A 144,179-nucleotide genomic window follows, 5' to 3' on the forward strand; every position below is an offset into this window, starting at 1 on the left:
TGCAAGTGGTCTAATAAAAAAGTCCACAAAAGTAGATAGAGGGGCCGTTACTGCATCAATGCCCGCTACAATAGGGCGCCCTGGAGGGTTTGTAACATTCTTGTGTAATTTCGGCAAAGTATAGAAAGTGGCAATTTTAGGGTGTTGAATGGCCAGAAAGTCATATTCTTTTTTAGTTATCTGACCAGAATTTAAATAACCATCTAGGACAGTAAAGATAGTATTCTGAAATTAGGAAGTAGGGTCACTTCTGAGTTTCTTGTAAAAGGTGTTGTCAAGTAGTTGTCTATGACACTCATTTACATAAGCTGTCCTATCCATGAGTACAACCGACCCACCCTTATCAGCAGGACGAATAAGGACTGGCGTATCGGATTGTAAATCAAGCAAAGCTTGTTTTTCATCCTTAGATAAATTATGGAAAGATTTGAAGTTCTGTTTATTCTTAAGGAGATGAGCAACATCTTTTTCAACAAGTCTGCAATATGTCTCGATAGAGTGATTGCGATTGGCTGGAGGTACAAAATAACTCTTGCTTCTAAAAGGAGTCGGAGTACGTACAGGTAAGTAACCTACTGGTTCAATAGAAGTGTCAGGATTGGGGGAGCTAAAGTATTCCCTTAAACGGATGTTTCTAAAAAACTTGAACATGTCTACCTTAACGTCAAAATCGTTACACTGTGTTGTAGGCACAAAAGATAACCCTTTATTAAGCAAAGAGACATGGGCAGGGCTCAATATCTTTTTCAAGGTCAGTCTCGCAAAAAGACGCATTCTTGCGTTCTCACTACCCGCTATTCAAAGTGCTCTGAACAAATTAAAGGAATCGTTCACAAACATTGGCACATTCTGAAATATGATGATAGTCTCGTTAATGTGTTTTCTGATCTTCCCCTGGTCGTATTCTCGCGGGGAAGAAATCTCAGAGACCAATTGGTACACTCTGATTTACCACCCCAAGATATTCCTGAACAACGTCTATTTGCGCCCATACTGGATGGAAATTACAAGTGTAATGGCTGTGCTCAATGCAATGGCACTTATAAATGTAGATCCTTCAAACACCCCCAAACAGGGAAATCTATCCCAATTAAAGGTGTTATTACGTGTTCCACTAAGGCAGTTATTTATCTTATAACTTGTCCTTGTGGTAAAAATTATGTGGGTAAAACAAAGCGTGAATTAAAAGTACGTATCTCAGAGCATCGTAGCACCATTAGGTGCAAAAACTTAACTTACCCAGTTGCGGCCCACTTTTTGGAAGCAAACCATCCGATTTCGTCTCTGCGTTATATTGGTATCGAACATGTCACCCTCCCGAGGAGAGGGGGTGACCTTGATAATTTATTGTTAAAACGAGAGGCTGCCTGGATCTTTAATTTAAAGACCCTTGCTCCCTTCGGTCTCAACATAGACTTTGATCTGAAGCCATTCTTGTGATAATTGTGATTTTGCCATTGTAATTGTTTGTTAGATACATTTTAGACTACAAATGCTATGATCGTATGCTATCCATTTGTTTGTCTTTTTGTATGTTCTTTGTATCCATTTTTTTTAAATATTTGAGTTAACCAATGATATTAGGCCATACTTGGCCATTATTACAAACACCTGTGTGTCTCTTGACACTATATAAATGACTCATCTCACAGTGTTTGATGATACCCTGATGAAGACAGCTTCGCTGTCGAAACGTTGGTTATTAAATTTTTGCATCTGAGCTCTTAGAGTGTGCGGCTTTCCTTTATTTTCTAACATGCTCAGTGTGAACCTGCTTTCATCTGTGAAGAGCACAGGGCACCAGTGGCGAATTTGCCAATCTTGGTGTTCTCTGGCAAATGCCAAACGTCCTGCACGGTGTTGGGCTGTAAGCACAACCCCCACCTGTGGACGTCGGGCCCTCATACCACCCTCATGGAGTCTGTTTCTGACCGTTTGAGCAGACACATGCACATTTGTGGCCTGCTGGAGGTCATTTTGCAGGACTCTGGCAGTGCTTCTCCTGTTCCTCCTTGCACAAAGGCGGAGGTAGCGGTCCTGCTGCTAGAGTGAAAGCACCGCCAGCATTCAAAAGTGACCAAAACATCAGCCAGGAAGCATAGGAACTGAGAAGTGGTCTGTGGTCCCCACCTGCAGAACCACTCCTTTATTGGGAGTGTCTTGCTAATTGCCTATAATTTCCACCTGTTGTCTGTTCCATTTGCACAACAGCATGTGAAATTTATTGTCAATCAGTGTTGCTTCCTAAGTGGACAGTTTGATTTCATAGAAGTGTGATTGACTTGGAGTTACATTGTGTTGTTTAAGTGTTCCCTTTATTTTTTTGAGCAGTGTATATATATATATATATATTTACAATGATGGCCTACCCCGGCCAAACCCTAACCCAGACGATGCTGGGCCAATTCTGCGATGCCCCATGGGACTCCCAATCAAGGTCAGTTGAGATACAGCCTGGAATTGAACCAGGGTCTATAGTGACGCCTCTAGCACTGAGATACAGTGCCATAGACCGCTGAAGACATTTGGGAGCCCAAGGTAAGATAGGCTATGTAAAATGTCCAGGTTTCAAACAATGATATGGTTGGCTAGGCATCGTATATGTGATTATTTAGGTTATGTAAATGTATAATATTGAAATATCATTCCAATGTTGGGCAAATAGGCCTATTAGAAGGCACATTTTACTCTCTCCCACCCTGTCTGCGTGCCCACCGGCCGGGAGCTGAGGTTTTGTGTGCCGGGAGTTGCTGTGGTATTTACATTGTCTGTAGACTATGGCTACCTACTATGATATTCTAGAGAATATGGTTGTATCTCCCTGACCTGAACCGAACGCACATTGTAAACTGTGTAAAGTATTTTTGCCTTGCGCTGCAACACTGCCTGGCTGGGGGCTGTCCCTTACAAAAATGTACCATGGTACTACTATCGTACTTTCACTTATACCATGGTGTAGTCAGACTACACCATGGTACTACTATCGTACTTTCACTTATACCATGGTGTAGTCTGAATCATGGAAATGTACCATGGTTTTATGTTAGAAGTATGATGGTACTGCCATGCGCCTAAATAATGCCATGGTATGGCCTTATTTATACCCTGGTATAGATGTGGATCATGGAAATACCATGGTTTTAAACTGCATTATACATTCTACTATGGTAACGCACAATTATGATAAATGCACATGCACAAGGTGAAAGCTGCCGCTTTCAAGGAATGGGAGACTAATCCAGACGCTTATAAGAAATCCCGCTATGCACTGAGACGGACCATCAAACAAGCAAAGCGTCAATACAGGATTAAGATTGAATCCTAGTACACCGGCTCTGACGCTCGTTGGATGTGGCAGGGCTTGAAAACTATTACGGACTACAAAGGGAAACCCAGACGCGATCTGCCTAGTGACGCAAGCCTACCAGACGAGCTAAATGCATTTTATGCTCGCTTGGAGGCAAGCAACACTGAAGCATGCATGAGAGCACCAGCTGTTCTGGATGACTGTGAGATAATGCTCTCGGTAGCCGATGTGAACAAAACCTTTAAACAGGTCAACATTCACAAAGCCGCTGGGCCAGACAGATTACCAGGACGTGTACTCAAAGCATGCTCGGATGAACTGTCAAGTGTCTTCACTGACATTTTCAACCTCTCCTTGTCCGAGTCTGTAATACCTACATGTTTCAAGCAGACCACCATAGTCCCGGTGCCCAAGGAAGCGAAGGTAACAGATCCACAGATGACGCAATCTCAATCGCACTCCACACCGCCCTCTCTCTCCTGGACAAAAGGAACACCTATGTGATAATGCTGTTCATCGACTACAGCTCAGCGTTCAACACCATAGTGCCCACGAAGCTCATCACTAAGCTAAGGACTCTGGGACTAAACACCTCCCTCTGCAACTGGATCCTGGACTTCCTGACGGGCCGCCCCCAGGTGGTAAGAGTAAGCAACAGCACGTCTGCCACGCTGATCCATAACACTGGGGTCCCTTAGGGGTGTGTACTTAGTCCCCTCCTGTATACCCAGTTCACCCACGACTGCGTGGCCAAACACGACTCCAACACCATCATTAAGTTTGCTGACGACACAACAGTGGTAGGCATGATCACAGACAACGATGAGACGGCCTATAGGGAGGAGGTCAGAGAACTGGCAGTGTGGTGCCAGAACAACAACCTCTCCCTCAATGTGAGCAAGACAAAGGAGCTGATCGTGTACTACAGGAAAAGGCGGTCCGAACAGGCCCCCATTACCATCGACGGGGCTGTAGTGGAGCGGGTCGAGAGTTTCAAGTTCCTTGGTGTCCACATAACCAACTAACTATCATGGTCCAAACATACCAAGACAGTCGTGTAGAGGGCACAACAAAACCGTTTCCCCATCAGGAGAGAAAAGATTTGGCATGGGTACCCAGATTCTCAAAAGGTTCTACAGCTGCACCATCGAGAGCATCCTGACCAGTCACATCACCGCCTGGTATGGCAACTGCTCAGAATCTGACAGCAAGGAGCTACAGAGGGTAGTGCGAACGGCCCAGTACATCACTAGGGCCAAGCTTCCTGCCATCCAGGACCTATATAATAGGCAGTGTCAGAGGAAAGCCCATAAAATTGTCAAAGACTCCAGTCACCCAAGTCATAGACTGTTTTTTCTGCTACTGCATGGCAAGCGGTACCGGAGCGCCAAGTCTAGGACCAAAAGGCTCCTCAACAGCTTCTACCGCCAAGCCATTAGACTCCTGAACAATTCATTAAAATCGCCACCGGACAATTTACATTGAACAACCCCTCTTGTGCACTGCTGCTACTCGCTGTTTGTTTGTTATCTATGCATAGTCTCTTTGCCCCCACCTACATGTACAGATTACCTCAATTAGCCTGTACCCCTGCAGACTGACTCGGTACCGGTGCACCCTGTGTATAGCCTCGTTATTGTTACTCTTATTGTGTTCCTTTTTATTATTCCTTTTTATTTTAGCCTACTTGGTAAATATTTTCTTCTTCTTGAAGTGCACTGTTGGTTAAGGGCTTGTAAGCGTTTCACGGTAAAGTCTACACTTGTTGTATCCGGCGCGTGTGGCAAATAAAGTTTGATTTTGATTTTGGTACCATAAATTGTCATATGGTACCATCTTTTTTAATTGTGTGTTAGAATAGGACAATGGCAGTATAATGCATTCAATAAATAAACCCAAAAGAGGTTGGTTGGTGTTGAATTTATATACCAGCATGGGCAAGTTTCTGATAAAGTCAGAGGCAGGCTACTATTGTTAGTCCTAGTTTGTCTGTAACATCAAAGAAAAAGGGAAATCCTTTCTGTGAAAAAGGGGTAATACTTTCTGTATCAACATGTACAGTTTTTTTGCTCATGTTCGGGTTCCCTGTGTTGCCAACCGGAAATGTGGGAGAATGTGAGATATATTAGCCCAATCTTTGGCATTTTGTCATCATTTACATTATAGTCAAGGGGTGTTATGTGGAGCGAGACAGCTGCCAAAAGGTTGAATGTACTTATCGTTAGGATAGTAAGAAAACCCATACATAAATTGTTAGGATTGTAAGAAAAGCCATGTATGAAACGTAAACAGAAAATTAGATCTGTAAACATAAAACCATATGTTAAGACTCTGAATGAACATTTACACATTCAATTCTTACTTTACTTCTCCCTTTACTCGGTTACAGATATTTTTAATACGCACAAACTTTTGTCAGTAATGTGGCATCTGCAAAGGACATGAACCGAATGTCGCTAGTCAAAGTTAGCTAGTCAATCAAGCAACTCTTGCCCAGATATTTCATTTCCAAAATAAAAGTCTGGAGCTTGTTTTAGAACTGCATTCAATAACAACATTATACTAGTAAAGGGCGTAGTATAGGTTGTGGGCCTTCAGCAAATGACTTGTGTGAGAATGATAACCACAGAAGAGCCTCGACTAGAATAACCGCCAGAGCTGCAAAATAGAAAGTAAAAATGATTTAGGCTACGCCTATTCCGCTTTCTAAATATACCATGCTGTCATGTGTTATTTGATGGCCATATAATTGCATAATACATTTTTATAGGTAGGGCTACTGTGGTGATCATGTAACCTAATGAATCAGCATTTTTCCAGTATTGTGGAGCATGGACTGTAGGCCTTATATCAGGTATTTTGACTGTTGCATTCGTGAATTCCACTCTGTATGTTTATTTTATTTTTATTGAACCTTTATTTAACTAGGCAAGTCAGTTAAGAACAAATTCTTATTTGCAATGACGGCCTATTTAGGCTTGTTATAACCATTTGCGCTGCACAACCCCATCACGCAGAGGCTATGTCCATATCAATAAATGAGACGAAACAACATTTTGATTAAGTCTTGGCTATAACCTGTCCTGAGTGAAATAGCCAAGGGGTCCCAAATGGTCAAGACTATCTATAGCCTATAATTATTGCCAGATCTGTTTTCCCTATCAGCCACTGCACATGCTTCTTCAACTATTTTGTTTAAATTCATTTACAGGCTCTATTTAGAGGCCTGTGATCTAGAGACTCTTTTTCAGGGGAGCCCTATAATAAAAACATATCAAACACAAATAGAGTTCTAAAATTATTTCTGAAAGACACCAGTAGCCAAAATGATAGCCTAAATTGCAATGTCCACAAGTTGAAGGCCTATTTTTTTATTTGCATAGGCCTAAATTAAACATTGAATTATTAGTGACAGGCTAAAGCACTTTGGAGAATTTAGAAAATGTTGAATACCCACATGGATTTCAATAAACTAATGGATAAGGCTGTTTTATTCTCTTTGATTTAGTTCCTATTGAAACTCAGACAAATGACTGAATAGGTTTTTTTCTGACTGACTGACCGGAATGAAGGATGAATAAAATGTTCACATACAGTGTATTCGGAAAGTATTCAGACCCCTTGACTTTTTCCACATTTTCTTACGTTACAGCCTTATTTTACAATTGATTCAATTACATTTTTCCCTCATCAATCTACACACAATAACCCATAATGACAAAGAAAAAACAGTTTTTTTTAATGTTGGCAAATGTATTAAAAATAAAAAAACAGAAATACCTTATTTACATAAGTATTCAATCCGTTTGCAATGTGACTCAAAATTGAGCTCAGGTGCATCCTGTTCCATTGATCATCCTTGATGTTTCTCCACCTGTTGTAAATTCAATTGATTGGACATGATTTGGAAAAGCACACACCTGTCTATATAAGGTTCCAAAGATGACCGTGCATGTTAGAGAAAAAACCAACCCATGAGGTCGAAGGAATTGTCTGTAGCGCTCCGAGACAGAATTGTGTCAAGGCACAGATCTGGGGAAAAGTACCAAAAAAAATCAGCAGCATTGAAGGTCCCCAAGAACACAGTGGCCTCCATCATTCTTAAATGGAAGAAGTTTGGAACCACCAAGACTCTTCCTAGAGCTGGCCGCCCGGCCAAACTGAGCAATTGAGAGCGAGGGAAGGGCCTAGGTCAGGAAGGTGACCAAGAACCCGATGGTCACTGACAGAGCTCCAGAGTTTGTCTGTGGAGATGGGAGAACCTTCCAGAAGGACAAACATCTCTGCAGCACTCCACCAATCAGGCCTTTTTGGTAGAGTGGCCAGACAGAAGCAACTCCTCAGTAAAAGGCACATGACAGCCCCCTTGGAGTTTGCCAAAAGGTATCTAAAGGACTCTCAGATGATGAGAAACAAGATTCTTTGGTCTGTTGAAACCAAGATTGAACTCTTTGGCCTGAAAGCCAAGCATCACGTCTGGAAGAAACCTGGTACCATCCCTACGGTGAAGCATGGTGGTGGCAGCATCATGCTGTGGGGATGTTTTTTCAGCAGCAGGGACTGGGAGACTAGTCAGGATCGAGGGAAAGATGAACGGAGCAAAGTACAGCGAGATCCTTGATGAAAACCTGCTCCAGAGGGCTCAGGACCTCAGACTGGGGCAAAGGTTCACATTCCAACAGGACAACGACCCTAAGCACACAGCCAAGACCATGCAGGAGTGGCTTCGGGGCAAGTCTCTGAATGTCCTTGAGTGGCCCAGCCAGAGCCCAGACTTGAACCTGATCAAACATCTATGGAGAGACCTGAAAATAGCTGTGGAGCTACGCTCCCCATCCAACCTGACAGAGCTTGAGAGGATCTACAGAGAAGAATGGGAGAAACTCCACAAATACAGGTGTGCCAAGCTTGTAGCATCATGCCCTGATCTTTCTTATATCTGTATTTGTTGGGGACTATCAGTTGTTCCATTTAGTGAATCTGTTATTCAGTGCTTTGGTATGGGCTAATAGCTTTAAGACTATTTTATCAAATATGTTTTTATATTTTTTATATTTCAAGGGGTCTTAAAATTCTAAATCAAATAGCTAAATGATCTTTGGTATGACCTTCTTAAGCATTTACATTAGATTTTTAAATGTGTCAGTGATCCATTTTTCATTTGGAAGAGTCAGCTTTTTAAACCAACATGGCTCAGTTTAAATTGTTTTTACATTGTAGTAAAACAAAATCTCATTTCATATGCATTTTGACATAAAATTACTACATTCTGTGGAATGGAAATGATATTTCAAACATACCTTGCCATTTATTTTTCAAATTGTCAGATATTATGCATACTCAATCTTGAAAATGATAATGCAATATCTTTTTTTTGCAATTCAATTTTGTTACAAAAAATGCATACCCATTTAGGAAAAGGAATTTCAAAAATTATACTGATTTATAATTTCTCCATTTGCATTTCCAATTGAGTTTTGGCAGCTAAATGCTTCCATAGGCTCAAGGCCTCCATGGGACAACCTGTTTGGATCATGTGCTATTACATCTTTTGCTAATCTAATGCTGTGCATGTTGTGGATTTTGTAGAATTGCATTAGTGCCGACACTGGGGGAAAAAAATGGCAATTTCCCAGGTCTTGTCATTTAATTTTTTTGAGAAATGTGAAGAGTGTTCCAGGGACATTCCTGGGATCCCGGTTACCCATGTTAATCCCTAATGCGCAATGACAGTTGTGCCAAATATAGGGTATTAGGGGGTAACTAGCCCCAACCAAGAACAATGTCTAATTGCTGACACAAAAAAAACATGTTTGGAGAAAAAAAATGGTATGTGGATGAAGGCTATGCTTAGGTGAATAAATGAATAAAGGGAAGTAAAAAATATATTTAAATATTTTAGAAAAGGGGTGTTTTTTTCTAAAGTATCGGGGTAACTTACATTTTGAATCATTCCATTCCATTGTTTTGTTTAGCCTACATTCATTTGCTTCCTCTGTAAACGCTGTCACGTCCATGTGGTTGTTGCTGAGGGTCACTAGTAATAGTGGATAATATTTGTGAACCATTTTTATTGACCAGAATGTAACTGAAAATACAATAGCAGCCTTGCCATTGTCCATCAATACCAAAACACTTTTTTTCCCGTATAACATTTTGGGAAACGTATGCAGTCATTGTAGTCTTAAATTGTTAGCCAACCAAAATTACCAAAAGGTTAACCCGTACTAAGGCTAGGGTGGAATTGTACTATGAGCTGGCTTAGTGTAAATACATGGCTCTGAGTGTAAGCACCTTTTCACTAGAAACTTTCTTGTGTTCAAATTACCGTCAGTGCGAAATTGCTAGAAAGCTTTCGTATTTCAACTTGGCTGCACCTACGGTTATGAGAACGATAAATCAAGTGCAATACCTGCGTCGACCTATGACGAGCAGCAAAACCCCGGAAAGCTTCTAGCCTACCGGAAAGTTACAAGAAGAACAAGAATGGTTACCTCATCCGGTCATGTGATATTTGTTGTTTATAGATTTTTTGCCCACAGCAGATGTCCCTTGTTGTCAGAAATATAGCATACATACACATTTGTTTTGTGTTTGTTAAAGTGTTTGATTTAAAAAAAAAACTGTGTTAAACCAGTAAGGAAAGTTACGTAACTAAGGTGAATAAAGTTGCATACACAACATAAAATGTGTGGATATTTTTGGTGCATTACTTGCATATATTTGGATATCATTCTCACTTATTATTTTAGCCACCTATACATTAGGCTATATATTCCCCTTTTTCAAAGAAATACACATTGCCACTCAATCTGTATTCATCTTGTGACTTCTCCTTGGAAGAAGGAGAGAGGGACCCTAGAAGGGACGTAAAGGAGTTGATGAAATCCTGTTAAGACAGACAATCAGGTGAGAGGGGGTCCTAACTAGTCAATGATCTAAATTGATCAAAACCTGTAGACACTGTAGCCTTTAAGGACTGGAGTTGCACACATGTCATAGAACAACATGAACAAGGAAGTGACAGACTAATAGTGCATTGTTGGTAAATAGAGACAGACTGACTGATCTGCAAGTAATAATAGATATGTATTTGTTATTCAAAGGGATTTGTAGATCAGTCAGTCTGCGTGTGGAGGAGGATGAAGACTAGTGACGTGCAGGACATAGTAAAACACACACGCTATCAATGACATGCAGCTTTTCTCATAGACGGGAGGTTACTATGTGAAGGAATGTGTTAGGATTGGAAGTTGTCTCTTTATGTTTCTTTTGAGATGGTATGGCCTCTGAGGACCCCCAAGACCAACTGGATGAGGCTATTAAAAAGGCAGAACGCCTTGCTGAGGAGCTCAACCAAGAGAAGAACCCACAAGCCCAACTGGACGAGGCCATTAACGAGGCAAAAAGGCTGGCTGAGGAGCTCAACCCAGAACGGGTAATGTAACAAGTCGTACATTACCGGTAATGTAACCCTTATAGCTCCCATACGTGGACAAATATTCCCAACACAACCCCAGCACCACAGCGTTATGATTTATCATTGCTTTTTGCTTGTCAAAGTAGACCCCACATGGCACAAATGTGAATTTAAACGTAGACTCCGTGATATGACCTGAACACGGGCATCAATGATATTGCCCATTGAGCATGAGGCACAAGGGTGCATTTGTTTAGATCCTTGTGAACTTCTACACATGTTAGCTGTGTGAGTGAGCCAGAACGTGGGTCTACTGCAGGTGTCTTTCCTCAGCTGACAAATCACTTCACCTTATGTGAAAATAAAAGTCTTGCTTGTGCTCCATATGTGCACAAGCAAGCCATGCTTGAGGGAGACTTTTATTAGTGGGCCAGCCATGATAATTGAAATGCACTTTTTAGGAAAATAAGAAAAAGACAAACAAGCCTCCAGGGATTAGGTTCAGATGGAGACAAAGGGATGAGAGAGGACAGATTGTTCCTCAAGCCAGGAAGGCAACTACATCCACTTCTCTTGGTAAGTTTCATCACGTCTAGGTGTTTAATTTTATTGGTCCCTGATCTGACTTTTTCCTTTCAAACATACTGTATCATAGCATATCAAACAATTGTTGCTGTGCCATAGGCCGGTCTAGTGCCATCTACCCACAGCACATAATACATTACATGCAGGTCTGATCCCACCTTTCCCTGTCTCTGTTGTCTGTCTCTGATGAAAATACATATTTAATGAAAGGAGAGTCCGAACTCCAGCAAATCTTTTGAATTAAAAACCTTTTTATTACACATTTTTTTTCAGCTCCAAGGGCCAGTACATCAAGAGCCAGACTAGGGCAACATTTTGGGCTGGTCACTGAGGAGGAAGAATCAGGTATTGATGAGCGATTTAATCTATACAATTCCTTGTTTTTCAGTGGCCTTGTAATTCATTTATTGTATTTTTATTAAAGCTGTAATCGGTAATTGAAACAATAACAAAGCACACTCCCTTCCCCTGTTTTGGTTAAAAGCTGAGTGATGGGGTTGGCAAAATGTAACTACTTTCAATTTATAGACAGAGCTATGGATGCAATAAGTTACCATCAATGTTATTAAAATATTAGTTTAAACAATTTTTTAAGGCTATACAAGTTTTTTTTTTACATTTACTTTATTTGCAAACATTGACTAAAACAAGCTTATAGTTTGGGTTCTGATGGGGTACGACAGTTGAATTAAACTCATGAGGCATTAATAAGTTATAATATTCCAGAATCAATGGGTATATATCATTAATATAAGTCCAAAAATGTCTCTCATCCTTTTTTGCAGATCTTATTTTAGAGACAAGGACCAGTGGATTGGAATCCACTCCAGTTTTAAACATTGATGAAGAAATAGGTATGTTTAAATAGTTTTACTTTCAAAATTGTGGTCATCTTGGTGTTACTGAATTATACTGCACTACATCTTTATTTTGACAGTGATGCAACATCTAGTCCCCAGAATTTCGAATTTGAGATCAAATGTTTGATATGAGGTTACAGTACAGAATGTCACCTTTTATTTCAGGGTATTTTCAGACCGCCCCCTTTGAAGATGTCAAGTATTTGGACACATATCACTTAGTGGGTTAAAGTTGTCGAAAGTGTAGTATTTGGTCCCATATTCTTTGCACACAATGATCTTATATTCTTCCTTACAATGAAAGTGACTACAAAATGTGTCACGACTTCCACCGAAGGTGGCTCCTCTCCCTGTTCGGGCGGCGCTCGGCGGTCGTCGTAGCCGGCCTACTAGCTGCCACCGATCCCATTTTCCTTTTCATTTAGTTCTGTCTGGTTTTACACACCTGTGTGTAGTTTTTCTGATTTCGGTGGGTTTATATTTCCCCGCTGCAGGTTAGGCTGTGTGCGGGATTATTGCTGTATGGTACATGTAAGGGGTGCGGGCCTGCACCACGGGCGTTGTTTTGTTTTAAGTACGGTATGTGTTTACCGTGGACATATTGCTTGTAGCTAGCGGAGTCGAGGTTTCTCTTTGTGTATCGTTCCCTCCCTGGGAGTGGATACGACATTTGTGCGGTTTTCCTTTGTCTGTGTTGCGCTTTCGGGACCGCCTATTAAACTGTTGATTTGGAACCCATCTGCTCTCCTGTTCCTGATTCCAACATCGAGAGGCGTTGTTACAAAATGACACACATTATTCACCATCCAGTTCATATTGGGCACAATATAATCTGAAACACAACCAAAACAAGCTGTAAATTTATCCAACAAGTTTGTAGATTCACAAGCTTGATGTAGTCATTGTGTTTTAGGAATATGGGCCCAAATACTAAACTTTTGACAACTTTAATATATGTGTCTAATACTTATCACATCGTCAATTGGTGGGGCTTGTTGCAAGTTTCATTAGTCGTATGTACAGGATACTGATGGTAACACCATCCAACGAAATGCTTACTTGCAGGTTGCTTCTCAACAATGCAATTCAAAGTGCTGGAGTATAGGACAAATTCAACATTTTAGCATCATTGTCCAAATACTTCTGTAGGGAAGTGCAATAACAAAATCCTGGCAGAGCTTTTTCCTGCACATTTCCTTTAATATGAAGCAATCTGCCATTCCACGTTATGCAATTAGTTTTAGTTGAATTCATTCAAATCCACTATTGGAATGTTTACATAGTGTCGTTCCTTTTGCAACCACTGTCTGTAATTGTGGAAGCTGGAAGCATTTGCCTTTGAGGAGAGTTTACTCTGTAGTCAAAATACACTGAGTGTACAAAATATTCCTAATATTGAGTTGCACTCCCTTTTGCCCTCAGAACAGCCCCAATTCGTCAGGGCATGGACTCTACAAGGTGTTGAAAGCGTTCCACAGGGATGCTGGCCCATTTTGACTCATGCTTCCCACAGTTCTGTCAAGTTGACTGGATGTCCTTTGGGTGGTGGACCATTCATGATATACACGGGAAACTGTTGATAGTGAAAAACCCAGCAGCGTTGCAGTTCTTGACACAAACCGATGGACCTGGCACCTACCCCATTCAAAGGCACTTCAATATTTTGTCTTGCCCAGTCACCCTCTAAATGACACACATACACAATCCATGTCTCAATTGTCTCAAGGCTTAACAATCCTTCTTTAACCTGTCTCCTCCCCTTTATCTACACTGAAGTGGATTTAGCAGGTGACATCAATAAAGGATCATGTCTGGGAAAGAGAATGTTTTGTACACTCAGTGTGTTTTTGCTGTTTTAAGAACATTCAGAATTTCTATTCGACGATGGGATCAAGATCTATTGTTTGATATTCCAATTTAGACTTTACTCAATATTTTGGTCTGCCCTGCAATTAAATTTACTGTAGAATCAAAGCGGAGGTTTTTTGCTTGTCACACCATGGATTGTTACAGAGATATATTTGCTGTCACCTACGTTTTAACATATGAATTATATAATATTCTTAGTTTAATCTTTTTCCCATTTTTGTGTTTTCAAAAAAGCAATACTTCATCGAGAAATTAACATCCTCCTAGCTGATTTAGAAGACCCTGAGTGTGCAAATCCTGTTGTGCGCGGTGCATCACACAGTTGGAGTGTGAGGAAGGAACTCTCACAGGATAGGTGGAGGGAGTCCAGGCCTGAGATTGTAGATTCTCTGCTGGCTGCAGAGCATGCTTCTCAGAAGATCTGTCAGTCATGCAATGTGAAAAGGGCTATTCTGCGATGCTGAGACTGTCTGCAGAAACAGCTTTACTATTGCGATGTCTCTACACATGCAAAGTTCCCCCTGCACAACAGAGAGTCCATGACGGAGGGATTCTACACGCCCCTTCCTCCAACTACAGCCATATCTCTCCACAGTGATGTAAAATATGCACTTCATGAACAGGGTGTGTTTTTTATGAATTTTTTGCGGCTGAATGTATTATATCAAAGTTCAAATGTATTCTTGTTTATTGTTGTATATAAATATTGTCCCTAGATTGTTTCTTACTATTGAACGTACCAGAGGTGATATGTGGTTGCCTGACTAGCACCATCCATGTTGGCCCTGGGAAACATATCATCCTCGTAAGAATAAATGGTATGTGCAATATCTACAAGAACCAAACAGTGATGTAGCAATGCAATGTAAAACAACATTAATTCAGACTACATTTTTTTCCCTCAAGGTCGCTACAATGTCACAGTGCCTGTGCTGACCTGCACAACCAGTCTTAGCACCTAGACAGCAAACTTGGCAGATCTGATAAAGAATGGGTACTGGCCTGATACTGTCAACTGTGACACCATATACCAGGTAGATCTATTCAGCTCTTTTGAGGAGCTGATAGTGTCAGCCCCAGGAATGTCCCATCTGGCGTTTATGCAGATTTTTTAGCAGTGAACTGACTTCTTTGGCAGGGTAACAATAAATTATACTCAGCTTTACCAATGTATGACTTCAGGCTAACTATGTTACATTTTGTTACAACACTTTGTGTAACATAACTTTATTTCCAGTACTACAACTATGTTAAAACTTCTGGTCTCTTGTGTTAGCCTCTTGCACCACTGTCCTGCCATGCCCCTTATATGTGCCCCTCTTGCATCCAATATTTCCTGCTCTTTACAACATAAGTACTTGTCCTGCTTTGCATTGGCTTTCACCTGCTTTGCTGTCAACACTATGTACTGGCCCTGCTTTACTCAAATTCAGTCAGCCATAGTGAATTATAGTATGTTTTGTTTATACTATTGTTGTAAGTTATTTCATATGTTCTATATGTATTTTTCCCTTACCAGAACGGAATGATCTGTGGGGACACTTTTCAAAAAAGCTTCTTTGAGTGGACGTACTGCCGCTCTGAAATTGATCAGGTCTGTGATATTTGTTAGCTTTATAGTATGACTTTGCCTAAGATTGGTGAAAATCTTTATATTCTTGAATAGTATGGTCTCAGCCACTATTAGTGAAAATATTCAGATAGATAAAAAGCAGGTTTCAAGAGGTTCCATTTTGAAAAACATTTAACATCCAAAAGTGCCCATATTTGCAAAATCAACCATGAACAAAGACATTCACTGTGAAAGTTGATACAGTACATGTAGGCCATTCATTTTATAGCTTATGCGCACCACTTCGTTCAATTTATCCAGTCGGTTATTGTTTTTCTTGCTCAAACCATGAGCAACACCTGTCAAATTCAGACATTTCTCTCAAAACACAGGAATTTTGATTCTCACAGGACTAGTACTATCAGAGGACCTTGGAGTTCACCAAAAAACAGTAGGTTATTCTGGTTGGAATTGTTACTCAAATGCCATGTATAAATTACTGACATGGAAGATTCGGACGCGACTAAAATTACAGATGTGGTGTTTTGTGCACATAATTTCATTTACCGACCTCCCCAGAAAAACGAATCCCGTCTGAATATAGATGTGTGATCAATTGTTGTAGATTGTATTCTTCAAACCTACACGGATTTTGATACAATTTTAAAATCTATTCTAAATTGACTGGTTGCCAGTTCAGAAAAAGTAATATTGGTGTGATAGTTGTGAGGGAAATTTATTTTGTGAGGGAAACCTTACTGATGCTTATGTACTAAAAAATGTTTCCTTAAGCCTAGTTTCTTAGGCATTAAGGTTGGGATTGTTAAAGAAACTAGATCATATGAGATGGAATTGTGCGTGCATTAGTATAGGCCTGTTGTAACTGTTTTGTGTGTGTAGCATGAGAAGGATGTCCCATTATGTTCTTGGGACACAGCCAAGAGCTGACAGGTGAGACCAACGGTTTCCTGTTAGTCTGAAGGGAAAGAACTGGTTCTTCTTAATTAGGGTTGGGTAGGTCACTTTCTAAATGTAATCTGTTAGTTACTAGTTACCTGTCCAAATTGTAATCAGTAACAGAACTTTTGGATTACCAAAACTGAGTAACGTAATCTGATTACATTCAGTTACTTTTAGATTACTTTCCCCTTAAGAGGCATTTGAAGAAGACAACATGTACATCACCAATTGAACGACATCTACTGCAGGGTAAATCAATGTTAAAGCTTACATAGCTGGCCATATATGGAGGTAACATTTTACTTTATGGGTAGGTTATGTAGGCTTCTTCTAACCCATCGCTTTCTACTACATATAATAATAATAATAATCAGTTATATATTTACGTTAAAAACCAAAGTGTATCAGAATTCCAGTCATTCCAATAAATGTTTTACCCCTTGATCTTCAAGAATAGGACTTTGAAATATGGCAGTATAGATTATCCAAATTGTTTTACCTGAGCATAACCCCAAAACTAAGGATTTATTAGCCAGCCCTACTCTGTTGTTTATGATTTTGTTTTCATGGAGGACTGATTGGGCTCATTGATTCGAGTTGAAAAATAAATAATGCGCTCTTTGAGCACTACTGAAAGTGCTATTTACATGTGATAAAATGAATGCCATATGCTGCATTTTATATAGGCCTATTGTTGACCTTTTAGTTGGTGACACTTTGATATCTTGATAATATGCAGCTGTTTAAAGGGCAAATCCACAGATGAAACAATAACAAAACGGTCACCCTCCTCTGTTTTGGTAAAAAGCTGAGGGATGGGCCTGGATAAATGTAACCACTCTCAGATTAATAGACAGAGCTATGTGTAACAGTGTAGGTTCCGTCCCTCTCTTCGCCCCAACCCGGGCTCGAACCAGGGACCCTTGCACACATCAACAACTGACACCCACGAAGCATCGTTACCCATCGCGCCACAAAAGCCACGGCTCTTGCAACCCAGGGGAAACCCTACTTCAAGTCTCAAAGCGAGTGACGTCACTGATTGCAACGCTATTAGCGCGCACCACCGCTAACTAACTAGCCATTTCACATCGGTTACATATGGATGCAAGGACTGACCATCCATGATATCACAATAATTGTTTTAACCATGTTATGAAGCTATACAGTGTTTGTTTACATTTACAATGTTTAAGAACATTGGGGAAAAACAAGCTTGTATTTTGGGTTCTCACGGAGCGTCACAGTCGAACTTATATATATATATATATATATATATATTTATTTATTTATTTGGACTATATATATATATATATATATATATATACTGCTCAAAAAAATAAAGGGAACACTTAAACAACACAATGTAACTCCAAGTCAATCACACTTCTGTGAAATCAAACTGTCCACTTAGGAAGCAACACTGATTGACAATACATTTCACATGCTGTTGTGCAAATGGAATAGACAACAGGTGGAAATTATAGGCAATTAGCAAGACACCCCCAATAAAGGAGTGGTTCTGCAGGTGGTAACCACAGACCACTTCTCAGTTCCTATGCTTCCTGGTTGATGTTTTGGTCACTTTTGAATGCTGGCGGTGCTTTCACTCTAGTGGTAGCATGAGACGGAGTCTACAACCCACACAAGTGGCTCAGGTAGTGCAGCTCATCCAGGATGGCACATCAATGCGAGCTGTGGACAGAAGGTTTGCTGTGTCTGTCAGTGTAGTGTCCAGAGCATGGAGGCGCTATCAGGAGACAGGCCAGTAGATCAGGAGACGTGGAGGAGACCGTAGGAGGTCAACAACCCAGCAGCAGGACCGCTACCTCTGCCTTTGTGCAAGGAGGAGCAGGAGGAGCACTGCAGAGCCCTGCAAAATGACCTCCAGCAGGCCACAAATGTGCATGTGTCTGCTCAAACGGTCAGAAACAGAACTCCATGAGGGTGGTATGAGGGCTCGACGTCCACAGGTGTGGGTTGTGCTTACAGCCCAACACCGTGCAGGACGTTTGGCATTTACCAGAGAACACCAAGATTGGCAAATTCGCCACTGGCGCCCTGTGCTCTTCACAGATGAAAGCAGGTTCACACTGAGCACGTGACAGACGTGACAGAGTCTGGAGACGCCGTGGAGAACATTCTGCTGCCTGCAACATCCTCCAGCATGACCGGTTTAGCGGTGGGTCAGTCATGGTGTGGGGTGGCATTTCTTTGGGGGGCCGCACAGCCCTCCATGTGCTCGCCAGAGGTAGCCTGACTGCCATTAGGTACCGAGATGAGATCCTCAGACCCCTTGTGAGACCATATGCTGGTGCGGTTGGCCCTGGGTTCCTCCTAATGCAAGACAATGCTAGACCTCATGTGGCTGGAGTGTGTCAGCAGTTCCTGCAAGAGGAAGGCATTGATGCTACGGACTGGCCCGCCCGTTCCCCATACCTGAATCCAATTGAGCACATCATGTCTCGCTCCATCCACCAACGCCACGTTGCACCACAGACTGTCCAGGAGTTGGCGGATGCTTTAGTCCAGGTCTGGGAGGAGATCCCTCAGGAGACCATCCGCCACCTCATCAGGAGCATGCCCAGGCATTGTAGGGAGGTCATACAGGCACGTGGAGGCCACACACACTACTGAGCCTCATTTTGATGTAATGTCCTTAAAACAAGTCAAAGTTGGATCAGCCTGTAGTGTGGTTTTACACTTTAATTTTGAGTGTGACTCCAAATCCAGACCTCCATGGGTTGATAAATTGGATTTCCATTGATTATTTTTGTGTAATTTTGTTGTCAGTCACATTCAACTATGTAAAGAAAAAAGTATTTAATAAGATTATTTCATTCATTCAGATCTAGGATGTGTTATTTTAGTGTTCCCTTTATTTTTTTGAGCAGTATATATATATTTTTCAACTATATTTAACCAGGTAGGCTAATTGAGAACAAGTTCTCATTTGCAACTGCGACCTGGCCAAGATAAAGCATAGCAATTTGAGACATACAACACATTTACACATGGAATAAACAAAACATACAGTAGAAAAAAGAAAACAAAAAAGTCTATATACAGTGAGTGCAAATGAGGTAAGATAAGGGAGTTAAGGCAACAAATAGGCCATGATGGCGAAGTAATTACAATATAGCAATTAAACACTGGAATGGCAGATATGCAGAAGATGAATGTGCAAGTAGAGATACTGGGGTGCAAAGGAGCAAGATAAATAAATAAATACAGTATGGGGATGAGGTAGATAGATGGGCTGTTTACAGATGGGCTATGTACAGGTGCAGTGATCTGTGAGCTGCTCTGACAGCTGGTGCTTAAAGCTAGTGAGGGAGACATGAGTCTCCAGCTTCAGAGATTTTTGCAATTCATTCCAGTCATTGGCAGCAGGGAACTGGAAGGAAAGGTGACCAAAGGCGGAATTGGCTTTGGGGGTGACCAGTGAGATATACCTGCTGGAGTGTGTGCTACGAGTGGATGCTGCTATGGTGACCAGTGAGCTGAGATAAGGCAGGGCTTTACCTAGCAGAGACTTGTAGATAACCTGTAGCCAGTGGGTTTGGCGACGAGTATGAAGCGATGGCCAACCAACGAGAGCGTACAGGTCGCAGTGGTGGGAAGTGTATGGGGCTTTGGTGACAAAACGGATGGCACTGTGATAGACTGCATCCAATATGTTAAGTAGAGTGTTGGAGGCTTTTGTATAGATGACATCGCTGAAGTCGAGGATCGGTAGGATGGTCAGTTTTACGAGGGTATGTTTGGTAGCATGAGTGAAGGATGCTTTGTTGTGATATAGGAAGCCGATTCTAGATTTCATTTTGGATTGGAGATGCTTAATGTTAGTCTGGAAGGAGAGTTTACAGTCTAACCAGACACCAAGGTATTTGTAGTTGTCCACATGTTCTAAGTCAGAGCTGTCCAGAGTAGTGATGCTGAACGGGCGGGCAGGTGCGGGCAGTGATCGATTGAATAGCATGCATTTAGTTTTACTTGCATTTAAGAGCAGTTGGAGGCCACGCAAGGAGAGTTGTATGGCATTGAAGCTCGTCTGGAAGTTAGTTAACACAGTGTCCAAAGAGGGGCCAGAAGTATACAGAATGGTGTTGTCTGCGTAGAGGTGGATCAGAGAATCACCAGCAGCAAGAGCGACATCATTGATGTATACAGAGAAGAGAGTCAGCCCGAGAATTGAACCCTGTGGCACCCTCATTGAGACTTGCCAGAGGTCCGGATAACAGGCCCTCCGATTTGACACACTGAACTCTATCAGAGAAGTAGTTGGTAAACCAGGCGAGGTAATCATTTGAGAAACCAAGGCTGCCAGGGTCTGCCAATAAGAATGTGGTAATTGACAGAGTCGAAAGCCTTGGCCAGGTCGATGAATACGCCTGCACAGTAATGTCTCTTATCGATGGCGGTTATGATGTCGTTTAGGACCTTGAGCGTGGCTGAGGTGCACCCATGACCAGCTCTGAAACCAGACTGCATACCGGAGAAGGTACGGTGGGATTCGAAATGGTCGGTAATCTGTTTGTTAACTTGGCTTTCGAAGACCTTAAAAAGACAGGGTAGGATAGATATAGGTCTGTAGCAGTTTGGGTCTAGAGTGTCACCCCCTTTGAAGACGGGGATGACCGCGGCAGCTTTCCAATCTATGGGAATCTCAGACGATACGAAAGAGAGGTTGAACAGGCTAGTAATAGGGGTTGCAACGATTTTAGCAGAACATTTTAGAAAGAGAGGGTCCAGATTGTCAAGCCCGGCTGATTTGTAGGGGTCCAGATTTTGCAGCTCTTTCAGAACATCAGCTATCTGGATTTGGGTGAAGGAGAAATGTTGGGGGTTTTGGCGGGTTGCTGTGGAGGCAGTTGACCGGGGTAGGGGTAGCCAGGTGGAAAGCATGGCCAGCCGTAGAGAAATGCTTATTGAAATTCTCAATTATAATGGATTTATCAGTGGTAACAGTGTTTCCTAGCATCAGAGCAGTGGGCAGCTGGGAGGAGGTGCTTTTATTCTCCATGGACTTTACAGTGTCCCAGGACTTTGAGTTTGTACTACAGGATGCACATTTCTGTTTGAAAAAGCTAGCCTTAGCTTTCCTAACTGCCTGTGTATATTTGTTCCTAACCTCCCTGAAAAGTTGCATATCACGGGGGCTATTCGATGCCAATGCAGAACGCCACAGGATGTTTTGTGCTGGTCAAGGGCAGACAGGTCTGGAGTGAACCAAGGACTATATCTATTCCTAGATCTTTTTTTTTAAACAGCAGAGGTGTATTTGGAGGGCGAGTTAGTTAGGATTATATCTATGAGGGTGCCCGTGTTTACGGATTTGGGGTTGTACCTGGTAGGTTCATTGATAATTTGTGTGAGATTGAGGGCATCAAACTTAGATTGTAGGATGGCCGGGGTGTTAAGCATGTCCCAGTTTATGTCACCTAGTAGCACAAGCTCAGAAGATAGATGGGGGCAATCAATTCACATATGGTGTCGAGGGCACAGCTGGGGCAGAGGGTGGTCTATAGCAAGCGGCAACAGTGAGAGACTTGTTTCTGGAAAGGTGAATTTTTAGAGGTAGAAGCTCGAATTGTTTGGGTACAGACCTGCATAGCAAGAAGGAACTCTGCAGGCTATCTTTGCAGTAGATTGCAACACCGCCCCCTTTGGCAGTTCTATCTTGGCAGAAAATGTTATAGTTAGGGATGGAGATTTCAGGGTTTTTGGTGGTTTTTCTAAGCCAGGATTCAGACACAGCTAAGACATCCGGGTTGGCAGAGTGTGCTAAAGCAGTGAGTAAAACAAACTTAGGGAGTAGGCTTCTAATGTTAACATGCATGAAACCAAGGCTTATACGGTTACAGAAGTCAACAAATGAGAGCACCTGGGGAGTGGGAGTAGAGCTAGGCACTGCAGGACCTGGATTAACCTCTACATCACCAGAGGAACAGAGGATAAGTAGGATAAGGAGCAGATTTCTGGGAACGATAGCATAGATTCAAGGCATAGTGTACAGACAAAGGTTAATGTAGGATTGTGAGTACATTGGAGGTAAACCTAGGCATTGAATAATGACGAGAGAGCTATAGTCTCTAGAGACGTTTAAACCAGGTGATGTCATCGCATATGTAGGAGGTGGAACAACATGGTTGGTTAAGGCATATTGAGCAGGGCTAGAGGCACTACAGTGAAATAAGACAGTAATCACTAACCAGGACAGTAATGGACAATGCATATTGATATTAGAGAGAGGCATGCGTAGCCAAGTGAACATATGGGTCCAGTGAGTGGTTGGGCTGGCTGGGGACACGGCGATTCAGACAGTTAGCAGGCCGGTGCTAACAAGCTAGCAGTTAGTAGGCCGGAGCTAACAAGCTAGCAGTTATCATACCGGGGCTTGCAAGTTAGCAGAAGGGCCTTTGGGGGAAGTCGCGATGGAGCTAAGTCTGTTTTTGCCTCTTCGTGGGGTGACGTCAATAGACCATTCATGGATTAGTAGGGTTCCAAGTAGTTTTAGGTAGCTAGCAGGCCGCGGTTAGCAGAATGGGCCTTCAGCGGACGTCACGCCTGAGGGGCCTGTTAGAATCCTCGGGCAGATTATGTCGGTATTCCAGTCGTAGAGGATCGGCGGGGTTCCGTGCCACGTACCGGCAGTAGAAGGGGTCCGGATATTGTAGCCCAGGAGTGGGCTTCGGTGGTAGCCCAGGAGCCCTAGCCGGGCTAGCTTCAGGCTAACTGGTGCTTGCTCCAGCATGGAAACGCTAAACCGGAGTAGTCACACGGGATTGCAGTTAGCTACTGGCGAAGATCCAGATGAAAATGTTCAGAGTTTGCAGTAGGAATCCAGGGATATGGAGAGAAAAAAGATAGGTCCGTTATGCTCTGGTTTGAGTCACGTTGTACGAACTGGCGAGAGCTTTCCGAGCTAAAGGTTAGCTGATGACCGCTAGCAGTGATTTGCTGACTGGTAGCTGGTAGGTAGTTAGCTGATAGCTGGTAGGTAGTCAGTTGAGGGATTCCAGATCCGAAGTAAATAGAAATACTTTAGAAAAAAAAACAGATCCACGCCACATTGGGTGAGGCGGGATGCAGGAATGCAGGAGAGTATTTAGAAGTTGAGGTTTAGGAAAATATTTGTAAAAGATATGCGAAGAAAAAGATATATACAAGGGACACGACAAGACAAAGACGTCTTACTGCTAAGCCATCTTGGATATTTTAGGGAGCAGGGTGTAAAATATTAATAATTTATTCTTAACTGACTTGCCTAGTTAAATAAAGGTTCAATAAAAAAATATAAAATAATGAATCGTGTACAGCCAAAATCTGACTATAGAAATGTATATCCATCTCTGTCACATTATAAAACCGCTCGCATCAGGTGCGCGTTTGAGAATGGTGTTCTCACGTAATAGCATTTTGGAATGTTCACGCATATGGCCGAGACGAGTGAACACATTGTCGAGCTAGGAATGGGAATTATTCATAGTTTATCAAGCTGAATGTTGTGATTTGTTTCATCAGCCTCATCTTTGTGTTTAAACATTTTAGTATGGAACCACTGTTGTATGCATTTGACATTTTTCTGGCCTATTGTCCCAAAGTCTGTTGTGAAGTGTCCCAGACATATTTTTGAACGTCCCCGGGACGATAAAAAATTTGAGCCCTGGTTGTATGTGATCCAGAATTTGATTCCACCAACATGCACAAGGTGAAGGTAAAATGGCCAAAATACACACACCTACAGTATGTATATGTGTATAGTTACTTAGCTAAGTTAGCAAACAGTAAAATTATTTGATTTCCCCCCACTGTAACACAGTAGTATGTTAGCCAGCAGTACACAATATGGGTTTCAGTAGATAAACTAAAGTTAGCTAGGTGGCTTGCACAAAAAATAACTTACTTAGCTAGGCACCGTATATGTCATCTGCCCTCTTGGTGCTGGCATCGGCTGTAGCTGAGCTACTAACGTTAGCTAAATCCAACTCTTTGTTTCGAATCCTCATCGCTATATTCCGGTTGAAACATGGATGTCACCATATAGCTAATAGATGTTCCATCGTCTAATTGGTGTTGATGAGAGGAATCACTTGAAGCCATTGCTTCTGGTCAGTTCTTTCAGTTGTGCCCAAAGGATTGTTATTAGTGTCCACCTCCTTTTCAAAAAAGCCCGCCTTGGGGGACGGACGGGGGCCAGAGAACAAGGACCATCCCAAGTTGTAGTGTTTCAGGGACTGGAAAAAATGTGTCTGCTTGTATATTTAGCAATGAATCCAGTGATAGGAACATCGTTGAAATGGCTTTATCGAACAAGGACAACCATATCTACACCCGTAAAAACGTATAGTCCGATCAGTTAACATAGAGCCTTCACGAAATGCCACAAAGGACTACATGTATTTTTACATTTCTAAATTCCTCTTTAAGCGACCCTCTTACTCCCCAGCATGCATGCGATTCTATTCGCCCTCATCACAGGTGTTATCTGTCTTCAATCAAAACTTTGATATGTTGAATCAGACGTACACAGAAACTATGAGAGAAATACAGAATGTATATAGTTTTATTACGCATTGATTAGAATACAGATAGCAGAATGAAACAAAGCACAATTTGTTATCGGTGTAGAGGGCATATAAATTGTAAATAAGAATTTGTTCTTAACTGACTTAGCCTAGTTAAAAAAAGAAATGTATTTGTTCTATTCAGTTACATAATAAATACATAGCAAACATAACTCCACTAAAAGTTCATTAAATATCTCCATAAATCAGTGCAATAAACAGATAAAGTTCTTCATTCAAAAGGGAAAAGTATAACTGCTAACCTAAATACTAATCGGAAGTGATTCATAACAAAGCATTTGACAAAAAAGGGAAAGCAATATGATAACATTATATCACATTTCCCTGAGATTTAACTCACAGTCAATTGTTATACTCCGTTATGCTATAATACATGTTGTTGACCGCTGCAATTGTTTTTAATGTTTTGTCCCTGTCTTTGCTCTTGTATTGTATGTTCACACTGCTCTCGCAAAAGAGGTTCATCAAAGGTCTTTTCCTGGTTAAACAAAGGTTAACTATATTAAATAAAATAAATACTCTATAATCTCTACTACTTGGAACATTCTCCCTCAATACTACTATATGTAACTGTGCAACATCTAACACAAAACTGCAGTACCCCTATCCGACTCCTACTCCTATTTTAGCTGCAACTGCTACCATTAAGAGACAGTCAGTAGTAAGACCTCACACTGGAGTTTATTGGTTATGTTGCTGGATTGCTGCTGGATTCTCTATAGACAGAAATGTGTCAAAGAATTTGTCGTATTTGAGCTCTTTCTCCAGCATGTCAGGAATCTGTGAAGTTGGAGTCAGAAGGTACAGAAACACATCTTTAGTTATCCACCAACAGGAATGTCATTGATATGATATAAAATGAAAACAAAGTGTTGGTTCCTTTTGTGCCCTCGATGTTCCTCTTCATCGTCAACAAGATTATGTTAATTTACCTGCATGTCATCGCCTGGTTGTCTTCCCTCAGTCTTGGACTCCGTGTTCACAAATGCCACAAAATGGATCAGAGTGTAAATTCTAAAGGAACAAAATAATAATAATGTAATAGCAATAAAATGGGGACGATTTCATGGGTTAATTTATCATAATATAAAGGCAAACTAAATTACTTTAAGAAAATAGTATTTTGAAAATGTGGTTTAGAATTTGGTGATCCTGCCTATAAATAAATAAATACATAAATAATTGAAATAATCACCTGTGGTAGAACATGGCAAAGAATTGGATCAGCAGTAAGGATGCAAATCCCAAAAGGAACATCAGTCCTATTGGATCGATAAATAGATACTCCCTAGTCTGAGTCAGATTGAGATTGGATTTTGGGATTCTGATGGTGACTGAGGATCCAATGGCCTGAAGAGTGAACGTTGCCACCAGCCACATGGCATTGCAGATGAAAAAGATAAAAGTCACCTGTATGAAGAGGAGATGAGTTTCATTTAAAGGGATATGAACAAAACAGGCAAGCATGCACAAACAGTGGATTTCTCCGACTAGTGATTGATTCAATAGCACTAAACTATCTCTTTAATACCAGAGACAGACATAAAGTTCTACACCTTCTACTTGATGCTAATATCATGTACATTGAAATGAAAAGACAGCATACAGCCATAGCCATAGCCGCAGGGAAGTAGGAGTGTTGCAGCACCCCCTGATAAATTGAAATAATTTTGATAAAATAAAAAAATACATTTTCCAAAAATGTGACTCGTTTCAGGAAACAAGGCGTATGTTGCGCATCATTACTTCACAGGAAGTCATGTTGTGCATCATTACTAAAATGTGTTTTGTGGCAGAAATGCCTTCTGGAATATGAACTGTAATGTGCCTTAATAACAAACTTTTATGCATTCTGTAAATACGAAGAAAGTTGTTAAATTACGAGCCTAGTTGGTTTAGCCACGGAAAAAGCCAGGGAACCTTCCCGCTAGCCGTGATTGGCTGAGATAATGTATGGGCAGGACATGCCGAGAGATGAGTTCAGATTGGTCTGCCATGTAGCAGACCAATCCTCCCTGACCAAGGCCCTTTTCCAACAATTGCTCAGTTTCGCCAGGCAGCCAGCTCCAGGAAGAGTCTTGGTGGTTCCAAACTTCTTCCATTTAAGAAGAATGGAGGCCACTGTGTTCTTGGGGACCTTCAATGCTGCAGACATTTTTTTATACCCTTCCCCAGATCTGTGCCTCGTCACAATCCTGTCTCAGAGCTCTACGGACAATTCCTTCGACCTCATGGCTTAGTTTTTGATCTGACATGCACTGTCAACTGTGGGATCTTATATAGACAGATGTGTGCCTTTCCAAATCATGTCCAATCAATTGAATTTACCACAGGAGGACTCCAATCAAGTTGTAGAAAAATCTCAAGGATGATCAATGGAAACAGGATTCACCTGAGCTCAATTTCGAGTCTCATAGTAAAGGGTCTGAATACTTATTTAAATAAGGTATTTCCATTTTTTATTTGTAATACATTTTTATGTATATTGCTATTAACATTGTACAATCTGTGTGTCTCTTTATTGGCCTGGGCTAATGTTCAAGACCCAGGCCCAGTTTCCCAAAAGCATCTTGCTGTCAGTTTGTCACTGTCAGAGTAGCCACTCATTTCTGTCATTTGTGTGGTATTAAAAAAGATCATGCTAACATCTTATTTCATGTAAATGTTGAAATGCATTTATAATAGGCCCATTTCTTCCCAGACTTTGCAACAACAAAAAAGCCCATATGTGGAAATCCTAAAAACGTACCTTCTAAACTGTATGCCACAACACAAATGTGATTATAGATGCATGCAATGCTTTATCATAAAGGGGATTCCCCCCCCCCCCCCAGCACCGCACACTCAAAATAGGGGTTATGCATACAGCATACCTTGTTTCTCAGTTCCTTTAGGTCATTTGTGATTTTCTTCTGTTTTTCTTTATCCTCAGCTAGAGGTTCCAAATAGAGCTTCTGGAGCTCTCTCCAAAAGTCCTCCTCTCCCTGGAGCACACCAAGAGACACTTATTAAATAGTCAAGTCAGATATCTACAGTGTATAGTGAAACATATGTGATTCTGGATATAGTGACATACCAACAACGTGAAGCGGTTAGACAACTTTAAATGTATCTTGTAACTTTTATGTCATTCATAATATTATGTTGGTAATAATATACCTTCCCAAGAAAATCTTCATTTAGAGGGAAATCATAGGACTTATTCTGCAGTTGTGTTACCCAGTCTGTAGATACAAACAATCAAATAAAATATTAGTTATCACATGTGCCAAATACAACTGGTGTAAACTTTACAGAGAAATGTTTGGTTATGAACCTTTCCCAACGATGCAGTTAAAAAAAAAAGATAAAATAAAATAAAATGGTAACTTCCACAAGAGAAACAAAATAAAATACACTAAAACGGCGCTATATACAGGGAGTATCAGTACCAGTACAATGAAGAGGGGACATAGTTAGCACAGTGTGCAGAGTAACGGTTACTAGGTGAAGTCTAAATGTGCGTGTTATTTTCTCACGTTTGTAAGATAATATCATAATGTCTTCATCTTAAAGTCACAAAGTGGAAAGATTGTAATAGATCTATTCAAAAATATACTCACTTTGTTCAGTAGACTGATGAGAACGGAATTCCACATTCCTAGATTGAAATAAATCAAACAATATTTGGTGTGCATTCCACACAACTTTCTCGATACACACATCAAAATAGGAAAAAAATGAAAAATACTAATTAAGAGAAAGATTTAAACTAAGATGTTAGATAGAAATATATTTTATATGCAATGGAACACTCCTGAAACAGATCCTTGTGGAATACCACATATAGCCTTGGAGTATAAGGACTTATCATTGAGGTGCACAAATTGGTACCTGTCAAGTATTTCACTTAGAACGTAGTACAGTATATTGGAGATATGCTTCTGGGAAAAAATACAGATCCAAATACTATGCTTAGTGTTTACACAGATCATATAAACACTCCAGACACTCAAAATGTAAATACCTGTTATTGTCTTCAGAGGTCAGATTAGGGTTCACCTTTGGCTCATTAGCCAACACAACAGTTTCTGGCACCTGACCATTCTGGTCTGCTACTTTGCCACTGTCCCAGCAGAGAAACTTGCAGCACTTGGCCTGTAGGATGCGCTGTGCGATGGCCTTGGTTGGTGGCGCAGCGACTTGGACACCTGTCTCCCGAGTGCCCCAGGACACATTGTTCATGTTGACCATGGAGTAGATGGTCAGCAGGAGGTAGCCACTGGGGATTGAGATGAAGTAGAGGAGGCCGTAGACGACCAGATGGAACTCCTTGGGGTGGAATGCTGCTGTGATGATGTTCATCAGCACCAGGCCTATGATAAACAGGCCGCTAGGAGTCCAAATGGTTTGCTGCTCAACCATAGCACCTGAGATGAACAGAGATAGTTAACATAATGACAAAGAATTGACGTTTTGTATTTAATGAATGTCCAAGTTTGATATTGCCCATTACGTTGACCGGTTAGTCCGTAACTCTGAGGTTTGTATTCTTGAGGTTTTAATTTATGTTGATGGCGATGAAGTCTAGTGTCATCATTTACCTATGATGGACAATGCCGTTCCTATCATGAGGAAAGCGTACAAGACACTCATGACAGCTGCTATGGCGATCTGTGTGTCCGATTTCAGCTTGAAGCAGACAAACAGGTACACCACAGGGGGCACTGTTGCAAGGACCAAAGCAACGTTGGGATTGATGTCTAGGATGAATGACAAGCTTCCTGAAAAAGAGAAAGGACCAGAATTATTAGGAACAATATTCATATTCCTTCAGTTAACAAAATGTTTGTATCCTGTTACATCCCAACAACAAACTACCCCAAAGCTAGAGCGGTATGTGGCCCCTGACAGACAGGTTGCCGTGGATACCTGAGATCATTAGGCAGATTGTAGCCGGGCCTAGAATGGAGGCGGCCATGCTGAGAATCTGGTAGAGGATGAAGGGTTTGGAGATAGAGCTGTTCCTCTGGGAGGTCAGAGACCCTGAGCCCAGCAGATCGATGGTGTTGGCCATGGTGGAGGGCCCCCAGCGCCGCCGCTGGTTATAGAACTCCTTGAAGTCCTGGGGGGCGTTGGTGTAGGCGTCAGACGCAGCATTGTACTCCACCCTCCAGCCCTGCTGCAGAAGGAGAGTGCACAGCCAGCGGTCTTCACCTGTGAGAGCAGAGGGAGGAACTGTAGACGAGAGAGGACTACACAGACAAGCAGCTGTCTTCTTCGAATGAGTGTTGTACAGCAATAAAGATTTACCTTGATCATACTGTATGTAGTGGCTAGCCTCCGTGGCCTTAGTGGTGTATCTCTTCATGACGTTGTCGTCCATGAGGGCTGCGCCCCTGAACAGACTGAAGCAGCCGGGGCTGCAGAGCACGCTACCAAACACGTGCTCTGCAGTCTTCTGAAGCCAGTGGCCCACCGCGTACTCAAACTTCTGATACCATACCATAGGACCTGGGGTAATATAACAGAATGATCCGATATATTCTTGCCTTTTATCTCTAGTGTTATATTGTAAAAAGTGTTATGAATGTACATTAAACACATTTTATTCCATTTGACCATAGGACCTGAGTAGATATCTGTATAATAGGGGCCATAAATGATGTATATTATACCCTAACTGTACTTATAGTGTTCACATACAATATTGTTTTAGGACCGGGTACATATAGTGGAAAAAGCAGGTACCATAACTTAAATAGTCTTGGTTGGTGAGTACATCCAATAAACAATTAAACCAAAAAGATGATCCGGGTACGATGTTCAGTTGTGGCTATCTATCAGATATGACAACTCCCTAACAATCATTTGATCCTTATTACGATTCACACGAAAGCTTTATATACCTGTGCCTGTTGGGTGAATCCTCCCACATGCCGCAGCCACACGTGGATAACGTTTCAGTCGATCTATTAGGAGCATTACAGCAGAGGGCTGGAAGTCGGTGTCCCCATCCAAAGCCAGTAGATAGGTATTGTCCTTCTCTTTCTAACAGAATACAAGAGTATCAGTCCCATTTCCTTTATAAGAGTAATTTAACAATTTATCCAAGTATGATGCTAGAATTATAAAAAATGATTGTTTATGCTGTTTACCATCATCTTTTTCTTCAGCTCGCTCTCATCTTCACCCTGATCAAACTTCTTGAAATACTTCCTGGTGAGTCGCCAGCCGAGAATGTAGTACAAGTACATAATCTGAAACAGTGAGTGAACTAATTAAGTCTGTGGTTTCATGTCTAATTCAACTTCATCATCCAACTTCAATTCAAGTATATCACTTTCAATGAAATCATAGCTTCGTGATAGTACAATCAAAATTGAAATAGTGTTAGACCTTTCACAGACACATGGTAAACTGTATATTGACAACATTGTCTCACCTGAGACCATCTCTTCTTGTGGCGGATCAGTAGCTTGTCCTTAAAGTGCACCATCAGCAGGTTGCCCTTAGGGAGGGTGTACTCCAGTCGACCTCCGTAAGGGGTGTGCAGGATCCTCTGGCATGGAAGGGGTGGGCTCTCTTTGAAGATGCATGAATCCTCCTCATTGAAGATACTGAGGTTCAAAGGATGAAATGAGGGAAAGTTTATGTACATTATTATTCTCACCCGTACTGTTAAATCTGCAGTGTACACTGGATTAGCAGTGCTGGGATTGAGTTACATTAGCACACTGAGCACCCCAGCAGTAGGGACCAAACTCACTGCTTTGACACATGCAGGTATTTTTCACTACACCAAATGCCGTTAGGCCTCAATCCAGCACCTGTCTGCTGTCAGAGGAGATGTCAACTGTGCACGTTCCCTGAAGTGACAATTACCCTGATGACATTGTCATGGAAAGTCCCATTAGGTTTTTATGCTTACTTTGACTCAACTTTTAACCCTTTTTTAAACATATTTTTCCCTACTGTCTGAGTTTGTTTTCTACTTGGACAAAAATGACATTCCTGATTGCGTAAGAGTTATTAAAATCATTCATTTGGCCATCATTCTTCAGATTTTTTTTTTTATCAGGCACACACTTCAACAAACAATGACATTGATGGGGATTTGTTACAAATGGTGGAGAATGTGGGTAGAGCATCCCCTGGTGGTTTTCAGAGGAATATGTGGTTTCTTTTTTTAACTTAATCTTGATAAATGTCGCTTGTTTTTTCTAGTACATCGATATTATGATATCATACGTACCATGTATTCATTTCTTTACAGATTAAACATTACATCAAGTATATATGCAGTTCATTTTGTGCATATTGGATCATCATTTGTGAACATTTGTTGCACTGCTTACTTGTAAACAACTCGGATAACGTCCACCAGGTCCTCTGCGTATTCGTTCACATGCCGTTCTTTACTACCTTTCACGTCTTTAAAAGCATCATCAAAGTAAATGTGAGACTCAAAGCTCACATCATCGTTGGAGTTATTCCTTGGCCTGTATTTGTCCAGCCTGGTAAAGAAACAAATAAAAAAGACATCATTTGCGTGAAAAAGCTGCTAACTCTGCCAATTGTGTCGTTTCTCAATCATGTAAAAACATCAGACTGTACCTGAACATTGAGATGATCATTTTCATCATTTCGTCATAGTTCTCATGCCACATTGTTGCACACAGGTACACTGTGACTGGGTCAGTTTGTCTGTGGCTGGAGAAAACGTTACAATCGTAATTTGGCACTCCATCTCATGCACATTCATACAAAACTCTCCCACCCTCCACAGAATTTGCAATAATCTTACCATTCTTTCTTCCTCTGAATCTCAAAACGCGTGTTGAGCAGTATGGACTGTTCCAGAAAGGCCCCCTCGTACATCCTCCGCACAAACAGATTCTGTGTCCTCTCGATGCGCTGAAGCTGGAGGAACCAGATGTACATTGTGCACAGAATCCAACCCAACCACCAGCAGAGTGCAGAGCCTCCCAAGAGGCCCATTTCTGTTAGGTTGGTCATGTCCTGGGGACAGAGGGTATGGGTGATGTCCCTGACTAGCCTCTCAAACCAGACAGTGTCGCTGCTTAGGCCCCTGCCATATGTGATGTCCTGGCAGTACTCTGTAATGGTGTAGTTAGCACCTCTGGGGTCACTTGAATTCTGGAAGAAGATAATGACAGGAGCAACGAACGCTGCCAGAACACCTAACGAGGCCAGGTACATGGGTAACAGGAAGCTTCGCCGCATGGCGTGCATTTTGCAAGCCACCACCACGAACCAATGGCACAGAGCGGAGGACACTATCTGGATGGTCACCAAGATCAGGATCACCAACCCCACATCCCCTGGAACTGATGTCACCGATGACCAGACTCTGCCAGACAGAGGGACGTATGCCCCCACCACGGCTGCAGTGACAAGAATCCGGACCAGACTGGAGAGGATGCTCACCACATTCCTGGATCTCGCTATATCTTCGCATATACTGTCCAGGAAGGAGCTTTTGAAGAGGGTGCTGTAGTTCTCCCACCAGTTCAGCGAGACAAAGATGGTCCCCACTATTGCCAGTCCGATCCAGACATTCATCCCCCTATCTTCCTTCAACAGCAGGTAACTGAGGATGAAGAGCACGTAGCCTGACAGTATGAGGACTAATGAGATGATTGGGGGCACTATGAATTGCTTCGTCTCCCTCGCAATGCACTGAGCGGCCACCTGGAAGATGGAGGACAGGATGCTGATGCTGTTCAGCATCATCACATTGGTCACGATGCCGAAGAATGGCATGGCAACAATGGTGAGAACCGCTGTCCCCAGCGACACCAGGAATTCGACACACAGCACCTGGAAAATTGTACATTATCAGAATTACAATTGTATCATTAAATGCAAGCAAATGTAATGCTAAAGGATGAAAAACATTCTGAGAGAAGCTAATATAATATAACACATTCTGTTCCGGAAATACAACGATCTGTCCTTAACCCACTAAGGTCGATGTCCACGTCCCGCGGATATCTAATTAGCATAATAAAACAATTCCCATAAAAATCTGTCAGTTTAAACTAGAGATACAGTTCTGTTTTTTTGCATTGTATGCGTCTCAATCCACCGCATCCACCGATATCGCTCTTACGCATCTGCGGTGAAAGGTGGCAGAGCTAGAGCTGTGTTTGTCAGACCATTAGACATCCCAAAAATCTACAGACTCGTGTGAAGGTAACTGGTACTGGATTAAAACATTTATGGAAGTATGGAGGAAGTTTTGTGCCTACCCAAATAAGTAGGTTAAATATGTGTAATATATACAGTTGAAGTCAGAAGTTTACATACACCTAACCTCGCGTGTGCGAGCAAGGAGTCCTACAAACCTGATTCAGTTACACCAGCTCTGTCAGTAGGAATGGGCCAAAATTCACCCAACTTATTGTGGGACGCTTGTGGAAGGCTACCTGAAACATTTGATCCAAGTTCAACAATTTAAAGGAAATGCTACCAAATACTAATTGAGTGTATGTAAACTTCTGACCCACTGGGAATGTGATGAATGAAATAAAAGCTGAAATAAATCCTTCTCTCTACTCTTATTCTGACATTTCACATTCTTAAAATATTGTGGTGATCCTAACTGACCTAAGACAGGGAATTTTTACTAGGATTAAATGTCAGGAATTGTGAAAAACTGAGTTTAAATGTATTTGGCTAAGGTGTATGTAAACTTCCAACTTGAACTGTATATATAGTACCAGTCAAAAGTTTGGACACACCTACTCATTAAAGGGTTTTTCTTAATTTTTTACAATTTTCTACATTGTAGAATAATAGTGAAGATATCAAAACTAGGAAATAACACATGGAGTCATGTAGTAACCCCCCAGAAATGAACAAATATAAATATATTTTATATTTGAGATTCTTCAAATTAGCCACCCTTTGACTTGATGACAGCTTTGCACAATCTTGGCATTCTCACAACCAGCTTAGTGAGGTAGTCACCTGGAATGCATTTCAATTAACAAGTGTGCCTTGTTAAAAGTTAATTTGTGGAATTTCTTTCCTTCTTAATGCGTTTGAGCCAATCAGTTGTGTTGGGACAAGATTTCAAGATCTTTTAAACTTTTTCAAGTGCAGTCGCAAAAACCATCCAGAGCTTTGATGAAACTGGCTTTCATGAGGACCGCCATGGGAAAGGAAGACTCAGAGTTACCTCTGTTGCAGAGGATTAGTTCATTAGAGTTAACTGCACCTCAGCTTGCAGCCCAAATAAATGCTTCACAGAGTTCAAGTAACAGACAGATCTCAACATCAACTTTTCAGATTAGATTGTGGGAATCAGGCCTTCATGGTCGAATTGCTGCAAAGATACCACTACTAAAGGACACCAATAAGAAGAAGAATCTTGCTTAGGCCAAGAAACACTAGCAATGGACAATCAACTGGTGGAAATCTGTCCTTTGGTGTGATGAGTCCAAATGTAAGATTTTTGGTTCCAACCGCGTGTCTTTGTGAGACGCAGAGTAGGCGAACGGATGATCTCTGCATGTGTGGTTCCCACCATGAAGCATGGAGGAGGAGGTGTACTGATGTGGGGGTTCTTTGCTGGTGGCAGTCTGTGATTTATTTAGAATTCAAGGCACACCAGCATGGCTACCACAGCCTTCTGCAGCAATACGCCATCCGATCTGGTTTGTGCTTAGTGGGTCTATCATTTGTTTTTCAACAGGAAAATGACCCAACACACCTTCAGGCTGCCTAAGGGCTATTTGACCAAGAAGGAGAGTAATGGTGCTGCATCAGATGACCTGGCCTCTACAATCACAGGACATCAAACCAATTGAGATGGTTTGGGATGAGTTGGACCGCAGAGTGGTGGAAAAGCAGCCAACAAGTGCTCAGCATATGTGGGAACTCCATCAAGATTGTTGGAAAAGCATTCCAGGTGAAGCTGATTGAGAGAATGCCAAGAGTGTGCAAAGCTATCATCAAGGCAGAGAGGCTACTTTAAAGAATCTAAAATAAAACATAAGTTTTGATTTGTTTAACACTTTTTTTGTTATTTCATAGTTTTGATGTCTTCAATATTATTCTACAATGTAGGAAATAGTAAAACTAAAGAAAACCACTTGCATAGTAGGTGTGTCCAAACCTTTGACTGGTACTGGAGCTTTCTTTTTTTTAATTTTCTTTTTTTTTTGTTAAGGGGTGGATCAGCTTAATATTGCGGAAAGATTGTTGCTTCCATCAATGTAATTGTCTGCATCATTTCCAATCCCCCATATACTTTTTTGGTAAATATATATCCATATACATACGCATACCTATATAGATATACATACTTTTTAAAGAATATACCTTTATTATTCCCCACAAACCCTACCACCCTTCCCCCAATTGGAGTAAACTAATAAACACTTATGCTTCTACCTTCAGTTTATACATCTTATACACATTTTACAGACACAATCTATTTTACAATAGTTCTATTTAGTTTGTTTTTAATCTTTCCTCTATTTCTGATGTCCTTCCAGTTTGATTTCTATTTGCAACTGTGCTATTTCACAAAATTTCTGAACCTATATACATTTTACAGACCCTGTATGTTTTACATTGGTTATCTTGTTATTAGTCCCACCCTTCAGCTCCATTCAACCCCTCCCATCTATCTCTCATCATCAGCCATTTTGGATTTCTATTTGCCATATATTTTTCAACTGTGCTGTGATGCTTCACAAAAGTACTGAACCTTTCAATTCTCATAGCTTCTACAGATTGTAAATTAAAAATAAACATTTTTTCTAAAATAATTATTATATTATTGATTGACTGACTATGGCTTTTCAAATCACCCAGTACTGCTATCTGAGGCGTTAGTTCTAGGCAAATGTTGCAATTCTTCAGCCATTCCTGGACCTGTGACCATTTACATTTTAGTCATTTAGCAGACGCTCTTATCCAGAGTGACTTACAGTAGTGAATACATTTCATGCATTTTTTTTTTTGTATTGGCCCCCCGTGGGAATTGAACCCACAACCATGCTCTTCCAACTGAGCCACAGGGATGACCAAAAACAAGCTACATATGGACAATACCAAAATAAATGATCTAATGACTCTGCCTCCTCACAGCAAAATCTGCAGAGCTGGGAAGATTGTATCCCCCATATATATTACATTCTATTGCTTGCAAGAATTTTCTATAGTAATTTAAATTGAAAAATGTGAAGTTTTGAATCTGGCGTTGTTTTGCGTATCAATTTATAAAACATGTGCCATGGAATGGGTACATCGAAAATCTTTTCCCAACTATTTTGCAATTTATATGGCACAGCTGTCAGTTTTTTGGTACTTAAATTAAATTGGTATATGTTTTTATTTATCACACTTTTCTTTAACCATTTATGTTCTTTAATACCCGTGTAGCTCAGTTGGTAGAGCATGGTGTTTGCAACGCCAGGGTTGTGGGTTCGATTTCCCACGGGGGACCAGTATGGAGAAAAAATGTATGAAATGTATGCATTCACTACTGTAAGTCGCTCTGGATAAGAGCGTCTGCTATATGACTAAAATGTAAATACAGGGCCGACATACAAGTTTCTTACTTTTTTCCCCTTCTACTTTTTGTGGTAATGCTGCAATTAATTGGCTGTAATTTTGGGTCAAGCAGACATTTCCATATGTCTGTGTTAGCTGCATGTGTGACATAACTCCATCAGTCCTATTTATGATATCATTCACTAAAGTTATACCTTTTTTATTTTTTATTTAGTGTATTATTAGTATATTTGAGTTTAACCACAAGATTTGTTGTATTATTTGTTCTGCCTTTTCAAGTGGATTAAACTGAAATTGCAACCAACTTTCTAAGGCTTGTTTAAAAAATAACGATATTTTGAAGATGATTTCCTTTTCAAACAACCGAAAGTGAGCAGGTGTAATCTGAATAAAGGGAAAAAGACCATTCTTGAACATAGAATGAGATATTCCTACCAATTTACTAGAGAACCAGTTTGGATTTAAGTATAACCTTTGTATGACTGATGTCTTTAGTGAGAGGTCTAATGCTTTAATATTTAATCATTTCTGCCCTCTGAATAAATATTCGTTATATAAATAGTCCCTTTTAATTTTGTCTGGCTTGCTGTTCCAAATAAAATTGAATATTTTTTGTTCATATAATTTAAAAAGCAGGCCACTAGGTGTAGGCAAAACCATAAGCAAATAGGTAAACTGTGATATGACTTAAAGAGTTAATCAGGGTGATTTTTCCACAAATAGACAGGTATTTTCCTTTCCATGGTAGCAAGATCTTATCTATTTTTGCTAACTTTCTATAAAAATGTATTGGAGTGAGATCATTTATTTATTTTGGGATTTGTATACCGAGTATGTCCACATCTCGTCAGACCATTTAATTGGTAAACTACATGGTCATGTAAAATGTGAATTTTTTTGTGATCCAATACTTATCATAATTTGGTTTTAATCCAGAGAGGATAGCAAAAGTATCTAGATCCTCTATGAGGCCGTGGAGAGATTCTAATTGTGGTTTTAAAAGAAAACATGAGTCATCAGTGTACAATGACACCTTCGTTTTTAAGCCACGATTTGTAATTATTTACTATTTTACACCTAGGGTTACTATACATAACTTTAACCCATTTTATAAGAGATTCCCCAAAATTGAAATATTCTAGGCATTTATATATAAACTCCAGTTGTACTTTATCAAAAGCCTTTTCAAAATAAGCTATGAAAACCAGGCCTGGTGTCCCGATATTTGAGATACTGGAGCTTATATGTTTCTCCTAGATATAGGTCAGACACTTCAAAACCTTGTTCCTTGTGATTCATTTTTGTTGTTGTTGCCATTTATGAATATGTTATTCAATGTATTTATATTGGCTATTGTAGTAAAGGCCAAATTCAATATTTTATCAAATATTTTTTTTTATATATATATATATATATTTATGCCTAAAGGGGTCCTAAAAATCTAAATCAAATAGCTAAATGATCCATGGTATGACCATCTTAAAACAGCTTAGACTCTTACATTTGTTTATGACAGGGCTGGAGATGTTATCCCTCCGATGCTGTTCCCTTTTCATAACATACTATGAATTGTCATTTTAAGCTGAAACTTCATTGACGACAGTGTTTTCACTAATTATCAGTATTTTAACATACAAATGTAATCCTAAAGCCATTTACAAAAGCACACGGACAAACAAAACTTCTCTCAAGGTAAGAAAATGATTAAGATAGCGGTAAAAACCCAGCACACTATCCCTTTAGCTTTAAAAGAGCAACGTTTTCCTACGCTCCCCCACTCCCCTGAAGCATCTAATCCTCATTCCCAAGCTAAATGACGTGAACCTGGCTCAATCTACGTTCCCACTGCTCACCTAGACAAAACAAGTTAGCAGATCTGTCCCTGATACGTCATCTAGGGGAACAATAATAAATCATGTCATTTTTGAACACCTGGTGCTTACCCACACAATCGTCTTCATTGATGGTTTCTCTGAGTCTTTGAAGAATATTTTCCACAGGCTTTTAATGAGGAGCAAGACACTTGGTCCAATCACAGCACAGCTGACACTGAGGAGGGCGCATGGCTTTTGGTCAGCTGGGACTGTATTGGTGGCGTTACTTGACAGTGTTATCAGGAGCAGAAAGGATCCCTGCAAAAAATAATAGAGATGTGAAATTGGGATAATATCGGTAAGTCTTCAAGACTTGATATTTACGACTCAAATTAGTTGTTAAAAAAACATGTACAAAGATAATAAATACACAGTTTTGTAATCTGTAATGTAATCTGACAAGATTGCGTGAAGCAGGGCTCCACTGCAAAAGAGACATGGTCTCAATGGGGACTTCCCTGTGAAAATAAAGGTTAAATAAAATAAGGTGGATAGATTCCGTGTGCGTGTGTGTGGTGTGTAGACATATCTGTGAGACCGCTTTATAAGTGTAGCCAGTTATTATTTAGTTAATACGTAGTTTATGAATAATTTACAAAAAGTTATGCTTTAGCACATCACAGCTCACTCTTGACAAACACCCCAAATGACAATTCCATCATCAGCAGGTCAAGCGTTTTAATCATCTAGGCTGGCTGGCTGTCGGTAGAGATAAGGGATGTATTAATCCAACTTGGTATGGTACACAATTATTACTGACTCAGCGCCCACGTACTTATCCAATTACTTTTATTAGAGATGTCCACCAGTTCAACACCAGAGCCAGAGACTGATAATGACTGAGGTAAAAACACATTTTTTTATATACTGGTGCTTTTGAGTGGCACAAACTACCACAGCAATGTAAAGTTTTTCTGACCATAACTTCATTTTTTTTTAAATGTCAAAAGCTGTCTATGATTGAACAATTGAACCCTTTTCATATCTGTATCTATGTAATGTATCTATTTAAAGTATGTATGTAATACATTTTGTAACAAGCACTGTGGTATCACTGTCATGTTTTTAAAATGCTTTTTCTGTGTGTAAATGTATTTTTTTTACTGGCAAATAAAATCAATCAGTGGCTCCTTAAACGTAAAGTTTTACGAATAGTTTTGTAGTTGCAAACAAATATCCTTCCTTAAACCAAAACATCTTACCTTACTAAATATGCCAAGAGCAAATACAAGAAGGGCAACAATAAAGAAGAAAAGCCATTGCAGAAGTTTTTGGGATGTCTGTTCATTCTGGATGACAGGGACATCTTTTCCCACGTCCCAAGATCTCCTAAAAGGCAGAGAGAAAAGTGAATGTTGAAAATTAACTGTGGTGATGGAATAATTATTTAACTCAAAATTTAGCCTACTTAAACTTGATACTTTCTTAAAATCACAAATTACATTTAGATAGAGCATCAATTTAGCAGAGTAAAACAATTGGTACTATGGTGAATTACCTGATAACATGCTCTTTGTCTATATTCATCCTATCCGTATTTGAGCTGTTTGTATGTATGCGTACATTATAACCCTCCTGGCTTATATTTATAGTGCAGTCAGGGTGTGGGTAGAAATGTGCATATAATCAGGTAGGTTGAAGGAAGATTCAGCTGAACTTTGCCAACTTCCTTGTTAATTACTGAGGGGAGAGGTTTAGGTGAGGTTAGGATATGAGTCAGGTGCATGGAGTTAAGTGGTAGGGTTAGCCACCATTTAAAACAAAAGGGATGATGGCCAACATTGAAAACAAAAGGGATGATAGGCACCATTTGTCTATCGAAACAAGTAGAACAATTTATCCTGGGGCTTATTTTTCATATCAATGCAATCTTGAAGAAAATGGAGGGATCAACTTGTTGATTTATTAAGTCTTTATTGTCCTGGCATTTCAGTAGAAATCTAAACAACATGGATAACAAACACCAACATGTTTTGGCTTGGTATCTGCCTACACCAGGTATTCAAACCTTTCCCCCCTGGTGAAGTCAGCCGAAATGCATTGGTGTTTGTTTGGTAGTCATTTGTCTGTTTTCTGACAGTCATAGCCTACCCTTTTCAAAGAGTTACCATGTCTCCATGGCCTCACAGTTTTTACCCATTGGAGTGCACCACCACAATTGCTTATTGTAAAGATGTGATGCTATCTTGTCACGTCTCCCATAAATAGAGTTTTTAATCTCAATGGGATGATTTAGGATAAATAAACCAAATTAGTATTTCTTGATAACAGATGAAGCAGCTTCTCTATGAACCCTGATCAGTATCATCATCATACCTGCTCATAATCTTCCTTGACAATCAAAGCATTCCACTGAGTAGAATGTTAGTGCGTGAGTAACGACACGTGCGGTCCGTTTCCCAGTACTTAAGACAGAAGAGTGGAATGAGTGGAATGTCTCATCAACAATTCCTAGAAGTGTATATGTGGCAGAAAACAACGTTCACATTGTGGTTTCCCCATTATGGTACAGTAAGGGAAAAAGTTTTTGATCCCCTGCTGATTTTTTACGTTTGCCCACTGACAAAGAAATGATCAGTCTATCATTTTAATGGTAGGTTTATTTCAACAGTGAGAGACAGAATAACAACAAAAAAATCGAGAAAAACGCATGTCAAAAATGTTATCAATTAATATGCTTCACCTTGGTGACGTCATCCGCAATCATAACTTTCAGGTTCACTGCTATGCGGATAACACAGCTCTGTTTCCCAATCAGACCCAGTGACCAAGCTAGCGTAGCTGCCCTTCACAAGTGTCTTTCTGACATCAAATGTTGGATGTCTGACTATTTTCTTTTGCTCAATGATAAAAATCTGGTGTTGTTGCATTTGGCCCCCACCTTGCTAAAACTCAGATTGTAGATAACCTTGGTAATTTCTCCACAAATGTAAAGCCTATGAGCAGAAACCGTATTGTCTTCTTTGACCCTGAGCAAAAGCTGCATATAAAAAAGGTTTTCCAGTCCTGCTTTAATTATCCAAGAAATATAGCTAAAGTCAAGTCTTTTATCTCAGTCACTGATCTGGAGAAACTTCTAAACTCAGCAAAAAAAGACACGTCCCTTTTTCAGGACCCTGTCTTTCAAAGAAATTTCATAAAAGTCCAAATAACTTCACAGATCTTCATTGTAAAAGGTTTAAACACTGTTCCCCATGCTTGTTCAATGAACCATAAACAATTAATGAACATGCACCTGTGGAACGGTCGTTAAGATACTAACAGGTTACATACGGTATGCAAATAAGGTCACAGTTATAAAATTTAGGACACTAAAGAAACCTTTCTACTGACTCTGAAAACACCCCAAAAAAAGATGCACAGGGTCCCTGCTCATCTGAGTAAAAGTGCTTTATGCATTCTGCAAGGAGGCATGAGGACTGCAGATGTGGCCAGGGCAATAAATTGCAATGTCCGTAATGTCAGACGCCTAAGACTGCGCTACAGGGAGACAGGACAGACAGCTAATTGTCCTCGCAGTGGCAGACCACGTGTAACAACACCTGCACAGGATCGGTACATCCGAACATCACACCTGCGGGACAGGTACAGGACGGCAACAACAACTGCCCGAGTTACACCAGGAACGCACAATCCCTTCACCAGTGCTCAGACTGTCCGCAATAGGCTGAGAGAGGCTGGACTGAGGGCTTGTAGGCCTGTTGTAAGGCAGGTCCTCACCAGACATCACCGGCAGCAACGTCACCTATGGGCACAACCCCACAGTCGCTGGACCAGACAAGACTGCAAAAAGTGCTCTTCACTGACGAGTCGCGGTTTTGTCTCACCAGGGGTGATGGTTGGATTCACGTTTATCGTCAAAGGAATGAGCGTTACACCGAGACCTGTACTCTGGAGCGAGATCGATTTGGAGGTGGAGGGTCCATCATGGTGTGAGGCGGTGTGTCACAGCATCATCGGACTGAGCTTGTTGTCACTGCAGGCAATCTCAACACTGTGCGTTACAGGGAAGACATCCTCCTCCCTCATGTGGTACCCTTCCTGCAGGCTCATCCTGACATGACCCTCTAGCATGACAATGCAACCAGCCATACTGCTCATTCTATACATGATTTCCTGCAAGACAGGAATGTTAGTGTTCTGCAATGGCCAGCGAAGAGCCCGGATCTCAATCCCATTGAGCACGTCTGGGACCTGTTGGATCGGAGGGTGAGGGCTAGGGCCATTCCCCCCCGAAATGCCCGGGAACTTGCAGGTGCCTTGGTGGAAGAGTGGGGTAACATCTCACAGCAAGAACTGGCAAATCTGGTGCAGTCCATGAGGAGGATGCAGCTGGTGGCCACACCAGATACTGACTGTTACTTTTGATTTTGATCCCCCCTGTGTTCAGGGACGCATTATTCCATTTCACATGTCTGTGGAACTTGTTCAGATTATGTCTCAGTTGCTGAATCTTGTTATGTTCATACAAATATTTGCACATGTTAAGTTTGCTGAAAATAAACGCAGTTGACAGTATGAGGACTTTTCTTTTTTTGCTGAGTTTACATGTTTTTATTTCCTCACGCCTAGATTACTGTAACTCGTTATATACACCTATCTCAGTAAGAAATCACTCCATTGTCTAATAAAGTTATTTTTATTACTACTATACCCACCCGCATCAAAAGGTAGCAGTGATAAATAATAAGGAAATAAAGAGAGGTAAGGATTTCCCCCAGAAACCCTCCCATGGCATGACATTACATCCCCATTAGTTACAAATAAATTATTGGCATGCTCACCTCTAAGGTATGCAGCAGTGTGACAAGCCCTAGATGAACTCCAGAGGCGAACTGGCTGAAGCAGCCAAAGAAGTCCAAGGCTCCATCTAAGAGTGAATTGATTCTCGATTGCTATACGGTTTTGGAAATATTAGGCTGTATACTTTCATAATGTCACATCTGCTCCTGCCACGCCCTCTAATGCTCATCCAGTGTCTCCTTGACTTGCCGCCACTTCCCAGCGGTCTCTCCCTCTCTTTGTGTGTGTGTGTGTGTGTGTGTGTGTGTGGTCGGAGACAGGTGTGCTGGAGTCAGAGCACATCCCCACCAGCTGCAACCTGTTCCATAATCAAGACCTCTACAAATACTCAGTCCTGCCACTTCCACACTGCCAGATTGTAATCTCTGCTCAGTCAGTCCATGTTTCTAGCCGTTAGTTCCTGTTGTCCTATCGTGCCTGTTTCCCCTAATAACGCTGTTTTCCTCTCCGCTATAGTTCTGCCCGCTCTGACTCTGGTCCCTGTCTCCAGTCCGACATCTCGTCAGTCCTGGATTCCACACTCTACGCTCTCTTGGATTCCCCTCCAGACCTGCTTACCCTGTCCTCACACCTCTCGCTCCAGCCTCAGCTTTCGCACCTGGTTTCCAGCATCCCGCCCGAGCTTCCCCTGGCCTGCACTCAATCTCCCCCCAGTGTTTCAATAAATACCTCGGTTACCTCATCCCAGTCTCCTCGTCTGAGACTGCTCTTGGGTTCACCTGTTCCACTCCGCATGACAGATAAAGCATCAAATATCAGTTTATATTTGTCTAAAATAGCACTCAGGTTAAGAATATGGCCACACGTAGCCTGTGTCTTATATGGTTTGTAATCAATTGTTCATTTTCCCCACAATATCTAGCCTAGGTTGGATTTCAGGCTACTCAAGTATTGGATTGCTTGTATTTTTCCATCTTCTTTTGCATCTATTAACTGATTAGAAAATGGTACCATGTAAAAGATAGTTTGAAACTTTGTGAGAGAATCTTAATTGTTTAATGAAAAGTCAAGAAAACACAAAATAACAACAATTCCAACACATGTCAACAAGGTCCTATGGATAGTGGCATGGAATTGGTTTGGGATCAGACCAGAGACACAGTCTTGTACATACAGAAGGGTCCAGGGTGAGGGAGTTATTTCAATACACACAACAGCTACAGCTTTGATTGTCTTAATGACACATAAGGCCTTCTGTATTCTTCAAGAGCGGAGGGAGAACAGACACACTCAGAGCAGGTTTGAGTACTGTACATGTGTGAGTCCCAAAAAAGAATAAATGTTACAATCCAACAAAACCTGCTGCAGCAGTGGCTTATAAACACTAAACGAAAGTGAAAGAGCGTTCATTATTCAGTTGTTCAAAAGAAGGGCAAACATCACATAGTACAGTCACATTATTATGAAGTAGACCGTGTCTATTGCCTGATTCCTGTCACTCTGGATAATCCTTTCAGTTTCCACATGGATTCCACATGGATTGGGGGGGGCACATTTAATGCAATGTATTCACTACTTTACAGCAATTCATGGTCCTCCAGGCATAGCTTACACCACTTTGATTGCACAACTCATGATTTACATATAAATTGAAAGCTGCCACATTTATGAAAACCTTTTAACAAGTATATCTCCCTAGCTCCCTAGTTAGCTTGGTCAGTAACTGCTGTGTACTGTAGACTAAAACAACTTATTCATCTTTATCAATAAGCCCCATTCCGGAAGCTGATGACATTTCAGGACACTCTTGGGCTCATAGCCACTATTTGGGGACCTGGTGTCACGTCCTGACCAGTATAACGGTTATTTGTTATTGTAGTTTGGTCAGGACGTGGCAGAGGGTATTTGTTTTTTTGTGGTTCGGGGTGGTGGTTTATTTAGTAGGGCATTTGATTTATTATTTCCGGGTTATGTTCTTTCTGGTTTGTTGTATGTCTATGTTTAGGTTGATGGGGGGTTGGACTCTCAATTGGATTCAGGTGCTTTCTCGTTGCCTCTGATTGAGAGTCCTATATATGGGTAATTGTTTGGTTTAGTGTTGTGGGAGATTGTCTCTTGTTTTGTGTGTCTATACATGACAAGACTGTTTTGGTGATAGTCTGTTTGTTATTTTGGTGTTCTTTTTTAGTTAAAATAAACTACAAGATGAGCATCCACATTCCTGCTGCGTTTTGGTCCTCCATTCCAGATGACAACCGTGACCCCTGGTTTATGGACTATATGTTACAATTTAATGCCCTTTTAATTTAATTGGAATGTTCCGCTTCCTGGCAGCCATGTTGGACGACCAACGCTTTAATTCTCCCGACGACAACAGCCATGTGGCTACCTCAAACTGCATGACAACTGTGCCTAAAACTAGTTGATTCATCACCACAGTTATTTTCTGTGGAGGAAACGGAGTATCTGGGATACACAGTGGGAAGAGGATTAATCAAACCCTAACGTAAGAAGGTGGAGGCACTTAGAGAATGGCCGAAACCAGTAAATAAGAAGAAGGTTCGAGCCTTCCTAGGGCTGACCGGGTACTACCGGAAGTTCATCCCAAGTTATGCGACAGTGGCCGCCCCACTCACCGACATGACTAGAGCCAGAGGGCCAAACATGGTCAAGTGGGATGAAAGGGCAACCAAAGCATTTAGGACATTACAGGAGGCCATCTGCTGTAATCCAGTGCTGGTGGTACCAGACTTTGAGAGAGAGTTTGTGGTTCAGACGGATGCCTCAGAGGTCGGCTTGGGAGCAGTGCTGTCCCAAGAGGTAGAAGGGGTGGAACACCCCATCCTGTTTTTATGCAGGAAGCTGGAACCACGGGAAACCAACTACTCAGTTGTTGAGGAAGAGGCGCTGGCAGTAAAGTGGGCTCTGGAAAGCCTGAAATACTACCTGCTGGGGCGCCACTTCACCCTCATCAGTGACCATGCACCACTCACCTGGATGCATAGGGCTAAAGGGAAGAATGCTCGGGTGATGCGGTGGTTTTTGAGTCTCCAACCGTTTCACTTTGACTTGAAACACAGAGCAGGAAAGGAAATGGGAAATGTGGATGGGTTATCCCGCATGCACACATATTTTGCTGCGGTAGCCCGACCTAGGGGGTCAGATCTAGGGGGGAGATGTGTGGCAAAGAAGGGGGTCGAGTGATAAATGGCAGATATGTGAGGGCAGAACTAATAAACGGGCTCTGCCCGATCACTAAAATGGCCACCCCGATCAGAACTACAGATCACCAAATGGCCGACTGCCAAATCTACAATTCCCAGAAGCAAGGGGAACCCTCAGAAGGTGGAGCCGACCCACAGATAAAGGGTCAAGAAAAACCAGGAAGAGAGAGAGAGGGCGGGAAGGATCTATGAACCATAGAGAAAGAGACAATCTACATTGGCTGGATTTACCGTGTACGAGCTGGACTGTTTTGGACTTACCTGTTGGCGTTTAGACCTGGACCTACCGAGAACCAGATTTGTGTACCGAACCCTGCTATCCTTGACCTTACCTGCGGCCTGGGTGGACCAGGACAGATTAACAAACCCACAGGTACTGTCATGTTCGAAATAACTTTCATTCTGTGCTGACTTTGGTGACAGTTTCCCACTTAATTTGTGACAAACGCTCCTAACTTTGAAGAGGTTTGCCACATATAATAAACACAGAAATTCGAGCCGTTGGTCATTAATATGGTCAAATCCGGACACTGTCATTTCGAAAACAAAACGTTTATTCTTTCAGTGAAAGACGGAACTGTTCCGAATTTTATCGAACGGGCGGCAACCCTAAGTCTAAATATTGCTGTAACATTGCACAAGCTTCAATGTTATGTCATAATTATGTAAAATGCTGGCAAATTAGTTCGCAACGAGCCAGGCTGCCCAAACTGTTGCATATACCCTGACTCTGCAAGCAATGAACGCAAGTGACACAATTTCCCTAGTTTAATATTGCCTGCTAACATGAATTTCATTTAACTAAATATGCAGATTTAAAAAAATATACTTCTGTGTATTGATTTTAAGAAAGGCATTGATGTTTATGGTTAGGTACATTCATACAATGATTGTGCTTTTTTCGCGAATGCGCTTTTGTTAAATCATCCCCCATTTGGCAAAGTTAGGCTGGCGAAGTAGGATTCGATAAAAAATGAACAGGCACCGCAGTGACTATATGCAATGCAGGACAAGCTAGTTAACCTAGTAATATCATCAACCATGTGTAGTTAACTAGTGATTATGTGAAGATTGATTGTTTTTTATAAGATAAGTTTAAATGCTAGCTAGCAACTTACCTTGGCTCCTTGCTGCACTTGCGTAACATCTGGTCAGCCTGCCACGCAGTTTCCTCATGGAATGCAATGTAATCGGCCATAATCGGCGTCCAAAAATGCATATTACCGATTGTTATGAAATCTTGAAATCGGCCCTGCCGATTAATCGGTCGATCTCTACTGAGAGATATAGGATCAGTCATGATGTATCGTATGCAAAGACCGTAAAGCAAATTGGTAGAACTACAGTTTGGACTGATGGAGCTTACATGGATGTACATGTAGTAAGTGGACCTACTGTCTGGGCTGGTGCTTCTGATGGACCTGGCGTGGTTTCGAGGCCTGTTAAGAAATCTTGTTATGAATGTGTGGTGTCAAAGGACACTTTGATAATGAATAAAGTTGACTATATAGCTTTTATTGGTAAGGTTATCAATACGACTCGGGTTGTGGAAAGCAGAAATGCCAGGATAAAGGTTATTGTGGAGACAGCAAAAGAGATATTGGGGGTAACAGATGTTACTATTGAAATGTTGTTGACATGCTGAACAATCCTAAGGGAGAGTATTTCAGCATGATATAAAGTTTAATGGGGTTGGGGAGGGGTTTTGGGGGGAGGGTGTAGTAGAAGTTAGGGATTTAATTGGTTTAGAATTTCATGGTAGTACAGAATTATCATACATTCCAGCACAGTAGGTAGCAGCATGCACTTAAACAATTGTCTGCGGACCGCCATGATATCATAGAAGAAGATGAAAAACACCATTGGTGACACCAATGAGATGAGACTGGAGAGCTGTAAGAAAGGCGAAGAAACATTTCTGCCCGTAAAGACCAGAACCCAGACAGCTGTCAGTACAAGGTCTGCTACGATCATTACATCACTGGTAAATCAAGACTAATCGATTTAGAGTTTAGTTTAGCTTTTCTACTAACCAGGTGTTAACAACACTAAATTAGCTAGATAGCTTGTAGTCTATACAATTCGCATGTGTCGCGTGAGTTTTAAGTTTTGGGGAAGCTATATTTCACCATAAAAATCCACATTTATAACAGGATGATTGCATGCCTCTGTCATACCATTTGCAGACTAATGTAAGCCTACTATTCCTAATGTGGTGAGTAGATTGGATAAATTTTGGTTATTAATGAGCACATAGTGGCATAGGTTTATAGGCTATATCAGAGACGTTTCTTTCCTTTGCACAGGAAAAATGTGGCCTTTGATAAACGTGACATACAATTCTACTACACTTTATATGACTGGAGACATTAGCAGAATCTTCTTTAATACGATGGTAGCCTAGGCTGACAACAATAAAAACAACATTGTCTTGAACGCAACCATGTAGTCTAGGCCTATGTAAATGAGCCTTGGCAAAAAGGGCTCCACATTTTGTCAAATTAATATCAAAAGTTTTTTTTTTCTTTGCATTTTAGCTAAGACTTACCCTTTTCCTATCCTTAACCTAATTCTACTAACATGTAGCTTAAATTCTCATCTGCTACTAAATGTCAAATATGATGTTAATTTGACAAAAGCTGGATCCCTTCTATCTATGACCATGAAAAGGGGAGATGCAAATTGTACAAATTGTACGTCCATATAGCCTGGAGGACATTATTGTCCAAAAAACCTCCAATGATTATCATTCATTCATAAGATAACCCAATGATAATTTGTTGAGAACTTTATTCATGAGAGGATGGAAAATGTATGGAGATTACAGCATAAGACAAAGACCTTAATGGGATAGTTAACAGAGCAGGTTGTCTAATTAGTTGTTCCAGCCCAACCATAGATGTAATATTTATATGACACTAAAACACCTGAATTAAACACAACCAAACAATTAAGAGCCCTGATGGAATAGGTGACCCGAAAAGTGCTATTCTAACATCGGGTGTGCTTTTCATTTGTTTATGCACTACTGTAGGTTCACCAGCTGCCAAGACCCATGTCGACTGGATTCCCACTGAGAAGATGAGCAAAGCTGCAGCAGCATTAGTTTCTACTCCTACTACTTTGTCCGTTTTCAGATATGAAAGGAGACATCCCTCAGTTATATGAGATGGTTGTCATATGCTGTGCTTTGATCAATCTGAATAATTCTGTTGTGCCATTTGAGTAGAGCGCCTTCAGACCGCTTGACTTTTTCCACATTTTGTTATGTTAATATAGATTTTTTTTGAATGCATCTATCTACACACAATACACCATAATGACAAAGTGAAAACAGGTTTAGCCATTTTTGTACATTTATTTAAAACAGAAATACCTTATTTACATAAGTATTCAGACCTTTTGCTATGAGACTCGTAATTGAGCTCAGGTGCATCCTGTTTCCATTGATCATCCTTGATGTTTCTACAACTTGATTGGAGTCCACCTGTGGTAAATTCAAATGATTGGACATGATTTGGTAAGGCATACACCTGTCTATATAAGGTTCCACACTTGACAGTGCATGTCAGAGCAAAAACCAAGCCATGTGGTCGAAGGAATTGTCCGTAGAGCTCCGAGACAGGATTGTGTCAAGGTGCAGATCTGAGGAAGGGTACCAAAACATTTCTGCAGCATTGAAGGTTTGCAAGAGAAATGTGGCCTACATCATTCTTAAATGGAAGAAGTTTGGAACCACCAAGACTCTTCCTAGAGCTGGCCACCCGGCCAAGCTGAGCAATCGGGGGAGAAGGACCTTGGTCAGGGAGATGCCCAAGAACCCAATGGTCACTCTGACAAGAGCTTCAGAGTTCCTCTGTGGAGATGGGAGAACCTTCCAGAAGGACTACCATCTCTGCAGCACTCCACCAATCACGCCATTATGGTAGAGTGGCCAGACGGAAGCCACTCCTCAGTAAAAGGCATATGACAGCTCGCTTTGACTTTGACAAAAGGCACCTAAAAGACTCTCAGACCATGAGAAACAAGGTCCTCTGGTCTGATGAAACAAAGATTTAACACTTTGGCCTGAATGCCAAGCTTAACGTCTAGAGGAAACCTGGCACCATCTCTACGGTGAAGCATGGTGGTGGCAGCATCATGCTGTGGGGATGTTTTTCAGCAGCAGGGACTGGGAGACTAGTCAGGATCGAGGGAAAGATAAATGGAGCAAAGTACAGTGAGATCCTTGATGAAAACCTGCTCCAGAGCGCTCAGGACCTCAGACTGGAGCGAAGGTTCACCTTCAAACGGGACAACGACTTTAAGCACACAGCCAAGACAATGCAGGAGTGGCTTCGGTTCAAGTCTCTGTATGGCCTTGAGTTGCCCAGCCAGAGCCCGGAATTGAACCCAATCGAACATCTCTGGAGAGACCTGAAAATTGCTGTGCAGCAACGCTCACCATCCAACCTGACAGCTTGAGAGCATCTGCAGAGAAGAATGGGAGAAACTCCCCAAATACAGGTGTGCCAAGCTTGTAGCATCATACCCAAGAAGACTCGAGGCTGTAATCGCTGCCAAAGGTGCTTCAACAAAGTACTGAGTAAAGGGTCTGAATACTTATGTAAATGTAATATTTCAGTTTTTTACATTTTTAAAACATTTGCAAAAATGTCTAAAAACCTGTATTTGTTTTGACATTCTGGGGTATTGGGTGTAGATTAATGAGAATACAAAACAATTTAATACATTTTAGAATAAGGCTGTAATGGAACAAAATGTGGAAAAGTGAAGGGATCTGAATACTTTCCGAATGCACTGTAAGTTGAATCAGCTATGTTTGTCCGGGGCTACAACAAAAATGTATGCCTGCGTGGGGGGACTCAAGGACTGGAGTTGGGAACCACTGCTGTAGGCCTATGGCTGCATTGGCATTACATGCCATACACTGAACAAAAATATAAAACGCAACATACAACAATTTCAAAGACGTTACTGAATTACAGTTCATATAAGAAAATCAGTCAGCTGAAGTAAATTCATTAGGACCTAATCTATGGATTTCACATGACTGGGAATACATTTACATTTTACATTTACATTTAAGTCATTTAGCAGACGCTCTTATCCAGAGCGACTTACAAATTGGTGCATTCACCTTATGATATCCAGTGGAACAACCACTTTACAATAGTGCATCTGAATCTTTTAAGGGGGGGGGTTAGAAGGATTACTTTATCCTATCCCAGGTATTCCTTAAAGAGGTGGGGTTTCAGGTGTCTCCGGAAGGTGGTGATTCACTCCGCTGTCCTGGCGTCGTGAGGGAGCTTGTTCCACCATTGGGGTGCCAGAGCGGCGAACAGTTTTGACTGGGCAGAGCGGGAACTGTGCTTCCTCAGAGGTAGGGAGGCGAGCAGGCCAGAGGTGGATGAACGCAGTGCCCTTGTTTGGGTGTAGGGCCTGATCAGAGCCTGAAGGTACGGAGGTGCCGTTCCCCTCACAGCTCCGTAGGCAAGCACCATGGTCTTGTAGCGGATGCGAGCTTCGACTGGAAGCCAGTGGAGAGAGCGGAGGAGCGGGGTGACGTGAGAGAACTTGGGAAGGTTGAACACCAGACGGGCTGCGGCGTTCTGGATGAGTTGTAGGGTTTAATGGCACAGGCAGGGAGCCCAGCCAACAACGAGTTGCAGTAATCCAGACGGGAGATGACAAGTGCCTGGATTAGGACCTGCGCCGCTTCCTGTGTGAGGCAGGGTCGTACTCTGCGAATGTTGTAGAGCATGAACCTACAGGATCGGGTCACCGCCATGATGTTAGTGGAGAACGACAGGGTGTTGTCCAGGGTCACGCCGAGGCTCTTAGCGCTCTGGGAGGAGGACACAAGGGAGTTGTCAACCGTGATGGCGAGATCATGGAACGGGCAGTCCTTCCCCGGGAGGAAGAGCAGCTCCGTCTTGCCCGAGGTTCAGCTTGAGGTGGTGATCCGTCATCCACACTGATATGTCTGCCAGACATGCAGAGATGCGATTTGCCACCTGGTTGTCAGAAGGGGGAAAGGAGAAGATTAATTGTGTGTCATCTGCATAGCAATGATATGAGAGACCATGTGAGGATATGACAGAGCCAAGTGACTTGGTGTATAGCGAGAATAGGAGAGGGCCTAGAACAGAGCCCTGGGGGACACCAGTGGTGCGAGCACATGGTGCGGAGACAGATTCTCGCCACGCCACCTGGTAGGAGCGACCTGTCAGGTAGGACGCAATCCAGGCGTGGGCCACGCCGGAGATGCCCAGCTCGGAGAGGGTGGAGAGGAGGATCTGATGGTTCACAGTATCAAAGGCAGCAGATAGGTCTAGAAGGATGAGAGCAGAGGAGAGAGAGTTAGCTTTAGCAGTGCGGAGAGCCTCCGTGACACAGAGAAGAGCAGTCTCAGTTGAATGCCCAGTCTTGAAACCTGACTGATTAGGATCAAGAAGGTCATTCTGAGAGAGATAGCAAGAGAGCTGGCCAAGGACGCACGTTCAAGAGTTTGAGAGAAAGGAAAGAAGGGATACTGGTCTGTAGTTGTTGACATCGGAGGGATCGAGTGTAGGTTTTTTCAGAAGGGGTGCAACTCTCGTTCTCTTGAAGACGGAAGGGACGTAGCCAGCAGTCAAGGATGAGTTGATGAGCGAGGTGAGAAGGTCTCCGGAAATGGTCTGGAGAAGAGAGGAGGGGATAGGGTCAAGTGGGCAGGTTGTTGGGCGGCCGGCCGTCACAAGACGCAAGATTTCATCTGGAGAGAGAGGGGAGAAAGAGGTCAAAGCACAGGGTAGGGCAGTGTGAGCAGGACCAGCGGTGTCGTTTGACTTAGCAAACGAGGATCGGATGTCGTCAACCTTCTTTTCAAAATGGTTGACAAAGTCATCCGCAGAGAGGGAGGGGGGGGGGGGAGGAGAAGGTAGCAAAGAGCTTCCTAGGGTTAGAGGCAGATGCTTGGAGTTTAGAGTGGTAGAAAGTGGCTTTAGCAGCAGAGACAGAAGAGGAAAATGTAGAGAGGAGGGAGTGAAAGGATGCCAGGTCCGCAGGTAGGCGAGTTTTCCTCCATTTCCGCTCGGCTGCCCGGAGCCCTGTTCTGTGAGCTCGCAGTGAGTCGTCGAGCCACGGAGCAGGAGGGGAGGACCGAGCCGGCCTGGAGGATAGGGGACAGAGGAAATCAAAGGATGCAGAGAGGGAAGAGAGGAGGGTTGAGGAGGCAGAATCAGGAGATAGGTTGGAGAAGGTTTGAGCAGAGGGAAGAGATGATAGGATGGAAGAGGAGAGAGTAGCGGGAGAGAGAGAGCGAAGGTTGGGACGGCGCATTACCATCCGAGTAGGGGCAGAGTGAGAAGTGTTGGATGAGAGCGAGAGGGAAAAGGATACAAGGTAGTGGTCGGAGACTTGGAGGGGAGTTGCAATGAGATTAGTGGAAGATGAGGTCTAGTAATCTAGTAAAGATGAGGTCAAGCGTATTGCCTGCCTTGTGAGTAGGGGGGAAGGTGAGAGGGTGAGGTCAAAAGAGGAGAGGAGTGGAAAGAAGGAGGCAGAGAGGAATGAGTCAAAGGTAGACGTGGGGAGGTTAAAGTCACCCAGAACTGTGAGAGGTGAGCCATCCTCAGGAAAGGAACTTATCAAGACGTCAAGCTCATTGATGAACTCTCCAAGGGAACCTGGAGGGCGATAAATGATAAGGATGTTAAGCTTGAAAGGGCTGGTAACTGTGACAGCATGGAATTCAAATGAGGAGATAGACAGATGGGTCAGGGAAGAAAGAGAGAATGTCCACTTGGGAGAGATGAGGATTCCAGTGCCACCACCCCGCTGGCTCGATGCTCTAGGGGTATGCGAGAACACGTAGGCAGACGAGGAGAGAGCAGTAGGAGTAGCAGTGTTATCTGTGGTAATCCATGTTTCCGTCAGCGCCAGGAAGTCTAGGGACTGGAGGGTAGCATAGGCTGAGATGAACTCAGCCTTGTTGGCCGCAGACCGGCAGTTCCAGAGGCTGCCGGAGACCTGGAACTCCACGTGGGTCGTGCGCGCTGGGACCACCAGGTTAGAGTGGCAGCGGCCACGCGGTGTGGAGCGTTTGTATGGCCTGAAGAATACAGATACAGTTGAAGTCAGAAGTTTACATAGACTTAGGTTGGAGTCATTTAAACTCGTTTTTCAACCACTCCACAATTTATTGTTAACAAACTATAGTTTTGGCAAGTCGGTTAGGACATCTACTTTGTGCATGACACAAGTCATTTTTCCAATTATTTCACTGTATCACATTTCCAGTGGGTCAGAAGTTTACATAAACTAAGTTGACTGTGCATATAAACAGCTTGGAAAATTCCAGAAAATGTTATGGCTTTAGAAGCTTCCGATAGGCTAATTGACATAATTTGAATCAATGGAGGTGTACCTGTGGATGTATTTCAAGGCCTACCTTCAAACTCAGTGCCTCTTTGCTTGACATCACAGGAAAATCAAAAGAAATCAGCCAAGACCTCAGAAAATGATTGTAGACCTCCACAAGTCTGGTTCATCCTTGGGAGCAATTTCCAAATGCCTGAAGGTACCACGTTCATCTGTACAAACAATAGAATGCAAGTATAAACACCATGGGACCACGCAGCCGTCATACTGTTCAGGAAGGAGACGCGTTCTGTCTCCTAGAGATGAACATACTTTGAGGCGAAAGTGCAAATCAATCCCAGAACAACAGCAAAGGATCTTGTGAAGATGCTGGAGGAAACAGGTACAAAAGTATCTATATCCACAGTAAACGAGTCCTATATCGACATAAACTGAAAGGCTGCTCAGCAAGGAAGAAGCCACTGCTCCAAAACCGCCATACAAAAGCAAGACTACGGTTTGCAACTGCACATGGGGACAAAGATGGCACTTTTTGGAGAAATGTCCTCTGGTCTGATGAAACAAAAATAGAACTGTTTGGCCATAATGAACATCGTTATGTTTGGAGGAAAATGGGGGAGGCTTGCAAGCCGAAGAACACCATCCCAACCGTGAAGCACGAGGGGTGGAAGCATCATGTTGTGGGGGTGCTTTGCTGCAGGAGGGACTGGTGCACTTCACAAAATAGATGGCATCATGAGGGATGAAAATGATGTGGATATATTGAAGCAACATCTCAAGACATCAGTCAGGAAGTTAAAGCTTGGTCACAAATGGGTCTTCCAAATGGACAATGACCCCAAGCATACTTCCAAAGTTGTGGCAAAATACCTTAAGGACAACAAAGTCAAGGTATTGGAGTGGCCATCACAAAGCCCTGACCTCAATCCCATAGAAAATGTGTGGGCAGAACTAAAAAAGTGTGTGCGAGCAAGGAGGCCTACAAACCTGACTCAGTGACACCAGCTCTGTCAGGAGGAATGGGACAAAATTTACCCAACTTATTGTGGAAGGCTACCCGAAACGTTGGACCCAAGTTAAACAATTTAAAGGCAAAGCTACCAAATACTAATTGAGTGTATGTAAACTTCTGACCCACTGGGAATGTGATGAAAGAAATAAAAGCTGAAATAAATCATTCTCTCTACTATTATTCTGACATTTCACATTCTTAAAATAAAGTGGTGATCCTAATTGACCTAAAACAGGGAATATTTACTTGGATTAAATGTCAGGAATTGTGAAAAACTGAGTTTAAATGTATTTGTCTAAGGTGTATGTAAACTTCCGACTTCAACTGTATGCATCTGTTGGCAACAGATACCTTTTTTTAAGTTAAGGGTGTGGATCAGAAAACCAGTCAGTATCTGGTGTGACCACCATTTGCCTCATGCAGCTCGACATCTCTTAAGCATAGAGTTGATCAGGCTGTTGATTGTGGAATGTTGTTCCACTCCTCTTCAATGGCTCTGCGAAGCTGCTGGATATTGGCGGGAGCAGGAAGCATCCCAAACATTCTCAATGGGTGACATGTCTGGTGAGTTTTGTGGTGGATGAATCAGAATTAGTTGGGTAACATAGATGATTAAGATGTTTTATTTGCATAATATGCTTATGTGAGGTACTTGTCATTAGAAAGTGTCCTTTGGACTCTGGTGTCTTTCAGTTGCACGTTTCCCTTAGCTGGGGCTCAGTCACCTGGGGTCCAGAGAGGGGAGAGGTCAGACTTGTTTTTTACATGTCTCTGTTGCTATGCAGAATATCAGCAAGAGAGGATGACAGACTGAAACTGTCTTCATATGTGAATATGTCTTTACCTATTCTTAAACCATGTGAAGGGATGGCGTGATTAATGGGGAACCAATTATTTGTCTCCACAATGTCTGTGCGCAGGTCACTCCCCTCAGTGAGCTTGTCCAGGAGTAGGGTCAAGAAGGGGTTTTGCTTGAGATGGGAGTATCTAGAGTTGACAATTGATATATGCCATTGGATTAAATGGTGTTTTTGTTCTATGAAGTACCAGGGACGAGATTAGAACCTCGTCATTAGGGACCAAACTGAACGATAATTTATAGTGAATGCTATCTGGCTGTAGATACTCCTCTCTAAATTAAACAGTCTTTCTTTGTGAACCGTTCCTAAATGTCTGTGGTTTGTCATGTCAAAGGGGGGTGGATATTTGCTATAAAATATCTCAGTAGCCATTGTGTTGAAACCTTCCTGGTTCATTCCAGAGAGTGCATTATTGAAGGTCAAGTGCTTTTGTAAAAGTATCTTAAGTATTAAAGATGTAGTTTAACTCGGACTGGTGTGTTTGTAACTCTCCTCATTTGGTAATGCAGAAATTGGCCACCACAGTATGCAGGCCATGGAAGAACTGGGACATTTTCAACTTCCAGGAATTGTGTACAGATCCTCGCTACATTGGGCTGTGCATTATCATGCGGAAACATGAGGTGATGGCAGCAGAGGAATGGCACAACAATGGACCTCAGGATCCCGTCACTGTGTCTCTGTGCATTCAATTTGCCATTGATAAAATGCAATTGTGTTTGTTGTCCATAGCTTATGCCTGCCCATACCATAACCCCACCGCCACCATGGGGCACTCTGTTGACAACGTTGACATCTGCCCAGTACAGTAGAAACCGGGATTCATCCGTGAAGAGCACATTTCTCCAGTGTGCCAGTAGCCAGCGAAAGTGAGCATTTGGGGTTTTTCTTTATTTTTACTATTTTCTACATTATAGAATAAAAGTGAAGACATCAAAACTATGAATTAACACATATGGAATCATGTATTAACCAAAAAAGTGTTAATCAAATAAAAATACATTTTATTTTTGAGATTCTTCAAAGTAGCCACCCTTTGCCTTGATGACAAGGGGTATAACATTTATTGGAATGACTGGAATTCTGATAGACTTTGGTTTTTAATGTAAATATATAACTGAATATTATTATTATTATTATTATATGTAGTAGAAAGCGATGGGTTAGAAGAAGCCTACATAACCTACCCATAAAGTAAAATGTTACCTCCATATATGGCCAGCTATGTAAACTTTAACATTGATTTACCCTGCAGTAGATGTCGTTCAATTGGTGATGTACATGTTGTTGTAATCTAAAAGTAACTGAATGTAATCAGATTACGTTACTCAGTTTGGGTAATCCAAAAGTTCTGTTACTGATTACAATTTGGACAGGTAACTAGTAACTAACAGATTACATTTAGAAAGTAACCTACCCAACCCTAATTAAGAAGAACCAGTTCTTTCCCTTCAGACTAACAGGAAACCGTTGGTCTCACCTGTCAGCTCTTGGCTGTGTCCCAAGAACATAATGGGACATCCTTCTCATGCAACACACACAAAACAGTTACAACAGGCCTATACTAATGCACGCACAATTCCATCTCATATGATCTAGTTTCTTTAACAATCCCAACCTTAATGCCTAAGAAACTAGGCTTAAGGAAACATTTTTTAGTACACAAGCATCAGTAAGGTTTAACAGAAAGTTCCCTCACAACTATCACACCAATATTACTTTTTCTGAACTGGCAACCAGTCAATTTAGAATAGATTTTAAAATTGTATCAAAATCCGTGTTGGTTTGAAGAATACAAGCTACAACAATTGATTACACATGTATATTCAGACAGGATTCGTTTTTCTGGGTCGGTAAATGTAATTATGTGCACAAAACACCACATCTGTAATTTTAGTCGCGTCCGAATCTTCCATGTCAGTAATTTATACATGGCATTTGAGTAACAATTCCAACCAGAATAACCTACTGTTTTTTGGTGAACTCCAAGGTCTTCTGATAGTACTAGTCCCGTGAGAATCAAAATTCCTGTGTTTTGAGAGAAATGTCTGAATTTGACAGGTGTTGCTCGCGGTTTGAGCAAAAAAAAACAATAACCGATTGGATAAATTGAACGAAGTGGTGCGCATAAGCTATAAACGAATGGCCTACATGTACTGTATCAACTTTCACGGTGAATGTCTTTGTTCATGGTTGATTTTGCAAATATGGATGTTAAATGTTTTTCAAAATGGAACCTCTTGAAACTGCTTTTTATCTATCTGAATATTTTCACTAATAGTGGCTGAGACCATACTATTCAAGAATAAAGATTTTTATCGGTTTCCCCAAATACCTGTAGGCCGTCATTGTAAATAAGAATTTGTTCTTAACTGGCTTGCCTTATTTAAATAAAGGTTAAATAAAAAATATATAATAATTACCCGAGGGGAAATGTCATTACCACCACATCATAAAATATGCTATTTTAGTTGAAAAGAAAATTACAGAAATTGTGCCTAGGGTATTTTATAGAACATTTCACATTAAAAAAAAAAATGTTTTATCATGTTTGTTTTTTTACTCTTTGGAAGTTTATTATATGTATTCATCATTGTCATGTCTAAATGTCCATATATGCCTTGATGAAACATGTATTGTGTCACGTCCTGACCACAGAGAGCTCTTATTTTCTATGGTAGAGTAGGTCAGGGTGTGACTGGGGGGTTTATTCTAGTTTCATTTTTCTATGTTGTTTGGTTCTAGTTTCTGTTTCACTATGTTGTTTTTTTTGTATGATCCCCAATTAGTGGCAGTTGGTCATCGTTGTCTCTAAATGGGATCATATTTAAGTTGTTGTTTTTCCCACCTTTGTTTTGGGGGAGATTATTTTGAGTTAGTGCATGTAGCACCTCTTCGTCACGGTTTGTTGTTTATTGTATGCATTGTGGAACGATACCACGCTGCGCTTTGGTCTCATTCCGACGACAGTCGTGACATATTGGCTGCAACACAGTCTCACATTCAATTCTTGCATACATGTACATAATGCAATTTGTGAGAAAACACACGAATTCATGTGCTTCTTAATTCGTGCGAAAAGACACACATTTAACCAGTAGGCTACACACAAGCCTTTGCAGCAACCATATAGACGCGATAGTCTATATTTCATTTTGGTTCTGCTTTATGGCTAATTAAACGTTATGAATATACAGAAATGTTGTCTTTGTTTAACCATGTTTTAAAATGTGTCATTGTATGCCTGTATGTACTGTTTTAGACTTGAGAACAGAATTTTTGAGAAAAGACACATTTATGTGAGACTTAATTTGTGTGAAAAAATTGTTTTATTAATGCCAATGCTGTTTTCTGTGCTTGATTTCGCTTAATACTTTGGGATACTGGTGCACTTGTAATCAGAAAGGCCTTTTTGTCGTGTAGGCAACAGTACACGATTTTCTTCATAACACATTTCATATTTTGTGTAGCCTAAATTACACAATTTTCAACATAATGCATTTATTCCATGTTAAACAGGTTAATGTAAAATAATGATTTATGTTGGCTTACACTTATGGCACTTCCAAAGCCTTTCCATTATGATTATTACGGTCCTGTCAATCATGTTATATACTTAGGCTACTGTAACGCGTTCGACCAGTTAGCAAGTCAGAAATGTCAGTTTCCTAGTATCGACTAGCACTTGAATGCAGTGTTATGCTGGCTTCACATTCTCGTGGGAAATGGGAAAATGGGAAGTTTGTCACGTCCTGACCAGTAAAAGGGGTTATTTGTTATTGTAGTTTGGTCAGGGCGTGGCAGGGGGTGTTTGGTTTGTGTGTTTCGGGGTTATGTTCTATGTTAGTCTATTTCTATGTTTATTCTAGGTTGTCTAGGTTGGAAGTGTTTGGGATTGGTCTCTAATTGGAGGCAGCTGTATCTCGTTGCCTCTGATTAGAGACTATATTTAAGTAGGTTTTTTTTTTTCTCATTGTGTTTGTGAGTGGTTATTTTCTGTTCAGTGTTTCGTGTACCTGACAGTACTGTTTGGCTGTCTTGTTTTTCTTGTTTTGTTTAGTGTTCTAAATAAAGTTAATTATGAGCACTCAACCCGCTGCGCCTTGGTCTACTCCCTTCGACGGCTGTTACAAAGTTGTAATTCCGACATGATTGTGTTAAAGTGCTTTTGAAGTCGGAACAATTCTTAAACCAATAAGATAGGCAACATCATTTTCTAATTTCCCACTTGTAATTCCTATTTGAAGGGTCATTCAAGTGAAATTTCCCAGTCGGAACTATGAATTTCCGAGAACTCTGATAGCACCTGAACGAGGCATTAGTATGTGTAATAGACAACAGTAGGGTCTGGGTCGAGGCGTGTCCAGCCCTCATACCCATTCACGACCACCGTGGAGTGAGAGTCAGTATCCTACTATGTGTCAACTAGTGTAAATATTGTTTGTGACGTAAGTATGGGGATTGTTATTAAGGTTCTGGTCGTCTGAGATACAGGCTATACAACAAACAATATAACTATAGAATTAAGAAACTAAATTCTATAAAGTAATAATGAAATAAATACAAGAAATAAAATAACATTAACAAATGTTTGGTTACTTTAAGACTAAGTCATGTCTACACAATAATATTGGCGAGGTTCCAATGTTCAGCCCACATACATTGTCTTCAGATGTATTTTATGGGTGATTTTTCCATTGAAAGAAATGTATTTAATCTTCGCCACATTTATGAAAACCTTTTAACAAGTATATCTCCCTAGCTCCCTAGTTAGCTTGGTCAGTAACTGCTGTGTACTGTAGACTAAAACAACTTATTCATCTTTATCAATAAGCCCCATTCCGGAAGCTGATGACATTTCAGGACACTCTTGGGCTCATAGCCACTATTTGGGGACCTGGTGTCACGTCCTGACCAGTATAACGGTTATTTGTTATTGTAGTTTGGTCAGGACGTGGCAGAGGGTATTTGTTTTTTTGTGGTTCGGGGTGGTGGTTTATTTAGTAGGGCATTTGATTTATTATTTCCGGGTTATGTTCTTTCTGGTTTGTTGTATGTCTATGTTTAGGTTGATGGGGGTTGGACTCTCAATTGGATTCAGGTGCTTTCTCGTTGCCTCTGATTGAGAGTCCTATATATGGGTAATTGTTTGGTTTAGTGTTGTGGGAGATTGTCTCTTGTTTTGTGTGTCTATACATGACAAGACTGTTTTGGTGATAGTCTGTTTGTTATTTTGGTGTTCTTTTTTAGTTAAAATAAACTACAAGATGAGCATCCACATTCCTGCTGCGTTTTGGTCCTCCATTCCAGATGACAACCGTGACCCCTGGTTTATGGACTATATGTTACAATTTAATGCCCTTTTAATTTAATTGGAATGTTCCGCTTCCTGGCAGCCATGTTGGACGACCAACGCTTTAATTCTCCCGACGACAACAGCCATGTGGCTACCTCAAACTGCATGACAACTGTGCCTAAAACTAGTTGATTCATCACCACAGTTATTTTCTGTGGAGGAAACGGAGTATCTGGGATACACAGTGGGAAGAGGATTAATCAAACCCTAACGTAAGAAGGTGGAGGCACTTAGAGAATGGCCGAAACCAGTAAATAAGAAGAAGGTTCGAGCCTTCCTAGGGCTGACCGGGTACTACCGGAAGTTCATCCCAAGTTATGCGACAGTGGCCGCCCCACTCACCGACATGACTAGAGCCAGAGGGCCAAACATGGTCAAGTGGGATGAAAGGGCAACCAAAGCATTTAGGACATTACAGGAGGCCATCTGCTGTAATCCAGTGCTGGTGGTACCAGACTTTGAGAGAGAGTTTGTGGTTCAGACGGATGCCTCAGAGGTCGGCTTGGGAGCAGTGCTGTCCCAAGAGGTAGAAGGGGTGGAACACCCCATCCTGTTTTTATGCAGGAAGCTGGAACCACGGGAAACCAACTACTCAGTTGTTGAGGAAGAGGCGCTGGCAGTAAAGTGGGCTCTGGAAAGCCTGAAATACTACCTGCTGGGGCGCCACTTCACCCTCATCAGTGACCATGCACCACTCACCTGGATGCATAGGGCTAAAGGGAAGAATGCTCGGGTGATGCGGTGGTTTTTGAGTCTCCAACCGTTTCACTTTGACTTGAAACACAGAGCAGGAAAGGAAATGGGAAATGTGGATGGGTTATCCCGCATGCACACATATTTTGCTGCGGTAGCCCGACCTAGGGGGTCAGATCTAGGGGGGAGATGTGTGGCAAAGAAGGGGGTCGAGTGATAAATGGCAGATATGTGAGGGCAGAACTAATAAACGGGCTCTGCCCGATCACTAAAATGGCCACCCCGATCAGAACTACAGATCACCAAATGGCCGACTGCCAAATCTACAATTCCCAGAAGCAAGGGGAACCCTCAGAAGGTGGAGCCGACCCCACAGATAAAGGGTCAAGAAAAACCAGGAAGAGAGAGAGAGGGCGGGAAGGATCTATGAACCATAGAGAAAGAGACAATCTACATTGGCTGGATTTACCGTGTACGAGCTGGACTGTTTTGGACTTACCTGTTGGCGTTTAGACCTGGACCTACCGAGAACCAGATTTGTGTACCGAACCCTGCTATCCTTGACCTTAACCTGCGGGCCTGGGTGGACCAGGACAGATTAACAAACCCACAGGTACTGTCATGTTCGAAATAACTTTCATTCTGTGCTGACTTTGGTGACAGTTTCCCACTTAATTTGTGACAAACGCTCCTAACTTTGAAGAGGTTTGCCACATATAATAAACACAGAAATTCGAGCCGTTGGTCATTAATATGGTCAAATCCGGACACTGTCATTTCGAAAACAAAACGTTTATTCTTTCAGTGAAAGACGGAACTGTTCCGAATTTTATCGAACGGGCGGCAACCCTAAGTCTAAATATTGCTGTAACATTGCACAAGCTTCAATGTTATGTCATAATTATGTAAAATGCTGGCAAATTAGTTCGCAACGAGCCAGGCTGCCCAAACTGTTGCATATACCCTGACTCTGCAAGCAATGAACGCAAGTGACACAATTTCCCTAGTTTAATATTGCCTGCTAACATGAATTTCATTTAACTAAATATGCAGATTTAAAAAAATATACTTCTGTGTATTGATTTTAAGAAAGGCATTGATGTTTATGGTTAGGTACATTCATACAATGATTGTGCTTTTTTCGCGAATGCGCTTTTGTTAAATCATCCCCCATTTGGCAAAGTTAGGCTGGCGAAGTAGGATTCGATAAAAAATGAACAGGCACCGCAGTGACTATATGCAATGCAGGACAAGCTAGTTAACCTAGTAATATCATCAACCATGTGTAGTTAACTAGTGATTATGTGAAGATTGATTGTTTTTTATAAGATAAGTTTAAATGCTAGCTAGCAACTTACCTTGGCTCCTTGCTGCACTTGCGTAACATCTGGTCAGCCTGCCACGCAGTTTCCTCATGGAATGCAATGTAATCGGCCATAATCGGCGTCCAAAAATGCATATTACCGATTGTTATGAAATCTTGAAATCGGCCCTGCCGATTAATCGGTCGATCTCTACTGAGAGATATAGGATCAGTCATGATGTATCGTATGCAAAGACCGTAAAGCAAATTGGTAGAACTACAGTTTGGACTGATGGAGCTTACATGGATGTACATGTAGTAAGTGGACCTACTGTCTGGGCTGGTGCTTCTGATGGACCTGGCGTGGTTTCGAGGCCTGTTAAGAAATCTTGTTATGAATGTGTGGTGTCAAAGGACACTTTGATAATGAATAAAGTTGACTATATAGCTTTTATTGGTAAGGTTATCAATACGACTCGGGTTGTGGAAAGCAGAAATGCCAGGATAAAGGTTATTGTGGAGACAGCAAAAGAGATATTGGGGGTAACAGATGTTACTATTGAAATGTTGTTGACATGCTGAACAATCCTAAGGGAGAGTATTTCAGCATGATATAAAGTTTAATGGGGTTGGGGAGGGGTTTTGGGGGGAGGGTGTAGTAGAAGTTAGGGATTTAATTGGTTTAGAATTTCATGGTAGTACAGAATTATCATACATTCCAGCACAGTAGGTAGCAGCATGCACTTAAACAATTGTCTGCGGACCGCCATGATATCATAGAAGAAGATGAAAAACACCATTGGTGACACCAATGAGATGAGACTGGAGAGCTGTAAGAAAGGCGAAGAAACATTTCTGCCCGTAAAGACCAGAACCCAGACAGCTGTCAGTACAAGGTCTGCTACGATCATTACATCACTGGTAAATCAAGACTAATCGATTTAGAGTTTAGTTTAGCTTTTCTACTAACCAGGTGTTAACAACACTAAATTAGCTAGATAGCTTGTAGTCTATACAATTCGCATGTGTCGCGTGAGTTTTAAGTTTTGGGGAAGCTATATTTCACCATAAAAATCCACATTTATAACAGGATGATTGCATGCCTCTGTCATACCATTTGCAGACTAATGTAAGCCTACTATTCCTAATGTGGTGAGTAGATTGGATAAATTTTGGTTATTAATGAGCACATAGTGGCATAGGTTTATAGGCTATATCAGAGACGTTTCTTTCCTTTGCACAGGAAAAATGTGGCCTTTGATAAACGTGACATACAATTCTACTACACTTTATATGACTGGAGACATTAGCAGAATCTTCTTTAATACGATGGTAGCCTAGGCTGACAACAATAAAAACAACATTGTCTTGAACGCAACCATGTAGTCTAGGCCTATGTAAATGAGCCTTGGCAAAAAGGGCTCCACATTTTGTCAAATTAATATCAAAAGTTTTTTTTTTCTTTGCATTTTAGCTAAGACTTACCCTTTTCCTATCCTTAACCTAATTCTACTAACATGTAGCTTAAATTCTCATCTGCTACTAAATGTCAAATATGATGTTAATTTGACAAAAGCTGGATCCCTTCTATCTATGACCATGAAAAGGGGAGATGCAAATTGTACAAATTGTACGTCCATATAGCCTGGAGGACATTATTGTCCAAAAAACCTCCAATGATTATCATTCATTCATAAGATAACCCAATGATAATTTGTTGAGAACTTTATTCATGAGAGGATGGAAAATGTATGGAGATTACAGCATAAGACAAAGACCTTAATGGGATAGTTAACAGAGCAGGTTGTCTAATTAGTTGTTCCAGCCCAACCATAGATGTAATATTTATATGACACTAAAACACCTGAATTAAACACAACCAAACAATTAAGAGCCCTGATGGAATAGGTGACCCGAAAAGTGCTATTCTAACATCGGGTGTGCTTTTCATTTGTTTATGCACTACTGTAGGTTCACCAGCTGCCAAGACCCATGTCGACTGGATTCCCACTGAGAAGATGAGCAAAGCTGCAGCAGCATTAGTTTCTACTCCTACTACTTTGTCCGTTTTCAGATATGAAAGGAGACATCCCTCAGTTATATGAGATGGTTGTCATATGCTGTGCTTTGATCAATCTGAATAATTCTGTTGTGCCATTTGAGTAGAGCGCCTTCAGACCGCTTGACTTTTTCCACATTTTGTTATGTTAATATAGATTTTTTTTGAATGCATCTATCTACACACAATACACCATAATGACAAAGTGAAAACAGGTTTAGCCATTTTTGTACATTTATTTAAAACAGAAATACCTTATTTACATAAGTATTCAGACCTTTTGCTATGAGACTCGTAATTGAGCTCAGGTGCATCCTGTTTCCATTGATCATCCTTGATGTTTCTACAACTTGATTGGAGTCCACCTGTGGTAAATTCAAATGATTGGACATGATTTGGTAAGGCATACACCTGTCTATATAAGGTTCCACACTTGACAGTGCATGTCAGAGCAAAAACCAAGCCATGTGGTCGAAGGAATTGTCCGTAGAGCTCCGAGACAGGATTGTGTCAAGGTGCAGATCTGAGGAAGGGTACCAAAACATTTCTGCAGCATTGAAGGTTTGCAAGAGAAATGTGGCCTACATCATTCTTAAATGGAAGAAGTTTGGAACCACCAAGACTCTTCCTAGAGCTGGCCACCCGGCCAAGCTGAGCAATCGGGGGAGAAGGACCTTGGTCAGGGAGATGCCCAAGAACCCAATGGTCACTCTGACAAGAGCTTCAGAGTTCCTCTGTGGAGATGGGAGAACCTTCCAGAAGGACTACCATCTCTGCAGCACTCCACCAATCACGCCATTATGGTAGAGTGGCCAGACGGAAGCCACTCCTCAGTAAAAGGCATATGACAGCTCGCTTTGACTTTGACAAAAGGCACCTAAAAGACTCTCAGACCATGAGAAACAAGGTCCTCTGGTCTGATGAAACAAAGATTTAACACTTTGGCCTGAATGCCAAGCTTAACGTCTAGAGGAAACCTGGCACCATCTCTACGGTGAAGCATGGTGGTGGCAGCATCATGCTGTGGGGATGTTTTTCAGCAGCAGGGACTAGGAGACTAGTCAGGATCGAGGGAAAGATAAATGGAGCAAAGTACAGTGAGATCCTTGATGAAAACCTGCTCCAGAGCGCTCAGGACCTCAGACTGGAGCGAAGGTTCACCTTCAAACGGGACAACGACTTTAAGCACACAGCCAAGACAATGCAGGAGTGGCTTCGGTTCAAGTCTCTGTATGGCCTTGAGTTGCCCAGCCAGAGCCCGGAATTGAACCCAATCGAACATCTCTGGAGAGACCTGAAAATTGCTGTGCAGCAACGCTCACCATCCAACCTGACAGCTTGAGAGCATCTGCAGAGAAGAATGGGAGAAACTCCCCAAATACAGGTGTGCCAAGCTTGTAGCATCATACCCAAGAAGACTCGAGGCTGTAATCGCTGCCAAAGGTGCTTCAACAAAGTACTGAGTAAAGGGTCTGAATACTTATGTAAATGTAATATTTCAGTTTTTTACATTTTTAAAACATTTGCAAAAATGTCTAAAAACCTGTATTTGTTTTGACATTCTGGGGTATTGGGTGTAGATTAATGAGAATACAAAACAATTTAATACATTTTAGAATAAGGCTGTAATGGAACAAAATGTGGAAAAGTGAAGGGATCTGAATACTTTCCGAATGCACTGTAAGTTGAATCAGCTATGTTTGTCCGGGGCTACAACAAAAATGTATGCCTGCGTGGGGGGACTCAAGGACTGGAGTTGGGAACCACTGCTGTAGGCCTATGGCTGCATTGGCATTACATGCCATACACTGAACAAAAATATAAAACGCAACATACAACAATTTCAAAGACGTTACTGAATTACAGTTCATATAAGAAAATCAGTCAGCTGAAGTAAATTCATTAGGACCTAATCTATGGATTTCACATGACTGGGAATACATTTACATTTTACATTTACATTTAAGTCATTTAGCAGACGCTCTTATCCAGAGCGACTTACAAATTGGTGCATTCACCTTATGATATCCAGTGGAACAACCACTTTACAATAGTGCATCTGAATCTTTTAAGGGGGGGGGTTAGAAGGATTACTTTATCCTATCCCAGGTATTCCTTAAAGAGGTGGGGTTTCAGGTGTCTCCGGAAGGTGGTGATTCACTCCGCTGTCCTGGCGTCGTGAGGGAGCTTGTTCCACCATTGGGGTGCCAGAGCGGCGAACAGTTTTGACTGGGCAGAGCGGGAACTGTGCTTCCTCAGAGGTAGGGAGGCGAGCAGGCCAGAGGTGGATGAACGCAGTGCCCTTGTTTGGGTGTAGGGCCTGATCAGAGCCTGAAGGTACGGAGGTGCCGTTCCCCTCACAGCTCCGTAGGCAAGCACCATGGTCTTGTAGCGGATGCGAGCTTCGACTGGAAGCCAGTGGAGAGAGCGGAGGAGCGGGGTGACGTGAGAGAACTTGGGAAGGTTGAACACCAGACGGGCTGCGGCGTTCTGGATGAGTTGTAGGGTTTAATGGCACAGGCAGGGAGCCCAGCCAACAACGAGTTGCAGTAATCCAGACGGGAGATGACAAGTGCCTGGATTAGGACCTGCGCCGCTTCCTGTGTGAGGCAGGGTCGTACTCTGCGAATGTTGTAGAGCATGAACCTACAGGATCGGGTCACCGCCATGATGTTAGTGGAGAACGACAGGGTGTTGTCCAGGGTCACGCCGAGGCTCTTAGCGCTCTGGGAGGAGGACACAAGGGAGTTGTCAACCGTGATGGCGAGATCATGGAACGGGCAGTCCTTCCCCGGGAGGAAGAGCAGCTCCGTCTTGCCCGAGGTTCAGCTTGAGGTGGTGATCCGTCATCCACACTGATATGTCTGCCAGACATGCAGAGATGCGATTTGCCACCTGGTTGTCAGAAGGGGGAAAGGAGAAGATTAATTGTGTGTCATCTGCATAGCAATGATATGAGAGACCATGTGAGGATATGACAGAGCCAAGTGACTTGGTGTATAGCGAGAATAGGAGAGGGCCTAGAACAGAGCCCTGGGGGACACCAGTGGTGCGAGCACATGGTGCGGAGACAGATTCTCGCCACGCCACCTGGTAGGAGCGACCTGTCAGGTAGGACGCAATCCAGGCGTGGGCCACGCCGGAGATGCCCAGCTCGGAGAGGGTGGAGAGGAGGATCTGATGGTTCACAGTATCAAAGGCAGCAGATAGGTCTAGAAGGATGAGAGCAGAGGAGAGAGAGTTAGCTTTAGCAGTGCGGAGAGCCTCCGTGACACAGAGAAGAGCAGTCTCAGTTGAATGCCCAGTCTTGAAACCTGACTGATTAGGATCAAGAAGGTCATTCTGAGAGAGATAGCAAGAGAGCTGGCCAAGGACGCACGTTCAAGAGTTTGAGAGAAAGGAAAGAAGGGATACTGGTCTGTAGTTGTTGACATCGGAGGGATCGAGTGTAGGTTTTTTCAGAAGGGGTGCAACTCTCGTTCTCTTGAAGACGGAAGGGACGTAGCCAGCAGTCAAGGATGAGTTGATGAGCGAGGTGAGAAGGTCTCCGGAAATGGTCTGGAGAAGAGAGGAGGGGATAGGGTCAAGTGGGCAGGTTGTTGGGCGGCCGGCCGTCACAAGACGCAAGATTTCATCTGGAGAGAGAGGGGAGAAAGAGGTCAAAGCACAGGGTAGGGCAGTGTGAGCAGGACCAGCGGTGTCGTTTGACTTAGCAAACGAGGATCGGATGTCGTCAACCTTCTTTTCAAAATGGTTGACAAAGTCATCCGCAGAGAGGGAGGGGGGGGGGGGAGGAGAAGGTAGCAAAGAGCTTCCTAGGGTTAGAGGCAGATGCTTGGAGTTTAGAGTGGTAGAAAGTGGCTTTAGCAGCAGAGACAGAAGAGGAAAATGTAGAGAGGAGGGAGTGAAAGGATGCCAGGTCCGCAGGTAGGCGAGTTTTCCTCCATTTCCGCTCGGCTGCCCGGAGCCCTGTTCTGTGAGCTCGCAGTGAGTCGTCGAGCCACGGAGCAGGAGGGGAGGACCGAGCCGGCCTGGAGGATAGGGGACAGAGGAAATCAAAGGATGCAGAGAGGGAAGAGAGGAGGGTTGAGGAGGCAGAATCAGGAGATAGGTTGGAGAAGGTTTGAGCAGAGGGAAGAGATGATAGGATGGAAGAGGAGAGAGTAGCGGGAGAGAGAGAGCGAAGGTTGGGACGGCGCATTACCATCCGAGTAGGGGCAGAGTGAGAAGTGTTGGATGAGAGCGAGAGGGAAAAGGATACAAGGTAGTGGTCGGAGACTTGGAGGGGAGTTGCAATGAGATTAGTGGAAGATGAGGTCTAGTAATCTAGTAAAGATGAGGTCAAGCGTATTGCCTGCCTTGTGAGTAGGGGGGAAGGTGAGAGGGTGAGGTCAAAAGAGGAGAGGAGTGGAAAGAAGGAGGCAGAGAGGAATGAGTCAAAGGTAGACGTGGGGAGGTTAAAGTCACCCAGAACTGTGAGAGGTGAGCCATCCTCAGGAAAGGAACTTATCAAGACGTCAAGCTCATTGATGAACTCTCCAAGGGAACCTGGAGGGCGATAAATGATAAGGATGTTAAGCTTGAAAGGGCTGGTAACTGTGACAGCATGGAATTCAAATGAGGAGATAGACAGATGGGTCAGGGAAGAAAGAGAGAATGTCCACTTGGGAGAGATGAGGATTCCAGTGCCACCACCCCGCTGGCTCGATGCTCTAGGGGTATGCGAGAACACGTAGGCAGACGAGGAGAGAGCAGTAGGAGTAGCAGTGTTATCTGTGGTAATCCATGTTTCCGTCAGCGCCAGGAAGTCTAGGGACTGGAGGGTAGCATAGGCTGAGATGAACTCAGCCTTGTTGGCCGCAGACCGGCAGTTCCAGAGGCTGCCGGAGACCTGGAACTCCACGTGGGTCGTGCGCGCTGGGACCACCAGGTTAGAGTGGCAGCGGCCACGCGGTGTGGAGCGTTTGTATGGCCTGAAGAATACAGATACAGTTGAAGTCAGAAGTTTACATAGACTTAGGTTGGAGTCATTTAAACTCGTTTTTCAACCACTCCACAATTTATTGTTAACAAACTATAGTTTTGGCAAGTCGGTTAGGACATCTACTTTGTGCATGACACAAGTCATTTTTCCAATTATTTCACTGTATCACATTTCCAGTGGGTCAGAAGTTTACATAAACTAAGTTGACTGTGCATATAAACAGCTTGGAAAATTCCAGAAAATGTTATGGCTTTAGAAGCTTCCGATAGGCTAATTGACATAATTTGAATCAATGGAGGTGTACCTGTGGATGTATTTCAAGGCCTACCTTCAAACTCAGTGCCTCTTTGCTTGACATCACAGGAAAATCAAAAGAAATCAGCCAAGACCTCAGAAAATGATTGTAGACCTCCACAAGTCTGGTTCATCCTTGGGAGCAATTTCCAAATGCCTGAAGGTACCACGTTCATCTGTACAAACAATAGAATGCAAGTATAAACACCATGGGACCACGCAGCCGTCATACTGTTCAGGAAGGAGACGCGTTCTGTCTCCTAGAGATGAACATACTTTGAGGCGAAAGTGCAAATCAATCCCAGAACAACAGCAAAGGATCTTGTGAAGATGCTGGAGGAAACAGGTACAAAAGTATCTATATCCACAGTAAACGAGTCCTATATCGACATAAACTGAAAGGCTGCTCAGCAAGGAAGAAGCCACTGCTCCAAAACCGCCATACAAAAGCAAGACTACGGTTTGCAACTGCACATGGGGACAAAGATGGCACTTTTTGGAGAAATGTCCTCTGGTCTGATGAAACAAAAATAGAACTGTTTGGCCATAATGAACATCGTTATGTTTGGAGGAAAATGGGGGAGGCTTGCAAGCCGAAGAACACCATCCCAACCGTGAAGCACGAGGGGTGGAAGCATCATGTTGTGGGGGTGCTTTGCTGCAGGAGGGACTGGTGCACTTCACAAAATAGATGGCATCATGAGGGATGAAAATGATGTGGATATATTGAAGCAACATCTCAAGACATCAGTCAGGAAGTTAAAGCTTGGTCACAAATGGGTCTTCCAAATGGACAATGACCCCAAGCATACTTCCAAAGTTGTGGCAAAATACCTTAAGGACAACAAAGTCAAGGTATTGGAGTGGCCATCACAAAGCCCTGACCTCAATCCCATAGAAAATGTGTGGGCAGAACTAAAAAAGTGTGTGCGAGCAAGGAGGCCTACAAACCTGACTCAGTGACACCAGCTCTGTCAGGAGGAATGGGACAAAATTTACCCAACTTATTGTGGAAGGCTACCCGAAACGTTGGACCCAAGTTAAACAATTTAAAGGCAAAGCTACCAAATACTAATTGAGTGTATGTAAACTTCTGACCCACTGGGAATGTGATGAAAGAAATAAAAGCTGAAATAAATCATTCTCTCTACTATTATTCTGACATTTCACATTCTTAAAATAAAGTGGTGATCCTAATTGACCTAAAACAGGGAATATTTACTTGGATTAAATGTCAGGAATTGTGAAAAACTGAGTTTAAATGTATTTGTCTAAGGTGTATGTAAACTTCCGACTTCAACTGTATGCATCTGTTGGCAACAGATACCTTTTTTTAAGTTAAGGGTGTGGATCAGAAAACCAGTCAGTATCTGGTGTGACCACCATTTGCCTCATGCAGCTCGACATCTCTTAAGCATAGAGTTGATCAGGCTGTTGATTGTGGAATGTTGTTCCACTCCTCTTCAATGGCTCTGCGAAGCTGCTGGATATTGGCGGGAGCAGGAAGCATCCCAAACATTCTCAATGGGTGACATGTCTGGTGAGTTTTGTGGTGGATGAATCAGAATTAGTTGGGTAACATAGATGATTAAGATGTTTTATTTGCATAATATGCTTATGTGAGGTACTTGTCATTAGAAAGTGTCCTTTGGACTCTGGTGTCTTTCAGTTGCACGTTTCCCTTAGCTGGGGCTCAGTCACCTGGGGTCCAGAGAGGGGAGAGGTCAGACTTGTTTTTTACATGTCTCTGTTGCTATGCAGAATATCAGCAAGAGAGGATGACAGACTGAAACTGTCTTCATATGTGAATATGTCTTTACCTATTCTTAAACCATGTGAAGGGATGGCGTGATTAATGGGGAACCAATTATTTGTCTCCACAATGTCTGTGCGCAGGTCACTCCCCTCAGTGAGCTTGTCCAGGAGTAGGGTCAAGAAGGGGTTTTGCTTGAGATGGGAGTATCTAGAGTTGACAATTGATATATGCCATTGGATTAAATGGTGTTTTTGTTCTATGAAGTACCAGGGACGAGATTAGAACCTCGTCATTAGGGACCAAACTGAACGATAATTTATAGTGAATGCTATCTGGCTGTAGATACTCCTCTCTAAATTAAACAGTCTTTCTTTGTGAACCGTTCCTAAATGTCTGTGGTTTGTCATGTCAAAGGGGGGTGGATATTTGCTATAAAATATCTCAGTAGCCATTGTGTTGAAACCTTCCTGGTTCATTCCAGAGAGTGCATTATTGAAGGTCAAGTGCTTTTGTAAAAGTATCTTAAGTATTAAAGATGTAGTTTAACTCGGACTGGTGTGTTTGTAACTCTCCTCATTTGGTAATGCAGAAATTGGCCACCACAGTATGCAGGCCATGGAAGAACTGGGACATTTTCAACTTCCAGGAATTGTGTACAGATCCTCGCTACATTGGGCTGTGCATTATCATGCGGAAACATGAGGTGATGGCAGCAGAGGAATGGCACAACAATGGACCTCAGGATCCCGTCACTGTGTCTCTGTGCATTCAATTTGCCATTGATAAAATGCAATTGTGTTTGTTGTCCATAGCTTATGCCTGCCCATACCATAACCCCACCGCCACCATGGGGCACTCTGTTGACAACGTTGACATCTGCCCAGTACAGTAGAAACCGGGATTCATCCGTGAAGAGCACATTTCTCCAGTGTGCCAGTAGCCAGCGAAAGTGAGCATTTGGGGTTTTTCTTTATTTTTACTATTTTCTACATTATAGAATAAAAGTGAAGACATCAAAACTATGAATTAACACATATGGAATCATGTATTAACCAAAAAAGTGTTAATCAAATAAAAATACATTTTATTTTTGAGATTCTTCAAAGTAGCCACCCTTTGCCTTGATGACAAGGGGTATAACATTTATTGGAATGACTGGAATTCTGATAGACTTTGGTTTTTAATGTAAATATATAACTGAATATTATTATTATTATTATTATATGTAGTAGAAAGCGATGGGTTAGAAGAAGCCTACATAACCTACCCATAAAGTAAAATGTTACCTCCATATATGGCCAGCTATGTAAACTTTAACATTGATTTACCCTGCAGTAGATGTCGTTCAATTGGTGATGTACATGTTGTTGTAATCTAAAAGTAACTGAATGTAATCAGATTACGTTACTCAGTTTGGGTAATCCAAAAGTTCTGTTACTGATTACAATTTGGACAGGTAACTAGTAACTAACAGATTACATTTAGAAAGTAACCTACCCAACCCTAATTAAGAAGAACCAGTTCTTTCCCTTCAGACTAACAGGAAACCGTTGGTCTCACCTGTCAGCTCTTGGCTGTGTCCCAAGAACATAATGGGACATCCTTCTCATGCAACACACACAAAACAGTTACAACAGGCCTATACTAATGCACGCACAATTCCATCTCATATGATCTAGTTTCTTTAACAATCCCAACCTTAATGCCTAAGAAACTAGGCTTAAGGAAACATTTTTTAGTACACAAGCATCAGTAAGGTTTAACAGAAAGTTCCCTCACAACTATCACACCAATATTACTTTTTCTGAACTGGCAACCAGTCAATTTAGAATAGATTTTAAAATTGTATCAAAATCCGTGTTGGTTTGAAGAATACAAGCTACAACAATTGATTACACATGTATATTCAGACAGGATTCGTTTTTCTGGGTCGGTAAATGTAATTATGTGCACAAAACACCACATCTGTAATTTTAGTCGCGTCCGAATCTTCCATGTCAGTAATTTATACATGGCATTTGAGTAACAATTCCAACCAGAATAACCTACTGTTTTTTGGTGAACTCCAAGGTCTTCTGATAGTACTAGTCCCGTGAGAATCAAAATTCCTGTGTTTTGAGAGAAATGTCTGAATTTGACAGGTGTTGCTCGCGGTTTGAGCAAAAAAAAACAATAACCGATTGGATAAATTGAACGAAGTGGTGCGCATAAGCTATAAACGAATGGCCTACATGTACTGTATCAACTTTCACGGTGAATGTCTTTGTTCATGGTTGATTTTGCAAATATGGATGTTAAATGTTTTTCAAAATGGAACCTCTTGAAACTGCTTTTTATCTATCTGAATATTTTCACTAATAGTGGCTGAGACCATACTATTCAAGAATAAAGATTTTTATCGGTTTCCCCAAATACCTGTAGGCCGTCATTGTAAATAAGAATTTGTTCTTAACTGGCTTGCCTTATTTAAATAAAGGTTAAATAAAAAATATATAATAATTACCCGAGGGGAAATGTCATTACCACCACATCATAAAATATGCTATTTTAGTTGAAAAGAAAATTACAGAAATTGTGCCTAGGGTATTTTATAGAACATTTCACATTAAAAAAAAAAATGTTTTATCATGTTTGTTTTTTTACTCTTTGGAAGTTTATTATATGTATTCATCATTGTCATGTCTAAATGTCCATATATGCCTTGATGAAACATGTATTGTGTCACGTCCTGACCACAGAGAGCTCTTATTTTCTATGGTAGAGTAGGTCAGGGTGTGACTGGGGGGTTTATTCTAGTTTCATTTTTCTATGTTGTTTGGTTCTAGTTTCTGTTTCACTATGTTGTTTTTTTTGTATGATCCCCAATTAGTGGCAGTTGGTCATCGTTGTCTCTAAATGGGATCATATTTAAGTTGTTGTTTTTCCCACCTTTGTTTTGGGGGAGATTATTTTGAGTTAGTGCATGTAGCACCTCTTCGTCACGGTTTGTTGTTTATTGTATGCATTGTGGAACGATACCACGCTGCGCTTTGGTCTCATTCCGACGACAGTCGTGACATATTGGCTGCAACACAGTCTCACATTCAATTCTTGCATACATGTACATAATGCAATTTGTGAGAAAACACACGAATTCATGTGCTTCTTAATTCGTGCGAAAAGACACACATTTAACCAGTAGGCTACACACAAGCCTTTGCAGCAACCATATAGACGCGATAGTCTATATTTCATTTTGGTTCTGCTTTATGGCTAATTAAACGTTATGAATATACAGAAATGTTGTCTTTGTTTAACCATGTTTTAAAATGTGTCATTGTATGCCTGTATGTACTGTTTTAGACTTGAGAACAGAATTTTTGAGAAAAGACACATTTATGTGAGACTTAATTTGTGTGAAAAAATTGTTTTATTAATGCCAATGCTGTTTTCTGTGCTTGATTTCGCTTAATACTTTGGGATACTGGTGCACTTGTAATCAGAAAGGCCTTTTTGTCGTGTAGGCAACAGTACACGATTTTCTTCATAACACATTTCATATTTTGTGTAGCCTAAATTACACAATTTTCAACATAATGCATTTATTCCATGTTAAACAGGTTAATGTAAAATAATGATTTATGTTGGCTTACACTTATGGCACTTCCAAAGCCTTTCCATTATGATTATTACGGTCCTGTCAATCATGTTATATACTTAGGCTACTGTAACGCGTTCGACCAGTTAGCAAGTCAGAAATGTCAGTTTCCTAGTATCGACTAGCACTTGAATGCAGTGTTATGCTGGCTTCACATTCTCGTGGGAAATGGGAAAATGGGAAGTTTGTCACGTCCTGACCAGTAAAAGGGGTTATTTGTTATTGTAGTTTGGTCAGGGCGTGGCAGGGGGTGTTTGGTTTGTGTGTTTCGGGGTTATGTTCTATGTTAGTCTATTTCTATGTTTATTCTAGGTTGTCTAGGTTGGAAGTGTTTGGGATTGGTCTCTAATTGGAGGCAGCTGTATCTCGTTGCCTCTGATTAGAGACTATATTTAAGTAGGTTTTTTTTTTTCTCATTGTGTTTGTGAGTGGTTATTTTCTGTTCAGTGTTTCGTGTACCTGACAGTACTGTTTGGCTGTCTTGTTTTTCTTGTTTTGTTTAGTGTTCTAAATAAAGTTAATTATGAGCACTCAACCCGCTGCGCCTTGGTCTACTCCCTTCGACGGCTGTTACAAAGTTGTAATTCCGACATGATTGTGTTAAAGTGCTTTTGAAGTCGGAACAATTCTTAAACCAATAAGATAGGCAACATCATTTTCTAATTTCCCACTTGTAATTCCTATTTGAAGGGTCATTCAAGTGAAATTTCCCAGTCGGAACTATGAATTTCCGAGAACTCTGATAGCACCTGAACGAGGCATTAGTATGTGTAATAGACAACAGTAGGGTCTGGGTCGAGGCGTGTCCAGCCCTCATACCCATTCACGACCACCGTGGAGTGAGAGTCAGTATCCTACTATGTGTCAACTAGTGTAAATATTGTTTGTGACGTAAGTATGGGGATTGTTATTAAGGTTCTGGTCGTCTGAGATACAGGCTATACAACAAACAATATAACTATAGAATTAAGAAACTAAATTCTATAAAGTAATAATGAAATAAATACAAGAAATAAAATAACATTAACAAATGTTTGGTTACTTTAAGACTAAGTCATGTCTACACAATAATATTGGCGAGGTTCCAATGTTCAGCCCACATACATTGTCTTCAGATGTATTTTATGGGTGATTTTTCCATTGAAAGAAATGTATTTAATCTTCAGCTCCACTCATCCGATACATTTATTTGCTGCAGACAAGAGGATATTCAACAGGTAGGCATTTTGAAACCGTTCAGAGATTACTTGGAGTAATGGCACTGTTTGGGTTCTTTGCCAGAGAAAATGTAAATACATTGTCAATGGCAAGTACTGTTTTCTATGCGTGATTTCACTTAATATTTTGGGGTGTTGTTGAGCTCATTGCAGTCAGAAAACATATGTTGGCCGCAGGGGCGAAAATCTGATATCAACTTTGGGGGGGACAATTACATGAAATTTTCTCAAGAGCAATTCCTGAGGGGGACACCAAAAGTAGTGCTGTAACACATAGCCTACATTGTAATATGGTAAATGTATATTGAGGAACCAAAGAAATAAGGTGTTTGCCGTACTCCTAACTACCGGTACCCAAAACTACACAACTACTCACAACAGCAATACCATTGCCTTTAACAAATCTTAGTTCAGTCACCAGTTTAAGTTGAGATTGGGGGTATCCATGGCATTTTCCAATTATGTTCCTATTTTACAAGTTAAAAAAATGGAGAACCTTTCATAATGTTGCCAAACAAAGACTCAAACTTACCTGAGACTCCCTGTCTCTGCCAGTCTGTCCCTGCATATCTGTCCCCAACTCTGCTGTCTGTGTGCCATCTGTTGCCTGCTCTGCCTAATGACATCATTGTGAAACATTTCCATTAGAATTTCATTTCTTTCTTATGAACATTTTATCAACTAGTCTTTGAGATATTAGGCTACTAGGGTTCTTACTTTGCGTTTTGGTGTACTGAAAAATATTCTGATGTCCGTCTTTTATTTTTCTGCCATTTTTCTACCTGGCTGGCTGGCTACACACACACAGTGTGTAGGTTATTTACAGTAGGAGATGGGCTTCTATCATCTTATCTTTTATCATTCTATTTGGGCTTCGATCTAAAAGGTAGCTAGCAAATGTGAAACGGATTAAAATGACAAGAGTTGACAGCTGTATGAGTTCACCATTTACACAACATATGCTGCAACCTTTTGTAATTTTAATAGTTTGTTTCATATTGGCTGGCTTCCAACAATAGCTGAATTTGCAAAGCTAGCGAGCACCAATTCATTTTCAGTGGAGTTTGCTATAATCTTTGCTACCCGGGTTAAATAAAATAAATAAATAAAAGTTCCCTTGCGACAATTTAGCTTTTGCAACGAGTCCATTAAATATATTTAAGACAATGGTAGAAGAGAGTGTAGTTCTGTTCAGTTTGGATTTCAGTTTATCGCTAACCTTATCACAGGGACTTTGAAGCACTAACTTACATCATCTGCATGCTGATCTCGGAATAAATTGACGATAGCAAAGATTCCATCTTTGACGAGGCCACATAAATGGAATAGGTACTAGCTAGCTTAATAGTTCATATTTGCGCGCTAGCTCTGCATATTCAGCTAGTGTGTGTGCGCGATTGACTGGATTAACCTCACGTCAGTTATGTTCATTGAGTGCCTTTCAGACAGTGGCTACGACCCCTCTGTTACCTTGCCAGTGGATCAAACCATTGTGAGGAAAAGGGTGGGGGGGGGGGGGGGGGTCGCAATCTTTTGAAACTTAAAAACGCGCTATTAAGTGTCTATAATCAGCACAATTGCTTTCATTGCGTATTATTAATATTATTTAAATGACAGTTATGTTTCAGTGATATATTGGGGGGGACTTTTCATATTTTTCCCAGGATGGGGGGGGGGGGGGGTGTCCCCCCCGCGATTTCCGCCCCTGGTTGGCCGATCAAAACCGTTGCGGGTGATGTTGCTTTCTCTCCCCAAGTCGTACGAGAAAATAACGAAAAAAACTGACCCAAGATCGGTACTGTAGATGGGCAACTTCAACCCAACGTAATGCGGAGCGCGTTCCAGCTCGTCAACACAATCGGCTGCAGGGGAGGTTACTTTCTGTGTTGTTCGGTTTATATAAGAATATCAAATTAAATGAATCTAAGAAACGCTCTTCCAGGCAGTTTGAATGTATATTCTTATTCTGTGCAGAATCTGTGTATGTTGACCTACAACACAAATGCGCATCATGACTTCGACAAAAAAGACAACTTGGAACGTACCCGTCATTCCATGCGATCATTCTCTTTCCCGGTAAGTGAAGTATGGAATAAAACAACGTGGTTGTAATCGCTAGTATGTAATGTTATGGAGATTGATTTATATCTTTTTACGACATTTTTCAAACCACTATACATTTTCACTGATCTGTCAAGGTTTTCAATGAAAATATTAGCTATAGAGGTGGGTATAATTTGTGGAACGTTCCAACAGGAATCCGTTCGAAAAACTTCGTAAATATCAAGGTTGTCAACAAACAACGCATACAAAGTCGTATAACGGTAGAATGAGATACCGGGTAGAGAGTGAGCTATGTAATTACGTTTTTCACTCACCACGTTTATTCGGAAAAATGTCTCTTCGTTCTGGTAGCCTCCACCATTCCTCGTTCGTTGGTTTAGTTATTATTTCCGGTGTACCTGCATTCGCCGGTGAACTCTGTTGCGCCTCAATTAGGGAATCGCTATGGTTGAAATGTAACTAATGACTGCCAGCCCCAGTATTTTATTAGCTAGGTGGATTGTACACAATTGTTACCGATGATACTGTATACACCAGCCTACTCGTACTACAGAAACACACATTGTAATTTTGCCAAGTTCTCTCTGTGTTAATCCTGTTTCCCAAATATATCAGCTAACTTGTGTCTGTGTCGATGTTGAGTTCAACTTGCCTAGTTAAAGATTAAATAAATTAGAACATTTAAATTTCAGGTAACCTCAAGATGCTTGATTCACTACAGCTGCTTTTGAAGAACTTTCCAGTCGTTTGTGCTTTACATTCCGATTTTTGAACGTCTGTTTATTGGACATATATATTAGTAACTAATAAAAAAGAGCAACGTATGTAAAGCATCCCATCTGTTTTAAGGTTTGTGTGGTGTGTAGTTCCTCTTGATGTCCACTAGGTGTCAGCACAGCTTCGTTAATGTCACACCAGGTTCACAACATGTTTTCATGTGTAACAAATCATATTGTATTTGTCACATGCGCCGAAATGTTTTATTTTTATAATCCAATTTACCTTGCTGTCTAACGTCCTTCCGGAACCCCACCTCAACATTGTTCTGTCAAGGCAACAAAAGCAAGTTGGCATGCTCTTGCAAGGATTTTAACTCACAACCTCTCCTTTGGGAATTCACCACCATAACTAATACTACTATTTCTAAACTATCTTAACATGTGACTTTCTTCATGGGGACCAGGTATCGGGAACGCCTTTGAAGGGTCTACAAAGCATGCCCCCAGGTAAAAGTTGGCTTTTGCAGACAAGGATTATATTGTTACTCCACAACATATGTTATAACTATTAAGGACATTCTACACAAGGTGTCACTTCATTCCTTCTATTTGATGGGAACTAGCCCCTACCACCCCACACACCTCAAGTTAGCTCTTGAGCTACAAATATACTACTAATGCATCCAGTCTCTGGTTATTGGTGATACTTCCCATTCTGCCCGATTGTGACCTTTGACCCCTTGCACATGGCTTTAAATTTCAACATTCTGGATGACATCCTGCCAAACTTTGATGTTTAATCTAGCATGTCACTGTTTTTTCCCCAGCACTTGTCCCATGTTGGCTGGCCTACTATGCAGTTAAATGGAAAGGTTCTACACAATGTAGACGTGACATGTGAATTGGGATGAGGGGAAATGCCAGTCAATGACAACTGAAATAGCAAACAATCAGTATTTTGCTATATTTGTTCTTGTAGACATACTTTGAATGTGGGTGAAGCATTTCATTTGTAGTCTCTTAATTTGTCGTTTTGAGTGGCCTGTAAATATTTTAACATAATTTGGTCAGATGTCTGTGTAACAAATAACTAATGATGATCATGATTTCAATTCAGTTTAATGACAAACACTCACTTCTCCTGAAGGGCGCACATAATATTATTCACTAGTCGCCATAAATTTAAAAGCATATGCATGGGCTAAAATGAGTTTGCGCCATATTTCCTCTACATGCCGAGAATTGAATAGGTGCACTTTGGGAGAACTGAGATGTTTGGTACTACTTACTCCCTCAATGAAGCAATCACTGTAACGATTGTCGTGTGTGGAGGACCAAGACGCAACAGGGAAGTGTATACTCATCTTCTCTTTTTAATATATAAGAAGGAGAAACAAAATAAACACGTATACAATTACCAGAAACAACACTCAGTTCTGTCAGGTGACAAGCACAAAACAGAATACAACTACACCCCTAATTATAGGACCTTCAATCAGAGGCAACGATAGACAGCTGCCTCCAACTGAAGGCCCCAACACCAATTAACTAAACATACAAATGACTAGACAGAACATTGTTCTGTGAGAAATAAACTATAACCAAAACCCTGGACTAATAAATCAAATACCCCTCTCCATGGACACACACACACAACCACCCTGAACCACATAAAACAAATACCCCCTGCCACGTCGGGACCAAACTAAACACTAACAAATAAAACCTTTACAGGTCAGAACGTGACAGTGCACCCCCCAAAGGTGAAAACCCCGGATGCAAATAACAAAAATAAAATACAAAAATAAACCCCAAAACAAAAAAATAGGCTCACATACCTCAGGGCTAGTGCTAGGGGAAAGAGTAGGACGAGTTGGGCTGGGCTGCCGCACTGGGAGCCTGGTGCTGGTGTCGGGGGAGTCAGACTAGAGACACGCACCTGTAGGCTTGTGCGTAGCGCAGGAATAGGTCGAGCTTGACTGAGCTGCCGCTCGGAAAGCCTGGTGCGCGGTGCTGGCGTCGGTGGAGCCAGTCTGGAGACACGCACCTGTGGGCTTCTATGAGCAGCAGGAGTAGGATACACCGGGCCTTGGGTAAGTACTGGAAGTCTCGAGCTCACCTCCTGCACAACCCGTCCTGGCTGGATGGCAGTTGTAGCCCTGTACGTTCAGGGTGCTGGTACAGTGTGGACCGGGCTATGCAGCGGCCTGATGGTCGCCGTTCGTAGAGGAAGTGTCCTGTAGCCTGGACTTCGGAGGCGTACCGGTGGCCAGACGTATTGGGCTGGCATTCTCCTTCCAGGCTGGATGCCCACTCTAGCACGGCCTTTGCTTGGGGCTGAGATCACACGCACCGGACTGTGCATGCGCATGGGCGAGATCTTGCGTACCTCTTCGTACGCTCTCCACTCCACGTGCTCCCCATAATAAGCACGAGGTGTTGGCTTCAGGGGCATCCTTTGCCCAGCCACCCACCCCGTGTGCCCCCCCCAAAAATGTATTGGGGCTGCCTCTCAGGCCTCCTTGCTAGCCTCGTCCCAACGAACTTCTCCCGGTCCTCACCGTTCCTTTGCCACAGACCTTTTCCCGCCAGGATTTCCTCCCATGACCACGATTCCCTGTAGTCCTCCTGCTTCCTTGGCTGCTCCCTCTTCTGTTGCTTGGTCCGGTTGTGGTGGGTAGTTCTGTCACGGTAGTCGAAGGGATTAGACCAAGGCGCAGCAGGTTGCGTGCTCATCATTATTTTATATTTGAACACGAAAAAAACAAGAACCGACAGTTTCGCAGGCTATACACAGCAGTGCAAAAACAATTACCACAAAGGGACAGGTGGCAAACAAGCTCCCTAAGTATGACTCTCAATCAGAAACAACGATGTACAGCTGTTCCTGATTGAGAGCCACACCAGGCCAACAAAGAAATACACAACATAGAAACCCTAGAATACAAAACAAGAACATAAACCAAAAACCCCGGAACACATAAATCCAACACCCCTCTACATACACACACACCCTGAACCATATAAAACAAATACTCCCTGCCACGTCCTGACCAAACTACAATAAACTGGTCAGGACGTGACACACTGCTTAGACAGGATTGGGCAGTTCAAACCAAGTGCTCCACTACATGGGTTTAACCCTTCTAGTTATTTATAATCAGTGATTACTTTTAGGGAGGAAGAAAGGAGGGATATATGTAAAGATGGAGCGAGCCACTACTGTCAGCTCGACAACCCAATCGTGTTATTTGCATATAATAGACTTTTGACCTCTGACCTGTATACTGTACCATTCCACAGATATCTCGTACAGTGGAAACACTTGAGCCTCTGCGTCAGCAATAACTCATCACTCCTACTCCAGGTAAATTCATTAGCATGAAGTTTGATACCCATATGACCCCACTCAACCCCAGGGGCCAAGTGTCAACATTCAATGAATCAGAATTAGTTGGGTAACATAGGTAATTAAGATGTCTTATCTGCATAATATGCTTATGTGATATACTTGTTATTATAATGTATCCCTTTGGACTCTGGTGTTGGCAGTTTCACTTCTTCCCTCAGCTGGGGCTCAGTCACTTGGGGCCCAGAGAGGGGAGAGGTCAGGCTTGTCTTTCACATATCCCTGGTGCTATGCAGAATATCAGAAAGGGAAGAGGACAGGATGGAATATTGTCTTCATATGTGAATGTATCTGTTACATTTACGTTTAAGTCATTTAGCAGACGCTCTTATCCAGAGCGACTTACCATGTGAAGGGATGGCGTGATTAATGGGGAACCAATTACTTGTCTCCACAATGTCTGTGTGCAAGTCACTCCCTCCTTTGGCATTGGGGGGAGGTGTATGGCAGTGTCTGGAACCATTGTATGTCCTCTCTGATATTGCACGTATCCTGGGATAGTGTATGACCTAGAGGCTCACTCTCCTCAGTGAGCTTGTCCAGGAGTGGGGTCAAGAAGGGGTTTCACTTGAGATGGGAGTATCTAGAGTTGACAATTGAGTTATGCCATTGGATGAGTTGGTGTTTTTGTGCTATGAAGTACCAGGAATGAGATTAGAACCTCGTCTTAGGGACCAAACTGAACGATAATTTATAGCGAATGCTATCTGCCTACGGGATACTCCTTTCTCATTATAAAGTCTTCCTTTGTGAACTGTTCCTAATATCTGTGGTTTTTCATGTTGACTAGGGGGTGGATCTTTGCTATAAAAGATCTCAGTAGCCGTTGTGTTGTCACTCTCAACGGTTCATTAGAAATAGGGAATCGTTGAAAGTCATTGCTATTGCAAAGCTCTTATTATTAAAGATGTAGTTTAAGTATAACTCTGACTGGTGTGTGAAGTTTGTTTCTCCTCATTTGGTAATACAGAAATGAACCACCACATGTCTCAGAGTAGAAGTGTTCCTCTCGGATCAGTTTTGCAGTTTACAACAAGAATGAGATTATAGACACATCCTAGATCAGCAATTACTCTGAGATGATTTGTGGATGAAGTCCCAAGTCCCCCTCTGTCCATGTTCTGATGTTCATTTGGATCTTAACATGCCTTTTGGGGGCCTTTTGGGATTTACCCCCCCGACGGTGGAGCGAAATAGACATGTATAATACATTTTATGCAATTAGACTCATTTTGCCATGGAGCAGTATTGCAGGGAATTTCCTGCAATTCTACACATTTTGCTAAGACTTATGTTTGTTAACCATATCTGAGTGAGAGTGACTTAACAAAATTGGTATTGGGGCATTATTACTAGAAGTTTAGACAACTGGCTAGACTAACTTACCAATCTAAATGTTTGTAGCTGACATGTGACTCAGTGACTTACACAACCTTTTCTGATATTTATTATATACATTTTTAAGATTGTGTTTTCTATTGTTAGGTATTACTGCATTGTGGGAGCTACAAGCAAACCTTTTGTTAGGTATTACTGTGTATGTGACAAACTTTTATTTGATAACCAACTGCTGATTCATAACCAAATCTCAATTTCACCTTGTGTATTTTACTATTCTAATACAATAGTAAGTGACTGAATTCTTTAATAAATGAATCCTAATAATAATGGCATGTGGCCCTCTAGCTACTGCTTATGTCCCTTATACCTGCAGCCCACTGGTTATGAATGATGGCGTAATTCCATTCTCCCTGGAAGTAATCATTGCTTAGACATGATTTGGCAAGTCATGTATTTAGAAATGATCACTGATTACATGCGGGATATGGTTGATTTTGTTTCAAATAATAGAATTCACTTTAAATCCATTTCCTATACCTTAAATGTCAAACTCTGCATGCAGATTGTTATTCAAAATGATGTAATTTATGTAGAATGTAACAGGCACACTCCGATGTCCCCCACCCCCACGGCAACAGCCAACAGCAGCAAGCAAGGGATTTCATCCGATCGGCTACCTCAATTATAGATGAAATGTCCCGGCGAAAGACTGAAACACCTGGCAAAGTATACTCAGACATGACCAATAACGCACCACCACCCCCAAATGCATCATTCATGCCAGTTTACCAACCTCGCAACTTGGCACAAGTGAAGAACACAATTCGTCGAGCAAGGGACGTCACTGTTTTGGACCGGGACGAGTTGGTGGCAACACATATGATGGGTGACATTCTCCCCGGATTTGTCACCCATATGGAGTCTCGACCCGCAACCCTTCTGGTAGTGGCAGCACCAGAAACGGTTGAAGAAGCCAAGGCAGTTATTAAAAGCGAACACATTTTTCACTATGACACCACATTTGACCTCGCAATTTTTATGTTTCCACCCTTGTTTTTCGTCATGTTGCATTTCAAGAGGCACCTGTCCTTCCCCTTGCATTCCTTATTCACACCACCCGGCACATGGAAAACCACAAACAGTTCTTTCGCACCATCCTTTCATTCCTTCCCCAACTATCAACAGCAATCTTCTGCACAGACCGTGAGGCGGCTATTGAGGGAGCAATCCAGTCTCTGCTGCCGCAAGCCAGGATTGTCAATTGCTGGAACCACATCTCCAACAATGTGAAGCACAAGATGGGGTCAGAGGGTGCCGAAGCTATGGCCGATTACCAGCAGGCCATCAAAGAGCTCTTGACCACAAAATCAAGGAGTGACTACAAATGCACACTGGAGAGTGTGCGCCTTCACTGGAGCCCTGATTTCATGGCTTATTTCCATCAGTCGCTCTCTGACGCCATGGACAAGAGCGCACAATATGTGCTCAACAGCTTGGGCATCCAATCATGGATGGAATTACCAACAACTCCTCAGAGAGCTTCAATGCTGTCCTCAAGGCATTGGTTGGATGGAAGAAGGTCAGAGTAGATCAATTGGTGTATCTACTCTACCAACTCCAAACCAATGCCTTGAGGGAAGTGCTGCGGGGCTACTGTAACCTAGGGAATTTCCACCTGACCCCTGAGTGCCATGAGCAATTTTCCAGGCAAATTCTCACCACCAGTTTCCCCTACCACATGTCAGAGGAAGACATGGAGTCTTTTACTGAAGGCATCCAGTCCTGTGTGGCACAAGAAGAGGTTGTCATGGCAGAAACTGGAGCAGAGGCCTTAGCCAGGATGATTGTGGCAAAAGGACGAATCTTCCTGGTGCCAAGCACCAAATCGTTCCTCTACCAGGGCTTCTCAGACAACCAGCATGTCGTTACTCTGTTGCCAACGGAGACGTGCTCCTGCTCTGCTTCTGACAGTGCCCAGAGGTGTGTCCACCGACTGGCAGCTGTACTAGCCATTGGCGGAAGTGTACAGTCCTATGCCAATAAAGCTGAGGACAAGGCATCTGGCTGCAAAACGGCCATAAGTGTGCCACCAAGGAGCATGTCCAGACGGGCGCCAAACACCAGGAAGAACAATCGGCCCGTTCATCAACAGGTTGGTCTTATGTGTTGCTATTTAGTTACATTTCTTATTTGGGTATGTTAAAATGGTAACCATTTTACTAAGCCATGTAGTCCTCATGGGTTTTATGTATATCCGTAAACACAAAATGCAGATCTGTCACCATTTATTCAATAGGGTGACCTGTCTCTGTCTGACAAACACCTCAGCAGGGATGAAGAATTGGAGAATAGAGTAAGTGGAATATGACTGTTTTGGTTACATTCTGCATGTTGATCACATCTGTACAGTCAGGCAGTTTTTTGATGCCCGAATTCTGTTTGTAAAGGTGAAGCAACTGTGGGCAATGTCGTCAAATGGAGTGGACAGGGCAACCGTTGCCATCCTGCACCTCCATGACTTCCTTACGTTGAAGCCCAATGAGTGGCTTAGCGGGAAGGTATGTTATGGTTGAATTGTATGAAATTTCCATGCGTGCAGTTGGTATAAAGTACAATTAGAGTTGTTGCCTGAGCTGACAGTATTGCCTGAGCATCATGTGAACTTTGACCAACCATATGCCATTCTGCTTTAGGTAATTGACTTCTACCTCCAACTGAAGAGGATTGACCTTCAAGTGGAGGGGGATGTTTTTATTGTGGATCACTTTGTGGCAGGGATTATCCTGCATGGGGATAAGGTGGCGATGCGCAAGAACACCTTGTCAAAGGTAAAGGCATGTCCGCAGAGTTGCTTTTGTGTCATGTTTCTAAATAAGAGGCTAGAGGGGTCAATGTAGGGAGAGCTGCTACCTTCCTGACAAAAGATTGCCTGCCACACCGTATAAATGTATCTTCACTCCTATTCCTGTAGACCAATCTGGAGCAGCACAGTTGCTTGATTGGAGTTTGCAATGTGGGAAACTACCACTGGATTCTCTTGGTAAGCTCCACAAGAATGAGCATTTTAGTGAGAGATTAGACAATACTATTCTTGAATATGTTATGTTTGAGGCCATTTTGATATACTGAGTTGGAATTACCGCTTGTGTTTAGTATGTCAATCGCAGGACCCACTCTGCCATTGTCTTGGACCCAACTGGTTACCCTAACGCGGAGAGCCATATGAGCAAGAACCTGGTGAAGCACATCAGGTATGGTCAATCCAGTGGTGTAAAAATACTTGTAGTTTTTGGGGGTATCTGTACTTTACATTACTATTTATATTTTTTGACCACTTTTACTTTACTACATTCCTAAAGATATGTCGTTTTTACTCCATACATTTTCCCTGACACCGAAACTACTCGTTACATTTTGAATGCTTAGCAGGATAGAAAATGGTCCCATTCAGGCACTTGTCAAAAACATCCCTGGTCATCCCTAATGCCTCTGATCTGGCAGACTCACTACACACATGCTTTGTTTGTAAAATATGTCTGAGTGTTGGCGTGTGCTTCTTGCTCTGTAAATTCAAAAACACTAGAAAATCATGCCTTCCGGCTTGCTTACATAAGGAAATCGAAATGATTTATCCTTGTACTTTTACGTTTGTTTTTAAGTATATTTTACCTATTAAATGTGCCTTTGGTACTGAAGTATATTTAAAACCAAACACTTTTAGACTTTTAATCAAGTAGTATTTTACTGGGTGACTTTCACTTTTACTTCAGTCATTTTTTATGAAGGTACCTTTACTTTTACTCAAATATGACAATTGGATACTGTGGTGGAAATTCTAAATGCTATCAAATGAGGAGAGACACACTTATCACACAAGTCTGAGTTATACTTAAACTACACTACCGTTCCAACGTTTGGGGTCACTTAAAAATGTCCTTGTTTTTTAAATAAAATAATTGTCCATTTAAAGTAACATCAAATTGATCAGAAATACAGTGTAGACATTGTTAATGTTGTAAATGACTTTTGTTGCTGGAAACCCTTTATCAGCAACCATCACTCCTGTGTTCCAATGGCACGTTGTGTTAGCTAATCCAAGTTGATCATTTTAAAAGGCTAATTGATCATTAGAAAACCCTTTTGGAATTATGTTAGCACAGCTGAAAATTGTTGTCCTGATTAGAGAAGCAATAAAACGGTCTTCCTTTAGACTAGTTGAGTATCTGGAGCATCAGTCTTTGTGGGTTCGATTACAGGTACGGTAGTGTAAATCTTTATTCAAATAACTTATTGACAAGGGAGCTTGTCGCCATACCCACAACGTGGATGTAGTGAGAACACACTGAGTGGAGTTAGTATATAATCCAGAAGCAATCTCAGCATAGGTCAGGATAGGTGCAACCTCAGATGACGTACAATGGTTCCAAACACTAACCCCACACATCCTGTGCCAGACCTAAGGCCCCAAATACCAATAACTTGTTGTTTCGTTCTGTACTAAGAACTTAGGACATTTGTTGTTACTTAGTTTTCACCTTGAAATAGGGGAGAGAAAACTATCTCCCCCTAGGAGGTGACTGACTCACACACTGTGGAGACAAGTGATTGGTTCCCCATTACTTAGGCCATCCCTTTACATGGTTTGCTATTATTATTTTATTTATTTCACCTTTATTTAACCAGGTAGGCTAGTTGAGAACAAGTTCTCATTTACAACTGCGACCTGGCCAAGATAAAGCAAAGCAGTTCAACACATACAACAACACAGAGTTACACATGGAATAAACAAACATACAGCAGAAAAAGTCTATATACAGCATGTGCAAATGAGGTAGGATAAGGGAGGTAAGGCAATAAATAAGCCATGCTGGCGAAGTAATTACAATATAGCAATTAAACACTGGAATGGTAGATGTGCAGAAGATGAATGTGCAAGTAGAGATACTGGGGTGCAAAGGAGCAAGATAAACAAATACAGTATGGGGATGAGGTAGTTGGATGGGCTATTTACAGATGTGCTATGTGCAGTGATCTGCTCTGACAGCTGGTGCATAAAGCTAGTGAGCGAGATGAGTCTCCAGATTCAGTGATTTTTGCAGTTCGTTCCAGTCATTCGCAGCAGAGAACTGGAAGGAAAGGCGGCCAAAGGAATAATTGGCTTTGGGCGTGACCAGTGAGATATACCTGCTGGAGCGCGTGCTACGGGTGGGTGCTGCTATGGTCACCAGTGAGCTGAGATAAGGCGGGCTTTACCTAGCAGAGACTTGTAGATGACCTGAAGCCAGTGGGTTTGGCGACGAGTATGAAGCGAGGGCCAGCCAACGACGGTGTACAGGTCGCAGTGGTGGGTAGTATATGGGGCTTTGGTGATAAAACTGATGGCACTGTGATAGACTGCATCCAGTTTGCTGAGTAGAGTGTTGGAGGCTATTTTATAGATGACATCGCCAAAGTCGGATCTGTAGGATGGTCAGTTTTACAAAGGTATGTTTGGCAGCATGAGTGAAGGATGCAATAAAGACAGTTCAGATATGGAAGCAATGTTTCCTTCTTACCTCCTTTGCCATATTCCTTGCTGATATTCTGCATAGCAATGGGGACATGTGAAAGACAAGCCTGACTTCTCCCCTCTCTGGGCCCCAGGTGACTAAGGCCCATATGTTGGAGGCAGTGCAGCTGCCTACACCAGAGTCGGAAAGGAGATATTCTAATGACGAGTTCAACAGTTAAATTATATAAGCATGTTCTGCAGATAATTAAGATGTCTAATCTATGTTACTTAGCTAATTTCTCCACCCCAGTACTTTTTCACCACTGAGTACATCTATTGTATGGTCAGGCAAAAATATTGTTTGACCATTTCTCCAATATCTGGCATACAAGTTAAATTGACCTGTCAATGTTGAGACTACCTTTACATTTATGGTCCGGTTGCATATTGACTTAATTAGCCTGTGTTCATTTTATGAATGTTGTATGCTATAAAGAGAATTATAAAGCATTATTGATTTATGTTCAGGCATGCCGTTTTCGATCATGAGCAGCCATTCATGTGTTATGCAGGTATATGAGTGTTGGAAGTATAACAGTGAGGAGAGAATGTCATGGCCTATGTACAAACAATTAATGTTTTCCTCCCCAAACAGATACTGGTTTGAGGAACGAACCTGCAGAACTGGGACAGAATCTATTTTCAGCAATGTTCCCTGGCAGGCGACAACAATACCGCACACCAAGCAAAGCGACGGCTACAATTGTGGAGTTTATGTGCTGCTGGTGAGTTCATATGCTAATTAGTTCCCAGGATAATTCAGGAGGCAAATTTGTTATGTTAGAAATCTGTGTGTAACCCTTAATGGTAGGCCACCCAAAAGTGGGTCAAAAGCAAATGCACCCAATGTTCACATTAAGAGATCTTTGAGGGTTTAGCCAAAGTCATTCCATTGAAAGGATTAGATTAGCATAACAAATTAGTATACATTTCACACCTGTCATGTGCACGCCTAAGAAAATGGTCTGAAACAGGAAGGGACCCATGTGTATGTGTTCAAGAAGAAACCATTTATTTCTATTGCTAATCGATGTGCTATGGTGTCCACTAATGAATATGACCCAGGTCAATATGGAACTTGGTTGCTATGTGACAAACTCTAAATGAAATGTTGGTGTAACATCAGTGGAGCTTCAACATCAGTGTGCTGCCTTGTTTTCATGATTACAGCCAAGCAACAAAGGTTTTCCAAAGTGTAAGATTATCACAATGAATCAGATGATTATTGTTAGGATGACAAGGCAGTTGGAGGCCTGCTTGCACACGATCTTATATTTCCCAATGGCCCTAAAGATGGTAGACATATTTATCCCATTGTCTGTCCTTTATGTACTACCTAGATGGCCAGAGAGTTAATGCAGAGAGAGAAGGCACTAAGTGACCCAACTGTCCCAATGCATGTTAACATCGGTGGTGCCAGAATGGAGGTGGCCAAAGAGATCCTGGACAAAGGTAAGATTGTCTATCACTTAAAAAATCTGACAATGTAAAGCTGAAGACTTGTAGCCTAGTCTACATCATACACTGCTCCTTGTGTCATTACCGTGTGATGGGAAATAAGGTGATACAGCCCAGCAGCCAAGGCCAAGTCACTGCTGCCTTCTCATTTACTGTTGCTACATTGTCCTGGCCCCACTTTAATAGACTATTAATAATGTTCGATAGCACTATTGTTTTACCTGACATGTTTGAGCTTGGCAACATTTTGTTGTAGTTTTAGCCTACATGGATGTCAAAGTAGCTGACAGGCTACATTCTAATTCCTCAGTAGGCTATGACCTAACATAACCTCCCCATGTTTGATTGTAGAGAGGTTGCCATTTTCTTTTAATTATTCATTTGGTTGTTGGTAAACATAGAAAGACCCAAAGCCCGACTAAACTTCTCAAATCCACCTAAACATTTTTTTATCTTTTAGAAGAAATGAATAATTATTTAAGAAAATTGTAAGAGTGAGCATATATTTGGCAATAACTGTATATAGTATATCATCCTAAGGCATTATGTGATATAGCTGATATGTTTCCACTGCTGAAAGACCCAAAGCCCGACTAAACTTCTCAAATCCACCTAAACATTTTTTTTTTTGTAACAGTATTTTTATTGGAGTTTCACAATTTTCACCCATATTAAGAGATACAACAACAAAGACAAGGCAAAAAAAAACAGCACTCACTTACACATATCCGTATGTATGCACGCACGTACACACACACACACACACACACACACACACACACACACACACACACACACACACACACACACACACACCATTTTCCTCTCCCCGCTCAGCGCTTCTCTCACCCCATTCCCCTCATTGCGTCTCTCAATACATACATTTTAAACAAACATAAAACAGAAAAAAATAACAAAAATTAAAATAAAAACATAATAAATAAATAAAATAAAATAAAAAGCTCAGTTTAAACCAAGAAGTTGAGTTCCCCACATGGACCGTACAGTGTAATTCTGAAATACATAGATCACCATTCTAAGAGAATCCTTGCAGCATAATAGCTGATACTTCAGGTTCTAGGTAATTTAGGTAAGGTTCCCATACTTTGTAGAACTGATCTGTCTTAGAATGCAATGTACATGTCAGATATTCCAGCGGCACCCATTCAAATAGTATCTTATGCCAATCTTTAATAGAGGGAACCTTATCACTAATCCACTGTAAAAGTATGTTTTTCCTCGCTGCGAAGGTGAGGATGTTGTAAAGCCTCCTCTTACCCACAGAAGTTACATGCCTACTAGGGAGACCTAACAGTAGAGAAACTGAGTCCAATTCTAGATCGACCCCTAGGATCTTTTCAATTTCTTGCAGAACACCAGACCAATATCTTTGTATTTTGGTACATGACCATAAACAATGTGTTAGGGTGCCTGTATCAGTTTTACATTTGAGACACTGAGGAGAGGAGGAAGAGGGGCTAAAAGCATGTCTGCGATTTGGGGATATATGCAATCTGTGTATTATTCTTAATTGAATTGCTCTAGTACGATTACATATACAGTGGGGCAAAAAAGTATTTAGTCAGCCACCAATTGTGCAAGTTCTCCCACTTAAAAAGATGAGAGAGGCCTGTAATTTTCATCATAGGTACACGTCAACTATGACAGACAAAATGAGAAAAAAAATCCAGAAAATCACATTGTAGGATTTTTATGAATTTATTTGCAAATTATGGTGGAAAATAAGTATTTGGTCACCTACAAACAAGCAAGATTTCTGGCTCTCACAGCCCTGTAACTTCTTCTTTAAGAGGCTCCTCTGTCCTCCACTTGTTACCTGTATTAATGGCACCTGTTTGAACTTGTTATCAGTATAAAAGACACCTGTCCACAACCTCAAACAGTCACACTCCAAACTCCACTATGGCCAAGACCAAAGAGCTGTCAAAGGACACCAGAAACAAAATTGTAGACCTGCACCAGGCTGGGAAGACTGAATCTGCAATAGGTAAGCAGCTTGGTTTGAAGAAATCAACTGTGGGAGCAATAATTAGGAAATGGAAGACATACAAGACCACTGATAATCTCCCTCGATCTGGGGCTCCACGCAAGATCTCACCCCGTGGGGTCAAAATGATCACAAGAACGGCGAGCAAAAATCCCAGAAGCACACGGGGGGACCTAGTGAATGACCTGCAGAGAGCTGGGACCAAAGTAACAAAGCCTACCATCAGTAACACACTACGCCGCCAGGAACTCAAATCCTGCAGTGCCAGACGTGTCCCCCTGCTTAAGCCAGTACATGTCCAGGCCCGTCTGAAGTATGCTAGAGAGCATTTGGATGATCCAGAAGAGGATTGGGAGAATGTCAGATGAAAGCAAAATATAACATTTTGGTAAAAACTCAACTCGTCGTGTTTGGAGGACAAAGAATGCTGAGTTGCATCCAAAGAACACCATACCTACTGTGAAGCATGGGGGTGGAAACATCATGCTTTGGGGCTGTTTTTCTGCAAAGGGACCAGGACGACTGATCCGTGTAAAGGAAAGAATGAATGGAGCCATGTATCGTGAGATTTTGAGTGAAAACCTCCTTCCATCAGCAAGGGCATTGAAGATGAAACGTGGCTGGGTCTTTCAGCATGACAATGATCCCAAACACACCGCCCGGGCAACGAAGGAGTGGCTTCGTAAGAAGTATTTCAAGGTCCTGGAGTGGCCTAGCCAGTCTCCAGATCTCAACCCCATAGAAAACCTTTGGAGGGAGTTGAAAGTCCGTGTTGCCCAGCGATAGCCCCAAAACATCACTGCTCTAGAGGAGATCTGCATGGAGGAATGGGCCAAAATACCAGCAACAGTGTGTGAAAACCTTGTGAAGACTTACAGAAAACATTTGACCTGTGTCATTGCCAACAAAGGGTATATAACAAAGTATTGAGATAAACTTTTGTTATTGACCAAATACTTATTTTCCACCATAATTTGCAAATAAATTCATAAAAAATCCTACAATGTGATTTTCTGGATTTTTTTTTCTCATTTTGTCTGTCATAGTTGAAGTGTACCTATGATGAAAATTACAGGCCTCTCTCATCTTTTTAAGTGAGAGAACTTGCACAATTGGTGGCTGACTAAATACTTTTTTGCCCCACTGTAGATATTGTTTTTGCATATTTCCAAATGTCCTCCCACATCTCTTCGTCAATGGTAACCGACAGTTCTTTCTCCCACACTTGTTTCACCCTCTGTGTGTCGACAGCGGAAAAGGACCTTAAAGCATCATAAAACAGACTTAGACATTTTCCTTTGTGGGGAAAAAAGCATTCTTTCAATGACAGACATATCAGGGTTGCCAATTAAGGTGGTGCTCTTCAGAATATAATGTCTTACTTGTAGGAAACGGAAAAAGTCCTGCTTTGGGAGTTGATATTTCTCGACCATCTGCTCAAATGACAATAAAATCTTATCCGCAAATAAGTCATTTAGTCTGCGTATGCCCTTATTAAGCCAAACGTTAAAGCCAGCATCCAGAAATCCTGGGACAAAATCTGGGTTGTTAAGAATTGGGGTAAGAGCAGAGGTTAGTTTGGACCTTCCCAGGAAATGTTGAACTGACCTCCATACTTTGAGTGTGTTAAGTGTAATGGGGTTGTTACAGTGATCTTTTACAGACTTGAAACTTGTGAAAAACAAAAGGTCCTGTAAAGGGTATTTTGAAAGAGAAGTCTCAATGTCTAACCAAATAGAGGAGTCATCGTTTGTGATCCAGTCTGAAATATAACATAGGTGGGCACACCACTGATAGAACCTGATATTGGGCAGATCCAAGCCACCCATAGAACTTGGCAGCTGCAATATTGCCATCTTAAGTCTTGGCTTGCGTTTACTCCATATAAAGGAACTTAGCCATCCATTTACATCCTTTATTACCTTATTGGAGAGTAATACTGGGATCATTTGGATTGGGTAAAGTAGCCTAGGTAAAATTTTCATTTTCAAGAGGGATATTCTACCCAACCATGAAATCGGAAGAGAGTTCCAGCGCTCCAGATCCTGTCTTATTGTGTCAAACAAGGGAACAAAATTGGCTTTGTACATTTGTTGGAATTTAGGAGTTAAATATACCCAGATACGTAAAACCTGAGGGAGACCATTTAAAAGGGAAGGTTACCAAGTGGCATAGCCTCTGATTTAGTTAGGTTAATCTTGTAGCCTGAGAATTCGCTGAATAACTCAATAATATTAATAAGAGATGTGATTGAAGTCTCGGGATTAGAAATGAATATCAGGACATCATCAGCATACAAGCTTATTTTATGGTGAACATCACCAATGAGCAGCCCCTGTATAGCAGGCGTTACCCTGATGGCCTCGGCCAGTGGTTCCATAACAAGTGCAAATAGGAGGGGGGACAAAGGACAGCCCTGTCTGGTACCTCTGTGTATAGAGAAGCTATTTGACCGTAGTCCATTAGTAAGGACAGCAGCCTGAGGATCATCATATAAAACTTTCACCCATTTTATAAAGTTGTCCCCCAGACCAAATTTATTTAGAGCAAAGAATAGGTAAGACCACTCCACACGATCAAATGCTTTCTCAGCATCTAGGGAGAGCACAAGACCATCCATAGCACTTCGTTGGTAGACTTCAATTACATTAAGGAGCCGTCTGACATTGTTACATGACCTACGTCCCTTAATGAAGCCAGTTTGGTCTCCTTTCACAATTAATGGCAGTGAGTCCTCTAATCTTGTGGCTAGAATTTTAGAAAGCAATTTTCTATCCACATTCAGAAGTGAAATTGGTCTGTACGAGGAACAAGACTCCGGACATTTTCCCTTTTTGAGAATAAGTGATATGTTGGCTTCTCGCAGCGTTTGGGGGAGCTGGTCATTTGAAAATGAGTGGTTAAACATATCACGCAATGGCTCAAGGATCAGGCCATGGAACTCTTTATAGAACTCACTACAAAACCCGTACGGTCCTGGGGCCTTACCATTTTGCAGATTCTTAATTGCGGACATTATCTCTTCCTCAGTAATAGGGGCATTAAGGAGAGACTTCTGTTCTTCGGAGATAGTAGGGAGCTCAATCTTAGAAAATAAGTTCTCCATTAACTTGGGTGCGTCATTTGGCAGTTCTGAGACGTAAAGATTTGCATAAAATTTCTTAAATGAGTCATTTGTCAATTTATTTTCATATAAATGATTGCCATCAGAATCAGTAATAGCCGCAATTGACTGTGAGTCAGCTCTCTTTTTAGCTAGGTATGCCAAGTACTTTCCTGGCTTATCGCCATGTTCATATAGCTTTTGCTTGACAAATCTCATTTTCTTTTCAGCGTCCTGTGTTAGGAGGGAGTCCAGTGTTGATCTAATGACTGATATTTCCTTTAATAGGGCAGGAGTGGGAGTTTTAATGTAGTCCTTCTCTTTAGTTCCCAATTCACCCTCTAGTGTTTTTTGCTTTTTACGCTTTTTCCGCCTCTTAGTGGCTGCGTATGACATAATCAGACCCCTGGCGTACGCCTTACAGGTTTCCCAAAGGAGTGAGGGGTTATCTGTTGATTGAGAGTTAATAGAGAAAAATGCTTTAAACTCTGTAATAAAATATGATGTGAATGAATGGTCTTTAAGAATGGTTGTATTCAACCTCCAATGTCTTGACTGATTGAATGCCCCGTTGAGTTTTATGTCCAGGATCACCTCCGCATGATCAGATATTACTATACTTCCTATCCTAGCGGATAAAACAGACTGCAGCGACGTCCTGGGCATAAAAAAGTAATCTATTATAGTCTGACATCCATGAGGTGCAGAGAAAAAAGTGAACTCTGTTGGAGGGATGAAAAGCTCTCCAAACATCAGCATACCCCAGATCATCACAAATAGCTGTAAGTGACTTAGCTTGAGGAGAGAGTGAGGCTATACCACTGGGAAGCTTATCAATAAGGGGGTTCAACAAACAATTTAAATCTCCTCCAACCACTGCAGTGTCTGAGTTTAATTCTGAAAAGTCTAGAAATACCTTAGTGAGGAAGTCAGGGGGGTGGGCAGGGGGGAAGTAAATATTCATTATGGAAATGCTCTGCCCTTGTAAAGTACCATTAATTATAACAAAGCGACCCAATTTATCTTTCACACACTTCAAGACCTTAAGTGGTAGGTTCTTTTTCACAAGAATTGCTACACCTCTACTTCTGGATGTAAATGATGAGAAAAACACTTGACCAAACCCCCCTTGTTGTAATTTCAGATGCTCCTTATCATTCAAATGAGTTTCTTGTAACAGGGCAATATCAATATTTTCTTTTTTCAAAAAGCATAGTACCTTCTTCCTTTTAATGGGGTTATGGCTCCCTCTAATGTTCCATGTACATACACGTAGTCTGTTACCTGCCATTGCGCTTTGACCATTCAATATCCAGACTGAATCCTACTGTAAAAATGGGGTGGTACCTTTTTCCATGTGTTGAACTCTCCTCTATCTCACTGAGCGTAAACAAACGATATGAACCCTGAACTCGAACTATACTAAACCCAAAAATTAAACATGTATAGATCCAAAAGGGGGTTTTCCCACTAGTTAACATGCAGGGGATTTCAACTTTCCAATGTAGACTCTTAAGTCCGCATTGCCACTCAATAGCCTCATCCTTTATATATATGTGGAAATTAAAATCAATAGAAGAAGATTGAGGCTCTTCCACCTAAAACCAAGCCTGGGCACCAATATAGGTTCACACATATCTCAGTCTGAGCTACGGCGGCAGTTACTTTAGCAAGAAAAATAATACCGATACGAATATTACTGAACAGGAGCACATGAGAACTTACACCACTGTTTCATGATCAGATTCAAAATAAAATAAGACGTTATCCAATGCTGCGGAGGTGCAGCTTAAGGTTATTTACCCGAGAGAGTCAATAAACGCAGCAGCCTCTTCAGATGTGTAGAGTTTTTAGGCGATCCGTTGACCATAATCTTCAATGTGGCCGGGTACAGCAGTGCGTAGTCGATCTTCATTCTCTTGAGTCGAGCCTTCACCTCATCAAACGCTTTGCGCCTTCGTACAACCGCTGTGGAATAATCATTGAAGAATGAGACCTTTGGACCTTTACGTTGACTACCGTCAGAACCGATGTTTCTAGCCGCATCCATGACGCGCTGCTTGTCGGTAAAGTTGTGGAACTTTATAACCACTGGTCGTGGGCGCTGATTGGGACCGGGTATCGGTGCTTGAGAGCGATGTGCTCTGTCTAGCTTCACACGACCAGCCTTAGTGTCCATTTGTAGGTAGCCAGGGATCCATTCCTCAAAACATTTTACTGAACGTGTCCCTTCAGAATTTTCCGGGAGTCCCACAACACGGATATTGCATCTGCATCCTCGATTATCCAAGTCGTCAATGTGCTCCGCCATTTCGCGCACCTGCTTCTCAAGTGCTTTTATCTTAGTGTCCATGGATGTAGTTGAAGTTTCCACAGTAGCAATTCTTCCTTCCGCCTCATCAACACGTTTGACAACCCTCTGTAGTTCAGCTGAATGGCCTGCTATTGCTTCCAGGACCGTTCTTATCTTAACATCGATCACTTTAGTAATGTTATCTGTCATCCTTTGAATCACCAGGTCCATTGTGCCTGGATCCGCAATGTTGTTAGATTCGCTAACGTTAGCTAGCTCCTCCTGCACATCTACAGGGATGGCGGTTTTGGTCGACTTCTTAGTAGCTCTGTTGGGCATGTTGTCGGAGATTTTTGAGAAATAGTCGCCAAGACTCATTGTAGGGTAACTTATTTAGCCAATTCTACCACTTTTTCAAGCTAGGAGATTAATGTAAGAATATAAATTTACGAATACCGCGTGAGCTCGCTGAAACACCGTGTTCTCTCTACGGCGCCATTTTGTTCCCCCCAAACATTTTTTTATCTTTTAGAAGAAATGAATAATTATTTAAGAAAATTGTAAGGGTGAGCATATATTTGGCAATAACTGTATATAGTATATCATCCTAAGGCATTATGTGATATAGCTGATATGTTTCCTTTTTTCTTTCAAAACTTGACAGGAAACTCTACTGCAGTTTCTGTGCAACAGATGAGGGGGGAGACTGGGTGAGAATAATTTTACACATTCACGTAAGCTACACAAAAGCAAGCCTGAGTGCTGGCCAGTTAGCATTCCAACTCCTTGTCACACAGTTGACATGACAATTCTCTAAGAACTTTGACCTTTCAGTGTTTGAAGGGGCCCAAACATTTCCGTTGCTCTATGAACAATGGCTGGAGTGTAGGCAATTGCTGTGGTCTTTCTATTACTGTGGTCTAAGGGGGTGTTGAGGTTTGTAGTAAATATATGTTCATAACCTTAAAGGGATGGATAAGTAATTTCACTCTTTCCAACCTTTAAATGTAAGAAAACCAGGTAGTGACTTCAATCTACTTTTTTTTTTAACAAGTCACTGCCAACAAATGCTAATTGTAATTTCTTCACCAACTGTCAAGTTCCCCTCTTCGCCACATTCATGACTAAATCATCTCTTGAATGGATTGTCGGTCAATTTCATCTAGAATCGAATGGCAGTGGCTAGTTAAACAAACCAAATCGTGGATTGGTCGACTTAGTCTTCCTGTTCTTTCCACCAATCGATGGAATCAGTAATCTATTAAACACTCAAACAGCCAATAGAAGCAGGGACGGTCTTATTTCTGTAGATGTATAGATTTATAAAGCCAGGGCGATTTAAAAGTTAGTTAGGTCGAGCAGTTGCCATACCAGGCCAGCGATGCAACCCGTCAGGATGCTCTCGATGGTGCAGCTGTAAATACTTTTGAGGATCTGAGTATCCATGCCACATCTTTTCAGTCTCCTGAGTGGGAATATGTTTTGTCGCGCCCGCTTCACGACTGTCTTGGTGTGCTTGGACCATGTTAGTTTGTTGGCGATGTGGACACCAAAGAACTTGAAGCTCTCAACCTGCTCCACTACAGCCCCATCGATGAGAATGGGGGCATGCTCGGTCATCCTTTTCTTGTAGACAACAATCACCTCCTTTGTCTTGATCTCATTGAGGGAGAGGTTGTTGTCTTCGCCCCACACGGTCTAACCTCCTCCCTATAGGCTGTCTCATCGTTGTCGGTGATCAGGCCTACAACTGTTGTCATCAGCAAACATAATGATGGTGTTGGAGTCGTGCCTGGCTGTGCAGTCATGAGTGAACAGAGTACAGGAGGGGACTGAGCACGCACCCTTGAGGGGCCCCCGTGTTGAGGATAAGCGTGGCAGATGTGTTAACTATCCTTACCAGCTGGGGGCGGCCCGTCAGGAAGTCCAGGATCCAGTTCCAGAGGGAGGTGTTTAGTCCCAGGGTCCTTAGCTTAGTGATGAGCTTTGACGGAACAATGGTGTTGAACGCTGAGCTGTAGTCAATAAATAGCATTCTCATATGGGTGATCCTTTTGTCCAGGTGTGAAAGGGCAGTGTGGAGTGCAATATAGATTGCATCGTCTGTGGATCTGTTGGTGGTATGTAAATTGGAGTGGGTGTAGGGTTTCTGGGATAATGGTGTTGATGTGAGCCATGACAAGCCTTTCAAAGCATTCCATGGTTACAGACGTGAGTGCTACAGGTGGGTAGTCATTTAGGCAGGTTACCTTAGTGTTCTTGGGCACAGGGACTATGGTTGTCTGCTTGAAACATGTTGATATTATAGACTCAGACAGGAAGAGGTTGTAAATGTCAGTGAAGACACCTGCCAGTTGGTAAGCGCATGCTCGGAGTAACCGGTCACCCCCAAAGCCAATTCCTCCTTTGGCCGACTCTCCTTTCAGTTCTCTGTTGCCAATGACTGGAATGAACTACAAAAATCTCTGAAACTGGAAACACTTATCTCCCTCACTAGCTTTAAGCACCAGCTGTCAGAGCAGCTCACAGATCACTGCCCATAGCCTATCTATAATTTAGCCCAAACAACTACCTCTTCTCCTACTGTATTATTTATTTATTTAGCTCCTTTGCACACCATTGTTTCTATTTCTACTTTGCACTTTCTTCCACTACAAATCTACCATTCCAGTGTTTTACTTGCTATATTGTATTTACTTTGCCACCATGGCCTTTTTTGCCTTTACCTCCCTTATCTCACCTCATTTGCTCATATTGTATATAGACTTATTTTTCTACTGTATTATTGACTGTATGTTTGTTTTACTCCATGTGTAACTCTGTGTTGTTGTATGTGTCGAACTGCTTTGCTTTATCTTGGCCAGGTCGCAATTGTAAATGAGAACTTGTTCTCAACTTGCCTTCCTGGTTAAATAAAGGTGAAATAAATAAATAAATAACATTTCTGTTGAGTCTCATTTGACTGTAATAAAATTTGTAATTAGATTCTTTCATTTTTACATTAGTAGAGGAGCAGTATACCCTGTCGCAAACCTCCGCCCATAACTCATCACTGATAGTCAGACCAAGGTCCTTTTTCCGAAATTATTTTCAAAGGATTAAAGGAGGAGCCTCCTTTCTCAGAAAGGAGTCTATAGATATAGGAGATTTTGTCTGTAATGGATTGTGCTGTGACAAGAAGGGTTTCAACTTCATTCAGCTGAGCTCTAAACCTCCTCTTGGAATTAAATGAGTGAATGACATGTCTAATTTGAAGATATATTTTTTTTTAATGGAATTCACTGCAGAGCTCTTGAAAGGATTTCAGTGTAGTGGTTTTCTGATGAAATAGGTCTGAAAAGGTCCTGATTCCAAGAGTATGCCAAAGATCAAAGTTGGCATCACTCTGGGCTTTTGGCAAGTCTGGGTTGCCTACTATAGGCGAGTGAGAACATATTGGAGGAAATGCCCAGGTATTTCTTAGTCCCTCCACGCTAGTAGGGTGCTGTAAATCACAAAGGTTTTGGCTGTGTTGCCCACTTCACTAAAGTTATTAATTAATATAATTGAGCTTAGGGGCAATGAACCACAGGATTGAGCTTCTATCTGAATCCACGTTGACTCTTGTCTGTTTGTGATCCATGTTAGCATGTTGCGGATTTGGGCAGACCAGTAGTACAATTGAAGGGAGGGAAGGGCAAGACCACCCTTAGATTCAGGTTTCGATAGAGTGGAGAACTTGATCCTAGGTTTTTTATTGCCCCAAATAAATTTGGTTAAGCTTTGGTTAGTTGTTTTGAAAAAGAAAACTGGGAGATAGCATGAGAGCATCTGAAATAAATAGTTCAGTCTAGGGAGGATGTTCATCCAGATTACATTAATTCTTCCAACTACGCTAATTGGGAGGGAGATCCAGGTTTGGAGATCGTTCTTGATTTGATCTAGGAGTGGAAGATAATTTTCCTTAAAGGCTATTCAGATCTGGTGTTATGAAGATCCCAAGGTATTGAAACCCCTGTCTTCCATTGAAATGGACATAGTGTCTTCATAGAGCTGGTGAGTGTAAGATTGAGAGGGCAGACAGTGGATTTGTTAAAATGTATCTTATAAACTGAAAACTTGCCATACTGAGCAATTGTGTCTAAAATGGGAGGGAGGGATTTCTCAGGGTTAGATATGTTTAGCAAGACATCATTCGTGTAAAGCGAAGTCTTGTGCTGCAGGCCGCCTGCAGAAACACCCATAATACTTGGATTGCTCCTTATCAACTCTGCCAGAGGCTCCGCCCCCAACAAGTAGAGCAGGTGGGACAGTGAGCACCCATGTCTTGTGCCCCGTCCTAAAGGGAATCTGTCAGAGTTCAGTCCGTTAGTAGTCGCCATGGCATTTGGATGAGAGTATAGGGACATACCATTTAATAAAGTTTGGGCCCATATTGAACTTTTCTAAGACTGCGAACAGAAAGCTCCACTCCATCCTGTCGAACGCCTTCTCAGCATCCAGTGAAGCCAGCAGGACAGGGGTCTTCTGTGCGTTTACTTGATCAATAATATCAAAAAGACAGCGAATGTTATCAGAAGAGTATCTGTCTCTAATAAATCCAGTTTGGTCCGCTTGTATTATCTTGGGAAGAAGAGTGTTTAGACTTTTGGCGAGCAATTTGGTAATTATTTTGTAGTCGAAATCCAACTAGCTTATGGGCCGGAAGGACGAGCAGGATAGAGGGTCCTTGTCTTTTTTGAGCAACACCGTAATGCGAGCTGTGTGCATTGAGTCTGGGAGAACTCTGTTTTTGTAAAAATCATCCAGCATTGGCATGAAAATAGGGCTAAGCTGGGGCCAAAAAGCTTTGTAGAACTCTGGGGAATCCGTCTGGGCCTGGGGACTTATTAGGCGGCATGGAGGTAATTTCCTCCAGGATCTCCTCAGGAGTGAAGGGGGAGAGGAGATCTTTTCGGTCGGTCTCTGATAGTTTAGGTAGCGAGAATCCCTCTAGGAAGGAGTGGAGTTCTGCCTCCGTATGTTTTCTCTCAGAGGTATATAGTTTGCAGTAAAAATCATGAAAAGTTAAATGTATCTTTTTTGAGTCATATGTGACCTTGTCCTCTGCTGTTTGGATAGCCATGATTGTACGCTCTGACTGCTCTTTTTTTAAATTGGCAAGCAATCTACTTGGCCTATTGCTATACTCATGGTATTTCTGTTAAGTAAAAACATTTTTTTTATCTCCCGAGTATAGTCCAAGTTCAGCTTTGGCTGCTTTAAGTTGACTCCAGGAGGTGCTGTCTGGGGATTGTTTATGTACTTTTTCACAGCGTTCCAGCTCCCTCTCAAGATCTAGCCTGTGTGCTTCCATTGCTTTTTTCTTAGAGGAAGCATATACAATTAGATTACCTCTTAGTGTGGCTTTGGCCCACATTTTGGCCGGAGAAACAGGAGAATCTTTGTTGTCTTGTGTGTAGTTGTCTATCCATGTGGTTACCAATGTATGGAACGCTTCGTTTGATAACATGGAAGTGTTGAATTCCCAGCTCTTTGACCTCGGAATGTTTTTGCAGAGGTCAAAGCGGAGGTGGACAAAATAAATCTCCCCTCTGGATCAGATATGTTTTTGTCAATTATGAGTGGAACATTCTTATGGATAAGTATGACTGTACCTCTACTGTTTGATTTGAAAGATGAGAAATACACCTGTCCCACCCAAGCTCTGCGGAGTTTGGCATGTTCGGCATCACAGAGGTGTGTCTCTTGTAATAGCGCAATGTCTGCTTCCTCCTTTTTTAGAGCAAATAGTATCTTTTTACGTTTTATTGCATGACCTAGACCATGGCAGTTCCATGTCAATAGATTTAAGGTACTAGTCAACGTCATCGAACAGTAGTCGAACTTTAGTGCAAGTCATCTCTGGGTAAAGGTGGATAATAGTTACAGCTGCGTTCACATAAAATAACAATCTCTGAACACCCCAGCCGAGTTCCCAAACAACTCGACATATCCCGTTGGATCTATTACCCCCCCGCTCAGTCTCAATTCTGTGTTCCCCAAAAAACGGGAACAGTTAGCAACGCACAACGTCTCCCCACCCACCAAAGAAATGCCTCATCCTCTCCTCTCCGCCCCGCATTGAGTAAATGACAACGTAGCCCCCGTCCAGACCACATTAAAAGAGGGAGAAAATAAAATCTATAGCCCAGCCTACATATACCTCCCCCAAGGGACGTTGGGAACCACAAGTAATAATAGCACAAAAAAAGGGAAATAAAAGTAGGCTGAAACGTTAGTAGGCCTAGGTTAGGCTATAGAACCTATCCCTCTCAGCTAAAGGAAAATAAATATAGATTAGACGGCTATAATGACATTTAGCGGGGCGAGTGGGTCTTTGGATGTTGGCTATATGTTGTCTTACCTCCTTTAGTAATAACATTAATCGCATTTAGTCATTAGTCCATTTCTCATTGACCAGGATTGTCTTTCAAAAAATGTGGTGAAAGCACATTTTGCAATATTCTGAGTAGATAGCCCAGCCATCACGGGCTAGCTATTTAGACACCCACGAAGTTTAGCCCTCACCAAAGTCAGATTTACTATAAGAAAAATTTGATTACCTTTGCTGTTCTTCGTCAGAATGCACTCCCAGGACTTCTACTTCAATAACAAATGTTGGTTTGGTTCAAAATAATCCATAGTTATGTTCAAATATCCTCTGTTTTGTTCGTGCATTCAAGACACTATCCGAAGGGTAAAGAAGGGTGACACGCCCGACGCGTTTCGTGACAAAAAAATTCTAAATATTCCATTACCGTACTTCGAAGCATGTCAACCGCTGTTTAAAATCAATTTTTTTGCCATTTTTCTCGTAAAAAAGCGATAATATTCCGACCGGGAAACCCTGTTTACGTTCAAAGAGAGAGAAAATAAATACATGGGGTCGCCTCGTGCATGTGCCTCAGTCTCATTGTCCTCTGATCGACCACTTACCAAAGGCGCTAATGTTTTTCAGCCAGGGGCTGCAAAGACATCGTTCAGCTTTTTCCCGCCTTCTGAGAGCCTATGGGAGGCGTAGGAAGTGTCACGTTACAGCAAAGATCCTCAGTTTTGGATAGAGATGATCAAGAAGGCCAAGAAATGGTCAGACAGGCCACTTCCTGTAAGGAATCTTCTCAGGTTTTTGCCTGCCATATGAGTTCTGTTATACTCACAGACACCATTCAAACAGTTTTAGAAACTGTCGGGTGTTTTCTATCCAAAGCCAATAATTATATGCATATTCTAGTTTCTGGGCAGTAGTAATAACCAGATTAAATCGGGTACGTTTTTTATCCGGCGGTGCAAATACTGCCCCCTATCCCCAACAGGCTAAGTACACACCCCTAAGGTACCCCAGTGTTAAGGATCAGCGTGGCAGACGTATTGTTGCTTACTCTTACCACCTGGGGGCGGCCCGTCAGGAAGTCCAGGATCCAGTTGCAGAGGGAGGTGTTTAGTCCCAGAGTCCTTAGCTTAGTGATGAGCTTTGTGGGCACTATGGTGTTGAACGCTGAGCTGTAGTCGATGAACAGCATTATCACATAGGTGTTCCTTTTGTCCAGGAGAGAGAGGGCGGTGTGGAGTGCGATTGAGATTGCGTCATCTGTGGATCTGTTGGGGCGGTATGCAAATTGGAGTGGGTCTAGGGTGTCCGGGAGGATGCTGTTGATGTGAGCCATGACCAGCGTTTCAAAGCACTTCATGGCTACCGACCTGAGTGCCATGGGGCAGTAATCATTTAGGCAGGTTACCTTCGCTTCCTTGGGCACCTCGGACTATGGTGGTCTGCTTGAAACATGTAGGTATTACAGACTCGGTCAAGGAGAGGTTGAAAATGTCAGTGAAGACACTTGACAGTTCATCCACGCATGCTTTGAGTACACGTCCTGGTAATCCGTCTGGCCCAGCGGCTTTGTGAATGTTGACCTGTTTAAAGGTTTTGTTCACATCGGCTACCGAGAGCATTATCTCACAGTCATCCAGAACAGCTGGTGCTCTCATGCATGCTTCAGTGTTGCTTGCCTCCAAGCGAGCATAAAAGGCATTTCGCTCGTCTGGTAGGCTTGCGTCACTGTGCAGCTCGCGTCTGGGTTTCCCCTTGTAGTCCATAATAGTTTTCAAGCCCTGCCACATCCAACGAGCGTCAGAGCCGGTGTACTAGGATTCAATCTTAATCCTGTATTGACGCTTTGCTTGTTTGATGGTCCGTGTGAGGGCATAGCGGGATTTCTTATAAGCGTCTGGATTAGTCTCCCGTTCCTTGAAAGCGGCAGCTTTCACCTTGTGCATGTGCATATATCATAATTGTGCGTTACCATAGTAGAATGTATAATGCAGTTTAAAACCATGGTATTTCCATGATCCACATCTATACCAGGGTATACATAAGGCAATACCATGGCATTATTTAGGCGCATGGCAGTACCATCATACTTCTAAGATAAAGCCATGGTACATTTCCATGATTCAGACTATACCATGGTATAAGTGAAAGTACGATAGTAGTACCATGGTACATCTTTGTAAGGGACAGCCCCCAGCCAGGCAGTGTTGCAGCGCAAGGCAGAAATACTTTACACAGTTTACAATGTGCGTTCGGTTCAGGTCAGGGAGATACAACCATATTCTCTAGAATGTCATAGTAGGTAGCCATAGTCTACAGACAATGTAAATACCACAGCAACTCCCGGCACACAAAACCTCAGCTCCCGGCCGGTGGGCACGCAGACAGGCTGGGAGAGAGTAAAATGTGCCTTCTAATAGGCCTATTTGCCCAACATTGGAATGATATTTCAATATTATACATTTACATAACCTAAATAATCACATATACGATGCCTAGCCAACCATATCATTGTTTGAAACCTGGACATTTTCCATAGCCTATCTTACCTTGGGCTCCCGAGTGTCTTCAGCGGTCTATGGCACTGTATCTCAATGCTAGAGGTGTCACTACAGACCCTGGTTCGATTCCAGGCTGTATCACAACTAACCTTGATTGGGAGTCTCACGGGGCATCGCACAATTGGCCCAGCATCGTCTGGGTTAGGGTTTGGCCGGGGTAGGCCATCATTGTAAATATATATATCTTTTTTTCTTCTTTTTTTTCTCACCTTTATTTAACCAGGTAAGCTAGTTGAGAACAACTTCTCATTTGCAACTGCGACCTGGCCAAGATAAAGCATAGCAATTCGACACATACAACAACACAGAGTTACACATGGAATAAACAAAACATACAGTAGAAAAAAGAAAACAAAAAAGTCTATATACAGTGAGTGCAAATGAGGTAAGATAAGGGAGTTAGGCAACAAATAGGCCATGATGGCGAAGTAATTACAACATAGCAATTAAACACTGGAATGGCAGATGTGCAGAAGATGAATGTGCAAGTAAAGATACTGGGGTGCAATGGAGCAAGATAAATAAATATATACAGTATGGGGATGAGGTAGATAGATAGGCTGTTTAAAGATGGGCTATGTACAGGTGCAGTGATCTTTGAGCTGCTCTGACAGCTGGTGCTTAAAGCTAGTGAGGGAGATATGAGTCTCCAGCTTCAGAGATTTTTGCAGTTCGTTCCAGTCATTGGCAGCAGAGAACTGGAAGGAAAGGTGACCAAAGGAGGAATTGGCTTTGGGGGTGACCAGTGAGATATACCTGCTGGAGCGCGTGCTACGAGTGGGTGCTGCTATGGTGACCGGTGAGCTGAGATAAGGCGGGGCTTTACCTAGCAGAGACTTGTAGATAGCCTGTGGGTTTGGCGACGAGTATGAAGCGAGGGCCAACCAACGAGAGCATACAGGTCACAGTGGTGGGTAGTGTATGGGGCTTTGCTGACAAAACGGATGGCACTGTGATAGACTGCATCCAATATGTTGAGTAGAGTGTTGGAGGCTATTTTATAGATGACATCGCCGAAGTCGAGGATCGGTGGGATGGTCAGTTTTACGAGGGTATGTTTGGCAGTCCAGTGAAGGATGCTTTGTTGCCATATAGGAAGCCGATTCTAGATTTAATTTGGGATTGGAGATGCTTAATGTGAGTCTGGAAGGAGAGTTTACAGTCTAACCAGACACCAAGGTATTTGTAGTTGTCCACGTATTCTAAGTCAGAGCCGTCCAGAGTAGTGATACTGGACGGGCGTGCAGGTGCGGGCAGTGATCGATTGAATAGTATGCATTTAGTTTTACTTGCATCTAAGAGCAGTTGGAGGCCACGGAAGGAGAGTTGTATGGCATTGAAGCTCGTCTGGAGGTTAGTTAACACAGTGTCCAAAGAGGGGCCAGAAGTATCCAGAATGGTGTCGTCTGCTTAGAGGTGGATCAGAGAATCACCAGCAGCAAGAGCGACATCATTGATGTATACAGAGAAGAGAGTCGGCCCGAGAATTGAACCCTGTGGCACCCCCATTGAGACTGCCAGAGGTCCGGACAACAGGCCCTCTGATTTGACACACTGAACTCTATCAGAGAAGTAGTTGGTAAACCAGGCGAGGCAATCATTTGAGAAACCAAGGCTGTCGAGTCTGCCAATAAGAATGTGGTGATTGACAGAGTCGAAAGCCTTGGCCAGGTCGATGAATACGGCTGCACAGTAATGTCTCTTATCGATGGCGGTTATGATGTCGTTTAGGACCTTGAGCGTGGCTGAGGTGCACCCATGGCCAGCTCTGAAACCAGATTGCATAGTGGAGAAGGTACGGTGGATTCGAAATGGTCGGTAATCTGTTTGTTAACTTGGCTTTCGAAGACCTTAGAAAGACAGGGTACTATAGATATCGGTATGTAGCAGTTTGGGTCTAGAGTGTCACCCCCTTTGAAGAGGGGGATGACTGTGGCAGCTTTCCAATCTTTGGGAATCAAAGACCATACGAAAGAGAGGTTGAACAGGCTAGTAAAAGGGGTTGCAACAATTTCAGCAGATAATGTTAGAAAGAGAGGGTCCAGATTGTCTAGCCCGGCTGATTTGTACGGGTCCAGATTTTGCAGCTCTTTCAGAACATCAGCTATCTGGATTTGAGTGAAGGAGAAATGTTGGGGGCTTTGGCGGGTTGCTGTGGAGGGTGCTGTGCAGTTGACCGGGGAAGGGGTAGCCAGGTGGAAAGCATGGCCAGCTGTAGAGAAATGCTTCTTGAAATTCTCAATTATAGTGTATTTATCGGTGGTAACAGTGTTTCCTAGCCTCAGAGCAGTGGGCAGCTGGGAGGAGGTGCTCTTATTCTCCATGGACTTTACAGTGTCCCAGGACTTTGAGTTTGTACTACAGGATGCACATTTCTGTTTGAAAAAGCTAGCCTTAGCTTTCCTAACTGCCTGTGTATATTTGTTCCTAACTTCCCTGAAAAGTTGCATATCACGGGGGCTATTCGATGCTAATGCAGAACGCCACAGGATGTTTTTGTGCTGGTCTAGGGCAGACAGGTCTGGAGTGAACCAAGGACTATATCTATTCCTAGATCTACATTTTTTGAATGGGGCATGCTTATTTAAGATGGTGAGGAAGGCACTTTTAACCGGTTATGGCTAGGGGCAGTATTTTCACAGCCGGATAAAAAAACGTACCTGATTTAATCTGATTATTACTCCTGCCCAGAAACTAGAATATGCATATAATTATTAGCTTTGGATAGAAAACACTCCAAAGTTTCTAAAACTGTTTGAATGGTGTCTGTGAGTATAACAGAACTCATTTGGCAGGCCAAAACCTGAGAAGATTCCATGCAGGAAGTGCCCTGTCTGACAATTTCTTGCCCTTCTTGATTATCTCTATCCATTACAGAGGATCTCTGCTGTTAAGTGACACTTCCTACGGCTCCCATGGGCTCTCAGAAGGCGGCAAAAAGCTGAATCGTGGCTTTGCAGGCTCTGGTTGAAAAAAAGTAGCGCGTTTGGGTAGTGGCTGGTTACAGTACTGTGAGACTCAGGCTCGTGCCCGCGTCGACAGAATGCCTTTGTTTTCTTTCGTCTGTTTACCTAAACGCAGATTCCCGGTCGGAATATTATCGCTTTTTTACGAGAAAAATGGCATAAAAATTGATTTTAAACAGCGGTTGACATGCTTCGAAGTACGGTAATGGAATATTTAGAAATCTATTGTCACGAATTGCGCCATGCTCGTGACCCTTATTTACACTTCGGATAGTGTCGTGAACGCATGAACAAAACGCCGCTATTTGGATATAACGATGGATTATTTTGGACCAAACCAACATTTGTTATTGAAGTAGCAGTCCTGGGAGTGCATTCTGACGAAGACAACAAAGGTAATCAAACTTTTGTAATAGTAAATCGGAGTTTGGTCAGGGCTAAACTTGGTCGGTGTCTAAATGGCTAGCCGTGATGGCTGGGCTATCTACTGAGAATATTGCAAAATGTGCTTTCACCGAAAAGCTATTTTAAAATCGGACATATCGTGTGCATAGAGGAGTTCTGTATCTATAATTCTTAAAATAATTGTTATGTTTTTTGTGAACGTTTATCGTGAGTAATTTAGTAAATTCACCGGATGTTTGCGGGGGGTATGCTAGTTCTGAATGTCACATGCTAATGTAAAAAAGCTGTTTTTTGATATAAATATGAACTTGATTGAACAAAACATGCATGCATTGTATAACATAATGTCCTAGGGTTGTCATCTGATGAAGATCATCAAAGGTTAGTGCTGCATTTAGCTGTGGTTTTGTTTTTTGTGACATTATATGCTAGCTTGATTTTAGAGGAGTTTGTATTTCGTGCCACGCCCATCATTGGATATTGGAGCAGGTGTTCCGCTAGCGGAACATCTAGATGTAAGAGGTTAAAGAATAACCAGGCATCCTCTACTAACGGGATGAGGTCAATATACTTCCAGGATACCCCGGCCAGGTCGATTAGAAAGGCCTGCTCGCAGAAGTGTTTTAGTGAGCGTTTGACAGTGATGAGGGGTGGCCGTTTGGTCGCAGACCCATTATGGATGCAGGCAATGAGGCAGTGATCGCTGAGATCTTGATTGAAAAGAGCAGAGGTGTATTTGGAGGATGAGTTAGTTAGGATGATATCTATGAGGGTGCCCGTGTTTACGGATTTGGGGTTGTACCTGGTAGGTTCATTGATAATTTGTGTGAGATTGAGAGCATCAAACTTAGATTGTTGGATGGCCGGGGTGTTAAGCATGTCCCAGTTTAGGTCACCTACTAGCACAAGCTCAGAAGACAGATGGGGGCAATCAATTCACATATGGTGTCGAGGGCACAGCTGGGGGCAGAGGGTGGTCTATAGCAAGCGGCAACAGTGAAAGACTTGTTTCTGGAAAGGTGAGGTAGAAGCTCAAATTGTTTGGGTACAGACCTGGATAGTAAGAAGGAACTCTGCAGGCTATCTTTGCAGTAGATTGCAACACCGTCCCCTTTAGCAGTTCTATCTTGGCGGAAAATGTTATAGTTAGGGATGGAGATTTCAGGGTTTTTGGTGGTTTTCCTAAGCCAGGATTCAGACGCGGCTAAGACATCCGGGTTGGCAGAGTGTGCTAAAGCAGTGAGTAAAACAAACTTAGGGAGTAGGCTTCTAATGTTAACATGCATGAAACCAAGGCTTTTACAGTTACAGAAGTCAACAAATGAGAGCACCTGGGGAGTGTCTAACTTCAGGCTACTATTGTAACCTCTACATCACCAGAGGAACAGAGGATAAGTAGGATAAGGGTACTGTTAAAGGCTATACGAACTGGCCGTCTAGCACATTCGGAACAGAGAGTAAAAGGAGCAGGTTTCTGGGAACGATAGCATAGATTCAAGGCATAGTGTACAGACAAAGATAAGGTAGGATGTGAGTACATTGGAGGTAAACCTAGGCATTGAGTAATGATGAGAGAGATATAGTCTCTAGAGACGTTTAAACCAGGTGATGTCATCGCATATATAGGAGGTGGAACAACATGGTTGGTTAAGGCATATTGAGCAGGGCTAGAGGCTCTACAGTGAAATAAGACAGTAATCACTAACCAGGACAGTAATGGACGATGCATATTGATATTAGAGAGAGGCATGCGTAGCCAAGTGAACATATGGGTCCAGTGAGTGGTTGGGCTGGCTGGGGACACGGCGATTCAAACAGTTAGCAGGCCGGTGCTAACAAGCTAGCAGTTAGTAGGCCGGAGCTAACAAGCTAGCAGTTAGCATACCGGGGCTCGCAAGCTAGCAGTTAGCAGACCGGGTTAGCAAGCAAGCAAGCCGTTAGCAGACCGGGGCTAGCAAGCTAGCAGTTAGCAGACAGGGGCTAGCAAGCTAGCAGTTAGCAGACAGGGGCTAGCAAGCTAGCAGTTAGTAGACCGGGGCTAGCAAGCTAGCAGTTAGTAGACCGGGGCTAGCAAGCTAGCAGTTAGTAGACCGGGGCTAGCAAGCTAGCAGTTAGTAGACCGGGGCTAGCAGTTAGTAGACCGGGGCTAGCAAGCTAGCAGTTAGTAGACCGGGGCTAGCAAGCTAGCAGTTAGTAGACCGTGGCTAGCAAGTTAGCAGTTAGTAGACCGTGGCTAGCAAGTTAGCAGAAGGGCCTTTGGGGACGTCGCGATGGAGGTAAGTCTGTTTTTGCATCTTCGTGCGGTGACGTCGATAGACCAGTCATGGATTAGTAGGGTTCCAAGTAGCTCTAGGTAGCTAGCAAACCGCGGTTAGCATAATGGGCCTTCAGCGGACGTCACGCCTGAGGGGCCTGTTGGAATCCTTGGGCAGATTATGTCGGTATTCTAGTCGTAGAGGATCGGCGGGGTTCCGTGCCCCGTACCGGCAGTAGATGGGGTCCGGATATTGTAGCCCAGGAGTGGGCTTTGGTGGTAGCCCAGGAGCCCTAGCCGGGCTAGCTTCAGGCTAATTGGTGCTTGCTCTGGGATGGAAACGCTAGCCAGGAGTAGTCACCTGGGATTGCGGTTAGCTAGTTGCCGAGATCCAGATGAAAATGTTCAGAGTTTGTAGTTGGAATCCGGGGATATAGAGAGAAAAAAAAAATGGTCCGTTATGCTCTGGTTTGAGTCATGTTGTACAAACTGGCGAGAGCTTTCCGAGCTAAACATTAGCTGATGACCGCTAGCAGTGGTTTGCTGACTGATAGCTGGTAGGTAGTTAGCTGGCTAGCTTCAGTTGAGGGATTCAAGATCTGAAGTAAATAGAAATACTTTAGAAAAAACCCCAGATCCATGCCACATTGGGTGAGGCGGGTTGCAGGAGAGTATTTAGAAGTTGAGGTTTAGGAAAATATTTCTAAAAGATATGCAAAGAAAAATATATAAAAAGATATATGTAACCGATGTGAAATGGCTAGTTAGTTAGCGGTGGTGCGCGCTAATAGCGTTTCAATCAGTGACGTCACTCGCTCTGAGACTTGAAGTAGGGTTTCCCCTTGCGTTGCAAGGGCCGCGGCTTTTGTGGCGCGATGGGTAAAAATGCTTCGTGGGGTGTCAGTTGTTGATGTGCGCAGAGGGTCCCTGGTTCGAGCCCAGGTTGGGGCGAGGAGAGGGACGGAAGCTATACTGTTACATATACAAGAGACACGACAAGACAAAGACGTCTGACTGCTACGCCATCTTGGAGGGAGCGGGGTCTAAAATATTAATAATTTGTTCTTAACTGACTTGCCTAGTCGAATAAAGGTTAAGTAAAAAATAAAAAATAATGAATCGTGTACAGCCAAAATCTGACCATAGAAATGTATATCCATCTCTGTCACATTATAAAACCGCTCGCATCAGGTGCGCGTTTGAGAATGGTATTCTCACGTAATAGCATTTTGGAATGTTCACTCATGTGGCCGAGACGAGTGAACACATTGTCGAGCTAGGAATGGGAATTATTCATAGTTTATCAAGCTGAATGTTGTGATTTCTTTCATCAGCCTCATCTTTGTGTTTAAACATTTTAGAATGGAACCACTGTTGTATGCATTTGACATTTTTCTGGTCTATTGTCCCGCAACTGTCCCAAAGTCTGTTTTGAAGCGTCCCAGACATATTTTTGAACGTCCTCGGGATGATAAAAAATTTGAGCCCTGGTTGTATGTGATTCAGAATCTGATTCCACCAACATGCACAAGGTAAAATGGCCAAAATACACACACCTACAGTATGTATATGTATATAGTTACTTAGCTAAGTTAGCAAACAGTAAAATTATTTGATTTCCCCCCACTGTAACACAGTAGTATGTTAGCCAGCAGTACACAATATGGGTTTCAGTAGATAAACTAAAGTTAGCTAGGTGGCTTGCACAAAAAATAACTTACTTAGCTAGGCACCGTATATGTCATCTGCCCTCTTGGTGCTGGCATCGGCTGTAGCTGAGCTACTAACGTTAGCTAAATCCAACTCTTTGTTTCGAATCCTCATCGCTATATTCCGGTTGAAACGTGGATGTCACCATATAGCTAATAGATGTTCCATCGTCTAATTTGTGTTGATGAGAGAAATCACTTGAAGCCATTGCGTCTGGTCAGTTCTTTCAGTTGCGCCCAAAGGATTGTTATTAGTGTCCACCTCCTTTTCAAAAAAGCCCGCCTTGGGGGACGGACGGGGGCCAGAGAACAAGGCCCATCCCAAATTGTAGTGTTTCAAGGACTGGAAAAAATGTGTCTGCTTCTATATTTAGCAATGAATCCAGTGATAGGAACATCGTTGAAAGACGTCCAATGGCTTTATCGAACAAGGACAACCATATCTACACCCGTAAAAACGTATAGTCCGATCAGTTAACATAGAGCCTTCACGAAATGCCACAAAGGACTACATGTATTTTTACATTTCTAAATTCCTCTTTAAGCGACCCTCTTACTCCCCAGCATGCATGCGATTCTATTCGCCCTCATCACAGGTGTTATCTGTCTTCAATCAAAACTTTGCTATGTTGAATCAGACGTACACAGAAACTATGAGAGAAATACAGTATGTATATAGTTTTATTACGCATTGATTCGAATACAGATAGCAGAATGAAACAAAGCACAATTTGTTATCGGTGTAGAGGGCTTATAAATTGTAAATAAGAATTTGTTCTTAACTGACTTAGCCTAGTTTTTTTTTTAAGTATACGTTCTATTCAGTTATATAATAAATACATAGCAAACATAACTCCACTAAAAGTTCATTAAATATAACTGCTAACCAAAATACTAATAGGAAGTGATTCACAACAAAGCATTTGATAAAAAAAAGGGAACGCACACAAGCTACAACAATTGATCACACATGAAATAGCACAATATGATAACATTATCACATTTCCCTGAGATTTAACTCACATTCAATTGTTATAATCCGTTATGCTATAATACATGTTCTTGACCGCTGCAATTGTTTTTAATGTTTTGTCCCTGTCTTTGCTCTTGTATTGTATGTTCACACTGCCCTCGCAAAAGAGGTTCATCAAAGGTCTTTTCCTGGTTAAACAAAGGTTAACTATATCAAATAAATACTCTCTATAATCTCTACTACTTGGAACATTCTCCCTCAATACTACTATATCTAACTGTGCAACATCTAACACAAAACTGCAGTGCCCCTATCCGACTCTTACTCCTATTTTAGCTGCAACTGCTACCATTAAGAGACAGTCAGTAGTAAGACCTCACACTGGAGTTTCTTGGTTATGTTGCTGGATTGCTGCTGGATTCTCTATAGACAGAAATGTGTCAAAGAATTTGTTGTCTTTGAGCTCCATCTCCAGCATGTCAGGAATCTGTGAAGTTGGAGTCAGAAGGTATCGTTAGTTATCCACCATCAGGAATGTCATTGATATGAAATAAAATGAAAAAAGTTTTAGACCCTTTTGTGCCCTCGAGATGGTCCTCTTCATCATCAACAAGATTATGTTAATTTACCTGCATGTCATTGTCTGGTTGTCTTCTCTCAGACTTGGACTCCGTGTTCACAAATGCCACAAAATGGATCAGAGTGTAAATTCTAAAGGAACAAAAACAAAATAAAATTATGTAATAGCTATAAAATGGGTACGATTTCATGGGTTAATTTATCATAAAGGCAAGCTAAATTACTTTAAGAAAATAGTATTTTGAAAATGTGGGTTAGAATTTGGTGATCCTGCCTATAAATAAATACATAAATAATTGAAATAATCACCTGTGGTAGAACATGGCAAAGAATTGGATCAGCAGTAAGGATGCAAATCCCAAAAGGAACATCAGTCCTACTGGATCGATAAATAGATACTCCCTAGTCTGAGTCAGATTGAGATTGGATTTTGGGATTCTGATGGTGACTGAGGATCCAATGGCCTGAAGAGTGAACGTTGCCACCAGCCACATGGCATTGCAGATGAAAAAGATAAAAGTCACCTGTATGAAGAGGAGATGAGTTTCATTTAAAGGGATATGAACAAGACAGGCAAGCATGCACAAAACAGTGGATTTCTCCGACTAGTGATTGATTCAATAGCACTAAACTATCTCTTTAATACCAGAGACAGACAAAGTTCTACACCTTCTACTTGATGCTAATATCATGTACATTGAAATGAGAAGACAGCATACAGCCATAGCCGCAGGGAAGTAGGAGTGTTGCAGCACCCCCTGATAAATTGAAATAATTTTGCCAAAATAAAACTTGTTTTATATAAGACTCGTTTCAGGAAACTACAGTTGAAGTATATATATATATATATTTCAACACATATACACAGACATATACAGTTGAAGTCAGAAGTTTACATACACCTTAGCCAAATACATTTAAACTCAGTTTTTCACAATTCCTGACATTTAATCCAAGCAAAAATTCGCTGTTTTAGGTCAGTTAGGATCACCACTTTATTTAAAAAATTTGAAATGTCAGAATAATAGTAGAGAGAATTATTTATTTCAGCTTTTATTTATTTCATCACATTCCCAGTGGGTCAGAAGTTTACATACACTCAATTAGTATTTGGTAGCATTGCCTTTAAATTGTTTAACTTCGGCCAAATCTTTCGGGTAGGCTTCCACAAGCTTCACATAATATGTTGGGTGAATTTTGGCCCATTCCTCCTGACAGAGCTGGTATAACTGAGTCAGTTTTGTAGGCCTCCTTGCTCACACACACTTTTTCAGTTCTGCCGACAATTTTTTTATAGGATTGAGGTTAGGGCTTTGTGATGGCCACTCCAATATCTTGACTTTGTTGTCCTTAAGCCATTTTGCCACAACTTTGGAAGTATGTTCGGGGTCATTGTCCATTTGGAAGACCCATTTGCAACCAAGTTTTAAATTCCTGACTGATGTCTTGAGATGTTGCTTCAATATATCCACATAATTTTCCTCCCTCATGATGCCATCTACTTCGTGAAGTGCACCAGTCCCTCTTGCAGCAAAGCACCCCCACAACATGATACTGCCATCCCGTGCATCACGGTTGGGATGGTGTTCTTCAGCTTGCAAGCCTCGCCACTTTTCTTCCAAACATAACGAAGGTCATTATGGCCAAACAGTTATATTTTTGTTTCATCAGACCAGAGGACATTTCTCCAGAAAGTACAATATTTTTCCCCCATGTGCAGTTGCAAACCGTAGTCTGGATTTGTTATGGTGGTTTTGGAGCAGTGGCTTCTTCCTTGCTGGCCTTTCAGGTTATGTCGATATAGGACTCGTTTTACTGTGGATATAGATACTTTTGTACCGGTTTCCTCCAGTATCTTCAGAAGGTCCTTTGCTGTTGTTCTGGGATTGATTTGCACTTTTCGCACCAAAGTACGTTAATCTCTAGGAGACAGAACGTGTCTCCTTCCTGAGCGGTATGATGGCTGCGTGGTCCCATGGTGTTTATACTTGCATAGCATTGTTTGTACAGATGAACGTGGTACCTTCAGGCATTTGGAAATTGCTCCCAAGGATGAACCAGACTTGTGGAGGTCTACACATTTTTTTCTGAGATCTTTCTTTTGATTTCTTTTGATTTTCCCATAATGTCAAGCAAAGAGGCACTGAGTTTGAAGGTAGACATTGAAATACATCCACAGTTATACCTCCAATTGGCTCAAATTATGTCAATTCACTTATCAGAAGCTTCTAAAGCCATGACATAATTTTCTGGAATTTTCCAAGCTGTTTTAAGGCACAGTCAACTTAGTGTATGACCCACTGGAATTGTGAATTGTGAATTATAAGTTAAATAATCTGTCTGTAAACAATTGTTGGAAATATTACTTGTGTCATGCACAAAGAAAATGTCCTAACCAACTTGCCAAAACTATAGTTTGTTAACAAGACATTTTTGGAGTGGTTGAAAAACTAGTTTTACCGATGCCAACCTAAGTGTATGTAAACTTCCGACTTCAACTGTAGGCATATGTTGCGCATCATTACTTCACAGGAGAGGCATTTGAATGTAAACATACTTTGTTTTACTAAAATGTGTTTTGTGGCAGAAATGCCTTCTGGAATATGTGAACTTTAATGTGCCTTAATAACAAACTTTTCTGCATTCTTTAAATACGAAGAAAGTTGTTAAATTACGAGCCTAGTTGGTTTAGCCATGAAAAAGTCAGGAAACCTCCCGCTAGCCATGATTGGCTGAGATAATGGATGGGCTGGACATGCCGAGAGTTCGGATTGGTCTACCATGTAGCAAGATTCTGTCTATAACATGAGCTGCTCGAGACCCAGGCCCAGTTTCCCAAAAGCATCTTGCTGTCAGTTTGTCACTGTCAGAGTAGCCACTCATTTTGGTAATTTGTGTGGTATTAAAAAAGATAATGCTAATATCTTATTTCATGTAAATGTTGAAATGCGTTTATAAAAAGGCCCATTTCTTCCCAGACCCTGCAACAAAAAAGCCCATATGTGGAAATACTAAAAACGTATCTCCTAAACTGTATGCCACAACACGAATGTGATTATAGATGCATGCAATGCTTTGTCATGAAGGGGATTCCCCCCCCCCCCCCCAGCACCGCACACTCAAAATAGGAGTTATGCATACAGCATACCTTGTTTCTCAGTTCCTTTGTGATTTTCTTCTGTTTTTCTTTATCTTCAGCCAGAGGTTCCAAATAGAGCTTCTGGAGCTCTCTCCAAAAGTCCTCCTCTTCCTGGAGCACACCAAGAGACACTTATTAAACAGTCAAGTCAGTGTATACAGTGTATAGTGAAACATATGTGATTCTGGAAATAGTGACATACCAACAACGTGAAGCGGTTAGACAACTTTAAATGTATCTTGTAACTTTTATGTCATTCATAATATTATGTTGGTCATAATATAGGAAATCTACCTTCCCAAGAAAATCTTCATTTAGAGGGAAGTCATAGGACATATTCTGCAGTTGTTTTACCCAGTCTGTAGATACAGAGAAATGCTTGGTTATGAACCTTTCCCAATGATGCAGTTAATAAATATATAAAATAGACTAGTACCTTAGACAAGAGGAACAAAATAAAATACACTAAAATGTAGCTATATACAGGGAGTATCAGTACCAGTACAATGAAGAGGGGACATAGTTAGCACAGTGTGCAGAGTAACGGCTACTAGGTGAAGTCTAAATGTGCGTGTTATTATCTTACAAATGTGAGAAAGTATCTTAATGTCTTCATCTTAAAGTCACATAGTGGACAGATTGTAATAGATCTATTCAAAAATATACTCACTTTGTTCAGTAGACTGTTGAGAACGGAATTCCACATTCCTAGATTGAAATAAATCAAACATTATTTGGTGTGCATTCCACACAACTTTCTCGATACACACATCAAAATAGGAAAAAATGAAAAATACTAATTGTGCATACTAAGATGTTAGACAGAAATATATTGTATATGCAATGAAACACTCCTGAAACAGATCCTTGTGGAATACCACATATAGCCTTGGAGAATAAGGACTTATCATTGAGGTGGAAAAATTGGTACCTGTCAAGTATTTCACTTAGAACGTAGTACAGTATATTGGAGTTATGCTTTGAGAAAAAAAAAACTGATCCAAATACTATGCTTAGTGTTTACACAGATCATATAAACACTCCAGACACTCAAAATGTAAATACCTGTTATTGTCTTGAGAGATCAGATTAGGGTTCACCTTTGGCTCATTAGCCAACACAACAGTTTCTGGCACCTGACCATTCTGGTCTGCTACTTTGCCACTGTCCCAGCAGAGAAACTTGCAGCACTTGGCCTGTAGGATGCGCTGTATGATGGCCTTGGTTGGTGGCGCAGCGACTTGGACACCTGTCTCCCGAGTGCCCCAGGACACATTGTTCATGTTGACCATGGAGTAGATGGTCAGCAGGAGGTAGCCACTGGGGATTGAGATGAAGTAGAGGAGGCCGTAGACGACCAGATGGAACTCCTTGGGGAGGAATGCTGCTGTGATGATGTTCATCAGCACCAGGCCTATGATAAACAGGCCACTAGGAGTCCAAATGGTTTGCTGCTCAACCATAGCACCTGAGATGAACAGAGATAGTTAACATAATGACAAAGAATTGACGTTTTGTATTTAATGAATGTCCCAGTTTGATATTGCCCATTACGTTGACCGGTTAGTCCGTAAATCTGAGGTTTGTATTCTTGAGGTTCTACTTTATGTTGATTGAGATGAAGTCCTAGTCTCGTGTCATCATTTACCTACGATGGACAAAGCCGTTCCTATCATGAGGAAAGCGTACAAGACACTCATGACGGCTGCTATGGTGATCTGTGTGTCAGATTTCAGCTTGACGCACAGCAGCAGGTACACCACAGGGGGCACTGTTGCAAGGAACAGTGCGGTGTTGGGATCGATGTCTAGTATGAACGACAAGCTTCCTGAAAAAGAGAAAGGACCAGAATTATTATGAACGATATTCATCTTCCTTCAGTTTACAAAATGTTTGTATCCTGTTACATCCCAACAACAAACTACCCCAAAGCTAGAGCTGTATGAGGCCCCTGGCAGGCAGGTTGCCGTGGATACCTGAGATCATTAGGCAGATTGTAGCCGGGCCTAGAATGGAGGCGGCCATGCTGAGAATCTGGTAGAGGATGAAGGGTTTGGAGATAGAGCTGTTCCTCTGGGAGGTCAGAGACCCTGAGCCCAGCAGATCGATGGTGTTGGCCATGGTGGAGGGCCCCCAGCGCCGCCGCTGGTTATAGAACTCCTTGAAGTCCTGGGGGCGTTGGTGTAGGCGTCAGACGCAGCATTGTACTCCACCCTCCAGCCCTGCTGCAGAAGGAGAGTGCACAGCCAGCGGTCTTCACCTGTGACAGAGCAGAGGGAGGTACTGTAGACGAGAGAGTACTGCACAGACAAGTGGCTGTGTTGTGTTGTCCAGGAATAAAGATTCACCTTGATCGTACTGTACGTAGTGGCTAGCCTCCGTGGCCTTAGTGGTGTATCTCTTCATGACGTTGTCGTCCATGAGGGCTGCGCCCCTGAAGAGACTGAAGCAGCCGGGGCTGCAGAGCACGCTACCAAACACGTGCTCTGCAGTCTTCTGAAGCCAGTGGCCCACCGCGTACTCAAACTTCTGATACCATACCATAGGACCTGGGGCAATATAACAGAATGATCCAACATTTGATGCCACACCATAGGACCTATTCTTGCCTTTTATCTCTATTGCTATATAGTAAAAAATTATGATTTTTAAATGTATTTTCAAAACATTTTATTACATTTGACCATAGGACCTGAGTAGATAGCTGTATAATAGGGGCCATAAATTATACCCTAACTGTACATATAGTGTCCACATACAATACTGTTTTTGAGCCGGGTACATTTAGTGAAAAAAGCAGGTTCCATTGCAATCAAACTTAAACAGTCTTTATCCCAAAAATGGTCTGGGGTACATTGTTCAGTTGTGGCTGTCTTAGATATGACATCTCCCTAACAATAATAATTTGATCCTTATTACGATTCACACGAAAGCTTTATATACCTGTGCCTGTTGGGTGAATCCTCCCACATGCCGCACCCACACGTGGATGACGTTTCAGTCGATCTATTAGGAGCATTACAGCAGAGGGCTGGAAGTCGGTGTCCCCATCCAAAGCCAGTAGATAGGTATTGTCCTTCTCTTTCTAACAGAATACAAGAGTATCAGTCCCATTTCATGTATAATATACAATATAACAATAATATAACAACAATTTATCCAAGTCGGGATGCTGGAAACAGAAGAAGGAGTAATTGTGTATTGTTTGTGCTGTTCACCGTCATCTTTTCCCTCAGCTCCCTCACATCTTCACCCTGATCAAACTTCTTGAAATACTTCCTGGTGAGTCGCCAGCCGAGAATGTAGTACAAGTACATAATCTGCAACAGTGAGTGAACTAATCAAGTCTATGGTTTCATGTCTAATCCAACTTCATCATTCAACTTTAATTCAAGTATATAACTTTCAATGAAATCATAGCTTCGTGATAGTACAATCAAAGATGAAATAGTGTTAGACCTTTCACAGACACATGGTAAACTGTATATTGACAGCATTGTCTCACTTGAGACCATCTCTTCTTGTGGCGGATCAGTAGCTTGTCCTTAAAGTGCACCATCAGCAGGTTGCCCTTAGGGAGGGTGTACTCCAGTCGACCTCCGTAAGGGGTGCACAGGATCCTCTGGCATGGAAGGGGTGGGCTCTCTCTGAAGATGCATGAATCCTCCTCATTGAAGATACTGAGGTTCAAAGGATGAAATGAGGGAAAGTTGATGTACATTATTATTACATTTACATTTTTTTTTTTACATTTTAGTCATTTAGCAGACGCTCTTATCCAGAGCGACTTACAAATTGGTGCATTCACCTTATAATATCCAGTGGAACAACCACTTTACAATAGTGCATCTAAATCTTTTAAGGGGGGGGTTAGAAGGATTACTTTATCCTATCCCAGGTATTCCTTGAAGAGGTGGGGTTTCAGGTGTCTCCGGAAGGTGGTGATTGACTCCGCTGTCCTGGCGTCGTGAGGGAGCTTGTTCCACCATTGGGGTGCCAGAGCAGCGAACAGTTTTGACTGGGCTGAGCGGGAACTGTGCTTCCTCAGAGGTAGGGAGGCGAGCAGGCCAGAGGTGGATGAACGGAGTGCCCTCGTTTGGGTGTAGGGCCTGATCAGAGCCTGAAGGTACGGAGGTGCCGTTCCCCTCACAGCTCCGTAGGCAAGCACCATGGTCTTGTAATGGATGCGAGCTTCGACTGGAAGCCAGTGGAGAGAGCGGAGGAGCGGGGTGACGTGAGAGAACTTGGGAAGGTTGAACACCAGACGGGCTGCGGCGTTCTGGATGAGTTGTAGGGGTTTAATGGCACAGGCAGGGAGCCCAGCCAACAGCGAGTTGCAATAATCCAGACGGGAGATGACAAGTGCCTGGATTAGGACCTGCGCCGCTTCCTGTGTGAGGCAGGGTCGTACTCTGCGAATGTTGTAGAGCATGAACCTACAGGATCGGGTCACCGCCTTGATGTTGGTGGAGAACGACAGGGTGTTGTCCAGGGTCATGCCAAGGCTCTTAGCACTCTGGGAGGAGGACACAAGGGAGTTGTCAACCGTGATGGCGAGATCATGGAACGGGCAGTCCTTCCCCGGGAGGAAGAGCAGCTCCGTCTTGCCGAGGTTCAGCTTGAGGTGGTGATCCGTCATCCACACTGATATGTCTGCCAGACATGCAGAGATGCGATTCGCCACCTGGTTGTCAGAAGGGGGAAAGGAGAAGATTAATTGTGTGTCATCTGCATAGCAATGATATGAGAGACCATGTGAGGATATGACAGAGCCAAGTGACTTGGTGTATAGCGAGAATAGGAGTGGGCCAAGAACAGAGCCCTGGGGGACACCAGTGGTGAGAGCACGTGGTGCGGAGACAGATTCTCGCCACGCCACCTGGTAGGAGCGACCTGTCAGGTAGGACGCAATCCAAGCGTGCGCGGTGCCGGAGATGCCCAGCTCGGAGAGGGTGGAGAGGAGGATCTGATGGTTCACGGTATCAAAGGCAGCAGATAGGTCTAGAAGGATGAGAGCAGAGGAGAGAGAGTTAGCTTTAGCAGTGCGGAGAGCCTCCGTGACACAGAGAAGAGCAGTCTCAGTTGAATGCCCAGTCTTGAAACCTCACTGATTAGGATCAAGAAGGTCATTCTGATAGAGATAGCAAGAGAGCTGGCCAAGGACGGCGCGTTCAAGAGTTTTGGAGAGAAAGGAAAGAAGGGATATTCTCACCCGTACTGTTAAATCTGCAGTGTACACTGGGTTAGAAGTGCTGGGATTGAGTTCCATTAACACACTGAGCACCCCAGCAGTAGGGACCAAACTCACTGCTTTCACGCATGCAGGTATTTTTCACTACACCAAATGCCCTTTGGCCTCAATCCAGCACCTGTCTACTATCAGAGGAGATGTCCAGTGTGTGCGTTCCCTGAAGTGACCATTTACCCTGATGACATTGTCATGGAAAGTCCCATTAGGTTTTTATGCTTAGACACAACTTTTTACCCTTTTTTAAAAATGTTTTTCCCTACTGTCTGTGTTTTTTTTCTACTTGGACAAAAATTTGTTAGGAGGAGAACTGAAATGATGGCCAAACTGAGTTTGTCAGGCACACACTTCAACAAACAACGACATTCATGGCGAATTGATTGGCATGCGCAAGATGGCGGTCAGTGCAGATACATTTTTTGGTAGCTGAAGGAATTATTGGACTTCCTTACCCAAATATGACCATTTGGTCATTTCTAAGGACATAAAACCCCGTATGACTATGGTTTAGTTTGTTTACCAAAGTAATTGATTACTTTCTGCAAGTTATTCAACTCTAAAAAACGAAGTTTGCGATAGTCAGATCAGCTAGCTAGCTCAAAAACTAGCTTGTCTACATGGAAACTTCCACAACCAAAAGAAAATAAATGGAGAAATCGTCAGATGGACAATTAACAGCAAAAGATGGCATGGTTTTGGGTACTCCTCTTCAGAATGTAACTGTGGGGGGGAAATACTGCTATGGGTGATGAAAATGTGGTGAGCACAAACAATGCTCATAACTTGCGCCCCTCCAGTTCCCAGCTCAGGCCGTTACCTTACGACCCCGGCACTCCAGTCAAGCCCCAGAGGGAAAAGATGAGAGGCCAAGAGGGTATGTCACTCTGAGATGCAAAACAATATTGTAATGCTTTTGGCAGCAAAGATAGATGAAAGGGCAAATTGCTTGGAGGACATGGTTAGAGAGAGAATCGATGAAAACTGAGGCCATGAAAAAAAATCTGTTGACTTTATCTTTGGAGAAGTGAAAACCCTCAAAAGTGACATGAAGAAAGTGGAAGTTATCTGCCAGAAAAAAAAGGTGAATGAGGCGGAGAGATACCAGCGCAGGTGGAACCGGAGGCTCCTTTAAATTCCAGAGCAGGCAGGTGAGGACATTAAATACAGAGTTGTTGACATCTGTGGAGCTGTCATTCCTGAATCAAAAGCCAAACTTCAGGAAAATGTGGACATCGTTCATCGTTTGGGAAGACTCAAGGATCAAGACAAGAGACCGAGGACAACCATCATCCGGTTCACCAGCAGATCTACACGGGATCTTCTCTGGAGGCGAGCGAAGAATTGTGAGTTCCTCATCAAGCAAAAATGGAGGTTCACAGAGGATCTGACCTCAGCGGACAAAGTGACACGAGAGAAACTGTGGCCAATGGTGGCTGCAAATCGAAAGGCAGTGCAAGAGTGATCATCAATGGGAAAGAAATGCGGCCAAATCAGAACATTTGAAAGAGAGCCAGAGTCTAACTCGGACAGAACTGATAGGCCTAAAAACTGCCCAATTCCCTGGTGAAAAGCAGCCTTCTATTATAAAAAATGCACACAAACACTTGAATGAGAAAAGGCTGACCTAAGAACTGGTAAACTAAACACTAACTATGGGTGGATAACTGCTTATTGTAAAGTCTACATGTCTCCCCCTTGTGAGAGTAAGAATAGTTTGGTCACTTTATGACCAGTATTTCTTTGTTTTTTGTTGGAGAGGTTAATAATGGGATGGAAATCCTTTTGAGTTACAAATCCTTAGGAAAAGCTTATATTAGCATAACAAGGTTGTTGGTTGAAGTCTTTATCTCTTTGTTCAATTAATGTCAGGGGTACTCTTCATTTACTCAAATGTGAGGCTATTTTCGTGTATTGCAAATGGTTTAATACAGACGTTTACTTTCTACAAGAGAATTATGCTTGTTCTTCCGATCTAGCTTTTTGGAAAAATCAATGGCGTAACGATATCTGGTTATCATATGGCAACAACCACTCCGCAGGTGTAGCAGTTTTAAGAGTTGCATTTATAGGGAAGGTCATCGTAAGACTCGCCACTCTGGACGTTAGTTAATTTTAACAGTGAATTTCAACAGTGAAATGTTTTTAATAGGGAATATTTATGCATCCAACAACAAACATAACAGGATATTATTTCAAGAATTTGAAGAGATTAATAGAGTTATAGGTGTATTTCAGGTTATCAAAATTATCTTAGGTGGAGATTTTAATTCTGTATCTAATGTGATGATTGACAGATTTATTGGAAACTCAATAGTCGACTGTTGGAAGATGATAATTTCAAGATGGATGCCAAAGATATTATATAAGACAATTGGAGGAAAGTCCAACTATTTAAGTGTTATGGAAAATATTGGGAATGAATGAAGTATGAAATAAGACAAACAGCCATGAAGAGAGGTAAAGAAATTGCTGAACTTAAAAGATTGAGGGAAGATAAACTTGCTAATTAAATACTTTCTCTAATCTCTATGGAGGACCTTGATGAAGAAGGAAAGGGTCAGTTATTTTCTTTACAACTAGAAATGGACCGAATGTATGAAGAGAGAGCAAAAGGGGCATTAATAAGATCAAGGAGGAGATGGTTGGAGGAAGGTGAAAAAAACAATATACTTTTACAATTTAGAGAGAGAAAAAATCTGAATTTACATCTATTCATAAGCTTAATACAGATAGCAAAGAAAATGAAAACCCCAAAGATATTTCAAAATATGTTTCAGAATTCTATGGTAACCTTTATCCCAGTAATGCCTGTCCTACTAGTGACATATCTGCCTTTCTAGACTCTGTCAAAGACTATGCAAAATTCATAGATGAAGACTTCCAAAAGTCTTGTGATGAATTTATTTCTATTAATAAAATTTAAAAATGTATCAGTTAAAAGATACATCTCCAGGGAATGATGGCATTATAAGTGAATTCTATAAATATTTTCAGTTGGATATTGTTGAATTTATATTTTTTGTTTTTAAGGAGGCAATTGCTTTAGGGGTCCTGCATGTTTCTATGACACAAGGCCTCATTTCTGTAATCCCCAAACCAAACAAAGATCCTATGATGTTAGAAAATTGGAGCCCAATCACATTAATGAACAATGATGGAAAGTTGTTTGCATCCATCTTTCAGAAAGACTTAAAAAATGGCTTTGACAAAATCATTGATGATACCCAGTCTGGTTTTATGAAGGGCTGACATATATGTAATAGTATTTGACGAGTATTGGACTTGATAGACTACAATGAGCACACTATGGAAGATAGTCTACAAATAAAATAAAGCTTTTAAAAAGACATTTGATACAGTTGAACATTATTTTCTTAATGAGACTTCGATTTTTGGGGGGTTTTGGTCAATATTTTCAAAGTGTAATTTAGACACTTTGCAATGACAGTAACAGCTCTGTTAAATTATCCCATGGAACTTCAGAGATTCAACATTAGATGTGGCATTAACAAGGATGCCCAATTTCTCCTTATTTTTATTGGTCACAAGTTATGGCACTTCATAAAAATAAAATAGTTTTAGGGGTATTCAGAAACAAGATAAAGAGATAAAATGTTCACAATTGGCTGACGACGCCACCATTTTTTTTTGAAAGATCATAATGAACTCAGGAAAGCTATTGAGTGTATTAATGTCTTCTGGTATATCTCTAAATATTAGGAAATGTGAACTATTTGCATTGAAAAGATGTGACTTAAACTCAGTATGTAATATACCTGTAAAAGATGTGATCACATATCTTGGTATTAAAGTTAGCAAAGATCAGAAAGAAAGGATCAACTCATTGTAGAGAAAATTGGAAAGAGATTTAACTCCTGGTTATTAAGAGATCTTTCTTTATCTGGATGTGTACTTTTGTCAAACTCTGAAGGTCTGTCCAGATTAGTTTATACCTCCCTTGCCTTGGATGTTCCTCTGTCAGTAACTAAATAATTTAGTATCTATCATTTTAACTTCATATGGAGGAATAAACCTCATTATTTAAGAAAAGTGGTAATATCTAGCATCCAAAGTGAGGGAGAATTGAATGCTCTGGATTTTAAAACCTCTAATATAATCTTTAAGATCAAATCGATACACAACTATTTAAGAAATAAGGATTGCATTTGGAATATAATCCCTAATTTAATATTCCAACAGATTGGTGGGCTAGAATTCTTAATCAAATGCAACTATGATGTGGGTAAAATCCCAATTAAGCTTGCCAACTTTCATAAACAAGTACTTCTAACTTGGAACCTCATGTACAAACACAATTTTACCCCACATAAACTCAGCCAAAAAAGAAACGCCCCTTTTTCAGGACCCTGTCTTTCAAGTTAATTCGTAAAAATCCAAATAACTTCACAGATCTTCATTGTAAAGGGTTTAAACACCGTTTCCCATGCTTGTTCAATGATCCATAAACAATTAATGAAGATGCTCCTGTGGAATGGTCGTTAAGACACTAACAGCTTACAGAGGGTAGGCAATTAAGGTCACAGTTATGAAAACTTAGGACACTAAAGAGGTCTTTCTACTGACTCTGAAAAACACCAAAGGAAAGATGCCCAGGGTCCCTGTTCATCTGCGTGAACGTGCCTTAGGCATGCTGCAAGGAGGCATGAGGACTGCTGACGTGGCCAGGGCAATAAATTGCAATGTCCGTACTGTGAGATGCCTGAGACAGAGCTACAGGGAGACAGGACGGACAGCTGATCGTCCTCAAAGTGGCAGACCACTTGTAACAACACCTGCACAGTACACTTGTACATCACACCTGCGGGACAGGTACAGGATGGCAACAACAACTGCCCGAGTTATACCAGGAACGCACAATCCCTCCATCAGTGCCCACCGTCACTGGACCAGAGAGGATTGGCAAAAAGTGACCAGCAGAGACCAGCAGTGCGCCTTCACGGCCCAGTGTATCCTGTTCCCGCTCTCCGCACTAGCCCTGAGGTGCGTGTCTCCAGTCTGGCGTCTCCAAAGCCAGCACCACACACCAGGCCTTCAGAGAGAGACGGCCCACAGTCCGGAGCCGAGAGAGTCACCCTACAGTCCGGAATCGGCGCAGCCAGAGTCGCCCTACAGTCCGGAATCGGCGCAGCCAGAGTCGCCCTACAGTCCGGAATCGGCGCAGCCAGAGTCGCCCTACAGTCCGGAATCGGCGCAGCCAGAGTCGCCCTACAGTCCGGAATCGGCGCAGCCAGAGTCGCCCTACAGTCCGGAATCAGCGCAGCCAGAGTCGCCCTTCAGCCCGAGGTCTCCAGCGACGCGCATCAGCCCGAGGTCTTCAGCAATGCGCCATAGCCCAGAGACTTTGGGACGGGTAAAGTTGAATGAGTATTTAGCGGGAGTGGACAAGGTAGGTTGGGGAGTAAGGCCGGAGCCTGAGCCACCTTCGTAGTAGGGGGTTGGGGGAGGGGGGGGGGGGTGTAGCACACCCTCCCTTCCCTCCTTTGGGGAAGGGAGGGTGTAAAGGGGTTATTTGTTATTGTAGTTGGTCAGGACGTGGCAAGGGGTGTTTGTTTAGACTGTTTCGTTTTGTTCTTTTTTTGTATACATATTCCCGCTGCGTTTTGGTCTAATCAATACGACACACGTAACAGATACTGACTGTTACTTTTGATTTTATCCCCCTTTGTTCAGGGACACATTATTCAATTTCTGTTAGGCACATGTCTGTGGAACTTGTTCAGTTTATGTCTAAGTTGTTGAATCTTGTTATTTTCAACCAAATTTTTACACATGTTAAGTTTGCTGAAAATAAAAGCAGTTGACAGTGAGGACGTTTTTTTGTTGTTGCTGAGTTTAGGTATACAATCTGGAATAATAAAGACATAAAATACAATAACAAGTTGTTTTTTTCCCAGAACTGGTTTGACAACAACATTATCTGGGGTAAACATGTATTAAATAATGATGGGCAACCATATGATTATCCAGGATTCATGAGAACATTCCCTCCTGAGGAGTATCAAATTGTTGATAGAGCTGTCCCTAAAGGTGTTATTCTTCTTTTAGGAGAATATAACAATACTCCAAGTGCAACTTTTGAGGATTTTGTAGGCTCAATACAACTAGAAGGAATTTACATTTTAAACTATAAATGTAATAACATGTATATAAGGAAACTATGTTACTATTCCCTCTGCTAAAATGTACTGGAATGCAGCCCTAGGACAAGTGAACTGGAACAAAGTCTCGTTGTCTGGTAAATATTGTATATCTAATAAGGTGAAAGAAGTCTCATAGAATCTACCCTGTAAATATCTTTATTATACACAGATTTAAAATAGCTATTGAAAACAAATGTGTATTTTGTGATTGTGACCCAGAAACTCTTGACCATTTATTTTGGGACTGTTCTTATGTCAGAAGATTTTGGAATGAGTTAGAAGATTTTATTTTAAAAGAAATTACTATTAATGTTAATCTGAGAGACTGATATTCTGTTTTATATTGATCCAAATGATATGGACCCTGATTTAACTTTCATTGTTAATTTGTTTATTTTTCATGGATGATTCTTTATCCATAAAAGGAAGTGAGCAGAGAACAAACCCCTCTTAACATTATTTAAAGATATTATTTTGAAATGATCAGTGAATGTAAAAACAAAAAAGCAGTACGCACCATAAAACGTTTTGACAGATTAGGTTTATGTACTCTTGTTTGTATATTTCTGTTTTTGTATTTGTTGTGTTCATAATAAAAAATGTAAAAAAATTTAACAGACATTCATGGCAAAAAAAAAATCAAATGGTGTAGAATGTGGGCAGAGCATCCCCTGGTGGTTTTCAGGGGAATATGTGGTTCTGAATTTTTTTTACTTGTTCTTGATAAATGTCTCTTGTACATCTATATTATGATATCATACATATCATATATTAATTTCTTTACAGATTATACATTACATAAAGTATATATGCAGTTCTGTGCATATTGGATCAACATTTGTTACACTGCTTACTTGTAAACAACTCGGATAACGTCCACCAGGTCCTCTGCGTATTCGTTCACATGCCGTTCTTTACTACCTTTCACGTCTTTAAAAGCATCATCAAAGTAAATGTGAGACTCAAAGCTCACATCATCGTTGGAGTTATTCCTTGGCCTGTATTTGTCCAGCCTGGTAAAGAAACAAATAAAAAAGACATCATTTGCGTGAAAAAGCTGCTAACTCTGCCAATTGTGTCGTTTCTCAATCATGTAAAAACGTCAGACTGTACCTGAACATTGAGATGATCATTTTCATAATTTCGTCATAGTTCTCATGCCACATTGTTGCACACAGGTACACTGTGACTGGGTCAGTTTGTCTGTGGCTGGAGAAAACGTTACAATCGTAATTTGGCACTCCATCTCATGCACATTCATACAAAACTCTCCCACCCTCCACAGAATTTGCAATAATCTTACCATTTTTTCTTCCTCTGAATCTCAAAACGTGTGTTGAGCAGTATGGACTGTTCCAGAAAGGCCCCCTCGTACATCCTCCGCACAAACAGATCCTGGGTCTTTCGATGCGCTGAAGCCGGAGGAACCAGATGTACATTGTACACAGCATCCAACCCAACCACCAGCAGAGTGCAGAGCCTCCCAAGAGGCCCATTTCTGTTAGGTCAGTCATGTCATGGGGACAGAGGGTGATGTCCCTAACTAGACTCACAAACCATACTGTATTGTTGCTTAGGCCCCTGCCATATGTGATGTCATGGCAGTACTCTGTAATGGTGTAGTTAGCACCTCTGGGGTCACTTGAATTCTGGAAGAAGATAATGACAGGAGCGACGAACGCTGCCAGAACACCTAACGAGGCCAGGTACATGGGTAACAGGAAGCTTTGCCGCATGGCATGCATTTTGCAAGCCACCACCACGAACCAATGGCACAGAGCGGAGGACACTATCTGGATGGTCACCAAGATCAGGATCACCAACCCCACATCCCCTGGAACTGATGTCACAGATGACCAGACTCTGCCAGACAGAGGGACGTATGCCCCCACCACGGCTGCAGTGACCATAATCCGGACCAGACTGGAGAGGATGCTCACCACATTCCTGGATCTCGCTATGTCTTCGCATATACTGTTCAGGAAGGAGCTTTTGAAGAGGGTGCTGTAGTTCTCCCACCAGTTCAGCGAGACAAAGATGGTCCCCACTATTGCCAGTCCGATCCAGACATTCATCCCCCTATCTTCCTTCAACAGCAGGTAACTGAGGATGAAGAGCACGTAGCCTGACACTATGAGGACTAATGAGATGATTGGGGGCACTATGAATCGCTTCTTCTCCCTGGCAATGCACTGAGCGCCCACCTGGAAGATGGAGGACAGGATGCTGATGCTGTTCAGCATCATCACATTGGTCACGATGCCGAAGAATGGCATGGCAACAATGGTGAGAACCGCTGTCCCAAGCGACACCAGGAATTCGACACACAGCACCTGGAAAATTGTACCTTATCAGAATTACAATCATATCAATTAAACGCAAGCAAATGGAATGCTAAAGGATGATAAACATTCTGAGGGAAACTAATATAATATAACCCATGCTGTTTCTTAAAAAATGTTTTTAAAGGAAATACAACGATCTGGCCTTAACCCGCTAAGGTCGATGCCCGCGCCACCCAGAAATCAAATTAGCATAATAAAATAATAAATTCCCATAAAGATCTGTCAGTTTAAGCTAGAGATGCAGTTCTGTTTTTATTGCATTGGATGCGTCTCAATCCACTGCATCCACCGATGTCGCTCTTATGCATCTGCTGTTTTTCAGACCATGAGACATCCCGAAAATCTACGGACTCGTCTGAAGGTAGCTGGTACCAGATAAAAAAAAAATATGGAAGTATGGAGGTAGTTTTGTGCCTACCCAAATAATTAGGTGAAATAAATATATATATGGCTCCCGAGTGGCGCAGTGGTCTAAGGCACTGCAAGAGACGTCACTACAGTCCCTGGTTTGAATCCCGACTGGTTTGAATCTAGGCTGTATCACATCTGACTGTGATTGGGAGTTGCATAGGGCGGCGCACAATTGGCCCAGCGTTGTCAGGGTTTTGCCGGGGTAGGCTGTCATTGTAAATAAGAATTTGTTCTTAACTGACTTGCCTAGTTAAATTAAAAAAATACACTACCGTTCAAAAGTTTGGGATGCTGGCCTTCTAGGCAGAGTTGCAAAGATTAGCTAACTTGGATTAGCTAACACAACGTGCCATTGGAACACAAGAGTGATGGTTTCTGATAATGGGCCTCTGTACGCCTATGTAGATATTCCATAAAAAAATCTGCCGTTTCCAGCTACAAGTCATTTACAACATTAACAATGTCTACACTGTATTTCTGATCAATTTGATGTTATTTTATGGACAATTTTCTTCTTCTTTTCTTTAAAAAACAATGACATTTCTAAGTGACCCAAAACTATGAAAAGTAGTGTACAGTTGAAGGTGGAAGTTTACGTACACATAGGTTGGAGTTATTAAAACTCGTTTTTCAACCACTCCACAAATTTCTTGTTAACACACTATAGATTTGGCAAGTCGGTTAAGACATCTACTTTGCATGACACAAGTAATTTTTCCAACAATTGTTTACAGACAGATTATTTCACTGTATAACAATTCCAGTGGGTCAGAAGTTTACATACACTAAGTTGACTGTGCCTTTAAACAGCTTGGACAATTCCAGAAAATGATGTTATGGCTTTAGAAGCCTGATAAGTGAATTGACATCATTTGAGTCAATTGGAGGTGTACCTGTGGATGTATTTCAAGGCCTACCTTCAAACTCATTGCCTCTTCGCTTGACATCATGGGAAAATCGGCTTGCAAGCATCCCCCTTTTTCCTACAAACATAACGATGTTCATTATGGCCAAACAGTTCTATTTTTGTTTCATCAGACCAGAGGACATTTCTCCAAAATGTACGATCTTTGTCCCCATGTGCAGTTGCAAACTGTAGTCTGGCTTTTTTATGGTGATTTTGGAGCAGTGGCTTCTTCCTTGCTGAGCGGCCTTTCAGGTTATGTCGATATAGGACTCGTTTTACTGTGGATATAGATACTTTCGTACCTGTTTCCTCCAGCATCTTCACAAGATCCTTTGCTGTTGTTCTGGGATTGATTTGCACTTTCACACCAAAGTACGTTCATCTCTAGGAGACAGAACGTGTCTTCTTCCTGAGCGGTATGACGGCTGCGTGGTCCCATGGTGTTTATACTTGCGTAGTATTGTTTATACAGATGAACTTGTTACCTTCAGGCGTTTGGAAATTGCTCCCAAACATGAACCAGACTTGTGGAGGTCTACAATTATTTTTCTGAGGTCTTGGCTGATTTATTTAGATTTTCACATGATGTCAAGCAAAGAGGCACTGAGTTTGAAGGTAGGCCTTGAAATACATCCACAGGTACACCTCCAATTGACTCAAATTATGACAATTAGCCTGTCAGAAGCTTCGACGGCCATGACATCATTTTCTGTAAATTTCCAAGCTGTTTAAAGGCACAGTCATCTTAGTGTATGTAAACTTCTGACCCACTGGAATTGTTATACAGTGAATTATAAGTGAAATATAAGTGAAAATCTCTCTGTAAATTATAAGTGAAATAATCTGTCTGTAAGCAATTGTTGGAAAAATTACTTGTGTCATGCACAAAGTAGATGTCCTAATCGGCTTGCCAAAACTATAGTTTGTTAACAAGAAATTTGTGGACTGGTTGAAAAACGAGTTAATGACTCCAACCTAAGTGTATGTAAACTTCCGACTTCAACTGTATGTGTGTGTATATGTATCTATCCATCCTGAGCTTTCTTATACGCATCACCTAGATACAGATCAGACACTTCAAAACCTTTTTCCTTGTGATTTGTCTTTTGCCATTTATGTGTGTTATTCAATGTGCTATAGTAGTAAAGGCCAAATTCAATATTTTATCAAATCATGTTTTATACCTAAAGGGGTCCTAAAAATCAAATAGCTAAATGATCCATGGTATGACCATCTTAAAACAGCTTAGACTCTTACATTTGTTTATGACAGGGCTGGAGATGTTATCCCTCCGATGCTGTTCCCCTTTCATAACATACTATGAAACTTCATTGACGACAGTGTTTTCACTAATTATCAGTATTTTAACATACAAATGTAATCCTAAAGCCATTTACAAAAGCACACGGACAAACAAAACTTCTCTCAAGGTAAGAAAATGATTAAGATAGCGGTAAAAACCCAGCACACTATCCCTTTAGCTTTAAAAGAGCAACATTTTCCTACGCTCCCCCACTCCCCTGAAGCATCTAATCCTCATTCCCAAGCTAAATGACGTGAACCTGGCTCAATCTACGTTCCCACTGCTCACCTAGACAAAACAAGTTAGCAGATCTGTCCCTGATACGTCATCTAGGGGAACAATAATAAATCATGTCATTTTTGAACACCTGGTGCTTACCCACACAATCGTCTTCATTGATGGTTTCTTTGAGTCTTTGAAGAATATTTTCCACAGGCTTTTAATGAGGAGCAAGACACTTGGTCCAATCACAGCACAGCTGACACTGAGGAGGGCGCATGGCTTTTGGTCAGCTGGGACTGTATAGGTGGCGTTACTTGACAGTGTTATCAGGAGCCGAAAGGATCCCTGCAAAAAATAATAGAGATGTGAAATTGGGAAAATATTGGTAAGTCTTCAAGACTTGATATTTATGACTTAAATTTGTTAAAAATAAACATTTATTACTGACTCAGCCCCCAGGTACCCATCTTTTTACTTTTATTAGAGATGTCCACCAATACAACACCATAGCCAGAGACTCTGATAATGACTGTGGTAAAAACACATTTTTTATATACCGGTGCTTTTGAGTGGAAAAAAACTACAATTACTTTATTGTGCTATCACTGTCATGTTTTTAAAATGCATATTCCTTGTGTGTATATGCATTTTATTAACTGGGAAATAAAATCAATCAATCCATTAAGTTCTGTGTTTATGAGTTAGTTAAACTGTTGTGAATACTATATGAACTACATATGTAGTATAATTTTTATAAACTTATAAACCCTTTGCAAGCCTCTTAAAGGCTCCCTAAATCTAGTGTTACCAATAGTTTTATAATTGCAAAAAATATATTTAAAAAATATCCTTCCTTAAACCAAACATCTTACTTTACTAAATATGGCAAGAGCAAATACAAGAAGGGCAACAATAAAGAAGGAAAGCCATTGCAGAAGTTTCACTAGTTTTCGGGATGTCTGTTCATTCTGGATGACAGGGACATCTTTTCCCACGTCCCAAGATCTCCTAAAAGGCAGAGAGAAAAGTGAATGTTAAATTAACTGTGGTGATGGAATAATTAATTAACTCAAAAGCCTATTCAAACTTGATACTTTCTTAAAATCACAAATTACATTTACATAGAGCAGCAATTTAGCAGAGTAAAACAATTGGTACTATGGTGAATTACCTGAGAACATGCTCTTCATCCATATTCATCTCATCCATATTTGTGCTGTTTGCATGCATGCATACAGTAGAACCCTGCTGGCTTATATTTATAATGCAGTCTGGGTGTGGGTAGAAATGTGCATATCAGGAGGTTGAATGAGGTATTAGAGTTTGAACTAAACTTTGCCAACTTCCTTGTTTATAAGGAAATGGGTCAGGTGCATGGGTTAGTGGTTAGTCTTTAGAGTTGTGTTCCTCATTTTTCTACACTAGTTGGTCATCCCACCACATTAGTATGAGCAAGAACATTCTTAAGAATGGAATCTCTACCATTGCTTGGCAGAATAACAAAGGGGATGATGGCCACCATTTTGAAACAAAAGGGATGATGGTCACCATTTAAGACAAAGGGGATGATGGCCACCATTTAAAACAAAAGGGATGATGGCCACTATTTTTCTAACAAAAAAAGTAGAACAATTAATCATTGGGCTTATTCTTCCCATCAACGCAGGGATAAACTTGTTGATTTAAAAAGCCTTTTGTGTCTTGGCATTTCGGTAGAAATCGAAACATGACAAACAAATGCCAACACGTTTTGGCTTGGCATCTGCCTTCATCAGGGCATAAAGGTTGCATTCAAACCTTTCTGCCCTGATGAAGTCAGTCAAAATACATTGTCGTTTGTTTGTCAGTCATTTACAGCTTCCCTGTGGCTCAGTTGGTAGAGCATGGTGTTTGCAACGCCAGCATGGTGTGGCGAACCCAGGGTTGTGGGTTTGATTCCCATGGGGGACCAGTACAAAAACAAAATGCATGAAATGTATGCATTCACTACTGTAAGTCGCTCTGGATAAGACCGTCTGCTAAATGACGTAAAAAAATGTATCTGTTATAGACTACTCTTTTGAAAGAGCTACCAAGTCTCTACAGTTTTTGCCAATTAGAGTGCAACAGCACATAACTTTCTGCACCATTGCTTATTGTAAAGATTTGCTGGTATCTTGTCATGTCTCCATAAATTGTTTTTTTTTTATTTCAATGGGATGATTTAGGTAGAATCTGTGCTTGAAATTCAATATTTGACTGAGGGACCTTACAGATGTTATATGTATGGGGGACAGAGGAAGGTTTAGTCATTCAAAAAATCATGTCAACCCCTTTTATTTCACACAGCGTGAATCTATGTAATTTATAACGTGATTTGTTTAGCCAAATTTTACTCCTGAACTAATTTAGTATTGCCAGAACAAAGGGGCTCAATACTTATGCAATGACTATATTTTAGTTATCACATTTTTTATTAATAAAAAATATATTTTGTGTAGATTGTTAACAAAATGTTAAATTATATCAATTTTAATCCTACTTTGTAACACAATAAAGTGTGAAGAAATCTAATGGGTTTGAACACTTTTGCAAGGCTCTGTATATACTGTATACCAAGATTTTTGAAAAAAATTGTTTTCAAGCAATTGGTGGCTCATTTGAGTATGAACAACTTATTTCAAAAATTACAGCACGGAAACTACTTTATTGAAAGTCAGTAACCACTAGGCACAGATGTCAATTCATTGTCTATTCCACATTGGTTCAACGTCATTTCATTGAAATGACGTTGAAACAACGTTTATTCAACCATAATGTGCCCAGTGGGTAATGATCTTCTGTTTAATTTTGTATTTTTATTTAACCTTTATTTATACAGGTTTTTCTCATTGAGATAAAATCTATTTTTCAAGAGAGACCTGGTCCAACAGCAGCAGGGGGAACAAAGTTTCAGGCAAAACAACTTACATACACTGACACAACATTGAGCAAAACTATAGACACACATTAGGTACAACAATTACATATTACGTAAAGAAACACGAATGTCATAACTAAAAAACAGTGGTCTTAAAGACAATTACACTCTATGATATTTACATCGATCAAGTGTTTAAATCCCACCAACCTGACTAGATCATCACATTTTTAAATGTTCAAGAGACAGTTCCAGGACCACGGAGCTGATTAACTAAAACTATTTCTACCATGACCTGTTTTAATTCTTGATACTGTTAAAAGCAAATGATGTACATCATACATTACTATTGGTTACCAATGCCGGTGAATGCTTTATTCAAGTTATTTTGGATCTCAGTGCCGCGTTTGACACTATTGATAACATCCTTGTTGACCGGCTGGAGAGGTGGGTGGGAATCTCCGGCATTACCCTTGACTGGTTCAGTTCATATCTTTGTGGCAAACATTTCTCAGTGAGCATGTGTGCTTCAGTATCGTCCGCAAAACACGTTCACTATGGTTTCCCTCAGGGGTCAATTCTGGACCCCATCCTTTTTTCCTTGTACAGTATATGTTAATCATAACATTCAGTTTCACTGCTATGCGGATGACATGCAGCTCTATTTACCAATCAGACCCAGTGATCCAGCTAGCATAGCTGCCCTTCACAAGTGTCTTTCTGACATCAAATGTTGGTTGTCTGACAATTTTCTCCAGCTCAATGATTAAAAAAAATCTGAGGTTGTTGTATTTGGCCCCCATCTAGCTAGAACTCAGATTTTTAGATAACCTTGGTCATTTGTCCACAAATGTAAAGCCTACGGCCAGAAACCTTGGTGTCTTCTTTGACCCTGACCTAAACCTCGAGCTGCATGTAAAAAAGGTTTTCCAGTCCTGCGTTTATCATCTAAGAAATATAGCTATAGTCAAGTATAGTCAAGTCTTTTATATCAGTCACTGATCTGGATAAACATATATATTATTTTATTTCCTCATTCCTAGATTACTGCAACTCTTTGTATCAGTCTCATAAACAAAAACGTGTTTACCCAATATTGTTAATCAACCATGTTGTCACCAAAATAATTCTAAAATAATAGTAGCCTTACATTTTTTTTTTATTAATGCCAATACTGTTTTATATGCTTAATGTCACTTAATATTTTGGGATACAGGTGCACATGTAGTCAGAAAGGCCCTTTTTTCGTGTAGGCAACAGTACAGGATATTCTTCATAACACATTTCTTAGGCTACAAGGCTCCACTTTTTCATGTAGCCTACATTACACAATTTTATTCATAATGCATTTATATAAGGCTCCACGTTTTTGTGTACATAACACCATATCTTTCATAATGCATTTGATACAAGGCTATTTCGGATTTTATGAGAGTTACCAGGGGAAAGCTTGCTAGTAGTGGTTTTATATATTTTGTACACGTGTACTTAGCTACCTGGCTGTATAAATATTGCAGAGATAAGCAGTGTCTTGCAGAGAGTCAAGATCAGAGGTCCAGCAGGCATTTTGAGTAACACAGTATCACAGAAATAGACAATAATTGCTTATTAGAAATTTGTGCCAGCCACACAAACTAACATTTTTGGAGTACAGGACATGATTTTCTTCATAATGTATGATAGGCAACAAGGCTCCACATTTTTGTGTACGGTAGATGATTTTGTATAGTTCATTTTAATCACAGGTCAAACAGGGATACATGTCATCTCCGTTGATCAGCGAGAACAGGCACTCTGTTACTATGTTCAGGGTCCGGAACTTCTCGTGGTACGTCATCTTTCCGGATGGCCAACCACCAACAAAGAAGATGTGGTTTTTCAAGTACGTTAGCTAGCTAACATTAGCTATGAACCCAATTGTTTATAGTTTGTTGTGTGTAGATATCTCAACGTATGTCTGTAGACTAATAGATATATTTCAAAACAAATGAGACCCCATTTGCTTTTCGATGGTTAGACTGTCTGTTTTTTGGGCGCTGATACTTAGTCTTAGCTAGCTAGATAGTTGGCTAACAATAAGAGTTTAGCTAGCGCAGATTTGGGATCAATTAGTTTACCCTTTCCCCAAGCCTGGCCTTGGATTAGCGCCTAGTGGCAACTTCATCCCTCCCACAGATAGCATTGGTAGCTAGATTGCCAGCCATACTACTAGCTACAAACCTACAGTAGGATTAGGGTCTTATTGATATCACTGTATTTATCTAAACTTCTATGGATTTAGGAAAGAATATGGCCCAAAGGTGCTCTTAATGATAATACATTGTCTCATGTGGGATAGCATGCAGAAGAGTTCCTGTTTAATGGCATTTGTTCATTAATTTTAGATAGCTACTGTCACAACCTGATCTGTTTCACCTGTCTTTATGCTTGTCTCCACCCCCCACCAGGTGTCACCCATCTCCCCTCATTATCCCCTGTGTATTTATACCTGTCTTCTCTGTTGTCAGTTAGTTTTGTTCGTCAAGCCTACCAATGTTTTTCCCCTTGCTCCTGTCTGTTTCTAGTTCCTGTTTTCTAGTTCCTCCGGTTTTTACCATTCTGCCTGCCCTGACCCTGAGCCTGCCTGCCATCCTGTACCTTGTCCCACCACGCTGGATTATTGACCTCTGCCTGCCCTGACACTGAGACTGCCTGCCGTTCTGTACCTTTTGGAATCTGATCTGGATTACTGACCTCTGCCTACTCTTGACC

General features: G+C 41.7%; 2 protein-coding genes and 1 long non-coding RNA gene across 3 annotated transcripts; all 3 read right to left on the bottom strand.

The window, feature by feature from the left end:
• Positions 1–25,104: 25,104 nt before the first annotated feature.
• Positions 25,105–81,729, bottom strand: LOC106598527 (chitin synthase chs-2). Its single transcript, XM_082961148.1, has 20 exons — positions 81,430–81,729; positions 79,584–79,667; positions 40,752–40,878; positions 39,619–39,807; positions 32,931–33,967; positions 32,741–32,836; positions 32,482–32,640; positions 31,569–31,743; positions 31,282–31,383; positions 31,033–31,174; positions 30,437–30,637; positions 30,056–30,340; positions 29,728–29,907; positions 29,151–29,553; positions 28,747–28,784; positions 28,304–28,368; positions 28,018–28,128; positions 26,340–26,554; positions 26,077–26,158; positions 25,105–25,924 (listed from the first exon to the last, which is right to left on the bottom strand). The coding sequence occupies exons 2-20, from the start codon at positions 79,649–79,651 to the stop codon at positions 25,826–25,828; spliced, it is 3,774 nt and encodes a 1,257-aa protein (XP_082817274.1). The 5' UTR covers positions 79,652–79,667; positions 81,430–81,729; the 3' UTR covers positions 25,105–25,825.
• LOC145860378 (uncharacterized) lies at positions 66,815–72,448 on the bottom strand. Its single transcript, XR_014380416.1, has 3 exons — positions 71,631–72,448; positions 70,254–70,721; positions 66,815–70,058 (listed from the first exon to the last, which is right to left on the bottom strand). It is a non-coding gene; the product is annotated as an uncharacterized LOC145860378 (long non-coding RNA).
• A 40,258-nt stretch (positions 81,730–121,987) lies between the features above and the next one.
• Positions 121,988–135,617, bottom strand: LOC106570136 (chitin synthase chs-1). The gene is given in 12 exon segments (XM_082961409.1): positions 121,988–122,043; positions 123,074–123,400; positions 123,581–123,760; positions 123,909–124,109; positions 124,112–124,192; positions 124,281–124,481; positions 124,876–125,017; positions 125,151–125,252; positions 125,438–125,612; positions 134,196–134,354; positions 134,645–134,839; positions 134,950–135,617. Coding segments are annotated over 12 exon segments (2,487 nt in total).
• Positions 135,618–144,179: the final 8,562 nt, after the last annotated feature.

This window comes from Salmo salar, chromosome 14 (assembly GCF_965601325.2).
Source record: "Salmo salar chromosome 14, fSalSal1, whole genome shotgun sequence".
Lineage (NCBI taxonomy): Eukaryota > Metazoa > Chordata > Actinopteri > Salmoniformes > Salmonidae > Salmo > Salmo salar.

Excerpts from the sequence above, each read along its gene's own strand:
- LOC106598527 (XM_082961148.1), bottom strand. The coding sequence starts at position 79,651 with ATGGCACACAGACAGCAGAGTTGGGGACAGATATGCAGGGACAGACTG. Across the intron at positions 30,341-30,436 it reads CTACATACAGTATGATCAAG|GTGAAGACCGCTGGCTGTGC; the intron begins GTAAATCTTTAT and ends CTGCTCTCACAG. Across the intron at positions 26,555-28,017 it reads TAAAGGAACTGAGAAACAAG|GTGACTTTTATCTTTTTCAT; the intron begins GTATGCTGTATG and ends CTCTTCATACAG.